Source organism: Megalops cyprinoides, chromosome 17 (assembly GCF_013368585.1).
Source record: "Megalops cyprinoides isolate fMegCyp1 chromosome 17, fMegCyp1.pri, whole genome shotgun sequence".
Taxonomy (NCBI): domain Eukaryota; kingdom Metazoa; phylum Chordata; class Actinopteri; order Elopiformes; family Megalopidae; genus Megalops; species Megalops cyprinoides.
This window is the reverse complement of record NC_050599.1, coordinates 28,809,590-28,953,768: the sequence shown is the minus strand read 5'-3', so window position 1 is coordinate 28,953,768 and position 144,179 is coordinate 28,809,590. Positions and strand designations below refer to the sequence as shown.

The window sequence follows — 144,179 nt, the reverse complement described above, 5'->3', positions numbered from 1 at the left end:
CACCAGCAATGCCCCCAGCGGGGAATCAAACCATTGATCTTTTGGGTCAGTTTTACAATACAGGGATATTGGGGGATAGAGGGATAGAGATTTTTAAACTAGATGAGATCCAGGTGACCTAAGTGTCCCAAAATGAAGAAGCAGCTACACATGACTAAAGCATGTTCCTCTGTGCCTTTCATATCACTATCAAAAGGAAAGCATAATGCATGAAGAAAAAAAAGCAATGGAGCTCAAACAATCTTGAAACCTTACAGATGGGTTCATAAAAGAACATTCTTTTAAAATGCAACCTGGCTTGGTCACATTGCATAGTGGCTATGCTGGGGTGAATATGCCTTGACATACTTGAATTTAAGTTAAACTGTCAGTGGAATAACTTTCTAATTCTTCACGGTCATTTGCATCATCTTCAAATGTGGCACACATTCACACTGCACAAAATTCAGGCTGACAAGAAGAAGTCATTCTCATCACATCTGTCAGACATCTACGCTTGGTGGGGGAACCAACAACCTCAGGTTATTTTCTAACTTGCTAAATGCTCGTCTTGGTATTCTTGTTTACACCTCAGCACATTTGTCAGTCATACCTAGTGATATTAAAACAGCTGTGTGATTGTAGACTTTAGAGAAGTGAGCAGTTTTATTTCCTTAAATTATTGCTCTAGCTTGTCCATGTATTGCAGCATAAACCAAATTCCCACTGTACCTGCAAAGTGCTCTGTATATTCATGAGAAAAACTTGACAGCACCCCCAGGCTGATGAGTCGGTGTCTTTTACAATGCACTTAATAGCAATACTGGAAAAGTGTGTGGCATGCACACATTGTATATATGTTTTTAAACTGTAGGTACTAGTTTCGGAGGAAGGCTACTCTAAAATAAATGGCAGGCTACATTCTTTAGCAGTACCATCCAATATGCCAGGGTGGAGTGTTTTTGTCCACTGTTCTCTGGAGAATAAAAAGCTATGCTTTTGGCTGACCAGAGTAATCATTCTGAGGTAATCGTAAAGTGCCCTCAGCGCTTGGAGTGCAATTTCAGATTCATGCCAAAGCCAACACGAAGAGCCCTCTTTTCATACAACAGGCCACAACTCACTCTACCCCAATTAGCTGCTGTGGCTGAGAGCCACTTCATACACAGAAAATAAACAATAATAATTCGAATGAGAATGTAGCATATATCCATGGTCATATCTACACCTACTGTAGGTGTAGATATGACCATGTATATATGCTACATTCTCATTCTAATTATTATTGTTTATTTCAAGCTCAAGTTCACCGTTCACTGAAAAAATGAGCATGTTCAATTAACGCACTCTTTTAACGTGTTCATGCACAACACTGAGTACTACTTACATAGATTAAGTGTAAATACACAGGTGTTAGGGCCTCTCAATCTAAAATGGAACCTTTTTTTAATACCATAGATTTTAGATGTATTGTTATTGTGATTATTGTTTTATGAAATTTACTTTCTATCATTGTGTGTTGATTTATTCTGAAACTTGTATATGAGCTCATTCACTTCTCTTTTTTGTGGTTGTTGTACTTCTGTATTTTTGCTTCTTTACATCTTCAGCCCATGCTTGACAAGGCTGTGGTGAAGCTTTGCAGCTGGTTGGTGAAGAGCATATCTGTAAGGATCCAACGTGAGGTTGAGTGGGGCTGGAACATGTGTTGGCAGAGCTCCCATCCTCTGCATATGTCGCAACAGCAGTGACAAAAACCACTGAGGAAGCTACCGGCCCCCTTGTAGCCTCAATGATTGCAGAGAGAGGGGGAGCAGTGTGGCATGTTAGTAAAGAGCAGGGCTCATAACACATAAGCTGCTGGTTCAATTCCCAGCTGATGTTGTTGTCAGGGCTCCGCCCCCCTAGCTGTGGTGTTTTTGTTTTTCCCTGTCCATGTGCTTTTTGTTTTTCCTTGTGTTCCAGCCCCGCCCCGCTCCCCGCCTGGTCCCCGCCCACCTGATTGCCCCATTACCTTCACCTGCCTGCCTGCCCACCTGCATCCCATCTCCTCATCAGCCCAGCCCTATTTCTACCCTGCTTGTTCCTGTCTTGTTTGCCAGTTCGTCTCAGCGTTTTCGTACCTGTTTCGTTCCTGCAGTTTTTTGGATTTCCGAATTCTCCGTGCCTGACTCTGCCTGCCCTTCGTCTTCGTTTTCTGCCTGCTGTTTTGTCCCATTGCCTGATCGTTTGCCTGCCCGGTTCCTGATCCTGCCTGCTTCTGTTATCGACCCTGTTTTTGTCCACGGACTGCCTTCCGGTTTTCGACCCTGCCTGCTTTTGTTTCGCTACTTTCCTGCCGTCATTAATAAACCCGCCTGCAACCTGAAGCTCTCTTGGTCTGCGACTGAGTCCCTGCCTGAGCCCTTACAGTTGTACTGTTGGACAAGGTACTTACTTTTATGCCACTTTATTAGCTGCGGTTTGAGTCAATGTTTAATGACGCTAATGTGATGTAATACTATGGAGACTGAATTTTCAGTGTGGAAAGCACCAGACTGACCATCTGGTCCATGTGTTAAGAATCTCATTTCAAAGTGTGTCTCACACAAGCACAGATTTCATACACTCTTGTGTAAAATAGGAGCTCTGCTGGAGATTCATGTAGTCACCTGGTAGGCCTAAAGTATTAGCTGCTCACAAGTATGTCAAGATCAATACTACAAAAGCATATCACCATGGCACACCTGATGGAAAGTGTGTGTGTGTCCCCACAGGGGGTAGGGGGTTTCGGATATGCAATCATTTGTATTATCTGTATGTGTTTGCATGAGTGAAGCTTAGAATTCATGTTGACTCTCACAGAAAAGTCTCAGGGAAATCGCTTGGCTGGAGCGGTCAGGGCAGTTCAGGGAAATAAGACCACTGCAAGCAGCCAATGACCTTCTTTGCAGGTCTGTAGAACCCATGCCATTTGTGACTGCTAACAGAGACAAGGACATGGCTTGCTAAAAAGTAGAACAGACACTACTATTGCAGGTGCAATTACATCCAGTGACTGGAGATGGCTTTGAATGCTACTCTTAGTTAATCCTTTCTCCCCTTAATAGAACCCTGTCCTTGGAAATCGCCAATTGCACATTAGGCTTACCTGACCACAGCAACCTCTGTGCTCCTTGTCACCAGAGCAACCTCTAAGTGGAGGGGAAAAGCAGAATGAACACAGTCCTCCGGTGCACTTGCCCGCAGCCAGGGACTATTCTTCGTGCTACAAGTCAGTGGACCACAGTGAAGTCAGCAGGAAAGTGACTCTACAGGTGTTGTCCAAGTAATACACAGGTTCCTGACCAATCACAGGGTGCCTGAGAGCAGTGAGACAAGGAAGCCCTGGCTGACCCACGCAGCCATTCCCCAAGCAGAGTAAAGCTCTGCAGCTGTGAGGTCCTGGTGGCACGACAAAGCCAGCTCAGAACAAGTACCCCTCTGACTGACCCAGTCAGGTTCCTGGGCTCTGCCTTAACTTCTCCAGCCAATCACTAAGAGCCTGGGGGGCATGTAAGGCTAAGTCCAGCAGATTTTTCTTTCTGTAGTCAGCTGCTGGCAATGCCTTTTACAGAAATCATATGATACATATGTTGGGAGTGGACAGAATGCCTAGCCCCACCCCAACCAGTTCATTCCCTCCTGGGGATCCGCCCAACACCAGGCACCCGGGCACGGGGAGAGAGAGAACCACTCTTTTCCACACCAGCGGAAAGTCCTACCGCCGTGGGGGAGGCCCCACACATACCACGCGGGACACGCACACAATGACACAGAACAAAACAGAAATATAAGGGGGAGGATGTAGCTCTGCCCGCGCCACCGTGCCGGGCCTCGCCTACATCCCAAAATAAAAATGAAATGCAAAAAGACAAGCTCTCCGCATCGCTCCTGTGGACGGCCGGTGGTTCCGGTGGCGACCCACGTTGTCTTCTCACTAGCAGCTTGTGCCGGCTCCACGGGGTCTCTCTGAAGGACACACAGTTTGGCAGCCGGTCCACCCTCTTCCCTCTCCACCTCGTGCCGGGGACTCACGCACGCAGTGTCACCTCCCTCTCAACCGGGGGTCCACCTCCCTTGCACGCATTTTCGCGGGGTGGGGGCTCTCCTCGGTCCCGGCTGCGTCCTGGAACTGGTATTTGTTTCCCTTCTCCCTCAGGGACTCGCCGCGTGCACTCTTCTGGTCGCCACTCTTCCTGGAGCTGCCTAAAAGACACACAGTGGCAGCCTCTCATCCACGCACACCAAAAGAAGAAAAAGAAATTAAACGAAAAATTCTCCAAAATCCCCCCGGGTCACAACTCCCAGAGCTCAAAAAAAAAAACTAAACTGAAAATAATGAACTCAAATCTCTGTGCTGGCGCATTTAACAGAAAATAAGAATAATAATTCCCACTCTAAAACCTTGTGTACTCTGCCTCCGTCAGCGTCTCTCCTGTGCTGTTCCCACTCACCTGCCTAAATAGCCCTGGTGTCCCCTTAACCAGATAGGCAGCAGGTGCAGGGCACGCACCAGGCAGCGAACCCCAAAAAACAAATAACACCATCATTTAATTAGAGAATACTCCTCTCCCAGGGAGTACAGCGCGATCAATTACCGCTGTCAGGAGAAACTCCTGACAATATACACGGAGAAACTTGTGATCACGTTGTCACTCAAGAGTGCACAGGAGAACGTACTAGGCAAACACTCCAGACACCCAGTTCATCCACTTTTTATGATTTTTGGGTGCCTGCAAAATATAGATTCACCTTGCATGTTTTTAAAGCAGTGAGATTTTCTCCGTTTTGATAAGGAAATGTGTTTCTTTTCGGTTCAGGAGTGACTAGTGGGGCTATTCAAGCGCAACCGCGAGGTTTCGGATAATTGGAACTTTCGCTTGGCTGGCCCTCATAAAGAAAAATAATGAGCAGGCCCAATTGCGCCTTTACGCTTTTTTTAAGACGGATGTACTGCATGACGGACCTGTAAAACTAACAACACAGCGTGATGAGCGCGCATGGAAATGCGCGTATTTTCCTCCCGGCATATTCAAATCGTAATAGAGTTTATGAACATGGGAGAAGCGTCAAATGAAGAACGACATCCAACAACAGATATGCAGATGAGGTAATAGCCTACACAGAGCGCAGTAACTGCAAAATTCATTATTGAGGCTTCCGTCAAATTTACATGTTGAGACTGGAACGTCACTATTTACCTACGGAGGCAAATGTTCTTGAGTAGACTAGAGACTATAAACGAAGCGATTCATCGACGGGATAACCACCTGTATCTTGATACCCAATCGGTCGATACCTCGAGCTGGAGAATCTATTTGTAAATCTCCTATCTCATATGTAGTGAGCAACTTCGCTGTTCAACATGATGACTCCTCAGAACCGTGCTACGGAGATTATGAAAACTACTACCACTGACAGAACTGTAATAAATCGAGCACACTCCACACCTAACAGGCTATAGATAAAACGCAATAGAATATAGGAATAGACAGGAATGCAGGGAATTGAAACTAACGGAAAAGAAAGGGGGGTGTACGAAAACTTCCCCTAAATTGCATCGTTCCTCTGAGTCACATGACCGTCCCTATATAGCATCCACAGGGCTGGATACAGATTAAAAACAGCCGGTTGGGGCGAACGGACCCCAAGTACCTGTCAGCAGAGGGAATAGTGGACAGCTCATCTTCAATGGGGTGCCTCGACTGTGTGATGCTGCTCTTTGGGCGGACCAAGACCGCAGGTAAAGATCAGAATTTCTGATATTTCTGATATGATATTACATATGTACGCCGTCGTGCAGCGCATGAGACTGGAGCATTTAACCCTTTCGCACGTAACTTATTTTATGATAGGCTGTGTAGAGCGCGTGTTACGTTATATGGTGTTATGTTTTCATTAGCGTTAATAACCTTCTCATAGTTTTCACCGCCGCATTTGCTATATTTTTAAATGTTAAATCGCTGTTTCGTCAAATTCGCTAGAATTTTTCCAAGATCTTGTTCTAATCGCACCGGTGTGACCGTTAAAGGGTTAAGAGTGAATTAAAGCCATTACGACGTCTGTGCCATATTGACGGATGCGTATTTCACAGAGAAATGAGGAGCATCCTGTCGGCTTGTCTCTGTCCTCCGGAGGGAGAGGCAAAAAGAGAGATTCTCTATGAACAAAAGGAAATACAAGACAATTTAAATGATATCGTCCATAGGCCTACTCAGTGAAAGTAGACCGCAAGATACAATATGAAATACAAGCACTTTGTTTTATGTACCAAATTTTTATAAAGTACCATATCTGTGCTAAGCATTACAAATGTATCGCTTACTGTGTGACTCCATACGCTTACTTACAGTTAAATAAGCGTATGCATATATTTTGGCATATCGCTACATATAAGCTACACTTACTTTAAAATACTTATATTCGTACTATTGTGTGGTAATTGATGCTGTATAATGTTATTGAATTCGTTATGTAATGTTATTTGTGCGCCTATACACAACACAACCAACCCAAGATGAATAAGCTAATGTTGAATAATATTAACATAAATAAATAAATAATACGTTCACCCAAATTAATGTTGTTGCAAATTTAACTGTGGCGTTTTACGTAGGCCTAAGTAATGCTGACCTCACCTAGCGAAACTAAGAAAGTGCATTCTAATTGCTGCATATGCATGGTGCGCAATAACCGTCTCCCATCACTCGCCTGAGCAAGCATTTCATGCCCGCGTTCACAAATTTCATACAGTTGTTGTTATGCCAATATCTGAGTACGCAGTGTGAATGTTGTTTCTGTCCATTAGTAATGGAACTAACAATAATCATGGGCAAGAAATAGACTCGGGAATTGTACATTTTCAACAGGAATACTAGCCCAGGATGTAGCCTATTTCAATAAAATTTCATACAAAATATTTATATATCAAATGTTTTCAATACCTAACTTGTCTCAAACTGGAGAACGTTACCTCATAGCTACTGACTGAATCATATTACCGCTTGTCTGTCCCCGCCCACTGACGATGACGTGCATAGCATGCATTTATACCTAAAAGTCGCCTCAGCCTCACAGTGCGGGCAGAGTACATGTTCTGTCTTTGGTGATACTGTAATATGGATGGTGAGTAGGCTACATTCTGTCTTTGTGAGATATGGATAGTTAGCGAAATAGGGAGTCAAAATGCGTTGAATATAAATAAAATGAAATCGGATTTTGTGGTCTAAGATATGATGGAGGTGTGTTCGGACGCTCTTGAAGTAATCCCGAATATAGACAAGTCTGTGATATATATATGTGTGTGTGTAAGATGATATGCATTATCTAACCCTTCTTTCTTTGGGGTGTGTATGGGGTGTGTAACAGGTCAATCAGCAGAAGGCACGACGGCACTGCAAGGGCTTGAAAATGGAGCGGCTGTTTCGGAGGTGTCGCCTACGACAAGTGTGGTGAATTGGAAACAAGGAAAACACAAGATTAAGATACCGGGGTTTGTGAAAAGAGGCATGAAGAGTCCCAAAGCCGATACAGTGGATGTTGCCTCCCCAACCGGTATCTACAGTCACCTTCAATCAATCCGCGGTGTTTTGTTTAGCATAGCACCCTTCGTTGACAGATTGTCATACAGCTTTTCACAGTGGGTGTTTCCCTGAGAATTGGAATTAGGCTAAACTTGTATCTTAGCCAGTATGAGCAAAACCAGAAAATTATTCCCTGACATCTTCTTTGCTAATTTTGTTAGACTCCTGGGAAATAGAGGTTAAACTGCAACTGCAAAATTTGCGTTTTCACTCTAGACAATAACAAATTAGATGAAGATCAGGTAAGAATTTCATGATTTTAATACAGAAAAGCAAAAAAAGTTACATATCTGAGACTTGGCTGTATCAATCTGCTCTGTTCTACCAGGGTTAGGAGAGTCACCTGCATGGCCGTAACCAGCTATGAGGTCACCGAGGTCCGGACCTCGATAATTTTTTAGAGCTAAAAATAAAATTTTAAGCTAGATACAGCTGGATTAAAAAAATCAGTGGTTGAGAACTTCTCCGAGACGAGTACATGCTTAATTCAGTTACTTAGTGTCCGCTGTGTGTGAGAGTGGTGAGAGAGGGCGCGAGCGCAGCCCCTTGCATCATCGGCACTTCCACTGACAGCAGCAATTGGAATTTACGCACGTTGGCAGCAGCAGGTGGCTTTTGTGCGAACTGGCAGCATACCATTCGGTATGACAAAGCAATGATCGTTATGCCATTATCTGCAAGAAACGTTCAAAACAGTAACCTGGTACAGCGTCTGGAGTAAAGGCAATTGTATGAAACATAAAATGTTAAATATGCGTACACTGGCGATGATGAAAGGGAGGTTATTTCTTTCATATTAGTAGGCTAGCTGACGTTTCACAGAACGCCATTGATTAAAAAACAAAATATGTAGGCGACGGTATCAATAACAGTAGGCCTACGAAACATTTCAAAGCCAAATTTCGAAATGAATATAAGTGTATAATGACGTTAGCATGTAATGGCGTTACTCTCAAGCATTTTTCTTTCAGCTAGCTAAGGTTACAAATAACCTTAGCTTAATTATCATGCTTCATACCGTAGTCCTATGTATTTTGATGCTCTAGATAATGTTCTTATGATTTATTATTCATTCAGCAATGCATATTAATATGAAAGCTCCACACCTACCTTACAGTAAACTATCAACACATTGATAATGGGTCTAATTTAACAATGCCTATCCCCACAGAAAACAAGCAGCACAGAGCAGGACAGAAATGCCAAAAAGGTTAAAACAGAATACTTTAGATATCTTTCTGAAAAAAGCCAAATTTAAAACAGCACCATCAGGAAGAGATGGGTAAAGAGGAAGGCTGGGATGGGAGGGGGAAATCCCCAAACACGGAACCCACATGAGAAGTTGTTCAGTACAATCCAGTTCAGATAGTGTACCTTACAATTAAAACACAAATAAAATTTGTTTCTTGTAAATAGCAACAGGACTCTTTCTATGTATGTATTGTTTATATGTGTAATTTTGACAAAACTAACCCCCCCCCCCCCCCCCCCCCGACCTCACTATTTTTTCAAACCCTGATTACAGCCATGGTCACCTGGAGTCTGAGCCACTATGGCACTGTGTCCCAAACTTAAGTAGGCCAACGCTTCACTGGCTCAGAAGGAGGCTGTGCTATAGATCTGTCTGCTGGGCTGGTTAGCACAGTGCACAGTCAATTTGATTCAAGTTCAATTTTCATATTAATGGGAGAAACACAAATTGTAGGACGGATGGGTGCGGCTTCAGCTACATCATCCAAGAAGCTCACAGGCACCTTATAAGTCAGAGTGTGCCTGAGAACAGAGAGATGAGCAACCCCTGCCAACATACTAGGCCCTGTCCCAAACAGAGTGAAGCTGAGCTGTTTCGCCACTGCGGGCTCCTGGCCGCCGTCGGTTGATGGCACAGCTGGGGGCCAAACTCAGGCCGTGGAGCTCACTGAGCCCCCAGAGTGGATGCCTTGTTTACTGAGCTGCTCTGGAGCCCTCCGATTTGGCTGATTCCCCACCACTGTCTGTTTTTTATTTCCTCCAGTGCTCTTCTCTTTCGAGGAGAACCTGAGACTAAGGCGCCTCTGTGAGGCCAGCCAACAGCTGATTGCCCGCGAGGACTACCTGTTTGGGCGGGGAGAGGCACGGGAGCATGCAAACAGGGCCACAGAGCGTGGGGAGAGTGAGGAGGATGAGCTGCACAGGGACTATGAGGCCCTCCTGGTGCAGGTCTGGCTGGCGGTGGAGGCCTCGCTGGTCGCCGGGCCGGGCAAGAGGGAGAGCCTGCGTTCGGCAGCCCTCTGCATCCTGCAGGAGGAGGAGCAGGACCAGAGGTGGCAGGAGGAACCAGGGGCGGAGCCCCCCATCTGGAGGCCCCAGCACTGCCGGCGCAACCATGATGACCTGCTTCGGAAGGTGGTGGAGGAGCGAATGGACAACGCGGAGGACCCGAACGGGGCAGAAAAACTGGCCACACCCCTGAAAAAGGAGATTTGTAAACTGGGCAAGCAGGTGAAGGAGGACCTCCTGAAGGTGGCTCGGGAAGTCAAAGCCTGCTATCCAGAGGAGTTTGGTGTGTGCAAAGTGTATGCCTGGCTGTATCACCAAGCCTTCTCTGGCCGCCTAGCAAAGATGGCCAAGCTGGAGCTCGACGTCAATGACACCAGCTATCTTTTGGGCTGGGTGTACACTTACTACCCAAAGTGAGTGAACCAAATATACATCCCCTTATTCTTGATGAATGTATCAGGATTTCTGTCTCCGTCATTGGAGATGTCAGTTACCCTTTGGGTTTTTAGACAGGGTTACAATGTGCATTTAATACTGAAGAAATCTTCATGCGTCATATGGAGTGGGGTGTGTTTGTGAGTCATTATAACAGCATACTGTTTTGCTCCTGACTGCGCACTGAATCTGATTTTTGAAATCCTGTCTTTTTCACTTTGTATAGAGGTAACACTTCATATTAAGGCATATTAAGTCTTTTGTTACAAAATTAAAGTTACAGAACGGAGCTAAATTTGGTTAAATAGATTTAAATTACTGAGAATAAACTTTTAGGTTAGGTTGAGTGCAATGAACAATAACGTTTACAACACAGACCTCACGAAAGCTGTGATGCATCATGAGCATTTAACTTAATTTAAATCGACAAATGCCATCCTTGTTAATTAAACAATCTCACGTTGTAGCTTTAGCAAGCACACAAACAGCAGACAATCTGCGCTGTTTCATGAGCATATTCATTTACTCAATTTACGTGATTGGCGTAGATTATTCTGTGAATTATTTGTTTTATTGTTAATCAAGGAGGATAAAGGGGAACAGGTTGACAGTAATGACAGATTTAAAGATAGTGTTTCCGCTTCCCCTGTTTCCAGCTCACCAGCCGCCACTGGTGATACAAATTGTTTATGTGTCACAAATTGTTGTGTGCCATGGTGTTTTGCCCTGTTAAAGAGAGTAAGTTGTGGGTAATTAATTGTTGTGTTATAAAGTTTTAACCATTAGTAAGAAGGGTACTCACAGTTAATAGGGGTCCCCCCTCAATACACTCTGTACTGCGCTCCGTAGCACTCTTAGCGGTGAACAATATTATATCATTTGCTGCCTGTTGAAGGGTTACAGCTGTTGTTTCAGCTATGCTACGGTATGGCGGTATATGAAAATTCATACCGGGAAATTAAAACCGGTATACCGCCCAGCACTAAGCATGCCGCTTAATTTAAAAATGGTCTTATTTCCCATGGCATCCTCTCCTTATGGAGCGGCGATATTTATTTTGAAAGAGACACAATAAAGTTACAGAAAACGTTATTCGCTGTCCAGTGTCGTTGTGTAGGTGTCGTTTGTAAGTGTACAAACACAAAAATTACGCCCTCTGTTCAGTCCCAAAGCAGGAACTAGGCGATCGAGGGATGTCTTGTTTTATTTCCCATTGCTGTCGCTGTTTCCTGAGCCACGTTATGTAAATTTTTTCTCACATCCCCTCCAGAAGCAGAGAAAAGCTTAGCAGAACACAGCTAGCATCCTCCCAGGCTGAGAAACTTAGCTAGGACTCGGTCGAAACCATTAGGACCTCCGTTCAAGTCCTAATTAAAGCACAGGCTCGGCGATCGCGGGCTGTCTTGTTTTATTTCCCATCGCATTCTCTACTTACCGAGCTGCGATATTAAGACAATGGTCTCGCGCCCTTCCGGAAGCAATTAGAAGCCTAGCAGCACTCAGCTAGCATCCTCCCAGAGTGAGAAACTTAGCTATATATTTTACCCCTCCTCCCATCACTGGTGCTTTACAAGCATTGCAAATAGCAATTTTGTTATCTGTTTCAGATACTTTGAAATAGGCTACTTCCATAGCCTACAGCTGACGTGTTGAAGCTTGTTACTGGCGCTTATAATAAAAATTTAGCGTCATCGCGTGCACACAGTTAACACGTCACTTATCAGCCAGGCACCGCGGCAGAAATTTTCATATCTGCCGATGCCGATAATTAACTTCTTAAGTTTTTATCGGCCGATACCGATGTCGTGCTGATATCATTACCGATGTCGTGCATCCCTAATCATTATTATTAACATTCATTACTATTATACTATTGTAATAGTAATATCCATTTGGGATGTACTTGTCTGCACTTTATGCCAAAAAACTGGTATAACGTACACACCTTGCAGTCATTGCAAAGCTATATGAATGCTCGTCAGACAGCAATTAATGGTAAGAGTCTGTCTACCTCATTGCAGGGAATGAATGTTAATAAGGTATTCGTATTGCAGTCATTAAGGGTTCAATAATGGCACCTTAATATAAAATCTTACCAGATGTACTATATCAGACACATCTTACCTGCTGAAAAAAGGCCCATGCCAAAAAGCACAAGCCAAAGGAAGGGTTAGCCATTTGGAAAGTTATTTATCTTCACTGGTCATGCCTGTTGATACTGTTAGAACAAAAGTAGCACATATTGTATATGATTGTGGTTATTTATGTATGTATTTTCCTATATTTGTTCAAATAGTTAATGAGAGTTCTTTTTTGGTAGTTTATATGATTACATAAACCAGGTAGTATGAAACTGTGAATGTTAATGTTGTCTGTTAATGCCCTCACAAGAAATGAGCCACATATCTTCTATAGCAATTATTTATTACTTTGTTCAAAATAATGTAGCACCCATCTCTGTGCTGCTGGTGCATAGACTGCTGTCAGAATGCCACTTTGCCTATTGGTGTAGCTGTAAGATGAACGATGGTTATAGCTTCATGTAAGTGCTCTATTACGGATCCACACTCACAGAGACCTCAAGGTGTGAATAGCCTAATCATAACCCACTGATCCTTGGTGCTCGGGTTTCAGGGAAGTGCTGAAACACAAGGAACTGGAAAAGGATATCAATGGTGAGGCCCTTGGGCCCCTGCTCCCTGAAGATGTGCTGCGTCCTCTGGAGGATCAGTACCTCTCCCACAAAGAGGTAAAGGAGCCTCCTAAACAGACACTGAGCACCTGGCACCAGCAGGAGGAGTGTCGCATGTCCCTACCTATAAATGGACTGCATTTATATAGCGCTTTTCTACTCATTGGAGTACTCAAAACACTTTACAGTTATATGCCTCACATCTACCTACCAGTGGCAGAGGCTGCTATACAGGCTTACCAACTGGCCACTGGGAGCTGTTGGGGGTTCAGTGTCTTGCTCAAGGACACTTCGACACTCTGCCAAGATGAGCCAGATTCGAACCAGGGACCTTCCAATCCCCAGTCGACTGCTCTACCTCCTGAGCCACTGTCGCACTACCTATAAGGCTTCACTAGCACTGGGGCACAACTGCAGGAAATCCTAGGAGCCGCACACTGCACTAGAACGTGTGTGTTTTTAATTATTTAACTCTTAATTAACCCAGTAGGTTCAATAGACAACCTACAATGATGATGATCTACAATGATGACCTGGGGTAGGGAGTTCTTTGGGGATGTTATTTATCTTGTCACTTAACCAGGAGTATAGACCAGCTTGAAACAGCAAAATGGGAATGCACCCAAAAATGTCAGAAGGGGTTACTCTGTGTCAGTTGCGCTTTGTCTCACATGTGCTTACGCCCTTTTGCAACATGTGCAACGCTGGCTTTAGAAAAGACAGTCAGCTGACATTTGTTAAAATATAGATTTGCCGTCACCAGTCCCACGCTTTGAGGCTTTGCCTGCTCACGTTGTCTGCAAATGGGGCTGATTTGCTCAGTTTCTGCGATTGGCTTGTTTCAGAGCCAGGTAAAGGAATGGATGTCCAAGGCACTGAGGAAAGAGGAAGAGGAATGGCATGGGGGAAGCCCACCTGAGCTCATAATGGATCAGTACTACTTCTCTGCCATCGCTGTTGATGTTATACAGGTGTGAGAATTGGCACACTCTGCTGGACCGTATGTAAGGCCTCAGTGAGCATACACTGCATTGTCTAGCATGCAGAGGTCGCATTGCTGTCCTTTATAACTGAAACAGCAAAATGCAAAGACTTTCAAACTTGTGACAAAATTATGCAAATGTTACATTATCAATTAGTTACTGTATTCTTTCACATTTGTAAGGTTATTTATATATTGTATAATATACAATCACATAATCTGTAATGTGCAAAATCACATGCATTGTCAAATAGCTGGTTATCTGTATTGTAGAGGAGGGTATTTGTACTATATGGTGGGGTATCTGTGCTATAGAATAGGGTATCTGCTATAGAAAGGCGTATTTGTGTTGTAGAGTAGGGTGTCTGTGCTATAGAGGGGTGTATCTGTGCTGTAGTGTAGGGTATATGTGCTGTGCATTAATGCATACACTTCCTATTTTGCAGGTAGTAGATGGGGTGGTGAAGGAAGCTGTGACTATTTTGGGTAACATTAGCAAAGCCCAGAGGATCATATGTCAATTGGAGACCTTCTTTATCAGGTAACAGGTCATGACCCTCTCTGAAGTGTGTGTGTGTGTGTGTGTGTGTGAGTGAATACCCCTGGAATTCACAGCTGCTTTGTTCAATATGTGCCCCTAGCTACAGGAGGACCTTTGAGGAATTCATGAAAGGAAAGCGCAGAAACACCAAAGCAGTGATAAAGGCTAACCTGGCCAGCATTGAACAATTCAAGTAAGCATGCTGTTCACAAGCCAAAGCACATCATTCTACAAAGCAGCGTGACGCAGAGGCTGTCTGTATCACAAATGTTCGATGTCTTTTTGATTACTACAAAGGCTCACTTATGCTGCCCTTTGAAAGTTGCACGTTAGTGTGCTAAAAATTATTACATTTAAGAGATAGAGGTTATATTTTTAAAGAAGGAACAGCCAGTGCCTGCACATTTATAGAACTCACATTAAGTGTTTTTATTTACCAGTCACACAACTTCACAGCATTTCCACCACAATGTGAACAGCACCTATAAGGGTTTACAAGGCCAAATCATACCCAGTCAAATAATTAGAGTGACTGCAGGTACTGATGCATGTAATTCAATACACACAAAGAATCCATGCACATGCCCATGTTTTGTATAACTTTAAGAATGCATTTTATGGTAAAATGTTCTTGATGTATATATAGATGTATTGTTTTTTTTACAAAACATAGGAATTACTGCTTCAATTTAGTACATGCATTCTTGCACACATTTTAGATTTTAGAATATGCAAAATATTTTACAGTACATGAAACAATATATCCAGAACATGAAAGTAACAATAATTTATATATTTATAAGATATGCAACATATTTTAAAATATATGAAAATATTATATATTCCCAATAATTTGTTTGTTAACATATTATGTTTAGATTGAATGTGAGTTAGATGTGAGATGATAAAGTTTGGGAGGGGGGCCCACCTCATTACTCTGTACATTTCATGCAGCAGTTTTAGAAAAGGTGGGGTTTCATTTATGCAGAGAGTCATATAATCATTTGGCAAATTCTCTTATCTGGCGCATAAGTGCATACAGTAAGACTACACAAACAACTGTACAGACACAACGTCAGGCTGCTTTTGAACTTGCTGCAAGTGCTACAGTAACCTGTGCCATAATAAATGGCAAAACCACTATAAGTGCCACAGTAATAAAAAACACAACAAAACAGTTTAACCCATTGGCCTCCAAACTCAAATGGAGACCCAAAGAACAATGGGGATTCCTAAAAGAAGAATTTATCTAAAACTACACAAGAAGAGTGAGATGAATGATTAATGAAGTCTGTTTTCTGCTTCCCATCAGGGAATACGTGGAGAAAGTCGGGGACATGCTTCCCAAGGAGACAAAGAAAAACTGCCAGTCCATTCTCTCCTCCATGGAGGACATTGCATACAGATACTTCTCCAACATTATTCACGAAAATCTCAAGGTACGGGATGGAACAGCCAGCCTCCTCCCCCACATCCCCCATAATTGTTCACTATCATTATTGTCATTTAGCAGGTGCTCTTATCCAGAGCAGCTGACATAGGTACTCTGAGGTAATTGTGGGGTAAGTACTTTGCAGTGGTAGCCATTACCTTTGAAGTGAATGGCCCATACTGCAGTCTTGATTCCTCACAGAAAGCCGGGTCAAAGTTCTCTTTCCACAGCTGCCAGCCTTTTCTCAGTCAATAGAAATATATAATATAAAATGTGAGAGGTTCATGTAAATCTTTTTTTATGTGCAAGCCATTGTGTCATCATTTCATTTCCTCTCACTGCACTGTAGAAACAGGATGCATTGCAATGTGTTATCTCAATGTGTGCTTTTGTAAATCCCTGAACTGCCACCAAAAACAATGCAGTGGTGAAGTCATGGTATTGTGCTGTGCAGAGGGCATTGGGGTTTACTTATGGCCTGTGCCTTAAAAAAACACAAAAAATAGTTTGGCTACCCCTCTAACATACCCGGAAAATGTTTGTTCCCTGCCTTCTGGAGTGGTCACATGGTCTTTCCATGGACCTTTTAGCCACCTAGTGTTTGTAATCCAGGAGGAAGGTAATATTTGTACTTCTTCCCAGCTATGTATTTGCTATGTACCAGCATTGCACGATGGTTCATTGTTGACCAGGAAATGGGTTGTCGGTTTGATCATAGGTGAATTCCCCTCACCCTCCTCTCCCAAAATTAAGCTGGAACTCATTCACCCCTGTGCCCTTTGCCCAATAACTAACAAAGTCTGCATGTGGTTCAACAACGTTTTTGGTTAATGATTTGTTGGTGTCTTTGACCCTTGCTGGTTCATAGAATCCAGGGTGCATTGTAAGTCTGTCTGTAGAAAATAATCACATGGAAAGTCTGTCCCATTTTCATAGACGTATTGTGTGCTTACTTCCTATGGCCATCCCATAATTTTTGGGCAAGCAGAAGTTTCCCGCCAACGCATGCAAGGTCATGGCACGGGACAATTGTCCAACACACACAACACAAACACTCAGTGTTACACGCTATAGTATATTACTACCGTTTATAATTCTTTTCTTTTTTTTAAAAAAAAGGAAATGGACCGCTACTGGCTGGAACACTCTTAACCTCTGTATCAGGTCAAGGTACATGAAAAATAGAAAAACCAACAAAGCTTTGCAGCCAAGACAATTACACAACAAATGTAACATTAAAATAATGTTAGATTCCACAAATCCTTCGCTTTTCCACTTATGACTGGGAGCACAGTAAAACAAAAACAGCATTTCCTTTGTCCGAGGTCCTTTTGGGTTCTCGACCCACTGTCCTGTTGCCTCCCTTCTCTGCGCTGGTGGTTATTTGGGTGGAAGCGTGGCTTCATGAGGGGCTGCTCTGTTTTCTCTCCCTGCAGACGCAGTACCGGCAGCTGGGGACAACATCCTGGCTCTTGGGGGGCTTCCAGGCAGTGGATGAACTGAAGAGGCACATTCAGGACTGCCAGGAACTGAAGCCCACCTGCAAGCAGGTACATGATCAAAACCCTCTGGTTGTTTGGGGTCAGTGCAACAACACAGTGGAAATCCTCAGCTGAAATCTTACAGTAGTAACTGTGAGTTATGGGGCACCATTGCAAGTCAGTGGGGCAGAGGCAGGGGGGCAGCTGTGGGGTAGAAGCACCAGAGCAACTGTGTTGGGTAGAGGCAGCAAGGCAGCAGGGAAACTGTGTGGGGTAGAGGCAGTGAGGCAGCTGTGGGGGAGAAGCAGAGGGGCAACTGTGTGTGGTGGTGTCATAGTGCTAAAGAAGCTACATTATGGGTTCAGCTCCTAGTGGGATGGTGCTGTTGTCCCCTGCAGTAAGAACTGTATCAGTAAGTATAAGGCTGTGCATATGAATAGTATTTCAAATCGTGTGTGTGTGCATGTAGGAACTCGTGAGCCGGATACACACGCAGGTGATGGTGGAGTATGTGAGGAGGCTGATGAGGAGGAAGCTGAAGCTGAAGGACAGAGAGCAGCAGGAGGCAGCTGCTTCTCTCCTCTGTGAGGACAGCAGGAGACTGCGTATAGTCTTCACTGATGCAGTGAGTGCCAAACACACACACATACACATACACACAGCCCCACACACACACACTCACACACACAAAGACACACACATCTATTTCATTACATTAAATCCTTTATTTAAATAATTATTACTCAATATTCCATTGCAGTTTCTGGTGAAACTGCCAGAGTCAGACCTTTCTCAGCTAGAATACAGGAGTGATGGAATGCAGGGGATCTTGCCATGTTTCCCCATGTGGAGCACAATGAAAAATTCCTATCCTGTGAGGAAGAGTATGAGCTGTTGGCAAAAATGTGAAAATCTTAAAGCAGAGACGAATCTTTACTATTGCCGCAGAATCTGTCTGCACCCCCCAGTGGACAGTGGAACATGAAATAGAAAATTGTTGATGTTATTGAAGAGTAAATTCCTTTATTGTAACAAAATGCATTTTCGTGTAAGTTTGCTCTTCTCATAAGTAACTATGTGTAGTGTTGCATTCACAGAAAGCTCTGCTGGTATACTCACCGAAACTTCTATTGCTTCAACTGAAGGAAAGCATTGTTTTGCACACTCACAGAAAACTCTCGCTTGCTGTCAGACAGCTCATCCCACTTCTGTTCCTCTAGGGATCAGAAGAGGTGTGGCTTCATGAAATCCTCCCTAAAATAGCAGAAGTGCTGAAGTTGCAAGACCCAGGGGCCATTCAGCTGGAGGTAATCACCCTGGCCCGGGACTACCCTGACCTCAGGTGAGACTTGCTGATCATATGGCCCAGAACCACACACCCCTTCCAGTACAGCATCACAATCACCTGACCCAGAATGGCAGTATCAGTACAAAACCCCGATCACCTGACTTGGGACCTGCACACACAGGCTACATCTTCTGCACAAGATATATTGAGAATATCCCTAAATACTGCCCCCTGAAGTGAGGAGGAACTAACTACAGCTGCTTCCATCCCCTTGCTCTTGCCATGTGAGACCATCATACCAGCAAAAAAAAATATGTACCCTTTCTCACCAAACTCGCTGGAATGACATGCTGAGCCAGACAGACTAAATGATAGAGTAAGCGTTTGACTACCTATACCATCAAGATGAAGGTGGAAAAACAGTTGGAGTAAATGAACTAATCTGTGTGGGCCCTGTCTCACAGCTCCCATATCGTACCTCATTCATGGACCTCCCCGCAATTATGCAGTGAGAATCCAAATCAGAAACATTTCATAACAGGAACAGGCTTTGTTTTTTGGAGCTTTTCCCAATTAAGCCCTTCCTGGCTGAGGTGTGCCCTGGAGCTGAGCAGAGGTGTGGATAGGCTATGGGCACAGTGTGCTAACAGGTGACACCCCAGCCAGGGAGTCGCAGGGCTGGGCATGGCTCTTCCGCTCCTCTCAGGTGTCTGGCAACACCAAATACAAAGCTTCTCCCTTTGAGCACAATAGGGCTGAACTCCCTCTCTGTGGAGAGTGGAAAAATACAGAATGCAGTTTTGCATTTCAGCCACAGTACAACCCTGATGAATCATTCCCAGACATGTTTAAATGATCTCGGAGTGGAGCTGGCAGAAGGAAAGCATTTCCTTTTTTTTTTTTTTTGTAATTTAAGTTTTTATTTTAACTTTTTAAACAGAGATGGTACATAACTCATGTTGTACATCATATAGAAAATAAAGAGTAAAACACATGATCAGACATTAAAGTTAGAAATTAGAAAGTGCTCCTGGATAAAGACAATATCCATATATTGTATACATCTGCATGCAAGTTTTACAACATACAAAGTATGACCTTAATATGCATAATTTACAAAGAGAATGTTCAGCTATGTGGTAGTCTCTTACACTTATGCCACTGATCAGAGGTAAGGTACTCTTGAAAGAAGTCCCAACTGCTCAACACTTCAGGCCTTTTGCCTCTTATTCTGGTCAACATGACCTCATATGACACAGTTTCAGTCATCAAAACTTTCCATTCTTGGAATGTCGGCTTATCAGGTGACTTCCAATGTCTTAGTATAATTCTAGCAGCTGATGTTAGCCCTACTATCAGCACAGTGTGTGTATCTTTTGTCAGTTGAGGTATTACGGTTCTATCTCCTAGAAGACACAAACGTGGGCATATTGGGAGGTTTATTGTTGTCCATTTCTCCAAGAACTTCAATATGTTACACCAGAATGGCTTAACCATGGCACAGTCCCATATGAGATGTAAAAGCGTGCCAGTTTCCTTTTTACATTTCCAGCAGATATTATTATTCATTAAACCCATTCTAAAAAGTCTACATGGTGTCCAGTAAAACCTGTGTAGGATTTTGTATTGAATAAATTTACATCTAATTTCTTTGATATATTTACCATTATCAGCCAAAATATGTTCCGAAGGAAAGCATTTCCATTTGCTCTCACACTGTGCTAACCGCAAACTGTGTTGAGTGTGTGAGAAAGAGGGAGAGAGGGGAGAAGCTTACACAATATAGCTGTAGGTCATCTTAAAGAAAATGTGCTGTGCTTTCCACAGCTTTAAACCATGCCTGAAATATCTGGGTGGGTTGTGGATTTATTGTAGACTGCAACACTACTCTTGATACTAGCCTTCACATGATGTCTAATGGTGGGAAAGTAAATTTCATGAGCTCTGTAATAGGTGGAGGTACCATGGCTGTTAGTCAGTGGTCCATTTAAACCAAGTAAATCCAAAACAATGATTCCACTTGAGTCTTGCACCTGATAGCTCCACTGTTTAAACATCTCTGAAGCAAATTATTCTGTGATTCTATCATGACATGATTATGTCATGAGAGAATCTCAAGGGCAGTTCTTATGGCGTCAACTGTCAATGTCATTGTGGCTGCTTGTATAATAGCCCTTCTCCTCACAGCAAGGATCATGTCTCTGCCCTGCTGCACCTCAAATCCAACCTTTCCAGTGCCCAAATCAAGAGGATCAACCAGAGCCTGGTTGAGAACCGTGGCTCCGTCGGCTCCCTGGGCACCCACCCCTTCTTTTCAAGCGTACACGTCAAGTGGACCACAAAGATCATGTGACAACCCCCCCCCCCCCCCCAGACCCCATGACTGCCAGCCCCCTCCAGGTGCAGTCTAGTGCAGTTCTGTCAATAGACACTGACACTGGGTTGGCTACAGTTTCCTCTCATAATGCTTTGGGTCTGGATGTAGTATCAAGTAAGCTGATTTTGAATCAGCTGGGGTGGGTGGGGACGGGGGCTTAGGGCTAGAAGACAGACAGTCACTGCTGTGAAACTCCATCACGGTGCTCATACATCCTTGCACTACAAGTGTTTTTATCAGTGGTCCCTATGCAGCATGCATTGCCTATTTTAAACTGAGAAGTTCAAGGTTGTGTAAGCTGAACATATGAACACATCTTAGCCTTAGCATACCATACTTCGACAATTCCAGGAAGGGGTTAGTCATGAAAATGTTTTCCCTTTAATGATCTGGAGGTGAATATGTACCTTCAGTCCAAAAAAGAACAACAGGCCAACAAGCTTTACAGCAAAGAGACTTTGCACAAGCAAATTTAAAGCCCACACTTTCATAAGCTGAACTCCTAGGGTTCAACTCTCTCTCAAGTGTGATTTGTAATTAAGACTAGGAAGGAAATCTTGCCAACAATACACTGCCTCTGCCTATAGGTAAAGTATATTCTAATATTAAAATATGTGTCACTCTGTGGCTCCAGCTCCAACTCCAAAGTGTGCAGGCTCAGATGATACTTCTTTGTGAGATGAGGGAATAATTTAAAACAAATGTTTCGTTATAGAAATGCATGCAAGATGCGCTGAACATCTTAATATGTAACTTCTTGATCTTACTGTATATTTTGCTGTCTCTGTTTGTATTTTCTACATTGTTTAAAAATATTCTTGAGAGTTTTAAGGTACGACTGCTTTTTGTCTTTCATAATATACAAAAGGTCAGCATTGTATCCCACCAGGACCAGTATCTCTGTGTGTATTAAAATGAATGAACCAATCACCTTGTGACTTTTAGTTTTTTTTGCCAGACCTGATGTACCTTGTGCAATATTACATTACATTATTGGCATTTAGCAGATGTTCTTATCTAGAGCAACTTACATAGGTTACAATGTTACAATACAGTACTATTCAAACAAAGGGGTGGAGCATTTCCTCACTGCCTGGAGAATAACTGTAAAAGTATTAAATAGTAATATGCAAGTGATCATCAAGCGAGAAATCAGAAAGAGGTGTTTTTTAATGTATGTCACATTGAGGACTCAATGGCATGTATGGACAAGCCAACTTTCTCATCACAAGCAATGCTCACTCCCGGCTATGACTGGCCCAGGTTGGTTGTCCACTAACACAATCTGGAGGTGGACAAAGGTATACTGGACCTGTCCTTTGAGAAGGAATAATGCTTTGTCGCATGGCTCCCTGAGACAGTTGCACTGGGATTTTTCCTACTTGTGAAGTAAGACTATTAGTTCCAAAGTTTAGGTTAATAGCAATTTAATAACAAAGCAAAAACTAGTATCTAATTACAGTATGAAACATACCGTGTAAAAGCAAGGCAGATCAATTACAAAATGATGTTGTATGAGTACAGGTTTTTATACCCAAAACCTGAAAAAATGTGCAGGTTCCTGTCCCTGATTGGATGGCAGAGAAACATTTACATGTGCAAGGTTTCCGAGGCTCCACAGAGTCTCCTCCTTCATCCTGCTCACAGGAAGGGACAGGGGTATCACACCTCATACAGGAACAAAGGGTGTGGTGCGAAAGGCAACCAAATGGTCAATGTCAACATCAAGGCATGCCAATCAACTCCCTTTGTCTCTAACTCTTCCTCGATAATTGAGTTAGTTTTGATTGTATTAGGTGACCATCCAAGAACACTAGAGCAGGTTTTGCATTTTCCTTACAACTGAGCGAACTTGCTAAGAAGCACAAAACAGAACGTTTTTTTCCATCAAAATACTAGTTAATATCCCCTGTAAGTAAACATTTCATCCTAAGGTGAGTTTAATATGTAAAAAGTTCAGCACCCTTTCCAAAAGCAGCATCAGGAAAGTATTTTTTCAAAGTTCAAAGTTCAAAGTTTTATTTGTCACATGCCAAGGTACAGTGTACAATGCAGTGAAATGATGGTCGGCAGCAGGGCAGACTGTGCAAAACTCACAACAGAAGAATATAATTTACTCACAATCAACAATTATTCACAATAGAAAAAATTTAAAGATAAAAATATAAAAAAATAAAAGGAAATAACTTAAGCAAGATGAAAAGCACAATAGAAAAATGTGCAAGACAAATATAGAAAAATGTGCAGAACGAAGTTAGACTCCAGTATGAGCTGCATTTAGTGTTTTGATGGCCTGGGGGAAGAAGCTCCTACGGAGCCTCTCAGAGTTGGCCTTGAGGTTGCGGAGGCATCTGCCTGACCGCAGCCACTGAAAGAGTCCATGGTTTGGGTGCTGGGGGTCTTAACTTACTTGGTATACAAGTCCTGGAAGGGAGTTAGAACAATCCCTGTGGTGCCCTCAGCTAGTCGCACCACCCTCTGCAGGGTCATACAGTTCTGTGAAGAGCAGTTCCCATATCAGGCAGTGATGCATCCTGCCAGAATGCTCTCGATGGCACCAGAGTAGAAGGTTCTTAAAATCTGTTTTGGCAGTCTGAATTTCTTTAGCAGTCTGAGGTGATAGAGGCACTGCTGTGCCTTCTTCACCAGGGTGGAAGTGTGAGTGGTCCATGTCAGGTCCTTGGTGACGAGTACACCAAGGTATCGGAAGCTGCTAACCCTCTCCACTGGGGCACCGTTGATGAAGAGTGGGGTGTAGTTCCTCTGTCGTGTCTTGCAGAAGTCCACTACCAGCTATTTTGTTTTGCTGATGTTAAGGGAGAGGTAGTTGACCTGGCACCATTTTGTCAGGTCCTCCACCTCCTCCAGGTAGGTCTTCTCATTGTTGTTGGTGATCAGGCCCACCACCACAGTATCGTTCGTAAACTTAATGATGGTGTTGGAGCTACTCTTTGCCACACAGTCACGTGTGTACAAAGAATACAGGGTACTGAGGACACAACCCTGAGGAGCACTGGTGTTGAGGGTGAGAGAGGTGGAAGTGAGGCTGCCCACCCTAACCACCTGTGGTCTACCAGTCAGGAAGTTTAGGATCCATTTGCACAGAGAGCTATGCAGTCCAAGGTCCAGAAGCTTACTGACCAGTAGGGGGGGGGGACTATAGTGTTAAAAGCTGAGCTGTAATCAATGAACAGCATTCTAACATAGTTCCCTCTGCCGATGTCATGGTGTGATTAGGCGGTGTGCAGTATGTGGGTGACTGCATCATCAGTGGAGCGCTTTTACCTCTCTCCACTTGTTTTGAGCTGGAAGTCTTTTGCATGTGCTTTTTATATATTGTAGTATTGCTGCATGATATGTGGTAGTTCGCTGTTTTTAGAATGTAGTTGCTGTGTAAAACATTACATTAATTGTGTGAAGATAATAATGGAGATGCATTGCATTTCACTTACGTGTTGAAACGTGCATACTCATAATCTCAGTACTGTGTTGGGCACTGTTTAAATATGCCTTGTTGTGTCTTTGTTTTGCAGAACATTTCATGCTGTTTTTAATGCCCTCACTTTGGACATCAGTCTGGATAAGTTGTCAAAAGTAAATCCAGTGCTGGTTTAAAAGTATTCAACAAGCCCTAATGATGACAACTTCTCAGCATGCTGTCAATGCAATCTAGTTTTCATCCACTCCACTGGGTTTACCCCAGGCCACCTCACTATGTGGTATATGTACCATTGTTTATAAGCAGCTCAGCCATGGATAACTATCTCATGAAGTTATATCAAAACAAAAGAAAAGAGGAGTAGCAATGTGCAGCAATTGCTGTTTTTTGTGCTCTATGCTGAATGCACTCGTATCATATTCAATGACAGAATATTCAATTCAGGGATGATTCTACAGACAAAGTAGTGATGTTGGGAGCTGGAGTCCTCAGCTCATGCAGAAGTACTCTACAGTCTGTAACTCTGGACTTCACTTTCCATTAGCATGGCTGCCTTTTTGATCTCAACATGCAACCTGTTTGCATATTCTGCACACATTGGTAGTGCCCTGACCTGGAAAGGAAGACATTACATGAGAAAAACTGTCCAATCAATAATCTATCCTCCTTTTGCATGAAAAACAACAGACTGATCAAATGAATGTATATTCTCAATAAGATTTTTATGTGAAAAACATATGCTGTACACATGAAGGGAAGTTGGTGCTAATGGTGGGAAACTTAGCCTCCGTGAACCCCATAAAGGGTTACAACAGGAGTGACAACATTCTGTCAGTCACTTTGCTCTATAACAAAGCACTGTGATTTGTTGAAAACACAGAGAGCCACAGGGGCTGTCATTCAACCTTCTAATGTGAATGTGTAACCAAGTGTAACCAAGTGCCAGTATCCAGCAGAAATGAACAGACCAGATTGACTTACTGGAATGGAGAATTTATTCACGGTTTGGTAGCCATTTACTACCTGAATCCAATGAAATTATTGGACTGGAACGTGTCCCTCTTATAGTATCTTACAGTTTGGACGTTATGTTATGAAACCTTATGTTACTGTTTCTTTTCAGTATGATCACATATAAAGTAAATTATTCACCAAAATAAAGATTTTTGTTCCACCTAAATTAAAGTCTTTCTATAGTACCTTTGTTTATATTACACTGCTTTTGTTCAACAATACAAAAAAAAATAGATTCTCACAAAGTTTAAATTCTCCCCAATTGCTACTTCAAAGGCGTCAATTAAACACAAACTCCATTAACAGTTGTGGGCAGTGCTTAAACCATCTTATAAATTGTTGCTTCGGCAACAGATTAACTGAATCCTAACTGTGCGTGTTCTTATCACCGCACTTCAGTTTAAAAGCAAAAATTCTATAAAAGAGAGGAAAAAAAAGGGGTACCCAAAAAAAAAATGTATAGAGTTCTGTGTGTATCTTTTTTTTCTTTTACACTCAAGTTGTCCTGGTGAGGTGACCTGTACAGCTCCGCCAGCTCTTCTCCGCAGCGTGTCCGGCATCCAGGACTACTAGAGACAGACAGTCTGTCTAGCAGCAAAATATTGCAAGGTTATGTACAATAGTGAAATTCAGGCAAGGACCACACAACTCCTCAGACCTGCTAACTGCCTTTACATAGCCGATCTGAACCCGCATGTTCTCCTGCCAATATATTTGTATGAGAGCTTCCTACTTAACCGGAAAGCAGTTGCTGCTGTCGTATACCACTACTGAGAAAAAAACTTCTACTGTCGTGCTCTTAAAGTGACAGCAACTGTTTAGAAAAAGAAAAAAATCAACAAACACCAGCTGGCTAAATTACAGCTGGGTTACAAATGCACAGTGAGACAAATACAGAAAGATCTACTGTCCTTGGCTCAAACATTAGCAACAGATTGGTACAGGGGCTGGTGTAAAGGAATATGGTATAGCCTTCTGTTGCAATAAATAAGTGGTTTGCAAACACAAATCAAAATGATATATAGGCCCTACATTTGCGCTCATAGGTAGGTATAAGATGAAAGCCCTTTTCCCAGCAGGAATTTCCTCAGTCTTGTTTTTTGTGGTTATATGGATGTATTTCTGTTGTTACCATGACACAATGTCTAAATCACTGCATTTGGATGTCATTAAAGAGACATGTCACCGATAATGCAACAAAAACAAGCTTTGTGCACAGGAAATATACACAAGGCAATGCAGCGCAAGACTGAGTAGGGAACCAAGCAACAGGCAGAATTTAACAAACAAATGAAGAGACACTTCACACAGGTGAAAACGATTAACTAGTAACTAGATGATGCAAGACAGGCCCTCTGGTGTCAGTTCAGGGAAGCAGCAGGCAACAGGGCCAGACAGACTGTTACAAGAACGCCTGATGGTTGTTGCAGGAAGCAGGCTCTGAAACCCTGACAACTGCCGAAGCTCTAAGCCTTGCCAGAGATACCTCCCCATCCTCTGTCTTCATCGTCCCTGATCTATCTGCTGCTTTTGATAATTCATCATCAACAACACCACATTTCAAGAATGGTACTGTTTTAGTATCTATGCATTTGATTTTGTAAGTCTCTCTGCATAAGTCTTTCTCTCTCTCTGCTACCAAATGATTAAATGCAAATGTAACTGCAAAATCAGACAATGGTTCAATGCAGTGTAGCTAGCAGACCTTTTTGCTGCAGTATTGAGGCAGATTTTATGGTGTGTGCAGCTTTTTTGCTAATCAAAGCAGATGCCCAGAATAGAATGTTAACACAAAGCCAGGCTGCGCTCACAGATAGTGTGGGCCCTGCAGAAGATTGTGCCAGCAGTCCAAAATAATACTCGATCACCACTAGCTCTCTGAAGGAAACATCCCTAATTGTCACAGCAAAGATTTGATCTTTTGAGCAAGTCTCACATTGTCAGAATACCAGACATAGTGGCCTAGTATGTTATTACAATGAATTCAGTGGTCACTGCTATACTGCCCCCTACTGCATGTTATTGACCTCATCCTTCAGATCTGGGCACTTTCTTTTGTTAGTGGGTCTAAAATTGGCTTGTCTACCTTCATTCCCAGCCCCACCCATTGCACACTTCCAGGAACAGTTACCAAGGACAGACAATACCCATAGAAACCTCCTCATTGGTGGCAGAAATGGGTCAGCAACACCAGATCTATCTTTATCCATCCATGTGAAAATTATGAACTATGTAAAGTTCTCCACAATTGTAATAGTGGAAGGCACATGCTCTGGCTCTCATCAGACCTCCCCAAATTTCTACACCTAATCCTCTGTGGAAATTTGGTTGAATTAATTCCATTCAGCAGCCCCTTACATTGCTATGTGCTAGAAGGCTATTGTTCTGTGGGTGCTGAAAACAGGTCCAGAGCTTTCAATCTGTTAATGCAGTATTAATGTGGCCACAGCAAGGGATGACCCAGAGAAGGGACTTGGCACAGAGATGCTAAATCACCAGTTCGGTCAATTGATCTCTCTCCATGACTCAACTCGCAGCCCACGCACTTTTACTAGCGGGCACTACAAATGCACATGGCTTTAATTAGCACAGTGAATAGAACTGAAATGAGCATGCCTTACACAGCATGGCTGAAACTTAACAGTTCATACAGTTGCCCTGACTGCTTCATAATAAATTACATGATGTTGAAAGATGGCTGTGCACAGGGCAATGGTTCCTCTCAGCTGACCTGGATCTTCTACAGTAGTGCTGTGACAAATAATGCTTTGTTCAAATCTTCCAGTTGTTGAGACAGTCAGCCCAGCACAAATAAATAGCTTATTCATCACCAACACTTGAAAAGGGCTAAACAATTCTCTTCAGAGAAAAAAGGGAGAATAAAAGTTCAAATATTGTACAGTGTTATAGATTTTTATTCTATCCTGCACACATAAAAGACTACAATACAGAAAATAACTATACCCGAACACACTAATACCATAACACATTCCTTGTCATAGTCCTTATTGTGTGCTTGGTTTGTTTGCTTTAATACACACTTATTGCTAACCAGTAATTCCCAAACTACTGTGAAATATTTTATCATAAATAATCCTGTTAGAATTTCCTTTAATGCCAATGGGTGTTATTCTCACGCATCTGTGGCCAAAAGTAGGTGGTTTTCAAACAAAAATTTAGATTGTAATATATGCTCTGTATACAGTAAAACACAGAAAACAAAATACAGTGTAAAAAGTGCTGCTCAGATATGTGCATTCTGTGAATGTTGCCTACCTGTTTCTCCCTCTACAAAATGCTATAATTGACGCCAAAGTTGATCTTTTGTTTGAACCATTGCCATAAGGGACATAATCCGGTGCAGGCACTGCTCAGCTCTCACGGTCAGTCTGCGGTTCAAGTATGAAAATCCCTCATAAACTCGATTCGATTTTACTTGTAAAAATTAATCGCGACGATGACAGACTACACTTTAAGGATTTACTACAACCACCCCACAGACACATTCTACCAATTTTAGCTGCATCTCCTTACGTGTCACTGAGGTCCCGTTGTCAAGGTAACCGGTTAGAATCAGGTGAGGTTGCTCGAGCCCTTGAAGTTAGTTTGACCTGAATCGAACCCTAGACATAATTTGCATTCATATTGTGTGCATTCAGTGTAACTACAATTAATAGGTGTCATTTTATTTCAAAGTAATATACAGAAAAAGAAGTAAACTTATTTACCGGTATTGTTAAACTTAGACCATGAGTGTGAAGGTGTCTAGGTTTCTGCTTTAAGGATAAAAAGGAAAAGATCTTCTGCAATTAACTTACTCAAACGTTTAATTTTGAAATTACAGTTCAATGGTGGAATGACCATCCACATTTCATCCGTTCTGCCCAATCCCTCTCTATTTTTAAGAAACATCTGATGACAGCTCTTCTGCACTCAGGGGATCGTTGGACTCACTACTGCCTAAAGGAATTTCTTCTGTCCTAAACTCTTTTTTCCTTTTTTATGAAAAGAAAACATGGTTTAATGCAGTCGTGTCTCAACCGGCTAGCTTGTACCTTGTCTGGCCAACTACTGAAACTTGTTCATGCGGCACTTCTAATATTGTGAATCCGTGTATGGCTTTCGCTTGTGCATACTCTGACACGTCTCCCTTAGGTCAGTCCACTATCTACTGCTCAGACGCAAACTAGTTCGGTTTTCACATGAATCATCCTTTACGTTATGATTGACACTAAAGGACACCAATAGAACGTTGCCACTGTCAGGCAGGGAGGGAATACATCCAATGGGATATAACAATAGTAAGAGGGTGGGGCCAGTCAGGCAATTCAGATGACACGCAGGTTATGACCATAATTCGCCTTGCACTGACTGGACCTGAATGCGTTAGGGGTAAGTGTGTCGCTCCCTAGCTAACATTAATTAAGTCATGATTGCAGTAATTGGTTTGTAGTAGCGAAAGTGAGTAAATAAACAGACAAAATTTGTATTAAATCTGCTAGCTAGGTTTCTTGATGGAGTAAATCAACGTTAGGTAACTACGAAAAGATGAAGTCTTCAAGTCTAGCTAGAAGGTCACAATCTCTTCCCGAAAATTAATGCTCTTTTCATTTATCCCTTTCAGATACCCTCTGGAGGAGTCTCTTGTAACTGACCTGAAAAAGATTCTGTTAGCTAAAGAACCGCTGCAGGACCTCTTCAGCTCTTCACAGCGCTACGTTAGGTCCTGAACGCACTTTCGGTGCCACTGATGTGCCACCCTGCTTTTTAAAGTATCGCCATCCTTAGCTAAATTAGCTCGTTGGTAACATTGGGTAACGTTTGGTAACACACTTAGGAACAGATCATTACCCCAGCCACGTTCCAGGGTGACCAGCGGTGTGTTTATGTCTTTGTTTTACGAATACGCTGAGTACCCGGACGACAGGAGCGACGGATGGGAAAGGTATTTTACCCCTTTTATCATTTTTTTTTCAGAGTTTATGTGTGTAGGCGCTAGATCAGGAGTTTTTGTAATGTTATAGAATACGTAAATTTAGTCTAACTTGGTAGTTAACTATCGAAGGTGTGGCAAATGAACGGTGTGCGTAGCAAATTGCGAGTGAAAATGGCGTCTCCCGTCCCGAATGCTAGCTAGCTAGATAGACCAGCTAAAAATTATAATGACGTACTCTGCACCACATTGCCCAGTCTTGGAAATATACACGCCTCCTGTCATATGCAAATTTTGTTTTAAAATGTGTTATATCTTTTAAACGCAGAGGTGTTTTTCTGTGTATCTAGGCGTTTTCTGTGTTATTATATTAGCATTGCTAGTTAGCAAACAAGCTAGCACTGCTAACTTGCTCACACGTTGAAATGTTGACAGAACCAGTGCAAGTGTTGCCAAACATGTCTGTCTACTACTATTAACTAACATTACCTGTTACACAGCTAGCTAGCTACATATCTAATATTCAGTCTAAAATTATTTAACTTACATTTAACAAGTGTTACATAACCGCCGCTTTATCTGCAGTGTCATACTATCCAGACTGCGTGTTCGGATTACTACTTGGGAAGCTCTTGGTCGTTGTTAATGCAAAGGCACAACCAATTGATTAAGTTATTCCGAGTTCATGTGCTAGCTAGCGTTATGTGGACGACTCTGATCGCTATACTGGCTGTAACTAGCCAGGTCACGGTTTCAGCGGGTATTCAGCGAAGCCGATTTAAAAACCACGTGAAAAAGTTTGGTAATTAACGGTAGCAAACATTAGTTCAACAACCAGGGTGGTTGTGTCTGGGGTAGCACTTTGTCGTCGTAGTAATAACTATCTACCTAAACGAATTATTCATTAGCCTCAAAACACAGACACTAGCGTTGTAGCCACACGTTGAATACCACAGCCACAGCGACAGCTTTTTCGTCGCAATAACTGTCTACTTAAATGAATAATTTATTAGCTTGGAAACACAGACACTAAGGTTATACAGTACCGAGGTGGCTACGTCACACTGGTGTCGGAAGTGAAATTCCCCATTCATTTTAGTCATACACATTTTTTAAAACTCACTTTTAAAGTACTTCTAGTGATTTATGGCTTACCATTGATTTCAGGATTATATATTGTGATCCCAACTTGCGACTTATATTGTTTATTTTAGTTGTTTCGAGCTAAATTTTACGTAATTTAATTTTTTTCTTATATGCTAGTACAACCACGGGATAAAAACTACACGTCCCATGAAACCAAGCTTTCTCATTCCCGCTCTCTGGCCTGGCTAGCTAGAGTGTGGCTAAACATCGCTATCAGCTATCGCTATAGCAGCTAACTTGCAAGCTCTTCTTTAGCAGTCAACGCTATCAGCAATAGCAAGCTCATTGTTAGCAGCAATGGTGTCGCTTAGCCATATACCCCTTTTCTTCAAGGATGAGACCCAAAGATTTCAGCGGGGCGAAAGCCATTATAAATCAGGGCATGTGGAGGAATTCACTTGTTTTAAGGGCCATATTACCAGTTTGGTCAGGGCGAGCGCGAGGGATAAGACCTACAGGGTGTCAGTGAGCGTAGGCCAGTGTAACGTTAGGTAGCATAGATAACCAGCTAGCTAGCCAGCAAAGTCAGGTTACCAAAACATCACCCATCGAGCTTGCTAAGTGGACTGATTGTTAGCCCACAATTTTGAATGATGAAAAACGCCCGAAGCCTTTGAGACATATCTACAGAGTCAGAAACACCTTCATGTTTAAGCAAAAAGATAATTCTGCTTACACGTGTAGATCTGGGCACTCGACTTGAGTGAAAATGGACATTGAGTTAGCTGCATTTGATAGACATCTCTCTGATGGTGTGCTTACAGAGATAACCTTCACGGTTTCCATAATGTAAAACTATGCCATGGAGCATTTTGGAAACCTGAAAAATGTGCAGTCGTTCACATATGTATGGTGGCTGCAATCTGGGACAAAGCACTGAACCATTTTATAACTATTACGGTTGCTTGTTAGCTAACTTAACTACCAACTGTCGTCATCTTTGCTACTGTGTCTTTCGCTAGCAAACCTAGCTGGGTTCAGAGCGGTTTTCTAAACCGAACATCCCAGAATGCCTGGATGAGATGGTGGTAACTGATTTGTCAGGATGTTCGCCCCGCATTGCTCTATTGCAGCGTTTCCCAAACCTCTCCTGGAGGATCCCTTGTCCTGCATGTTTTAGATCATGCAGGACAAGGGGTCCTCCAGGAGAGGTTTGGGAAACGCTGCTCTATTGGATATGAAGTTTGAAAAGTGAACTACAACACAAACTACAAGACTTTCCCAAACCTCTCCTGGAGGACCGCTTGTCCTGCATGATCTAAAACCTGACTTTGCTAGCTGTCTAGCTGGTTAGCTATGCTACCTAACGTTACACTGGCCTACTGACACCCTGTAGGTCTTATCCCTCGTGCTCACCCTGACCAAACCGGTAATACGGCCCTCAAAACAAGTGAATTCCTCTACATGCCCTGATTTATAATGGTTTTCATCCTGCTGAAAACTTTGGGTCTCATCCTTAAAGAAGAGGAGAATATGGCTAAGTGACACCATTGCTGCTAACGATGAGCTTGCTATTGCTGATAGCGATGACTGCTAAAGAAGAGCTTGCAAGTTAGCTGCGATGATTAGCCACACTCTAGCTAGCAAGGCCGGAGAGCGGGAATGAGAAACCTCAGTGGTTTCATGGGACGTGTAGTTTTTAGCCCGTGGTTGTACTAGCATATAAGATAAAAAATTAAATGAGGTAAAATTTAGCTCGAAACAATTAAAATAAACAATATAAGTAGCAAGTTGGGATCACAATATATAATCTGGAAATCGATGGTAAGCCGTAAATCACTAGAAGTACTTTAAAAGTGTGTTTTAAAAAAATGTGTATGACTAAAATGAATGGGGAATTTCACTTCCGACACCAATGTGACATACCCACCTCAGTACTCTATACCAGTCAGTCATGGTAATAGGTCGATGGGGAAGTGGTGACATCACTTTTCCCTCCACTTCCTGGGAACGATAATTATCTTAACAATGAGGGAACAAGTCAATGGAAGTGATTTTCTCTTTCCTCTCCGCTGCCTGGAAACGCTAATAACCTTAGCAACGAGGGAAACCGGTAGTACAAAACTAAACTGTATCGGCTGTCTGCCCCATGGCACGTCAGCATAGTTTTGGAAGAAATGCAGTTTTATCAAACGTGATACAGTTTGAACCATATTCAAGTCTCACTACCGGTGTACTTGCAGTCAAGTTTGAACATGTGCCTGTTTTGTTTAGGTCATATTGAGAGGGAAAACTGCAAGTGATAAAGCAGAGCTGGTTTGATTATGAATGATTATGTAACATTAGCTAATTTTATATAGCTGACATGCTAGCTTTGTGTATTGTTAATTAATGGCTAAAGCTTAAACTCATACTGATTTATATCTGGAAGAATGTATTGGCAATCCAACATCAAAGCTGAACCATTCTGTAAGCTGCAGTGTTTGCTTTGTAACAGATTTCCTTGTTGCTGTATCATTACAGTAAAGTTAACTGTCATGTTGGCTGGCTAATGTGGAAGTTGTGACCATGATGTGAAATTTTACTGGAGTTGTATCTAAATGTTTAAAAAGGGGGAGGGATGTGCAAGATCATGTCTTAGTCCTGTTGCCTTGAGATATCAGACTGTATGGTGTGGTGATGGGTGGGGTGTGATACCACCCTAGGAAAACTGTATGCATGCAATGATTGCAGAGATGAATGCTATCAAAAGTTGTTCATATTTCTCATTTACTGTGCTCGGAGTTGACAGCCAGTGCTAACCGGAGGCCTCTCTTTGTTCCAGAGCTGTTGTGCAGCTTTTGGTACCTTCGCTGGGGACACTTAGCCTACGCACAAGAATCACACAGCCTTGGCGGCAAGGTCTTTTTCATGTCAGAGACCGAATACGCCTGCAGTCGTTTATGTCATCCACTCCTATCTACGCAGAAGACACAAAAAAGCTGCAGTCCAGGATCTTTTTGTCTTACTGATAACGCAAGCAGTGAGCCAAGATGTCTGTCAATGTCAACCGCAGCGTGTCAGACCAGTTCTATCGGTACAAGATGCCCCGTCTGATCGCTAAGGTGGGTAAAGGAATGTACTTGGAAATGGGCCATGGGGTCCCCTGGCTGGTAGAGCAGCATTGTAGCAGCCCCCTTGTCCTGCAAATGGTTCTGTGCCATTATACGTTTGGGTTTGTAGCACAATGTTTAGAACCACCGTTATCTTTAACAATTGCCTTCTCAACAGTATGACTTTCAGTACATTGAAGACTGTATGTATGGTGGCAGAATGTTAGCTCATTTAACTCAGAATTCTCAATTGTCCAATAGCCGTGTCTGAGTGTTTTTTTCCAATGAGGGCTGGTGGATCTTGATGAATTGAAAATGTCAGGGTTTAGTAATAAGTGACCAGGTGTGTTGCATCCTATCAGTGTGCTGTACTCTGTAATGACTGTTCCTTCTATGTCTTTTCTGCTTCCCGACAGGTGGAAGGGAAGGGGAATGGAATCAAGACAGTCATCGTCAACATGGTGGATGTGGCAAAGGCCCTGAACAGACCTCCCACCTGTAAGTCACCACCCACCCCCCTTTGCAGTGATCCACTAGGAAATTGAGCCCAGGAGGCTGAGCAGAGGCTTTGGTTATACTGTAATGATGGGAACAAAGCACACCAAGATGTGCCTTAGCAGGTATAGCCTGCTTTTTATAAATCCTGTAATTGCTCACACTGTGATGCCCATAGTGGCTCAGTCAGTAAAGGCACTTGTTCCAAGTGCTGGCTGGGCCCTGTGTCCGAGGTTCAAGCCTGGTCGTGTCACCTGCAAGCATTAAATGGGAGCCCACAGTGGCAGAACAAATTGCCTTCATTTGGACAGGGGTGGGGTGGCCGTGTCGTTCTCGATGCCTTTTACATTTACATTTACATTTACTGGATATTTACTGAGGCAACTGTGGGTTAAGTACCTTGCCCAAGGGTACAGCAGCAGTGTCCCAGCGGGGATTGAAGCCTGTGATTGTGCACAGTGAGACTTGTGTGGGGAAAAATAGCCTAGAAAACTATGGGATGTCTAGTTTCATGTTAGCTTTTGTTAACTTGCGGTGATGCTTGAGTGGTGTGAATACTTTAGCTGCTCTGGGGGTGTTGTAAGCCAGGGCTGTCATTGATAGTCATATGACGTCATTGGATACATTTCTGTTCACTTACGCTGGAAGTTGCTCTGGATAAGAGCGCCTGCTAAATGAATGTAACGTAATGAATTAGAGTCAGACTTGACAAGGTTTGCAAGCACAGAGGTGACGTGCCATGGTGAGATCGCCTTATACACAATTGGTGATCATGAATAGTTGGGTGAAAATGGGGTGAGGGGTGTAGACAGACAAAAAAAGAATGCAGTGCACTGGGAGTTATTTCTCTGCCACTGTGACTACTGCCGTTATTCCCTCCCCTCCTCAGATCCCACCAAGTTCTTTGGCTGCGAGCTGGGTGCCCAGACTCAATTTGACACCAAGAATGACCGCTACATCGTCAACGGCTCGCACGAGGCGAACAAGCTGCAGGACATGCTGGATGGCTTCATCAGGAAGTTCGTGCTCTGCCCCGAGTGTGACAACCCTGAAACTGACCTGGTGAGTCTCTGCCCATGGTTTTCCTTTCTCTGCTCCTTCAATGGTTTCACCACCCCCCTCCCCAAGTGCCCCTAAGGTGCTCTCAAAGCAAGCTGCAAGCTGTCTTAAAGGCAGAGGCACTGCTGTCGGCATGGTTGAGTGATGTGTGCTTTACTGTAGATTGGGGGAAAATGCACCCATGTGCTTTAAAACATTGACCCTTGAATCAGATGCTCTGATTGGGTGCTCTCAATAGAGTTGTCCCCCTAGGCTGCAGCCACCATGTTCTGGCAGGACATGTTACATTTACATTACGTTATTGTTACCTAGCAGACACTCTTATCCAGAGTGACTCCATTAGGTTAACATTGCCATTTATATAGCTGGATATTTACTGAGTCAATTGTGGGTTAAGTACCTTACCCAAGGGTACAGGGGCAGTGCACCAGCAGGGACTTGAATACTGAATTTGAATTAGAATTTTGAATTTCTGCCCCATGTCCTGCATCCCCTGCTTCTGTTCTTGTTTCCTCCTCTTACACCTCTACAGGCCTTTGTCTCCGCTCTGCCGATGTGTGGCAGTCCAGCAGTCTGGCCTTATCCAGGACGGCAGTGTTTGCCCCTCTCTGAAGGCCAGAACAAATGATGTCACAGCCAAGACACACTAGCAGTTGCCAGTCGTGTTTTTACCTCCTGGATGAGAGTTGTGTTTAAGTGGTCTCATGACCGCTGCTGTAACCCGAGGCGCTCGCCCTTCCCTTCATAACTAATTCATATGGTTCTCTTTCGGAAAAGTGGAGGCTGGCACAGTTCAATTTACAGGACACTAGAAACCTGATGCAGCCAGGGTCCGACTGGCCCAGAGGAAAGTAAACCCAGCAGGCAGTGCTACTGACCGTGGAGCCTCAGAGTCCTCTCTGGTTAATGAGGTCTCCCCATCTTTTTCTTCCAGCACATCAATCCTAAAAAGCAAACCATTGGGAACTCCTGCAAGGCTTGTGGGTACCGGGGCATGCTGGATACGCGACACAAGCTCTGCACCTTCATTCTGAAAAACCCACCAGGTGAGCAGCCATAATTGTTCCTGTACAGACCATAAACAACTCCTCTACAGAATGTAACCGGATTATACAATTTTAAGGCACATAGTTGAAGAACACTTTAATTGGTTCTGGTTGTTTGTGAAGCAGTGGGTTTGTTTGGTTTGGTGTCTCTGAAAGCCTTGCTTTGCTCAGTGCTGTTTGTATGAACCTGCTAAGCAGATACCAATACTTGAGGGAAGTTCTGGACCAAATGCACAATTTTATATGTATGATGTGGAGGTGTAGTTCGTCTGTCTCTGTATGCTGGAAATGGCATCAGGTCATAGTTATGCCAATGCTAATGGATAGTTTGCCTGCACACAGATATGACAGCGCGATTGATTGTTGGCACAGTTTTGGCGTATTTGATCAGTCAGACAGCTTTGACTACCGTTTCTGTCCATTCATTGGGAAAGTACATGAAGGTTGTACAATGCTGTTGCGGTCTAACTGTCTGGTTGCATCTGAAACAGAAAACGACAGTGGATCAGTGAAGAAGGAGAAGGAAAAGAAGAACCGCAGGAAGGACAAGGAGAACGGCAGCGGCGAGGCAGGGGGACACGAGATCGACGCGCCCGATGCTGTGGTGAGTGGCCGCTGCTGGGAGGACGGGGAGGAGGATGGGGTGTTAAGCTCTTTGCAGTCACCCCTCTGAGACATCCCCACTGTAACATTGTCTGTATGTATGCGTGCGCTGTTTCCAGGATGGCGATGATGATGACGAGGACTGGGCGGAGGAGACAACAGAGGAGGCCCAGAGGCGGCGCATGGACGAAATAAGCGAACATGCCAAGAACCTGACCCTCAGCGAGGACCTGGAGAAGACCCTGGAGGAGCGTGTCAACATGTTCTACAACTTCGTCAAGGTGGGCCTCCCCTGTGCCGCAGCCCTGCACCAGGCCCTTGTAATGGGGTTTGGGAGTTGCGTAACATGGCAGTGTAGAACAGTGGGAAGGAGCAGGTCTCTTGAAGCTATAGGGTCCACTGCCAGGTGGGTCAAGCAAACAAGTAATACAGCCTGACTGGCCCTATTCCAGGTCAGAGGGTTCTAATATGAAAGTGTCTGTATCATCCATCAGAGTATTAATGTGTTTAAATGACCAGTGTTTATGAATTTAGGAATTTACTTGCCCATATCTGTCTTGCTACGGCAGTTAAAGTAGACTTTTTAGGGTGTTATGTCTGTCATAATTGAACAATGTCATCTAGTGGTCAGTTGGCTAGCAGGATGTTAAATGGGTCAGAGTGACCCGGAAGTGTCTTCTTAAACTAGTGAGCATGTTGATGGGCATTATATTGTATAGTTTCTGCAGAGATTCTGGTTTTCTGCCCAGTCAAAAGTCTGGACTGTACAGCATTATTCAGTGAACAGAGGACATTGCCATTTCAAACAGCTTAGATGTTAAAAGGGCAGTCATCATTAAAACACAAGCAGGCCCTCTTCACGGTGCATTCAGAGTGCCCCCAGCAGCAAGTTTCTCTCCCAACGCCAACAGCAAAAGAAGGAGGAGGGGGCTATCGACGGGGCGGACAGGGAGATCCTGTCGGAGGCGGAGCGGCTGGATGTGAAAGCCATGGGCCCGCTGATCCTGAGTGAGCTGCTGTTCGACGAGAACATCCGTGAGCAGATCAAGAAGTACAAGCGCCATTTCCTGCGCGTGAGTCTCCTCGCTCCTGCCCACATGTGTGCCTGTGTCTCAGGCTCATGGACCACTCTAATAAAATAGCAGACTCATCAGCACCCTCTACTGGTCTCTCTGCGGTCACATGTAGAATGTACAAGAGCTGGGTTTGTACTGCTGATCCAGTGACCTCTGCTTTAGCTGTAATTCACTGCTAAAAACTGTAAACTCTCAGGTTGTGGTGGACATGTTAAAGATATTGCAGGAGAAATAGGAATGAAAAATCTTTTGGAAGCTTAATTGTTGATTTTGACTTTAAAACTTTGTTGATTGAGCCAGCTACCCCAGCAACGTTTAAATGCTGGAAGCTTTTGAGACAAGACCCAGCTACAGCATTCCCTGGCAGCTTTGTGACAGCACAGGACACTGTGAAGGAAATTCTTTATCATTGCAGAGGCAGTGCTGCCTCCAACACATCTTTGTAGTGATTTTCACCCCAAACTTTGAGATGTAATGTTATTTTTCCAAATGCCACATTCATTTGAAGTTTACCTTTTTATTACATGATTCCATGAATTTGGGGGGGGGGTATCGCAGAAGATGTGTATTAATGTAAAAGTTTGATGTTTTTTGTTTTTTTTTTTGTCAAAAATAATAGAAAACCATACTTAAGATTTTAAGATATGAAAGGCTTCTTTGTGACACTGCACTAGAGGTGCGAATCTTCACTGTTCTCACAATTCGATTCGATTCGATTACAATTCAAAGGGTAGCGATTGGATTACAAAAAGATTCTCGATGCATTCTAAAACACGTAATGTGGCTTAATGTTCCAAAACTGTAATCAGTGATCACAAGATTTCTCTCATCATCGTGTCAGAAACACTTCCTTCTGTCAAAAAATCAAAACTGAAATCCTAGGAGTATGGTTATCTCACTACGTTTTCCTCTCCATTGACATCCGTTATATTGACGTCTGCTTAATGTACCTGAACATCGATCAAAGAAGACCAAATTTCTTTCAGACATGTCTTGTCATAAACGCTTCCACCTGTCAAAAAATCAAAACCGAAATCCAAGGAATATGGTTGTTATCTTACATTAAGCCTTTTCCTTATAATGAGCATCAATGGAGAGGAAAACGCTTAATGTAAGATAACGTCCATACTCATAGGATTTCGGTTTTGATTTTTTGACAGGTGGAAGTGTTTATGACAAGAGATGTCCGAGAGAAATTTGGTGATCGTTGATCGCCGTTTTGCAACATTAAGTTACGTTAAGCCTTTTCACGTTAGGCGTTTTAGTACATATTCACCAAATGTCCCTTCTTCCATAACAAGCGGGCTTGGTTTTCATTTACAGATACAACACACATTATTTCATAGTAACAGTCATAACAAGATTCGTTCAAACAGACCTTTAAATGAACTTACGTTTGTAAACGGAAATGATGTACATGTTTATTTGCATATAGAGCGGGGAAGTGAGATCCGATCACAAGTGGTCACTCGAGAGGCATGTGGAGACGCATTTTAATGCCAGGTGTGAACAGGGTCAAAGAAATCTGGATGTGCTCAGTCCTGCTGCAGTGTAGTAATGACATTCCCATATATGCACTTCGTGTTGCATATATTGATTAACCTGGGCATGTGCCATGTTTCAGCCAGGTCTCAAAGACAAAGTCCACAGGGTCTTGTGTGTCTGTATCCTTGTTCTCCATCCCTTAATGTGGGAGAGGGGTACTAATACCCCTCTCCCATCCCCTGTGAGGAAACCCTTTTGTTTTGTTACAGTTTTGCCACAACAACAAAAAGGCGCAGAAGTACCTGCTGGGCGGGTTTGAGTGCGTGGTGAAGCTGCACCAGGCCCAGCTGCTGCCGCGCGTGCCTATCGTGCTCAAGGACCTGTATGATGCTGACCTGTTGGAGGAGGACGTCATCCTAGCCTGGGCTGAGAAGGTGGGCCCCCCAAAACCCACCTCTGTGGCCTTCTAAAACACTCTGTAGCCACATTTCAGGGGGGCAGCACTAGAACTCATTCAGTGTGAATTAATTTAGGTTATTTTCTGTACGTTTCCTTTGTTTTTGGGATTCAGTGGTATGATAAATGCATACAGTGGCACTTTTAAAGTTGAAGGTAGAACGGAAGTGGCCATGCTCGCAGCAGTGAGCCAGTCTCTAACAGGAGAATGACTCATTTTTGTCACTGCACATTCGGAATTCTGCACATTTGGAATACCAGTGCCTCACCCACCTGCCGTGATCCGGTACATGGTCCAAACATGGAAGCAGAAACCCAGCTCCTCCAGATATTAAATCCCACTGATCTGGTCGAGGCACAATGAGAGGCCCAGAGTTCCTGGGGGTAATCAAACTGGTTTAGTGTGGTGAAAAGACACACAGTAACAACAGCTCCTGTCACCTCATGCTTTTTTTCTGCTGATGACATCAGTGGAAATCAGAATAAACCAGACTTAAAAATCTGGTCTGCACAGGACAGTTACTGCAGATCAGTAACTAAACTCACTGCTAGTCTCATTGAAACTGTAATGGAATGTTGTTGTAGGTGTCCAAGAAGTATGTCTCCAAGGAGCTTGCCAAAGAGATCCACGCCAAAGCCGCCCCCTTCGTCAAGTGGCTGAAAGAGGCTGAGGAGGAGAGTGAAGGCAGCGAGGAAGAGGGCGACCAAGACGAAAACGTTGAGGTGCGTGTCTGGGCCCTGGTCCCTCCCATCAAGGGAGCAGGCAATTTGGAATTTAATTTTGTAGTAAGAGTCTGAAAATGGCCTTGCGTGTCATAGTAGTAGTATGTGAACTACCAGTTTAGCACAGCTTGCCCTCTTGAGAGGAGTGGAACTGGGGCCAGGCCCTGACAGCAAACAATGTGACCGCATCTCCCTACCTTTATCCCACACAGGTGGTGTACTCCCCCTCCGCCCGTGAGCTGAAGGTGGAGGCATTGAAGCCTGAAAAGCCAGACAGCAGGGAGGACGACGACATCGACATTGATGCAATCTGAGAGCCGCCATGGTGGTCTGTCAATTGTGGCTCTCCAGCCCGGCTTCTCCCCACAGCTGTGGCTTAGCAGTACTGTAGCTACTGTTGCTAACCACATCATAGAGTAACATTAACCCTGTACAGCATCAAGATGGGAGCATTGAATCTTATTGTTTAATCTATGAAAGTCTATCTAGAGATTACCTGAAAAGTCCTCTTTGCTCTGGATTGCAAATACTGATTTACTGGGCACATGGATTTAATTTGCTGTGTACTTATTTTTCCTTTCTGTCCATAAAGGGTGTTTTGCCACTCAGGATGTTGTCATTATTTTCCTGACTGCTGCATCATGACATCCACAGAGTCAGTTCTGATTGAAGTAATCCCTCTGTGGGCCTCAGGGATAGAGCATATTTGTGAATCCACAGGTGCCTGTTCTTCCCAAACTGGGAATCAAAATCAAAGTGTGCTTGTGTGCACCCTTAGAAAGGTGGGTACTCCTGTCTCTGGCATGTATGAACATCTGGCAACAGTATGATGCAAATGGAATGCAGATAGCAAAATTGAAAAGCTTGTTTTATATTTAGGTTCTAGGCTGGGTGGGTCTACATGCGAAGGAGGGGTTGTTTGCGTTGTGTTCCTAATTATGTGGTTATGTCAAGCTAAGTACTGTGGCACTGCAAAAACAAAAAGATTGTTGGTAGTGTAGGCGAACAACCCCAGCAATGGCTAGTGTACTTTCCCGTGAAGACGCATCATGCAGTCTGTGTTCACCTTGTACACTGGTTTGGTAAATGTTTTTGACTGCTTTGCTTTATGCAAATTTGGTCATCTCTTTTGTAGGTTGTTGGTATGGTCTTTGTGACAGTCATCAATTTGATACATTACATTTTGATACTTGTATGGTTCAACATAACCTTAAAACTACTCTATGCTTTTGAAGAAATGTCTCAGAAAGAGTGTCTCAGCATTAGTCCAGTTATGCTATTGTATGGGCAACTAAGATTGTCACAAGCAATCTAGTGTCACCCAAATTGCTGCATTAATATGGATAAAAAATAATTTAAACATCAATGGTATGTGACCTCGCATGCAACGTTGATACGGCTGCATAGCTGCTTTTGTATCGAAGTAGTACAAATCAATGTTGCACCTCTAGTGGAACTTAATGAAACGAAAGGGATTGTGATGCATGTTAGAAGAAAATGTAAATTAGACAAACTATTAAGTAGCATTGAGGTCTGTATCTGAGCTTGAAAGCTGAGAACTGCAAATCGGATTTATGAGATCCGGTCTGGTCTAATGTATGGTTGAACATAGGTAAAATGTCATAGAAGCTGAATCCAGTACAAACATGAAAACGTGTAAGCAACTTGTGAGTAATTTCAAAAGGTCCAAAAGGAAATGCAATCACCTAAAACCGGTAAACACCATCTTCCAAGCCAAGATGCCACACTCTGCTGGTGTAAGTAGAGGCAGTAAAGTGCTTGGACAATTTCATTTTTGTGTTAATTTGTTCAATGACACCAAAATACTACAAGATATGTTGGATCTTTCAGTTCTGCAATAAATAATAAAAACACAAAAAATAAGCATTGCGTACAATGCCAAACATTCCGATGGCTCTGCAACTATTTCACACCTGCCCTAAACTACCATCAAGCAGCTCTCTCTAGCCATTAGGTGGAGCCATTTTTTAAACTGTAGATGCATGTTAAAGGTAACAAGGTTAATGCGTACAGTCAGTGGCTATAGAATGTTTTGAAATATTTTTTTAAACATGGGGCAAAGTAGGTAAATGTAAATTCAATCCCCTCTGGGCTATGTACTTTTGCAATGTAATATCAGCAACTATGCTGATACAGATGCACGTGCACGTGTGCTTCATAATCAACGCAGTCCCAAATTCTATTTCAGTCTCGCTCATAAAGCACGGATATAACCAATTAATTTGTTCGCACGACACATTCAGGCTGTCAACTGTTAAGTCCCACATTAAAGGGCATGTTTGGTGTATTCTCTGATTCAAAAGCTTGGTACGTCCAACCAAACACTTTCCCTCCATTTTGCATTCTGACAGGACATCCTTGGGGACTTTTTGAATCGCTGGCCAAAAATGGTGTTCCAAAATGAATGTGGTAACTTACATTCACAGATGTTTAGCAGGTTACATATGTATACGGGTAATCTTCAACTATGAGAGTGTTACAGAATGAAAGGTACATCACTCAGTTTTCAGTTTTGCACAACTGACTACAATGCTTTATTAGAGTGTAGCTGGCTGTGTGCTGCCTGAATATGGCATTGTGGGAAAGGGCAGGTAGAGTGGGTAGTAAATTATGAAAGACCAAAAAACACTGCGCTTCAAACTGCGTCTGACACGCTAAATACAACTCGGCTCACGTCTCGAGCCGTCCTGAGGGTATGATCTGCTGTGTCACGGGAGCGTTTGCTCACACGAGACTATTGGGACAAAGGCATCTTTGTATCTGTGAGGTGAGGTCAGAGTGAGGGAATGCTCCCCCACCGTCTCCTGATTTACCACAGGCAGAGATGGTCCCACGTGTGTCACCAAAACCGCATGAATAATTTGAATATGTACGAAAAAAAACACCTTGAAAGACCTTCGGGTGATTTTTTTTGCATTGGGGCTTTTCTCTCCCCCTCTATCTCTCACTGTTTCTTTTCTCCTCGGATTGAATGGACCCTTTGATGGAGTGTAACCACCACCCACAAGAGGTGTTGGTGGTGCAGCACATGAAACCCCCCAGCATGAGAAACACAAGATCAGAGAGGAACATAGGGAGATATATAAACAGATTCTGATGAGAAAAAAAGCTGCTCTACAGGCCAATTATAGCATAGATGTAACCTAACACAGGGCATTAAGACTGTAAGAAAGGTCCATATGGATTGAAACAAAAAAAATTGCTTAGGGCACAACACTGTGTGGGGTTAACTCTCTAATGCAATGACAACTCTCTGTCTAGTGCCTAAGCTGTGATGTGGAGTATGAGCTGCATTAGTTGCCTAAAGTTAACACAGGCCACTTTAGACAAGGTTTTGACCAAGATAGGGCATTTCTAATTGGGTCAGGTCAGGACATTGAGGTCAGTGCCATTTCCATACTGAAGGCTGATTCATATTCATCCTTGTCCTCTACCTAAAAATGCGTCTCACAGCCCCTCTATACAAATGGGAGCATGACAAAGACCAGAGATACATACTTTGAACTTTTATGCTTTTTGAAGGTTTATGTGTATGCTGAACATTCATTCATTTCATTACATTGCCCCACCATGCTGTGCATTGTCTTTCATTGTATGTTTCCCTCTCAGTCCTTCCTTTGTGTCAAAGAATGTGGTTATGTATTTGAATCTTTCTAAAATGCTCTGCTTTGCTTAGTAGTACCCTCATAAAATTATTTGACCTGAGGTAACAGTTCATTGTGTCATTTTTGCCTTTTCAGTTTGAGATTAAAATTTCTCTTCCATCAAAATTAGTTTCAGAATGGTTACCCATCGAGAAAAAGCAACACAAAGTATCTTTCATCAAGAGAGAGGAGCCTGTGGAGCTCTTGGTTTTCCAAAGAAGGTCCTGTTTCAAGGAAAGATTAAGCTGCCAAACAGGAAATTCACACTCAGTTCTGCTCTTGTGAATGCATGAGCTCACCCACAGACCATATTCTATCTGAATGTTTCACTTCTTTCCAGACAGGTGTGAATTAACACCCTTTTGACTGCCAGAAATCATTTGATACATGAAACGCAATGTGACAGTAGAATGAAATAGAGCCCTGGGTTGTGCAATAACTCTGCCAGGATACTCCCGTTGTGTACAGTACCAAAAATGCACCATAAAGTCTTTTGAATATTATGGGGCATTCAGTGGAATGAATGGTCAATCTCAGTGCATAAAACAAGTGAAACATTACCCCAAAAAGGCCTTGCCCAACCATCTGAGAGAAAATTATTTTCAGAGAGGGAAAAGAAGACAATGAAGATTGTGTTCTAAATAAGGGCATTCTAGAGAGTGAGGGTGTTTGTTGTAAAATAGGTAATATCAAGCTTTTAACCACCCACAAAAGCCCACAACACTGATCCTTTGTCAAAAATGGGACTCATCTGCAGTTTTTGGTTTTCAGAAAAGCTCATTTCAACAGCTGTTGGCAAATACTGGCTTGTTCCCAATGTGTCACGAGAGTGTTCATTTATGTTTGTTTCAAAGCATTTTTTTCTTAGATCTCTTTCTTAGAATTTCTTAGCACTATTTATGTGGGAATTTTGGAAGCCCTCCCCCCATTACCTCACCTTACCAACTCAACCCCCAACCAAGAACCCGCGAATGCCCAGTCTCCCTTCCCTACCCCTTTTGTGGTACTGGGGATAGTATACGTGCCTGAACGGCAGTGAAGTGCACTGGAGCAGCTGGATGGGTGACACAGAGCTTATAGGTTTTATTCCTGAAGTCAGTGGGCCTCAAGCAAAGTGCTTCTCCTAAATTGTCTCAGTAAATATCCAGTGCTATCAATGGATAGTATGTAAGCCTGCTCCTGTCGATTCCTTCTCTTCAACATCAGGAGGATTCGCCCTTTTCTGACCACCTACTCCACCCAGCTGCTTGTCCAGGCCACAGTGCTCTCCCATCTGGACTATTGCAATGACCTCCTTGTAGGCCTCCCAGCCTGCACCATTCAGCCGCTGCAGCTCATCCAAAATGCAGCTGCTAGGCTGATCTACAACCTCCCAAAGTTCTCCCGCGTCACCCCTTTACTGAGATCCCTCCACTGGCTCCCGGTCACAGCTGAGATCCGCTTCAAAACCCTGACCCTCACCTTTTCTGCTGCAAAAAAGACTGCCCTGACCTTATCCTAATCCTACCCTACACACCTGCTCGACAACTTCGCTCTGCTACACCTGGACGCCTTGCTCCTCCCACCAACAGAACGAAAGGTCCATGTTCCTCCTAACGTTGCTTTTCCATCATTGCCCCCCAGTGGTGGAATGAACTCCCCACCCCCCTGAGAACAACTCCTTCACTCCAAACTTTCAGACATGGGCTGAAGACACACCTCTTCAGACTCTACCTGGACTGACACCCTTGCCATTTGACCTTGTAAATCTAAGATTCTTGGTTCATACTTGCAGCACTTACATCTTACATTGTATTTCTAGCACTTTTTTGCCTAGGTAGTACAGTAGGCATGTCACGATACCAGAAATTTAGTAGTCGATACCAATACCAGTGAAATTCCATGATTCTCAATACCCAATTCCATACCACGGTAAAAAAACAAAACAATAAATCCCATGTAGTTCAACACACACTCCTTTATTAAAAACATTTGAACATTACAAAAAACAACAACCGTGGCATGTAGCCTTCAAGTATTTAAAACAAACAATACCGTGCTTAATTACAAATAATCAACTTTTTATGATGGCACAGCATTTCAGTTGCAGTGCCTGGCCAAGACATAAAAAATATGGAAATAATAAACAGGCCTATAATAATATAATATAATATAATATATGTGTCTCTGAAAAGCTTATGATATGGTTGGCTGTGTATGTGTTTGTTGACTTTGCTCCTGCCTCTCCTGGTCGACATCCTCCTCTGGCTGATACTGTGAAAGGAAAATTATGAGATTTCAGTTATCAGGTATAGCTCAAAGGCTGCACACACAATGTACTAACACACACACACACAATATACTCAGAGTGCAGGCAGTAGTTTAAATTTACTGATATGGTGACAGATCATTAGTCCGGAAATATTTATTTAAAACGTTAATGTTATATTTTGATGACAGATGACACGGACTGAACGGTAAGAACGGTAGCCTACTACTAGCTATGGTTACATTACGTTAGCCTAAACACGGTAGCCTTTAGCGTTTAGCCATTGCACATGTCGTATGGAACATAGTCGGCTACACAGCAATACGCCATCGATCTCAAACAAAAACAATGGTAATGTGTAGGCTATTTCAGGATAAGGATAACACAGATAGCACTTTGGATACATTGTTAATGTAACATTAACATGGATTGAAACTCTCACCTTGAATTCTTTGAATAAATCTGGATGTCTGTCTTTGAGGTGCTTCGCTACGTTGGAAGTGTTTCCTCCTTTCGTCTGAAAAGTTCGTTGGCACCGTTTGCATACTGGTTTTTGCGAATTTATCATTAATCCCTGATGACCTGCCTCGAAGGCAAAGTAGGCTACTTCTATACACGAGTCGAGGCGGAGCAGTCGCTACAGCCGCAACCCCGGTAGCTACGGTACTGTAGAAAAACGAGTACCGTCACGTTTTCAGAATTTTGGCATCGACTTGGTACCGAAGGGATGTTCTCGTGACATCCCTATTAAGTATAGCAGCACTTTATTGTCCCAGTGACTATTCGATATATGTAACCTTAGATCACATTAGTTCCCTTGTGCCCTGACCTTGTGCTCAGCTTCAGCACTATCTACTTTGCATGACCTGTACACATCTTGTCCTTGTGCCTGTTGTTTGCCCACTATATGCATTTTTGTACGTCGCTTTGGATAAAAACGTCTGCTAAATGAATAAATGTGAATGTATGTAGCAAATGTAAATGTACAGTATATGGTCAAAAGTATGTGGACACCCCTCCTAATTATTGAGTTCAGGTATTTCAGCTACACCGATTGTTAACAGGTGCATACAATCAAGCACATAGTCATGCAATCTCCAATTCCAACCTTGGAAGTAGAATGGATCATACTAGACAGCTCAGTGACTTTAAACGTGACGCTGTCATAGGATGCCAACTTTGCCATAAGTCAGTTCACAAAATTTCTGCCCTGCCAGATCTGCCCAGGTCAACTGTAAGTGCTATTATTGTAAAGTGGAATATTTTAGGAGCAACAACAGCTCAGCCATGAAGCGGTAGACCACACAAACTTATAGAGCAGGGCCAGCGAGTGCTGAAGCGTGTGAAAACCGCCTATCCTCAGTTGAATCACTCACTGCAGAGTTCCAAACTTTCTCTGGCTGCAATATCAGCACAAGACCTGTGCGTCGGTAGCTTCATGAAATGGGTTTCCATGGTTGAGCAGCTGCACACAAGCCCAACATCACTATGCAAAGTTATGCCAAGCAACGGCTGGAGTGGTGTAAAGCATGCCGCCACTGGACTGTGAAGCAGTGGAAACACGTTCTTTGGAGTGATGAATCACAGTTCACTATCTGGCAGTCTGACGGACGAATCTGGGTTTGGCGGATGCCAGGAGAGCACCATCTACCGGAATGCACTACTGTAAAGTTTGGTGGAGGAGGGATAATGGTCTGGGGCTGTTTTTCAGGGTTTGGGCTAAGCATCTTAGCTCCAGTGAAGGGTAACATTAATGCTACAGCATACAACGACATTTTAGACAATTGTATGCTTCCAATTTTGTGGCAACAGTTTGGGGAAGGCCCTTTCCTGTTCCAGCATGACTGTGCCCCTGTGCACAAAGCAACATCCATAAAGACATGGTTTTAAGAGTTTGATGTGGAGGAACTCCAGTGGCCTGCACAGAGCCCTGACCTCAACCCCATCGAACACCTTTGGGATGAATTAGAATGCAGATTGCGAGCCAGGCCTTCTCATCCAACATCAGTGCCTGACCTCACAAATGCTCTTTTGGCTGAATGGGCACAAATTCCCACAGACACACTCCAAAATCTTGTGGAAAGCCTTCCCAGAAGAGTGGAGGCTGTTATAGCTGCAAGGGGGGGGGGGGGGGCAACTCCATATTAATGCCCATGGTTTTGGAATGGGATGTCTAATAAGCTCATATAGGTGTGATGGTCAGGTGTCCACATACTTTTGGACATATAGTGTATATTAGTTGTTGTTAATGTAGCCATGGTGGCATGGCATCTGCATCTTGTTCTGAGATCAGTTTGGTGATTACAGTCTGTAAAGACTTGCCACTCAATCTCTCATTGCATGGAAGGTGTGGATAAAGGCTCCAAAGAGGGTCACTCCATTGAAAAGACCATGTAATGAGATAACGTGTAGCTTCTGTGTAGTGTTGTTGTTCTGCTGGAAAAAGCCAGATCTCTGGTTCCTCAGTGAGGCAGATGGGAGTCCTTGGGCTCAAAAGACCCAAAATGCTTGTCATTGCTACTGTTAATTCTCCCTGAGGCATTCAGGTAATATTTGCTTTAGGTGTTAAGTGACTGATCCAAAATGTGCAAATTGTGCTTTGTGTGGTAAAAACAGTTCAAAACAAGGTTTTTTTCTGATACAATTGTTACAGGGCCTTTCCTGGGAAGGGAGTAGCCACTGTCTATAAGATCTCAGCCTAGCCACACTTACTAGTCGTCCATCACGCCTGACAGCATGTCTGGTGACAACTGTGTTGTAAACAGATAATATACTTGCAAATAACTTGCAAACTTGCAAATTCTTCTCGGTTGAATTGCTCACAAATTATTCATCGCTAACGATGCTAGTTGCTTATCTATGCGACGAAGTGTTGGTGAGAAAAATAATTTTGAATTTACATCAAATTTAATCACAGTTACAATCTGCATACAGCTCTACGTCTATCCCCACACCCGTTACTCTTGTTTGAATTACTCATGAACTCGTCATTGCATAGATATGGAATACATAACACAAGAAAGAGCGGAACCGGAGCTTTGTAATGATGCTAGCATATTTGTACATACTGAAGTAATCACGTTATGAAGACAGATCAAACTTCTGAAAAGTAATATCTTTACTAATTTCTTCACCCACAAGTGTGCGTGTGTCGGGTTAGGTGAGTGTGCTGTGTGGATTCTGTTGCAGGGCATAGTTGTTGCGGGGTTGTGTAGCTGTGTGAGTGGCCTTATTGTTAACGATATAAGCCTTGGTGATGTGTGTGCAAAGCGTGTATAGCCCAGTTGATTAAAATCTTGTATTGAGTCTGTGTAAGACTTCAGCATAGAAGAGCAGGGGCATACCTGCCAACACTCCCGTTTTCCCGGGTTTCTCCCGTATTTCAAGGCCATCTCCTGGCGCCCTCCTGTTTTGTTGTTTCTCCCGGGAAACTCCCATAATTTGCATGGCAAACTTTATTATGATTGATCCTCATACATGGATCCATAAGTTTTGTCTGACATTACCCAAGTTGCCAAATCTTCTATGAAACACAATCTACACCCCCCCCCGGAAAAACACCTCCCATATTTTGAAACCTAAATGTTGTAGGCTATGGGTTGCCACCTGGGTATTTTGCACACTGTGTAAATGCATACTTAGCCAATGAAGTATGATTCTGATTCAATGAATATTGTTTATTTATAAGCGATAAATTATAAATTATTTTTATAAATTATATAATTATATTAAAACAACCACCACTGTTAATTGTGGTTTTGAACTATTCTTTATGGTCAGAACATGACAAACACTTGCCAAACAGCGTTCACAAATCTGAGGTAGAACATTCAAAACAATTATAATGACAAAATCTTTTTTCAACATCAAAATATGCATGCGTAATAGTAAGTAAAATCCTTTTTCAGTCCTTTTTCCTCAACAAAATAAATATCTTAATAGAAAAATTAAGTGCTGCAGTGTGATACAGCACACATGTAAGATGACCCAGACAGCAAAGTTTAAAAGTGTTTAAAAGGATAATGTCAATAAAAAAACAATAAATAGACAAGGAAATCTTAATTCTGGTCAGCATGCCAAACCTGTCAGGGCTCCGCCCCCTTAAGCCGGGGTGTTTTTGTTTTCCCTGTCCTTGTGCTTTTGTTTTCCTTGTGTTCCCTCTCCGCCCTGCTCCCCACCCACCTGATTCCCTCATTGCCTGCACCTGCCTGCCTGCTCACCTGCTTCCCATCTCCTTGTTACCCCAGCCCTATATCTTCCCTGCGTGTCTCTGTCTCATTGCTAGTTTGTTTCAGTGTTTCACCTGTCTCATCCCCGCGCTTTATTTCCCGAGAGTTGTTGCTACATTGCCGATCCTGCCTGTTTCCTGACCACGATTCCTGCCTGCCGTTTTGGATCTGATCGCTGCCTCTCACCTGCCTGATTCCTGACCCTGTTCTCCCTGACTCCCAATTTTGGATTTGCCCCCGGATTGCTTCTCTGTGTTTCGAACCCTGCCTGTCCCTGGATTTACGAACTGCCTGTCCCTTTCTATTATTGCCTGGAACTGGAACATCCTGCGGTCCGCGTTTGTGTCCCGATCTCTGGCGTTAACAGAACGAACTAGCCAGCATGGACACAGCGGACCTCCCACAGCTGAGGGCAGCCCTGGAGCTTCAAGGCGCTCTGTTGGGGGGGCACCAGAGCCAGTTGGACTCCATCAGCCGGTCCCTCAACGGCTTCGGCACCAGCCTCGTCGGGGTCACTGCTCAGTTGCAGCAGCTGCAGCTGAGTCAGGAAAACCGCCGGGGATCGTCCCCCTCTAGGGGGCGCCTGTTTTCCTTATCGCCACAGGAGACCGAGGCCATGAACAAATACATCCGGGAGTCTCTCGCGGCCAGCCTCATTCGCCCCTCCTCCTCGCCTGCAGGAGCCGGATTCTTCTTTGTGGGGAAGAAGGACGGCTCCTTCCGTCCCTGCATAGATTACCGGGGCCTCAACGCCATCACCATAAAGAACCGCTACCCCCTGACTCTTCTGTCATCCGCCTTTGAGTCACTACAGGGCGCCACCATCTTCACGAGACTCGATCTCCGCAATGCCTACCACCTGGACAGAATCCGAGAGGGGGACGAGTGGAAGACTGCGTTCAACACCCCGTCAGGTCATTACGAATATCTGGTCATGCCATTCGGTCTGACGAATTCCCCGGCGGTTTTCCAGTCCCTGGTGAATGACATCCTCCGAGACATGCTCAATCAGTTCGTGTTCGTTTACTTGGACGACATCCTGATCTTTTCTCGCTCCCTGCCTGAGCACGTACAGCATGTCCGCCGCATCCTACAGCGTCTTCTCGAGAACCACCTGTACGTGAAAGCGGAGAAGTGTGCCTTCCATCAGAGCACCACGTCCTTCCTGGGCTTCGTCATCACGGCAGGTAGTATCCGTATGGACCGGCAGAAGGTCGAAGAGTGGCCTCGCCCCACCTCCCGCAGGGAGCTGCAGCGATTCCTGGGATTCGCCAATTTCTACCGTCGCTTCATCCGTAACTACGGCACGGTAGCGGCTCCCCTCACCGCCCTGACGTCGATCAACAGAGCATTCACCTGGTCTCCGGCTGCCGAGGAGGCGTTCCGCGACCTGAAGGCTTGGTTCACCTCAGCGCCTGTCCTGACCCAGCCCGACCCCGCTCATCAGTACGTGGTGGAAGTGGACGGTTCGGACGTGGGAGTGGGGGCTGTCCTGTCCCAGCACTCGTCCGCCGACAACAAGCTCCACCCCTGCGCCTACTTCTCCCACCGCCTTACTCCCACCGAGCGTAACTACGACATCGGCGACTGGGAGCTACTGGCCATCAAACTGGCGCTCGAGGAGTGGAGGCACTGGCTGGAGGGGGCGAGTGCTCCGTTCTTGGTATGGACGGACCACAAGAACTTCGAGTACGTCAGATCGGCTAAGCGCTTAAATCCCCGACAAGCCCGCTGGTCCCTGTTTTTCTCCCGTTTTGATTTCACCCTGTCCTACCGTCCGGGCTCTAAGAACGGTAAACCCGACGCCCTCTCACGCCAGCACGCCCCGGCTGAAGACTCACAGGAATCCAGCACCGTCCTGCCAGCACGATGCGTTGTCCCAGCAGCGCTCTGGGACGTCGAGACCGCCGTCCGCACCGCCCTCCAGAATGAACCAGGTCCCAGCTCTTGTCCCCCTAACCGCCTCTTTGTTCCCCAGTCCGTCCCTTCCCAGGTCCTGCAGTGGGGGCATTCATCCAGGCTCGCCGGCCACCCTGGAGCCCGGCGCACGGCGGCGTTCATTGGCCGGCGGTTTTGGTGGCCCACCATGACGGAGGACATCCGGAGCTTCACCGCCGCCTGCTCCTCCACCCGACCTCCCGCTGGTCTGCTGCAACCCCTGCCTGTTCCCAGACGGCCTTGGTCCCACATCGCCCTGGACTTCGTTACTGGCCTGCCCCCATCCGATGGCAACACCGCCATCCTCACCATCGTGGACCGGTTTTCCAAAGCCGTACACTTCATCCCCTTACCCAAACTGCCCTCCGCCAGGGAGACCGCTCAGCTGCTCATTAGCCAGGTGTTCTGGCTGCACGGTCTACCCTCCGATGTGGTGTCCGACCGAGGGCCCCAATTCACGTCTAACTTTTGGAGGGCTTTTTGCAGGTTACTGGGGGCCTCCGTCAGTCTGTCCTCTGGTTTTCACCCCCAGTCCAACGGCCAGACCGAGCGGGCCAACCAACAGCTGGAGACGGTGCTACGATGCCTGACATCTCGGGAGCCGTCGGCGTGGAGCCAGCACCTCCCCTGGGTCGAATACGCCGTCAACTCCCTTCCCTCTGCTTCCACGGGGCTGTCGCCCTTCCAGTGCTGTGTGGGCTACCAACCTCCCCTATTCCCGGCCCAAGAGGAGGAGGTGGGGGTCCCCTCGGCAACGGCGTTTGTGCAGCGCTGCCGTTCCACCTAGAGACGCGCGCGTACCACACTGCTCCGCTCCTCGGCTCGGGCTAAGCGGTTTGCTGACCGCCACCGCTCCAAGGCACCCCGCTATCGCCAGGGTCAGCGAGTGTGGCTCTCCACCCGGGACCTTCCCCTCAAGGTGGACTCCCGCAAGCTGGCTCCCCGCTTCATCGGCCCTTTTCCCATCGCTAAAGTGATCAGTCCCACGGCGGTCCGGCTGAAGCTCCCGCTCTCTCTTCGCCGTGTTCACCCCACCTTCCACGTCTCCAAGATTAAGCCCGTCGTCCACAGCCCTCTCTGCCCAGCTCCCCGGGCTCCTCCGCCGCCCCGCCTGATCGACGGAGCGGAAGCTCAAACCGTGCGCCGCCTGCTGAAAGTTCGGCGTCGGGGGCGCGGTCTACAATACCTGGTGGACTGGGAGGGTTACTGCACCTGCCTGCCTGCTCACCTGCTTCCCATCTCCTCGTTACCCCAGCCCTATATCTTCCCTGCGTGTCTCTGTCTCGTTGCTAGTTCGTTTCAGTGTGTTTCACCTGTCTCATCCCCGCGCTTTATTTCCCGAGAGTTGTTGCTACATTGCCGATCCTGCCTGATTCCTGACCCTGTTCTACCTGACTCCCGATTTTGGATTTGCCCCCGGATTGCTTCTCTGTGTTTCGAACCCTGCCTGTCCCTGGATTTACGAACTGCCTGTCCCTTTCTATTATCGCCTGGAACTGGAACATCCTGCGGTCCGCGTTTGTGTCCCGATCTCCGGCGTTAACAAAACCCTTTGTACAGATGGTTTGAAAGATTTTGTAAGTGTTTTAGCTTACAATGTAAACAAAATAAATAGACAAAAGAAAAATCTAAACTGTGCTCAGTATCTTCTGTACAGGTTTTAAACAAGCAAACCCATTACAAGTTACGGGCAAGAAAGACAAGTCTGTCTGCAGTCTCAGGCTTTAAAGCTGCCCTGTGACAGCTGATAAGCTTCTTGAATCCCTCATTTTCGACAGTGCTAACGAGAAGCATGTCTTTTGCAATGCAATATGCAATTGCATTTTTGATTTCTTTGCCTCTTTTCGTTTTTTTTTTTTTTTTTTTTTGCCGTACGGCACGTTGCTGCAAAATGCTGATACGATCGTTTGCTGCTAGATAGTTGCACTAGGTACTTGCCTGAGGGCTGTACTACGAAGCGAGGTAACTGGCTTATCCAGGTAACTTCAGGAGTAACTTCGTTACGTCGGGTGTAACTTCCTGATTAACCTGTACTACGAAAGGTGGATAAGTCTTACCTGAGGTATGTTGTCATGGCAATTTACGCTGCATCCCTAAACTGCTTCGAGCAGGTTATCTTCGTGGTTAACTCGATGTTACCTTATGTAAGCACCGCCCCTTCCGCCTACAATTTTGTCGAGAAAAATGCCGGCACATTTGGAAGGCCCAGTCAACATTGGCGCACGGACTGTGAGAGGCTCACTCTCACATGAACTAACTCTCACGAGAACTGAGAGTCAAACTACAGGAGATCATAAAGTGATAACTGTAGCTTGACGGGTGCTGACAAAACGTGTCTAATCGTACAAGTTACCTTATTCTGACATGAACTTAACTATTTGTAAGTTACTCTAATCAGTGTCATAACGCAATTGTAAGGGGGGAAAAAAACTAGAGGTCGCAAGCTACCTCAAATGCTTCCAAGCCCCAAGGGTGTAATGAAATATATATAACAATTAAACAAACTGATAAGAATTAACATCTTATTACTTAAACAGTCTCTTCATTGTGTACAGTGTATTTTTTTCTGCACAGCATGATTCCATAATTCCATTAAAATCCTTCAGTGCTTTCAAAACAAATTAAACAGCACAATTCAATAACATACATTCGTTTAATCACAGCCATATTCTGTTTTATAGTTACACAAATTTAATTGCGTAATAATAATCATCTTGTTGCAATCCCAAGTTACATGCAGATCCTAAATAAGGGGGACTTTTGTTACATGACGCACACACTTTTTCCTTCCAATACATTTTACCATATTAAATGAGGTACGCTTTGTTTTAAAGTTTGAGAAGCAAATTCTATGTACACAAATAAACATAAATAATAATTCCATAAATATAAATAAATAAATAAATATTAAGGAATATATATATATTACTTAATATTTATTTATTTATAATATTTATTATATATAATATAATATAAGCACCGACCCTTCCGCCTACAATCTTGTCAAGAAAAATGCCAGCACATTTGGAAGACCCAGTCGACATTGGCGCACGGATTGTGAGAGGCTCACTCCGCAGGGCAAGGGTGTTTAGAGACCATCAGAATCCTCTAGCTTACCCCGATGATTTTCTCTATGAAAGATATCGATTTTGCTCTGAGGGAATTCAGTATCTTTGCCAGCTTCTAGGGCCAAATGTCTCCAATAGCACTTGCCGGAGTAATGCCCTCACTGTTGAACAGACAGTGTGCCTTGCTTTACGATATTTTGCCAGCGGACACTTCATGTATTCCATCGGTGATGCTGAACATCTGAGCATACTGTATGCCGTGCAGTTCGCAAGGTGGTACTTGCTCTCACTAAACTGCTGGATGCATTTGTTGTGTTCCCTGGCCATTTAAGCATTCTCAAGATCAAAGAGGCTTTTTATGTGATCGGAGGTAATTCACAATATAAAAATACTTGGTCTATTTTTAATATGCATAAGCTAGGCCTATATACAGAACACATTTTTTTCCATAGAAATCCCGAGGGTGATTGGTGCGATTGATTGTACGCATATCCCTATTAGAGCGCCCCTGGGAGAACATGAGGGGGATTATGTGAACAGGAAGTCATTTCACAGCATCAGTGTTCAGGTATTTGATCATGTTGTGTTTGATCTCACATGTAGGCTAGCCTACATTATTTTGTCCTTAAAACTTCTACTTATATTCAAGACAAAGACACATTAGGTGGTGATTTTCTTACAATGGTAGTATGTTAAAATGGCCTGAAATCCTTTGTCAGATGACATGTGATCCCCATTTAATGGTGACCAGTCTGGAGGCTAGATGGCCTGGGTCGGTGCACGATTCACAAATTTTTCAGGAATCCACCCTTGGTCAGAGATTTGAACAACCACCACCCTATATTTCACACATCATGCTGTATTTTGACAATTTCTTTCTATCTTTCAAAGGGCGTTTTGATGGCCTGCTGCTTGGGGACACAGGCTACCCGTGTCTGCGTTACCTGATGACCCCTATCCTGACCCACAAACAAGGGCACAAATAAAATATAACGTGGCTCACAGTAACACAAGGGTCAGGATAGCGCTGACATTTGGGGTCATCAAAGCACGCTTTGTTTGCCTGCAAGGCTGTGAGGTGGTGGCAGCATTTTTCTGTTTGCTTTGAACACATGAATATGCTATTATAAGTGTAGGCTACACACCACATCTGTACTCAGTATTAATGATGAGAGGCTACACACCACATCTGTTCTCAGTATTAATGATGAGAACTATTAATGCATACCACCTGATAGAATATTTTTATATTTCATCCTGACTTGTCACCAGGTATGCTGTCCACGGGGGTTGCAGTTGAAATGATTGTTAGAATGAAGTTATTCTTAACACAATAGCATTACACTCATACAGGGAGCCCCTACAACCTAGGTGCTTTGGGGAGTAGATCTTAATTAATTAACAGTGGGAAACAGGTCAATGTCAGAAATGTAGCCCATGTGTAGGCTACTATTAAACTATCCTAATTGTTTTCACATATTTAGGTAGACTATTTTACGTGTCCTTACATCTCAATCACATTACAAATAAAAGAAGAGTCCGCAAGACAAAACTGAGAACATATAGAGAACATACGACAAGAACACTGTTCTTACGAATTTACTCTGACGGCAACGCACTGCCAACAAGCCTCCCTGTCTTTGTTGGCCGCCACGGTGTTAGATTTAGCTGTTAACGTTTCTTTAAACTCCTCATATCCTGACATTACCAACGTGCATTCTTCGGGGAAAATACAGAGCACGAGCTGTTATGCAAAAACTCTGTTCGAACGCGCACAAACTCCAATTAAGTTAACACCGAATCAACTAACCGACATCTTAATCACCGTCGTAGTACTGTTTAACACCAATTTAGTCAATCATAGTTTGTCAACCCTGACTTTCCTTGATAACCCCCGAGTTAAATCTGTATAGGTTTATTTATAGATTCGTAGTACAGCCCTCTGGTGCCTGTCGAGGGTCCACTAACAACACTCGTTTGGGACTGTAATTTCTTACTATCTGCATGTTCTAACGGGTGATATTGTTTCAAATGGTGAAACAGGTTTGTGGTGTTGCCTGTCTTTGATGGCACGTGTCTTCCGCACAGCTTGCAGTGTAGGCTGCTCTGTTTTTTGTCGGATTGTAAATAGCCAAAATATCTCAACTACTGAAGTTGAATGACCTTTCTTGTCGGTTATGTCTTTGTCCGTCGAGCTGGTCATGGCCGCTGGTTTTTCTTCGGTGTCGCCCATTTCGCTTATTTTGATTATTCCGCTCCAACTACAAGCCTGTCAGCCAGCGTGTCTGCAAAGAATACGACGTGATGGCCTGAATTTATACCTCTCACCGTGCAACCTAACTGCTCAATGTTTACCTCTACTCCAGCGACATGATTGGCAGTTCATGATTCATTTCTGAGCACGTTATCGAAGAATGAAAATTAATTATATCGAACATTTGTTATATTTCTATCGAGGAAAATTATATCGCGATAATTATTGTTATTGTTTAATCACACAGCCCTACGTTACAACTATTAATTACAAAAGGGGATGGAAAAGGAAAAGCACTTTAATTGACTATTGCAAGCAGGCCTAACGTTGGCTGACTAGACTAAGATGTCTATAAAAATGTATGCCTGGTTTCTTGAGGCGGACAGTGGATGATTCGTGCAGCACACTTAAAAGAAAAAGTGTATTTCCCAAAATTATGTTGTAGGTTATTCCCCAAACACCTGAATAGTCTTTCCAACTTTCCCTAATGAATTTAAGGTGGGAGTAACTGACGTTAACTCTAGCTATTTATTAAATAGCGAATGTTACTATCTTCCAAAGTAAGCTGTAACACTCTGCTCCAACGATAACTACTATGCAGTAGATAAACTATTCATTCATCAATATATCACGTTTCATGGTGAGTGTCACTCACTAGTTCAGATAACTCGCCCATCCCCCACAATCAGTTAAGTTGAACTAAGAGCGGGGAGGGGGGTGTGATGCGCTGGGGTAATGCTGCAGGCAACCCAGAAAATAGGCTATGTAGTTATGTTGTTGTGGGCTTTTTTGTAATATTTCGAAGTAATAGTATTAAAATAGTATTAGTAAAAAATAGTAAAAGTATATATAATAAATATACATAAATGCAATTTTTACATTATAATATGCTGTAATGTTTCGTATAGGCTATATATTTTATATTTTTATACATGTATATGATTTGTATTCATTAGTGTCATAGTATATTTATACATGCTTTTCTCATCTTCAGATCTGTCTTTTTATATCTATTTTTAAATAATTGAGGACTACACACAAACAACCACTCAACCGCTCTTCACGGTTTATATGAGGACATTGTAAAACTGTTTAGCTATACACAAAAAATGTAAGAATAATAAATTCTGTATTTATATTGTGTCAGTAACATTGAAAAACTGTTTTCCTCTCTCTTTTGTGCTGGATTGCTGAACTTGAAAATCTGGAAAATGAAATTAACTGCAACTTCATGGTCCGTGGCAGAAAGAGGTAACTAGACTACAGCTTTTTTTTTTCAGCAACTTCCTTTTTAATAACTGCATCACTGACATCATACTCTTCTTTTAAATATACCATACCTAGATTTCATTATTACAATAGAGTACTACTGTAGTTAAGCCATGTCATGGCTGACTTAATCTCCTATGGGACACAAAACATAGAAAAATAGCAATTAGTGTAAATGCAACAGAGCAGGACATTTTAGAAGAAACCATTAATATCAAAAACAGCGTGGCTTGCTCTTCAGATAGTTTTCCATGTAACAGCACATGTGCTCACTATCAAACAGAGAATGACAGAAATGTCCCCCTTGGGTGGGGGGATTCATAAATACAAAAATATTTATTTATTTTATTTATTTATTTAATTGCACAACATATGTAGTATTTATCCATGGTTTTGTTTATTTAGTTGGCGGTACATACCGTGTGAGTTTGCACGAAAACCAAGAGCTCTCTCACATTTAGACCGCTGGAAAGCAACGGAATTTAGGCAATTTCTTCTGTATACTGGTCCTGTGGCATTGAAAGGAGTACTACCAACTGATCTTTATGCAAACTTCCTTTCACTTTCTATTAGTACATATTTGATGCAGTGTCCTGCCCTGTGTGTCCACTACTGTGATTGCGCAGATGATCTGATAGGGTACTTCCTTGAGCAATTCAAAAGATTGTATGGGGCTGAGGAGATGGTGTACAATGTCCACAGTCTGTGCCATCTGGCAGATGATGTGAGAAGGTTTGGGATTGTGTGTCTGCATTTCCTTTTGAAAATTTCATGTCCCAGCTTAAGAGAAAGGTCGGAAAGCCCCAACACATTCTTCAGCAAATAACAAATGTTGTTGAAAGGCAGTATAGATTCAAAACAAATAGACAAAAATACCACCTGGATAAAGTTAAACTTGATGGAATGCACTCCAGTGGACCAACAGTGCCAAAACTAGCTTCATCCACACAGTACAAGAGGGCCATACTTGAAAACATTGTCATCAAATGTAAGACTGGAGACAACTGTGTCATGGTTGGTGGACAAATTGGCCTAGCTGAAAACATTCTATTTGACAACACCATGAAAGAAACCTTTATTCTCTTCCGAAAGTTTGTAAATCTGATCCCACTTTACACAGAACCCATAAATTCACAGGACATTGGCATTCATAGTGCATGTGAGCTTGATGCAAAGACCACAGTCTTCAAGCTCAATATGACCATCCCTAACTTGCATCGTAATACAGGCCTCCTGTCATACATTGAGAACAGTATTTGTGCAAAACTGCACAGTAACCATAATGGTGCACAGTGTAGGGGTTCACAGTCAGATTGTAAGATAATCAATGATGGCTGTGTACTATGCCTCATTATTTTGATTAGAAAGATAAAAATAGTAAGAAACAGAATTTGTAACATAAAGTTTAGTCCAACAAAAAAATTCTAAAACTTGACAAATGGTCAGCTAAGTCAAAACTGGCCTATTACATATATTTTGCTTCTTCCACAGCGGATTATGAGAAAGCCAGAAAGAAGGCAAAGATGGCTGAGAAGAGTGCTCATCTACACTCTGACTCCGACAGCCGATTGGGGAAGTCACATCGTATAAGACAGTGAGTTTGTTAGAGTCCTAAGGAACCCAGTGGTTTTGGCTTTTATTATTGAACTTGAGAACCACTGGTCTAAGTAATAGCTGCCTATGTAATAAAGGCAAGTGAATATGGCTCATTATTACATGTATTTAAATACTCAAAATCTATAAATGTTATCATTGTGAACATAAATGCAGTTGATAAGCAATCTATACTGATGATTTAGGAAGTTAAATGGAGTTTCTGCTGCAAACAATGGTTGAGTAATTAGCCGATAATGGACATAGATCAGACTCATTTATACATTTATTTACACCACCAGACCAAATTCAAGATACAGTGACACCTCTGATGAGGATGAGCCTGCCCAAAAAGGGCTTGTTTGCTGGGACTGTGGGCTGAAAATTGGGCCCCCTGTGGGTTGCCCGAATGGGGCCCGTATCTGCTGTGAAATGGTGGCCACATGTGGGCCCCAATGTATGGGGCCCTGGTGGGCAGCCCACACCAAGCCCAAAGGTTGGGGTTGGTGTGGGCTGCACCCCAAGGGACCCGTTGCATATGTGGTATGGGCCTGCTGAGGGCCCACTAAAGGCCCACAGCTTATGGGGGCCACAGAAAACAAACCCTTTTGGGCCTGTGTGGGACCACTTTGGGCTGAAAATTGGGCCTCTTATAGGCTGCCCACTACAACCCCTAACCTAGCCACCATTTCATAGCTAGGTCCCATTTCACAGGCCTACTGTGTATCCACATTATTATCTGTATAATTATTATATTACATTATAATTGTTATTTGTATAATTAAATATTTAATTTATTTACTTATATATTATATATAATATTATATTTACTCTGTTGTTAAACTCATTGTCTGCCCAGTGCTGATGAAGCAGATGGGTTTCCTCTCTGAGCTCAGTTCTGCTCAAGGTTTCTTCCTGTTAGTCAGGGAGTTTTTCCTTGCCACTGTTGCCGTAGGCTTGCTCTGAGTGGGTCTCAAGCCTGGGATCTTTATAAAGCTGCTTTGTGACAATTTGTGTAGTAAAACGTTCTATACAAATAAAACTTAGTTGAATCCACAGATGCCTACTGCATCCAAAAAGGAATTGGCAGGTTTTTTTTCTCCCCCTGCACTTAGGAATCTGAATGAGACAATGGCAGACTCACTTATTTCAAATAAAAACAAATTTAATTCAATAACAAAAATAATAAGAAATTTATCAACTAAAATAATCAACCATCATACATTAATAATTATCGTATTTTAACATTTAATGAACAAGAGTGACTATTTATATGTTAATGTTTTTGTATCTGTTCCTTCTTCCACCATCTCTGTCCCTTGCGTTGTGCAGCCATCTTTTTATTGCCACCTCAATGTCCGTTTGTGTTGTCCGGCTGCTTTTTAACACAGCATCTATGTAAGAAGAAAAAAATGTTATCAACCTTGAGTTTATGGTGGAGTAAATGCCAGCTCACAAACATCTTATCTTATATTACATCGTCTTATATTACTCAGTTCACAAGTCATATCTCAAATAATAATTTAATCATTTTTGCCATGTTCAAAATATACAATACAATAACTATTCAGATGTGTTGTCTTGGTAATTTAATCAAGAAATAAAGCTCTCTACCATAGTGGATTTTCAGGATGGACCATACTGGATTTTCAGAAAAATTTAATAATGCAAAGTTAGCGAGCTAACTCCATAATCTCGCTTCGTGGTAAACCCCCCTGCTGGTTTTGTTATGTTACTAGGTATGTTGTCTTAGCTAGGATAATATGCAGTACTATTTAGAGACTGTTTGTCTGGCTATGTTTGTATTACCTCAGGTGGATACAACTTCTCTAATGTCACCAAGCAGGCTGTGTTTTATATAACTTTATCAAAGTTATGACAGCTGTATTGCTAAAAAAATGAAAACGGATTGAGCTGTGAAATGGGCATGTAACCCTATGCATTGATGGTTAACTCACTTTATTCGCACATAATCTTGTTGGGTAAATGCATTTGACAATGTGGCAGGAGTTTACAGCAATCTGTTAATTCTAGCAGATTATGTTTGTTTGCTAGCGATTTTTTCAGATTGTCCAGCTCTAGTAAGATATTGTCATGCCTCCAAATAGGTCAATATTTACCCTAAACATTTTGTCCTTTTAGTTTTAGCAAAAATATATTTATACAATATACTAGGCTATTTGTTAATCATTTTCCTACCTACGTTTAATAGTTGTTAGTCCTATTTCTAATTAAGGGTGCTTAGTGATATTATACAAAGTAAAGGTGAACAGGTGTGTCGGGTCATAGCTGTTACTATATCGTGTACTTTAGCATGGCTGGAATGCTGTATGAGCCAATCAGTATCCAGGACCGGAATGATCAGTTTTATAAAGTGCAGTATGCATGCGATTGTGTCCCAGTTTGATATTGGGCAACAGCTCAAAAATAAATCAACCGGTTTATGTTTTTTTTCTTCTACACAAACCAGATCAAGTCTGGATAGAAAAATCAACCACTATGTAACTGACCAAACCTAGACTGAAGTGAAACCTTGTGTGAAAACAGAAACTAAGATTTCTGTACTTTTTTCCTACTAAGACCATATAAGAACATAATTACATACCTATGATGGCTCTGCAGAGAAGCTGCCTTCTTGCCAGAGCCCTGCCAGCACAGTTGTTGTGCCAATGGCGTTGTCAGAATGCGGGACAGAACGCGGCGGGTATTGGTGCATGGGTTGGTGCCACCAATAGTAGACAAGTATTTAGCCTAAATACAAGAGGACAAAAAGGATTAAAACAGTAATCTGAGAACATAGTAAAAACTAACATGAAAAAACCTTTATGATTTTAGAATAATTTGATGTTTGAGGAAACGTAAATGTACAGTACCATTCCATTGAAGCAATCCAGGTCCTTCATTTTGTCCTCAGTGGCCTCGATTTCAGCCAAGCTGCTCAGAGGCAAATTAATGCCTGCTGGCAGAGTGGCAACTATATTGGATTGCTGGGTCAGATGGAGGAGCATCTGCTTTATCACTGCCAGCTCCTCCTTAAGGTGCTCCAGCGCGGTCACAATGTGCCGGTCTGTTGCTGTTAACATAGTAAGTGAAATTTAAAGAAATTTATTAATGACGTGTTACACCGTTCAAGTATGACATTATTAATAATAATAATAATAATAATAATAATAGTACTTATGATTTGTACTACAGTTAAACGCGCTTAACCATCAACATTCCAAGTGTGCATATGTACTAAAATCTGCCAGAACGCCCATCCATAACCATCCATCAGTTCTATCTACTTTTAACAAGTGCAACTACTGCTAGGATATCAATTTACTTTCTAACTAAATGACATGGCTTAGCATTAAAACCTGAAACCATCACTTACGAGTAATTACTGGCATTGAGCTGGCTGGTTGGCTTGGTGTGGCCCATGAACTTGATTGGGCCGGTGGACTTGGTGGGGCTGGTGGACTTGGTGAGAGGGGTAAAGCATGCCATGGCCTTTTAGCAGGCTCATCCTCATCAGAGGTGTCACTGTATCTTGAATTTGGTCTGGTGGTGTAAATAAATGTATAAATGAGTCTGATCTATGTCCATTATCGGCTAATTACTCAACCATTGTTTGCAGCAGAAACTCCATTTAACTTCCTAAATCATCAGTATAGATTGCTTATCAACTGCATTTATGTTCACAATGATAACATTTATAGATTTTGAGTATTTAAATACATGTAATAATGAGCCATATTCACTTGCCTTTATTACATAGGCAGCTATTACTTAGACCAGTGGTTCTCAAGTTCAATAATAAAAGCCAAAACCACTGGGTTCCTTAGGACTCTAACAAACTCACTGTCTTATACGATGTGACTTCCCCAATCGGCTGTCGGAGTCAGAGTGTAGATGAGCACTCTTCTCAGCCATCTTTGCCTTCTTTCTGGCTTTCTCATAATCCGCTGTGGAAGAAGCAAAATATATGTAATAGGCCAGTTTTGACTTAGCTGACCATTTGTCAAGTTTTAGAATTTTTTTGTTGGACTAAACTTTATGTTACAAATTCTGTTTCTTACTATTTTTATCTTTCTAATCAAAATAATGAGGCATAGTACACAGCCATCATTGATTATCTTACAATCTGACTGTGAACCCCTACACTGTGCACCATTATGGTTACTGTGCAGTTTTGCACAAATACTGTTCTCAATGTATGACAGGAGGCCTGTATTACGATGCAAGTTAGGGATGGTCATATTGAGTAAATGTAGTATTCGAGTGCTACATACACAGCTTGATTACTTGAAAATTAAATTCTGTGAAATTTGAATTGTGACTGTCACGCTTCAGAGAATTAGTTGGTTAGGGAGTGGTCTTTACTGTGGAGCGTGTTAAATTTGCAGTGTAAGCTACCATATAGCAATGTAACTTGCTTAAAAGTGAGCCATTTTGACAGTGAAAAGCCAGGTTAGGCCAAAAGATGGCTGACATGGGGCTGGGCGGTATGGCCAAAAATCTTATCATGATATACTTTTTCATAGCAGTCAATAACGATAAAAGCCGATACATATATTTATTTATTTATTTTTACTTACATGTTCGATATAGTGAGCGCACTTTGTATGTTGCCCATTCCGATCCTGGTTGTTCATGTTGTAGTTGGGCTCTTTTTATACGATTTTGAAATGTATAGGGAGGCCAAAAGCAGACGTCATCTCCTTTCAACCAGACACTGCTGATGACCTCCACTCTTCCCCGTCCCAAGAAGTCTACCACGTGGAAAAAAGGTGCATTCATCTTACGCTGGAGAAAAGGCAAATGAAGCTTAATTAGAATTGTAAATTAATTGACTGAATAGAAAATATTAAATGAAATAAAGTAACTATTGATAGATACTAACTGTAGGTCTGCACCAGGGTAGTCATCAGTGTCCAGTCTAAATGTATGATTTTCAGTTGTTGTCAAGTCAGAAGTTGGAGGGGTCAGTCAGGATTTGGAAGAGTGAGGTGTAAGTAAAAATTGAATGGAAGGGGTCAGTCAGGATTTGAAAGAGTAATGTGTTAAGAAAAAACTGAATTTGGCAGAATTTGGTTTTGTAAAAAAAATAAGTGTAATATTCTAATATGTATGCAGCATTGGAGCTGCTGCCCATCCAGACCCAAAAGGGAGCAGGACGTATTTATTCTGGATGTCTGAAAGCTTGAAGACTGTGGTCTTTGCATCAAGCTCACATGCACTATGAATGCCAATGTCCTGTGAATTTATGGGTTCTGTGTAAAGTGGGGTCAGATTTACAAACTTTTGGAAGAGAATAAAGGTTTCTTTCATGGTGTTGTCAAATAGAATGTTTTCAACTAGGCCAATTTGTCCACCAACCATGACACAGTTGTCTCCAGTCTTACATTTGATGACAATGTTTTCAAGTATGGCCCTCTTGTACTGTGTGGATGAAGCTAGTTTTGGCACTGTTGGTCCACTGGAGTGCATTCCATCAAGTTTAACTTTATCCAGGTGGTATTTTTGTCTATTTGTTTTGAATCTATACTGAATCTATACTGCCTTTCAACAACATTTGTTATTTGTTGGGGCTTTCTGACCTTTCTCTTAAGCTGGGACATGAAATTTTCAAAAGGAAATGCAGACACACGATCCCAAACCTTCTCACATCATCTGCCAGATGGCACAGACTGTGGACATTGTACACCATCTCCTCAGCCCCATACAATCTTTTGAATTGTTCAAGGAAGTACCCTATCAGATCATCTGTGTAATCACAGTAGTGGACACACAGGGCAGGACACAGCATCAAATATGTACTAATAGAAAGTGAAAGGAAGTTTGCATAAAGATCAGTTGGTAGTACTCCTTTCAATGCCACAGGACCAGTATACAAAAGAAATTGCCTAAATTCCGTTGCTTTCCAGCGGTCTAAATGTGAGAGAGCTCTTGGTTTTCGTGCAAACTCACACGGTATGTACCGCCAACTAAATAAATAAAACCATGGATAAATACTACATATGTTGTGCAATTAAATAAATAAATAAAATAAATAAATATTATATATATATATATATATATATAATTTAATATATTATATTAATTATATTATAATTATATTATATTAATATATAATAAATATTTTTGTATTTATGAATCCCCCCACCCAAGGGGGACATTTCTGTCATTCTCTGTTTGATAGTGAGCACATGTGCTGTTACATGGAAAACTATCTGAATGTCCTGCTCTGTTGCATTTACACTAATTGCTATTTTTCTATGTTTTGTGTCCCATAGGAGACTAAGTCAGCCATGACATGGCTTAACTACAGAAGTACTCTATTGTAATAATGAAATCTAGGTATGGTATATTTAAAAGAAGAGTATGATGTCAGTGATGCAGTTATTAAAAAGGAAGTTGCTGAAAAAAAGCTGTAGTCTAGTTACCTCTTTCTGCCACGGACCATGAAGTTGCAGTTAATTTCATTTTCGTTTTGAAATGAGAAAACCAAAATTGGGAAACGAGCTGTTTCCCGATTTAGAAATAAGGAAACAAAAAACGGAAAACAACCCATTTTGATAATAGAAAACGGAGAAAGAAGATTTCCACAAAGTATTTTAATTTAATTTGTAATGGTAGTCGGGAAACGGCTCGTTTCCCGATTTTGGTTCTCATTTCTTAAAAAAAAAAATCACATAATAAGCATTATATACTATTATATACCAGTAGAACTGTAGACACTAACATTACCTACTTGTTTATTGGGGTCCGTAATCCAGAATGGAGAAGACCGTTGGTGTCCGGCCAGTTAAAACTGCGTTGCTGGGAGAAATCCCACCTCGAGCCTGTCTCGTGGCTAATAAAAGGTGTTGAATAGGCTGCACGCTCCAATTCAGGGAGCACTTCGTAGAATGGCAGCCAGCATTGTGAGTCGACTTATGTAGCCTATAGCCGACGCGTGAGGTAAAGGACAAGACAAGATAAGGCCAGCCAGGTATTGATTATATGAATATACATATAAGGCCTAATCACACGGAGTAATAACACCACACACTACCCCTCCGTCTTACCCCTACCCCTCTTGTGCTGATATTTTATTGTGTTATGGTAGCAGTTAAAACCTGTTCTGAAAGCGCTCTATAAAGTTTGTGTCTTATTTGTTTATATTGCTTTTATTTGCCCCAGTTCAATTCTGTTGTTGTATAGTCTAAACCAGTGTTTCCCAAACTTTTTTCTGGGGACCCAGTTTTTAAAATTGATAAACCATCGCGACCCAATTCACATTAGGCCTTATCTATAAATCGTGAGAAAAGCAGATTTGTGCATAAATGAACGTTCCTGGCCATTTTTACTGCCATTTCCGCATCACCTCATATTATCCTGAATAGGTAAATCAGCCGTTTTGAAGAGATACGCTTTGGTAAACCATAACTTTGTTTTATGCACGTGTTATCGAAAACATATACATGAATGAGACAAAATAAGTACATTTAGGCGGAGTTAACAGGCTCATTGTTTTTATTTCCTCTCATCAGTAAAACATTACACACATTTTAAATATTTTATAAATGAGACATAATAAGTGCATTTAGGCGGAGTTAACAGGCTCTCGTTTTTTCCTCTCATCAGTAAAAGAAACCGAATGTACGCTAGCCTTTCATACTAGATTCAGTGTTATAAGTACAATTATCAGAACAATACGAACATTCAGTACTATCAAAAACATGCTTCTTGTTGTGTCACAAGTTTTTTGAAATGCTCATGCCTATTATCAGAAGTGTGCAGCTATTCAAACAGTCAACAATCAATTTGTTAACCACATCAGGTCTATTCCACGTCAAATCTCATAGCACATTATGTGCTATTTACCTGGCTAACTCTTTCGCAGGTAACTTATTTTATGCTATGTAGCGCACGTGTTATGGTTCGTTGTTTTCATTAGCGTTATTAAGCGTCTCGTCGATTTCACCGCCGCATTTCTATATTTTTCATGTTAAATAGCTGTTTCCTCAAAGCTAAAATTAGCTAGAATTTTTCTAATCTAGTTTTCAAATCGCACCGGTTTTAGCATACGCGCTAAACGGCTAATCACACCAGTGTGATGTTAGGCTGTGTTCACGCGTAGCGTCTTTTTAGATGAAAAACGCTGGCAGCGTTTGTTCCAAAAAGCAGCGTCTTTTGTTGCCATAATAGTAGCATGTACATTGTTAGCGATCTAGTTGGCTACATATTTTTGCAGAGCTAATGTTAGTTAACACGCTAGTTTTGCTTAAGACAAGCAGTAAACACAAACACTTTCCAGAAACTCCTAGAATCCGTCCAATTTGACTCCAAACGGCATCTTTATGATGAATGTTATGATACCGTTTAACTGTCATGTTCTGCAGTTCACTCTGCTCAGAAACTAGCACAATTAACTTCTCCACCGCTACCTTTTCCATTTTTGGTGGTTGTTACGGGGAACGACAGGTGTCACTACTCCGCTTGTGATTGGTCAGCTGTCAACAAAGCGCTTCACGTAAGGGCGTTTTTTTCTGAGAAGTTGAATATTTTCAGCTGGAAAAAAACACCCTGAGTTGCAGAAAAAAATCGCTCAGGGCGTGTTTGAAAACACGGTCTACCCCATAGGATTATTATGTAAAACAGACGCTGACAGCTTCAAAAAGACGCTACGTGTGAACACAGCCGTACGCGCGAAAGGGTGTGATAGGTGGGCCATGTAAGAAATTCTGCAAATTTATTTGGCGACCCAAATAAAATCTCCTGCGACCCACCTGTGGGTCGCGACCCAGTCTTTGGGAAACACTAAGCTAGCTAGAGGATTCTGACGGTCTCTAAACACCTTCGCCCTGCGGAGTGAGCCTCTCACAATCTGCACACTAATGTCGACTGAGTCTTCCAAATGTGCCGGCATTTTTCTCAACAAGATTGTAAGCGGAAGGGGCGGTGCTTATATAGGGTAACATCGAGTTAACCACGAAGATAACCTGCTCGGAGCAGTTTAGAGATGCAGCGTAAATTGCCATGACAACATACCTCGGGTCAGACTTATCCACCTTTCGTAGTACGGGTTAATCGGGAAGTTACACCCGACGTCACGAAGTTACTTCTGAAGTTACCTGGATAAGCCATTTACCTCGCTTCGTAGTACAGCCCTCTGGTGATTCGATCAGGTAATGGTACAAGTCAAAACAAGTGACGGCTGGCCACTGTGTGGGGTCATTTTTCCACACTGATTTTGGGATAGAAAAGGGACACTCAGGGGGTCCAATCAGACTTAGTTTCTCTATATATGTGGCCCTATCTTCCTGCAGAAGGGTATTGAAATAGGCTGGTGCTGACATTTTGTTAAAGCTGTTTCAAGACACGGTGCCCCGCAACTTCATTCCATTCAATTCCATTCACTCCCTTTCAACTTCGCGGAATGTTTTCCCCACGAGGGGCGTGGTTTTCTCTCGGATGACGCGTTGCGGGCCGGCTCTGGTTCTCCTTTGGAAGCAGCGAAACCACCATTTGGGTTGTATCTCACAAGGCATTCGTATTCGGCATGTAGAATCACTCACTAGGCCATTGGTGGGACCTGAGTGTATTGTGTCGAATACACCTTCAAAACTCCTCCAGATCAGGAGGCGTACATGTCTCACAACAACCCAGCCCTGCGAGACTTTTCACAACCGTTTCGCATCGCCGTCCTGGGCGGGGCCACCACACTCCAAACAGCATCAGAATAACCTCACTGACCGTGTTGTCGAGCTTGGCAAACCAACCGAGTCTATCAGGGCAACAGCTGTAAAGCCTTCTTTGACGGACAAAATGTGTCTCAGGGATTATCACAGAGGGTTTTCGCAAGGAGACAGCGAATGCAAAGTGTTGTTAAATCCCCTTAGCGTTTCACGAACAAAGACATGAAGTCGGATCATAACAGCAGCAAATGGTTTGTAGTTGACTGATTGTAGGCTGTCACGTGCATTGAGGAGAAAAGAGGAGGGACTACAGGTGGCCGGTAGGTGCATAGATATAGCTCAGGGAACAAAGCGCACTCACGATTGTCAGAGAAAATGTAATTTGATTTCAAAAAAAGAACATTGCTATGTCACAAACACGAAGAGGAAAACAAAGATAAAGTACACAGTACACCTGCATTTGTGACATTCCTCTAATAAACCTGAACATGACAGGGTGGTTGAACCACGAATGATGCCCTTTTCGTACAATATGTGATTTTTGAGCAGGTATGTACATGTCCTGTAATCACCCTAGCAACAACAAACAGCACTGCTCCGGCTGCAGCGCCAATAAGCTCCGAAATCCGCCTCTTTCCTCACTTCCTCCATCCGTCCAGGGTTTGGCTTGGTACTTTGCAGGCAGTGTGTAGCCATCTTGGATCCAGCAGATAAGCAAGCAGTCTCCCTTACTTTGGAGATGGGACGAATCGCGCAGCCGGCGGGGTCCTAGATCACTATCCCCCTTGCAAAACCGAGGCGCTGTACATCGGACGCCGAATTCCTCCCGGAGCCCATGAAGACAAATCGACACTGCAATCCGGGACCGGTTAAACGTGACCCCACTCCCCTCCCTCTGTTTCTTGTCTGAATGCTGTGCAGTTGTCGAGGGCCTGTTAGCTTACTTGTCAAGTGTTTGTGTTGAGTTCACTTTTTCAGCTTGCGCTACCTAGCTGGCTAGCTAAGTATAAGAAGATCGGGAGGGCTTCCGAACTGGCCGACAATATACTTGCCGAGGCGCAATGCTATGATTTCTTTTCGGGTAACTGAGCGAGGAGCGCCGTCCGGCTTTTCGCAATTTGTTTCACCGGTGTGCAGGATGTTTGCATGGGATGATGCGACTCGGTAGTGTACTCGTTTAGCAAGTTAGCTTAGCTACGCTGGGGTTATATCCAGAAATTTAGATCGCCAGACTTTGGATTGCTGTTGAGATCACCGAGCCCATGGTCTTTGGTGAGGAGAAAGCAGCCTTCCTCCCCTCTGACTAAGGCGCCGTAAAATCAAACGCGACCAGAGCCACTCCTGGGAAACTAGCTGTCTAGCTAGCGACGTTGATGAAAAATGTCAACTAGAACACCACTACCTACAGTCAACGAACGTGACACTGAAAATGTAAGTATATGGCCAGTTGATCATTGGCAGACCATTTCTATTTCAGGGCAGTTTCATTATTTTCTGCTTTATCTTACTGTGAGTGATATAACTATCGAACTAGTTGCTACACGTTTTCTGCATATTGCATTAGCTTGCTAGCTAATGCTTTCGGCCAACTTTTCAGGTGATGTTTACGCCTGTTGTCATTTTTCGCCAGCTGACTGGCTACCTAGCACACTAATACATAGAATGTAGTGAATAAGAGAGTCAACGACACAAGCGGTGAATTCCAGGAGACAGATATTTTTGGAGTGTGCTGCTAACAGCTAGGCGAGACAGTGACGCATAGCGCATATATGTTGCTCAAACTTGGAGCGTACTGTTTCAGATCGTGATATATTCACACAGACAGACTCGTACGAGATAACCAGCGATTATCTCAAGACAGAGCAAGGAAAAATCGCGTTTTGTTTTTACTAATTCACCAGTGCAGCATCATGAGCCACCGAACACTGGAGCCACATTAATCATTTTCCCGTTTCCTTCCTGTCTCGTTTTTTCGTGTAATGGGGCCTGTTGTCGTTTATTTAAAGAGCAGAGATAACATTATGGTGCTTGTTGATGAAAAGGTTCCATTGTGTGCACATGCAAAAATGTTAATGGCATCGTAGTAGCGTGTAGTGTGTTTTATTGTACATTGCTGTAGCCTTCATGCTTTGGTGTTGCTCAAAATCAGTTAGCACCAGCTGAGCAAGTGATGACACAAATGCTGATTAATGCATGTAACGTCAGTTAGCTGTAAGAGAGGCGAGCGCGATCATTCATCTGTACAGAAAGCTACATTATTAACACAACAAAACACTATCGGGTATCGGTGGGAGTTTGCAATATACAGATTCGATTCGACTCACCCCACTCTCGACAGTCGGGAATTAATTAAATTAGAGGGCTGTTTAAAGGTAACGTCAACCTGGATGCCAGTGATTGACCTGGCGTTGTAGAGGCATGTAGGTAAATGTTACTGAGCATGCAGGTTTTACATAAATTTGAGTAATTGTTGCAGTGGCCTGTGTGCGACTTTTCTCGGTCGTGTACATGAAACAGAAGGGATCTACGGGTATCGTGATGCGCCCAGCCTTGGAGTTTAATGACAGGTGACAGGACGATTTCACGGTTTTACGAGCAGCTGTGAACGCCAGTGGATCAATGGTCTACCCGCACAAAAACATAAAGCACCCTGGTTCGATGCCATTGAAATCGCCGAAGCAAAAATGAAAGGATCTCACTCGGTTAAGAGGCGCCATACCACCATAGTAAGTTACTGTTTTGTAAAACGTATACCTTTATGCCGGTTATATCTGAAATATGCCTCACGGGATTTCTCATACAGGTTTTGAAGAGTCCAGGTATAGAAAATTTGTTCCAGCTGTGCACGTCTATGTGGAAGTTATGTTAGATCGAACGTTTTTAACTGATGTAAATTGACAAAAATGAACTTTTAACATGTGTTGTAATTTCTATACACTACTTAATAATTTATTTCAGAAATTGTTTGTGAAGGCTTAATGTAAATTCTTAGGATTGAGCGTTTTTCAAGTTATGAATATACTAAAGATATCAAAGATAACTTTCTCCGACTTTGTTAGCTATCTTTGCGGAATCTCCCGATATATATCAGTTCTGGAAGGTTTTCATAGATGTCTGGGCCACAGTGAGCACACTACTGATTCATTTAACCATATGTTTATGTGTTCAGATTAGTTGCACGTATTAGAATACTATCTTTCTTTGGGCAGGATAGTTGGATAATGCAGATCACAGGAAGTCTTCCTATTTTAATGTAACCCAGAGTCTTATAGTTAATCAGAGGATTCTGCTGATGGAATCTTAAGAAATGCTGTGTCTGTGATTCAGATGTGTCAAAGCTGGGCACAGATTACTTTGGGAATGAGGTGATAGTTTATGGTTTTTCAGTCCTGCCAATATCCCTCTGTGTGTTTTATATTATCCTGTGGGGAACAAACTATGGGCGTTTACAGCCTTCAGCAGTAAGTTGGCCACCGCCACCAGAAGCCTTCACTCATAGCAAGTGCATAGACCTGTTTTACACACTGATTAAAGCCAGCAACCACAGTTGGTTTGGCAAGATGGTAGATTATCTTCAGATGAAGCTGTCATATTCTGCCTTGACAGCAAACAAGATCAATAACTGTATAATGTTTATTTCTGAAATGTGGAGGGACCAGCATGACAATTTGACTGTATTAGGCCTATATCTTAATGTTTTTACTCAGACAAGGAACATAATAACAACACACATTTTACAAATAGGCAGGTGCTGAATCCTAGGACAGTGTGATTATTGTGGTTGAAGACCTGGGGCTTTCATGGTACGTCGCGACATTTTGCCAACCCGAGGACATTGGCACAACGTTACAGGAATGTTCTCGGAACACTGTGTGTTGGAGAGGGCGCCTCTGCACCGTCATGGGCTGAATGCTCAGTTGGAGCCCCCTAGATGTTTTAGGGGCGTATTATTGGCGCAGTGTTGATCTTGGCTGTCAGGAGGCGGGGTGAGGGTGCAGGCACTGTGAGGCGCATGTGGTCCCGATCGACCAGTAGCAGGGTCAGCTGGGAGGTTCACGTGATGGACCAGCTGTGCGTCAAAGCCCAGAGGGCTCATGTGTTCTCGGTGGCAATGACGATCGATATGCCATCGATGTACCAGCCAGTCACCCCGTCATTCTCACCACCACAGCAGTGACAGTTAACTCCTAGCGCTTCTCTTTCAGATTACCTGAACAATGTGTCCTGTCCAGAAGTGCATATTTTACATTTATGTTTTAGTTGCTTGACAGATGTTCTAACCCAGAGTGACTTACATAGGTTGTGGCTCCTATGTATTATCTATATATATATATATATATATATATATATATATATATATATATATATATATATATATATATATAGCTAGATATTTACTGAGGCAGTTCTTGGTTAAGTATTTTTCATTGGTAGAACAAGAACACTTTGATCCCAGCTGGCTGTCTGTATTTACAAGGAAAGCTAATAGGTCAGTTTCTGCCCAAAGCCATGGAATGTTGGACAGTTCAAGTGACAGACACCAAATGATTATATCATTATCTGATCTGGAATTTAGGGAATTTTTAATTAAAGAGGCAGGTCCATACATTTCTCTTCAAGATACATTCACCTCTCTCAATCTTCTTTTTCACACTTTTAGACATTTGGCATTTATCATTGTAAATTGTTGATGTTTACATTATTACATTACATTATTGGCATTTAGCAGATGCTCTTATCCAGAGCGATTTACATCCATTACAGGTTTTTACTGTGTTATCCATTTATACAGCTGGATATTTACTGAGGTAATTGTGGGTTAAGTACCTTGCCCAAGGGTACACAGCAGCAGTGCCCCTGTGGGGAACCAAACTGGCAACCTTTCGGTCACGAGTCCTACTCCTTAACCACTATGCTACACTGCCACCCACAGTGTTGTTTACTTTTATACTGAAATTAAAACAAAATCAGTTAATTCATTAGTTTTATAGTGCATTGAAAGCTTTTGATGTACTTTTGAATCATATTGCTTGTAAGGGACATTCTGAAAGTCATAGGAATACTCAGACTGTGAACTCTTAGATGGTGACATACTTTAAACATGGGACAGGCTGGTCCTGCGTAACATCTCCATGGGCTTTCCTGAAATGTCTGGTGTATTTTCACTGGCACTTAAACAGTTAAACGGCTTTCATTTTTCACCCCTCAACCTGTCACCTATAGGCTCAGTGATTCTGTCAGTTGCAGGTGTTACAAGACGAGATACCCATCCCTGCTGTCCCCCCCCCCGATCATATCGATAGCATTTTCTCTCCGGGTAACAGAGTGGAATTTTCAGGATCTGGGCTGTGTTTGTCCACAGAAAGTTTCAGTTTTGGATGTTTGATGACTAAGTCCCTCCCCAATCACATTGGAGAAGTAACTGCACCACATCAATAGCACAGTGGTCACAGAGGATGGGGCAGAAAGACAGTGATGGACGATCCTTTGTGTCAGAAACGATTGCAAGCTTTCACTGAGGGAAGCACTGGACAGCAGTTTGCTGGAGGATTGCATGATGTGCATTAAAAGGCAGAGTCACAGCAGATGGATTACAGACAGGAGAATGAGGACTTTTGAACCCCATAATCGGAGGAGTTACCATGTGCTGTCAGTCAAGGACAGGAACCAATCAAAAGGCTGCTCTTCCATGCGAAACATTGCAATTGGCTGAAGTCAGTGAGTCCTTGAAAATGCATGGTAGCTCTACCCATTCTAGGCTTTGTAAAGCTTTAGTCCTCTGTCACTCAGATTAAGGCAGATGGCAGTGTGTTACTTCTCTAATTTTGTGTGACTCCCCCTGTCAGTGAGGGGAAAATCATGCCATCTTTGGGTGCATACACTGGAGGATTACATTCATCTTGTCCTGTCGCAGTGAGACAAGCTTAGTGTACGATTGGGGATTCGAAAGACAGAGCTGAATAAAAGGGCAAAACCTTTAAAAAATAGTCTGAAAGACTACATACAGAACACAGCTGGTCACATATGGATATCTGTCAAGCTGTAACGGAGCTGAAATAACAATGCATACCACTGCAATGCCACTTTAGACCACCTAACCTAGAGCGAAAATTCACTACACCCTACAGTAAAACTACAGTTTTCCCCACAGTAAGCATCCCTCACACATTGAATTAATGCAGGGTATGTCAAACATGAGTAAGTTGATGGGCCTTCCCTCTCTCTCTCTTGCCCGCAGCACACCTCGCACAGCGATGGCCGATCGGAGGTGGCCCCGCGCCCGGGCCGGTCGGGTGCCCGCTGCCGGAACTCCATTGCCTCGTGCGCTGACGAGCAACCGCACATCGGCAACTACCGGCTGCTGAAGACCATCGGCAAGGGCAACTTTGCCAAAGTCAAGCTGGCGCGCCACATCCTCACAGGAAGAGAGGTGAGCCAGGGGCGGGACAGCGGGTGTGGTTGCATGGTGTGCCGTCGAGGCTGGCCGAACGGTGAGCTCTCTCAGGAGCGCACCCAATGATTTTGTCAGTTTTCATCAACCTTTCTGTTAGAAAGTATTGCATAAACTTGGATGCAGTGCTTTTACATACAGTGCTGCTCTCAAAAATTTTTTTAACAGTAAATGGTTTGTTTTCAAACTCAACAAAAAACAGGATCCAGCCTTTAGCCGAGCCACATCCAGACCAGCTGCTCAACCTTCTAGCCACACACCTGTATTTAAGCCTCACAGACACATAATTAACCAGTTTGAAGTGAAGCGTATGGAATGAGGTTGGTTCAATGTTCAACATGTTCAATGCTTAAAGGTTAACAGGATCCCAGAAATACACATTTTTACATAAAGATTTTAACAGTCATGCATTACAAAAACAAAACCATCTGTACTTCAGAAGCAGTGAATCTCAGGGGGTGGGGCACAGTTCGGTACAGTTGAAAGCTGCTTGTTGACAGACAGCCTGTCCCTAATAGCAGGGAGAGGTGTTACTGTACACTGATTGAGCCAGTGAATCACCTGCTATTTTTGATTGCTTTGTCTCTGTGCACGCGTTATCTCAGCTTATCACGTGTTTGCCACCAGACACTGTTGTTACGCTTTACACGGGTGGGAGGCAAGGCCATAAGTGTGCTAGAGGTGTCGTCCTTTACACATTCTGCTCCATGCTTTATACAGCAATGGTTTATTGCTCAGCCAAGGCCTGTACAGTCCCTTTGTGAGATGGGGAAGGGTGTATAAAAGACTGTTTTTTGTTTTTCTTGTTGCAGGTCGCAATAAAAATCATTGATAAGACGCAGCTGAATCCTACCAGTCTTCAAAAGGTAGGCCTAAATCCTCTTTGTTGGCATGGACACAACATGTTCTCACCATGTCACAACATCTGCTGGTGGTTTTTCTCAGCATGATAGCCAACCATTAGAACCTATATTCACTTGGTGAATTTTTGTTATGTTTCCGTATTTCAACACCCATATTTTCATGAACCCCATGGAATCTGCTCAGAAACAGTAAGGTTGTGTGTAAGAGAGGGACTTTGCTGGGACAGAACAACATGGTCAAGACATAATAATGGTGCAGTCCAGTTTATTGGGCAGCAATGTGGTGTAGGACTTTCAGAACTGGGCCAGAATGTTGCTCGATCAAATCCCTGTTTTCGCAGTTTAGCAAAGCTCTTAACTTGGTTTGCCTCAGGGGGTGAGCAGCCGCTGTATAGGACCCAAGTCAGGCTGACGGTGATGGTGACACAGCGGGTATGAAAGGGCTCTGGTCGGTCAGAGCAGTTGTCATTGCAGTGGAGTGTTTCTGGGACATGGGTGGTTGGGTGACATGCTGGGATAGCTGCGTCTGTAGGAGCAGGTGCGGCTGGGTACTGAGAGAGAGAGCGAGCGAGAGAGAGAGAGATGAAGGGAATGGGGAGGAGAGAGCCCTACAGAGAGAGAGGAAGAGAACTAGGACATTAACATAGTAACCCTAACCCTAACCCTGTCAATGTCCCCACAGCAGTAGATGCAACTTTGGGGATATCATCTGGGTTATACGGTGGCCGAGACGGCTCAATGCACTGCAACTTCAATTAATTTTAATTCAAAGAAAACCCGGAGTACAAGTAGCCCACCATCTCTCATAAATGCAACTGTGATATTAGAAATGTGTTTTAATGTAAGAAATAATTTATAGATGCTCTTGTTTGCATGATTTAGAAAAAAGGCTACAAAAGAAAAATAAAATGGGTCTCCTCAGTGTAAAAGATTGTGTGATTAGCTGACAGCCTAAAGGAAGTGTCATGGGGCACTGAAACGGAAGTGGCAGTTGAGCTGGTTGTGGCGATGTCTCTGTGGCAGCATTTTAAGGTAGAAACTTACGAAACTTGCCAACGCTGCTAGCAAGTTGCTGAAGAGAGGGGGCATGGCTTCTAGCCCTGCTTGAAGGTGATTGGCTTTCGCCAGGCGAAATTTTCGCTCCAGTTGAACATTTTTTAACTCAAGCGAACCGTTGCGAACGCTCATTTCTCCCATTTCGCGTCGCTCGCAGTTTCGCTGCGATTAACTCCACCCATTCGCCTCCTGCCATTGACTTTTCATACATTCAGCCGGGCTTGAAACGCAGATTGTCTGTGGTTTGTGTGCTTGCGAAAGCCACAACGTCAGATTGTTTAATTAACAAGGATGGCATTTATCGATTTAATTTACGTTAAATGCTCATGATACATCACAACTTTTGTAGGGTCTGTGTTCTAAACGTTATTGTTCATTGCACTCAACCTAACCGAAAAGATTATTCTCAGTAATTTAAAATGGTTTATCTAAATTTAGCTCCGTTTTTGCCCAACGGGACAGCAAAAGTTCCCCAGCGGGGAATCAAATCAGCAACCTTTCGGTTAAAAACTGTGCTCCTTTCCACTATGCAACTCTGCCACCCCTGCTGCAAGCCTGTGTTTTTCCTGGTGCTATGGTGTCGGAAAGTATCAATGTAGATATGACCTCTGTGAATTAGGATTTAGTGTGTAAGGGGTGCAAACAGTGGGAAGTGATCGTTGAAGGTAGCATTGCCATACTCCTTCTGCTGGCTGAGTGGAGGGGATGCGAGCACAAGAGAGATTTGCACCCTTTCCTCTGATGTGGTGTAGGAGGGGTGTGGGCGGAGCAGGCTGCTGCGAGGCAAGCGCCGCCCTATCTGCATTGAGCAGTGGGATCGACCCGTCTGCTGTCAGCAGGGTGTGTGACCCTAAGTCTTGTCTCCGGCCCCTGTTATTAGCAGTGATTTCTTTTTCCAAGCCATCGATTCGGTTTTTTTTCCTCAAGCCTGAGGCTTGGTGGGCTAGGACAAGGGACAGGAGGGCGGGAGGGGCGCTGATGGGGAGAGAGTGGGACTGTCTCTCTCACTCTTGCTGGCTTTCTCTCTCTCTCTCTCTCTCTCTCTCAAATTCAAATTCAAATTCAAATGAGCTTTATTGGCATGACAAAAACTCCATTTGTATTGCCAAAGCATTTCTACATACATTAAAACAAACAAACAACAAATACAGAAGTGTGTGTGTGTGTGTGTGTGTGTGTGTGTGTGTGTGTGTGTGTGTGTGTGTGTGTGTGTGTGTGGTGTGTGGTGTGTGGTGTGTGTGTGTGTGTGTGTGTGTGTGTGAGTGTGTGTGTATTTATTTCTTGAAGTGTTTTACCGATGGAGTGACTCTCTTTCTCTGTGGCAGGCATCCACATACCTAGCTGCGACTCTGGCACTATTTTGTTCCTCGCCTAGTAAAATTCTTAGAATCTTACTGTCCTCAAACTTTTCAAAGTCTGGGTAGATTTTGAATTCTGGAAAGAATTTCTTCCGGATAGCTTTGAATTTGCAGCATTCACTCAAGAAGTGGAGCTCTGTTTCTATCATGCCCTGGCTGCAATGGGTACATAGTCTCTCTTCTGTGGGCAGCCAGGTTTGCCTGTGTCTGCCTCTTTCAATAGCCAGGTTATGGTTGCTTAGTCTGTACCTGGTCAAGGTTTTCCTTTGTTTTGTATTAGACACTGTGGACAGGTAGTCTGCTACAGTGTATTCTCTGTTTAGGGCCAAATAGCATTGAAGTTTACTTTGATTTTTTGTTGTTTCAATCCAATATGTCAAATAGTTTTCTTTTTGTGTTTTTATAATTTGGTTAGGCCGAATTGTTTGTGCAAGGGTGGCATAGTCCTGAGGCTGATTGTTAATTGTATTAGTCTGGTTATTCTTGTTTGTCATATTAGTTTGTGTGAGCCTCAAGACTAGTTGGCAGAGGGGACTTATTTTTGTGCTCATCTCTTGGCTTTTCAGGGCTTTAAAACAATAAGCGTTGGGGTCACTTGATTTGAGATGTTTCCAGAATTTGATGGATCGTTTCTCAATTTTAATTGATAGGGGATAGTGGCCTAATTCAGCCCTGCATGCATTGTTAGGTGTGCTCCTCTGTACTTTGAGGATACACTTACAGAACTCTGCATGCAGGGTTTCAACTGGGTGTTTGTCCCATTTTTCAAACCCATTGTACATGAGTGGACCCCACACTTCACTGCCGTATAATGCAATTGGTTCTATGACTGATTGGAAAATTTTGAGCCAGATTCTAATTGGTATGTCAAATTGGATAGATTTTTTAATGGCATAGAAAGCCCTTCTTGCTTTCTCTTTCAAGTCATTCACGGCCAGGTTAAAGTTACCGGTTGTAGTAATCTTCAGCCCAAGGTATGTGTAATTTTTTGCATGCTCGATTGTATCTGAACCAAGGGTGAATTTTTTTCCCTGACATCTGGATTTTTTCTGAAATGTTAGTATTTTTGTTTTTTGGGGGTTAATAGTCAGGGCCCAGGTCTGACAGAATTTGTGCAAGACATTTAGGTTCTGCTGTAGACCCTCTTTTGTTGGAGACAGCAGGACCAAGTCGTCTGCAAAAAGAAGGAATTTAATTTCAGAGTCATTTAATGAGAGACCAGGTACTGCTGACTGCTCGAGTCTTTTTGCCAATTCATTAATATAAATATTGAAGAGGGTCGGTGATAGTGGGCAGCCCTGTCTCAAACCCCGTTCTTGAGTGAAGAATTCTGTTTGTTTGTTTCCAATTTTAATTGCACATTTGTTTTTTGAGTACATTGATTTTATTATGTTATATGTTTTTCCCCCTACACCAGTTTCAATAAGTTTAAAGAATAATCCATCATGCCAAATTGAATCAAAGGCCTTTTGAAAATCTACAAAGCAGGCGAATATTTTGCCTTTATTTTGGTTTACATATTTGTCAATTAGGGTGTGTAGGGTGAAAATGTGATCTGATGTTCTGCATTTAGGTAAAAAACCAATTTGACTTCTACTCAAGGCATTGTGTTCGATAAGGAATTTTATAATTCTGTTGTTCAAAATGCTACAAAACAACTTCCCCAGGTTACTGCTCACACAGATGCCTCGGTAGTTGTTGGGGTCGAATCTGTCTCCGCTTTTGAAAAGGGGTGTAATGAGTCCTTTGTTCCAGACATCAGGGAAGTATCCGACACTCAGAATCAAGTTGAACAGTTTTAGAATAGCCATACGGAGGTTGTGGCTTGCGTTTTTGAGCATTTCATTGAGAATGCCATCAGGCCCGCTTGCCTTTTTTGGTTGCAGGTCTTGGATTTTTTCTAATAATTCTTTTTCTGTTATTAGGTAATCTAAAGGGTTTTGATATTCCTTAATTGTCTTTTCCATATTGATCATTTTTTCGTATATTTGCATTTGTTCTGAGTTCATGTTATATTTACCATACAAGTTTTCAAAGTGGCCTTTCCATATATCTCCATTTTGTATGGCAAGTTCCTCATGTTGCTTTTTATTCAGTGTATTCCAATTATTCCAGAAGTTGTTTGAGTTTATAGATTCTTCAATTGTTTTTAATTGATTTTGAGTGAACTGTTCTCTCTTCCTTCTGAGTGTGCTTTTATATTTTTTAAGCTCATTGTAATAAGTAAGGCGTAAATCAGGGTCGTTGGGTTGTCTGTGCTTTTGGTTTGATAGTAGCCTAAGGTTATTTCTCATAATTTTGCAATCCCTATCAAACCATTTTTCCTTTTCTTGGCTATTATTATGAGTTCTTTTTGTTGTTTTAAGATTAGAAATTGATGCTAAGTAATGGAAAATGTTACTTAGGTTTTTGACAGCATTTACGCCTTCTTTACTATGGGGGTAAGTATTAATTAAAAAGTTTTCTATCAGTGAACTGACTTGGGGTTGGCAGATTGCTCTCAGGTAGTTTTCTTTGCTGTTTTCGGCCCATCTGTATTTTTCTCTAATGTTATAGAGCTTGCTGGGCCTTGTGAGTGTGTTAGTATTTTTTGTTATTTTAAAATAAACAGTAATTTGACTATGGTCTGATAGAGGTGTTAGTGGTTTGACCGTGAATGCTTTGAAAATGCTCTCTCTCTCTCTCTCTCTCTCTCTCTCTCTCTCTCTCTCTCTCTCTGTCTCTGTCTCTGTCTCTGTCTCTGATTCAAATTTAAATTGACTTTATCAGCATGACAAACATTAGGTGTTGTATTGTGCTCTGTCTCTTTCTCATTCTGTATACTCTCTCCTTCCCTTCATTGCCCCTTGCTCTCTCTCTTCCCCCCTTTCCTTTCCTTTCCTTTCTCCCTCTGTTTTTCTCCCTTCTCTATTGTGCTCTTTCCTTCTCTCTCCCCCATCTTCCCCCTTTCACCCTCTCTCCCTCCTTCCCTCCCTACTTCTCTCTCTGTCTCCCTTGTCCCATTTTCTCTCCCTTTATCTCTCATGGTGTCTGTGTCTCATTCCCTTCTCTCTCTCTCCTCTTCCTCTCTGTTTCTTTTCTCTGCATGTTACAGGGACTTAGTTACAGGTTTTAGTCATAAATGCTCCTGCAGTCAAGGACAGCAGCACGCGGTGTAAGGCCCTAATGGAGAGGGCCCAGCTAATGATTAGTCATCCTGATTAGAACCGCCTGCATGCAGCAGGGTTTGCATGGGCAGGCTCCCAACTGCTGTCAGCAAAGTTAGTCGGACACAGATCCGTTATTCACCCCCAAGGATCCAAACTGGGCCTGTGGGGAGGTGTTATGGGTTTTGGTGGAGCGGAATGACGTTTAGGGGTCGTTGGGGACACACTGGCGTGGAATGCGTCTCAAACCCAAACCCTCATGTCATCCCACACACCTTGGGTCTCTGTTCATGTCCTTAACCCAAGGACAACCTCCGTGGGTTAAGTACCTTACCCAAGGGTACAACAGCAGTGCCCTGGGGGGAATCCAACCACCGACCTTTTGGTCACGAACCAATTATCACTACGCTCATTATCACTACGCCATTCTGCTGTCAAGCATGATAGAACCATGGGCAAACCTCTACTTTGAAAGTTTAGTGAATCCTAAACCTGAAATCTGAAATTGGGTCTTAAAGTACAGTGCGGTTTCATTTTTGATACTCTTTCTCATCGTCATCTTCTTCTTCCTTCCTAATCTTCCTTGTCCTTTCCTCCCCTTCTCCCTTATAGATCACCATCAACGTGAAGATGATGATAATGATGATGACAATTTGGAGACGACGACAACAATAGATAGAACAGCTGCACGGGTTGAAGTGCATTACATAAGCAATGCTATCCATAGTTGTAGCAAATTATTATTTCGCTTGTCTGTTTGAAATGCTGCTGAGTCAGTGTGGACATTTGGAGGCAGATGTGCAAGAAGTGGCCTATTGTAAAGAATGAGGGAGGACACATTTTCACCCAGGGAGAGATTGGTTGATGTGTGTGACCTCAGACACCTACCATGCCTGTATGAGGTCAAAGTCATTACAGGTGAATGAGAAAAGGAAAACCAAGGGCGGTTATGATGTAATGGGGGGACCATGGGTTATGTGCTGTAACAATAAAGCAGAGAATGCAGCTATCAGATTTGCAGTTATAGGTAGTGGATTATATGTGAAGGATTTCCAGCTCTGCCCTCTCAGCAGCTGCTCTGTGTTTGGCATGGTCTTATCTTATCTTGGTGTGTTGGAGCGCATGTTCCTGGGGTTGCATAATTGGTGGTCCCGTGAGTTTCCTTCTCTGGCAGACTGGCTTGCTTCCTCCGATGTGCCACGTCGAGGTATAGCGGTGCTGGTGCTGGGCCCCTTTGACCTGAAAGCTCCTCCTCTCCTGCACCCACTGGAATTTAATATACTCAGTTTGTTCTTGCCCCCACTGGTCACCAATGAGAAATGGCCTGTGGCACAGTGTATCACATTATGTGTCATGAATGTTTTTAATTGTTTGCTGTACCTGATAAATAAGTTTAGCTAGCATAAAAGCAAGTAGTTGGAGAGTGACCCCAAAATTGATGGAGTGATCATGTTATCAGCAGCTTTCGGATTCGAACCAGTAGCATTTTGAACGTAGCGTTTTTCCACGGAAAGCAAAGAGTGGTTTGCGCAAGACACTGATTGACAGCATATGCTAGTTACACCTGTTGTTTGAATGAATCCCTACCCTTTTGCCCACACAATTAAGGACCTACTCAGCCTGATGCAAAACTCTGAGCTCTCCCCTGGAGTCCCATTCTCTCTCTCTCCTCTTCCCTGTCTGTGTCTTTCACAGTTTCTTTCCTACTTTCTCTCCCTCTGTATCTCTCTCTCTCTCTCTGTCCCTTCTTCTCTCCCACAGTCTGTATCTCTCCCTTCCTTCTCTCTGTCCATCTCTCTGAATGTACCTTTTACTTTTTCACACTCTGTCACCCTGTCTTTCACTCTTTCTCTCTGTCCCTCCTTCTCTCTCACTGTATGTTTCACACTCATTTCAGCATTCACAATTCCTCTTTCTGTCAGTGTGTTTTCCTCCACATAAGCTGTTATTACATGCATGGTTGATGTGACCTCTTTACTCAGTTAACCAGAGTGGGCAGAGAGCTCAACGTGCCTACAGGCCTTTTCTCCTTTGGGTCGGGGTCAGGGTCAGATAGCTCTTGCTGCTTGCATCAGTCCTGGAGTGTAGGAAGTGGTTGCTTCTTTGTAACCTTGGTGCCACTTCTCCGCTTCCTTGTCATAACCAGGAGGACATCACACCCACCTCTTACTCTGACCAAATGGTGTGTGATAGGGACTGAACTTGGGGGGGGGGGCGGGAGTGAGCAGGAGAGAGTGGGGGGAGCAGGCAAGGCGCCCAGTGGGACGTTGACACCCCAGCGATTTATCACCTCTCATCCCCCAGAATGCGCTCAGACCGACTCCAGCAGTCAGTCCAGCCACTCCCTTTATGTGGGCTGCGGGCCTTCAAAGACCCACTGCAGGCAGTGACCCAGTTCACATTGCCCAGAAATAGTGGGAGGCCGCTGCCACGCTCACGTTACGTCTGCACACTTTCACTCTGTCTGGCTGTGACCTGAGAGCTGGGGTTTTTTAAACATTGTTTTAAGGGATTAGGACAGGTTGGTGTTTTATAGCACATGGCTGACCCTCCTAAACAAACATACCAGATTTTTTTTCCCACTGCTTCCTACCATCGCATCTGTGTGTCATGTAATCCGTTTGGTACTTTATCTTTCCCTAACAGCCAGATCTGAGTTCACACGCACGTGCACACATGGACGCACATGCGAGCGCGCACACACCGACACACACTCACATACACTGGCATGCACCAGCTGCTTCTCAGTCCATGTCACTGTTGTGAGATTTTTTTTCCTGTGCCTCTGAAATAGATAATGACACTCTGTTCCAGCCATTCACCACTGGGGCTTCTCATCCTGTGAGCCACAGCCTGGTATTGTGGGTTAACAGTGTGGCACTCTGGGGAAACATTATGGTATTACAGATCCAGGAGAGAATCGGCAGTCAGTGCTGCCCAGACAGTTTGGGTGCAGCGCATCCCCTCTGGATCATGCAATTAGTGCCTTTTCCACCAGCAGGAGATGGTTGTCTGATATAAGATGACAGGGTGGCAGGCTATTCTCTGGGGGTTTTTGTGTGTGTGTGTCAGTCAGTTTAGTCTGTGGCCAGAGGAATTGCAAAGCTGCTAGAACAGAGGGATAAACTCAGGAAACACTCCCTGCAGATGAGTTTCTCTCCGGGGAGATCTGGGATCAGCCAACCTAAACCCGCTCCTCACCCCAGCTACTTTGAAGGAAAAGGCAGTGCTGATCAAGGGTCAGCAGGCTGGGTCCACCCTGTGAGCCGCAGGAGCCAATCAGCAAAGGGAGTGGGCATGGCCTGCATGTAGAAATTGGCATCTGCTGCCAGTGAGATCTCTCTCTCAGACGCTCCCGCCTTCTGGGAGATGGAAATTAGGTCAAAGGTGCAGACGTGCTCTTTAAAGCTGGCTATCTTGTTGTACTTGGCCCTGTACTTGGTACATGCTCTGAGGACGGTGCCAAAGACTTGCAGCTTCAGCAATCAAAATCAGAGTGTCTGAAAAGCGACTGCTTCACCACTGCCCCAGTTCCAAACCTTGCGCCCATCTCTGATTGGTCCCTGGGTGTTGCCTCTGGGCTTGTTTGAAACTAGCAGGAGGCCCTCCCTTGCTCCAGGGCCCTGTCTTACCCTGCCCAATGTCTGGGTGCAGCCATGCAATGGATGCATGTGGTGATCACAGCTTGTGTGTGAGCGTTTGCAGAGTGTGGGAGAGGGTGGGGCTAAGAAGCTGAGAACCGGCGACCTTGCGACACCTCGCTCACCACGGGCTCATTCAGCAGGAACCTGGGGTTTCTCCTTATTCCAAACCAGCACCTGAACGAGCTCCAACCAAATCCACCCCTCCCCCTTGCCCTCTTGGACAGGGGATCATTGCGGGTGCAGGGGCATGGCTTGCTAGGGTGTGGGTCCCCTGTGGTTTTCTGCAGGCTGCAGAATGTAGTTTTGCTCTCGTAGAATGCACTGTTCTGCGGGTTCTGACACTGTCACTGTCTGTTCAGATGTTTTTATCTTTCCAGAATTCTGTAGTCACGTGTGGGATGTGGGGGTTTGAGGAGGGTGTTTTTTAGTCTCTTGTTAATTGCATCCTCCCTGTGGTTTGATTGTCCAAACATTTCACATTACGTTGCGCACATTACGCCAATACTCTCATCCACAGCAGTTCGGGATAAAAGCATCTGCTAAATGACAGTAAGGTAATGTAATGTAGTAAAGTGTGAGTACACAATGGCATGAAAAGTTCTACAAACAGAACAGTACCAGAAATTATAAGATCATAAAATTCTCCCTTTGGGGGAGGAGGGGGGTGATTTTTTTTTTTAACATCTCTTATGCTTTCACCTAGGAGGACAATTTGCTTCTTCCCTGTGGTTTGATTGTCCAAAAGTTTATTGTCTTATCCGGAGCGACATACTTTGAAACAAGCATGTTTGTAACACAGTGCTGAGACAGCAAAAAGCACTGCTCCTCCCTCTCTGGTCGCCTCTGTCTCTCTCTCTCCCTGCTCTCCCATCTGAGCACTGAGAGCTGAACCATGCCGGAATCTGCCCCTCTTGTTTGCCATTCGACACGGTCACCAGCAGTGTTGGCGTAGTGCCCTGGCAACGCGAAAGCATCCCGTTCTCCAACCCGTTTGCATGAATCAAATGGAGAATGAAAAGAGCCACCCGGCTGCTGAGGCTCCCTCAGATTAATTACCTCTCGTAAATGACGTGGGACAGCCTGGTCCTTCTGAGGTGGGGTGGGGGATGGCACAACGCGGCTGTCACAGCCAGGCCTTCACCGTGGCAACTGGAAGTGTTCTGAGGAGCTGTTTCAGAGATGAGCTGGCAGGCGAAAACAGAAAGCGTGCAAGGGAAACTGGGCTGGCAGCCAATTGGGTCAGGTTAGCTGTCCCTTTTGTGCACTGCACGGGAATAACCGTGTTTCAGTGTGTGTGTCCGTGTCTGTGTGTGTCCGTGTCCTAGAGTTGACCTTAATAGAACGGCAGGAACGTTCTCGCACTGGAGATTGGAAATGGAGCTCGGGACCAGTGATGTACGAATGTTAGGAGTGACAGGAATCCAAACTGAAGCTGTCCTGTGTGTCCACGGTGTGTTTCTGCCCCATGGGACGGACATTCCAAGGGCAGCTTTTTTTTTTTTTTTTTTTTTTTTGATGGTGCATGTGACACACACACACTGTGTCCTGATTGGTTGATTGGCTGTGCCCTTCAGATGTCGGAGGCTTACTGCTATTCCTCTGCCCCCAGTTTTCCTCTGACTGGTTGCCCAGATACTGAAACATCAGCAGTGGACACACTTTGATGTTGGTATTGGGAGGGCCAGCCAAACTGGTCATTGCATGCATGTGGACGTGGCTTCATGAGGGGCTTGTAATCTCCTCCAGTGGCCATACCTGTTTTCCCTCCACCAGCGCACAGCTTTGGCAAATAGCACGGTCAAAAGTTGGCATCATCGGCCGCCCATTCCAGCACGTCGTAGCTGTGTGTAACCATGCAGGTGCAGTCCATCATTAGGGCCAAGGACTCTCACAGAAATCACATGACAGTCGATCTACCTTCCCTCCCCCAAAACAGCCCCCAAAACCGCCACCTTTCATGTGGCTTCCTGTCTGCTTGTGCATCTGCCTCAGCCCTCTTCTGTTCTTCCTCTTTTACTACTGATTCTGTTGGCTTTGATGTTTAGTCACACTGAGAAGAATGAGCGCAAAGCCTTCAGCACGCTGCGGTCAGGACCAGCAGCCTGAAACATGCTGATGCATCACAGAAAGAAGATACGGACTGAGACAGGCAGAGCATGGTCACGGTTTCGCTCCTCCAAGCACGTTAAAACAGTTAAACTGGCCACGTTTAAAACCCACCGCCACTGGTGTGGATATGCACTCAATTCGACGTAACGGCGATCAGACGATGGCCATCAGTATGCTTTAACATAATCAGATCATGATTTTAATAAAATTTAAAAAAAAAGGTTTTTTTGAGTGTTCAGATGTTCAGATGGACTTCATACAGAAGTCCCTAGATGTGATTGTGGCTTGTGGCAATGCAAGGGGTTCTAAAGACATTTGAACGAGAGTTCACATACACACACACATATTCAAGGACTTTCATTCATTCCATTCTCGCACATACTCTGATACACACACACATGCACACACATACAGTCTGCAGACGGCACAGCAGTATGTAGGTAGGATGTCCTGTAGCTTCATTGAAGCTTAATTGCAGGGTACTCTCCTGCCTCTGGTTGTGGTTCAGTCATCTGTCAGGGCAAACAATGCTCTCTAATTGGTTCAACGAAGATTTAGAACAGAAGGCCCTCTGGTGATGGGAGGGGGGTGTGGCATGTCGTTAGCTGGTAGATTGTGTTACCTTCTCTCCTGCTCAAAGTCACCGTGGCACTTTTTGTGGCTAAATATAGGCCCCTGGGTGTGGAAACCGAACATGGCCTTGAGTACTCCCTCGTGCCAGGAGCGTTCTATGGTGCCAGGGGAGGGCAGAAGGCTGCCAGAGACACCCAGCCTGCCCAGACACAAAACCCAAACTTTCAGAGGCTGATACAGGACCAGCAAGCAGCTCATACTTTTAACAGGGATAATTACAAGGATAAATGGTTGGCTTGGGCATTCAGGGAGATGGGCACTTGGATCCAACAAGTCTGTGAGCAGTGTTTGTGAAAAGCTGATTGGTTGCATGTGTATGTTAGTTAGGGCCACAACCCCTTGAGAAGAGTTAGAAGTAGAGAAATTAGATGCGTCACCAGACTTGATGTTAGCCCCCTCTAAAGTATTGAAAAGGTAGTGCAGGAGATGTATCTCCTCTCCCTGTGTTAGGCCCCTATTTTTCTTGCCTGATTTCTGAATTGTTCAGGGGGAGGGGAAGAGGAGATCAATGGATACCAGTCATCCTTCCCTGGCATTTCTTTGGAGCATGTCTTATGTCATGTATTGTCTTGTATTTTTGTGTGCCTTTTTTGTTCTGTGGTACTCCTGTGTTTTCATAATAACACTGGCCCCCTCTCCTCCCTCCTATTATTGTCATTGGGCAAGTCATGTTGTTTCAGTTTAGACAGCATTTGTATATGGCTAGGCCCAGCAGTGGTGTGCAGACAGGGAAACAGCCTCGTTGTAAATGCCATGCCATGCATCAGAGATGGAGCACATTACCACTGCGCATTACCATTACCACATAAACACCACTAATGCAGATGGGTACTGAGGTCCTGCTCAGACATATTTGGGGACATATGCTCTGGGGCAGGGGTCTCCAACCTTTTTTCATCTGAGAGCTACTTTGAAAAAATGAAAGTGGCGGAGAGCTACTCATGTCTTACATTATGTGAATAAGTGTGAGTAATATATCAAAACACTCACATTAACCAGCTGAATTAAGCTACTTTTTTTCAAAAGCATCTTAAATTCACATCAGTAGCATGCCAAATGTATGTTTTGTATCCATCTGTTTCAAATTTCAATGTGTCAAGCTCACTGTAGCAAGGGGCGAGAGCAGTCACCCTGGGTGCAGCCTCGAACACGGGTGTACGGAATACCAAACTGCAGCTTTGACTGTGACGACAAAGAGCCCAGCTCGTTGGTATGGCAGCCAGAGCGCGTACTCAACCATAGTGACAGCACTCTGTCACACTCACATAATATATCAAAATATCTTAAATTCACATCAGAGTCTTAGAAAACATTACTACGTGTTTATGTCAGGCAAATTTGGTGATCATTGGATGCTATTTTGGAACATTAAGCCACGTTAAGCCTTTTCCTTATAATGGGCATCAGTAGAGAGGAAAATGCTTAATGTAAGATAACGTCCATACTCACAGGATTTCGGTTTTGATTTTTTGACAGGTGGAAGTGTTTATGACAAGACATGTCCGAGAAAAATTTGGTGATCATTGATCGCTGTTTTGGAACATTAAGCCACATTAAGCCTTTTCACGTTAAGAGCTTTAGAATGTCCCTGAAGTGGCGCTGAACGTTGCATCTTTTACCGACTGAAACACTGGCACCGCAGATGAGGCACACACACTTGTCCTTCACATTCTTGGGGAAAAAAAAACACTCGTTCCCATTCCTCATGAAAATAGCCTGGCCACTCTCTTTGTTCATCATAAATCTGGTTATTTTATAAGCTAAACTGGCTTGCTAACACCACTGAACTCCTTGCTTTAGCTCAGTAGCTGAGTAGCTCGCCCCTTTTGGCGAGCTACTCAAAAACAGGCAGTGAGCTACCAGTAGATCACTAGCGACGTGTTGGAGACTCCTGCTCTGGGTTATAAAAGCTGGTTTACACCCCTATGCTTCTGATGGAAAGTCAGGTTTAATATCATAGTATAGCAGCTAAATGACTCCCAGATAAATGCAGACCTGCACCTCTGATTTTTTGATTACTTTAGTCTTTATTTGCCTAACAGATGCCCTTATTTATGGCTCATAGTGTACATCATACTTATTTACACAGATAAATATTTGCAGGAGCCATTCAGTTGCAGTGTTATGCGTCAGTTGAAGTCTATTACAACCATGCCTGACCTGCACAGATTCAAACCTGCAACTCCCTTGTGACACCCCATAGTTTTATAACTGTGAAGGGGTGAAGGATGACCACACCAGGAGGGAACAGGCTGTGGTCGATTTCGTGTAGGATCTAATGCCCAGAGCATTCTCTAAGGCCATGCTTCTCCTCAGTGTATCGACCATCTGACAGCCAAGCTTCTTGTCTCAAAGTGAGGCTTATGGTGCTGTGCTGGGTGAGGGCAGACATAAAACAGTCTGTCTCTCTCTATCTCACTGTTGTGGGAAAGCAAGGTTCCAGTCACGTAGCTAACAAAGCTATCAAAAGTCAGGGAATGGTTCCTTTGCCGAGCTGCAATTCCTGTGCTGCAGCCTGCAGGGTAAGGGGCATGTTATGGCCAATTTCAAGTGGCGATATGAGTGCTGCTTCACACCCACAATGGCTGCCAAGGGGGGTTGATCACAGATCTGTCTGATTGGCGCCTCTGGGCATAATCCTACCTCCACCTACCCCCACCCATGGAAAGAAGGCAGAGTCATGAGTATCTTCCTAGCAGAGGCTCAGCAGTGAATAACAACTTTTCTGCATATGTGTATCAGGGGTTGTGAATTAACTTTATTTAAAATTCCAATGGGTGAATGTGAGTGTTGTAGAGCTCAGCAGTCAAGGACCGAACAAGGAAGGTGGCAGGTGAGGCAGGCACTGGAGTGCAGTTTGATGTTCCCCTAAACAACTCTTCAGAGCCCTGCCTTTCAAAAGTAAGACCTCAGGATAAACAAGGCTGTTCTGTATTAACATGGGCCTGTCTCTCTGTCGTTGTCTTTCAGCTCTTCAGGGAAGTCAGAATAATGAAGATATTAAACCACCCAAATATCGGTAAGTGGAGCCCTTTTGGCTGATCCAACTGTAGGCTTACAGTTGTGAGTTGATTAATTGATTAATTGATTGATTAATTGATTAGTTGATTAATCAAAATTTTTCTGATGAAATTTTGACAATTATATTTTCATTGAGTGTCCGTAGTGAGTGGTTCTGTCACTCGAGTCTCATTCAGAATATTATATTCTTAAACAGGTGTACAGTGAGTGAGGTTATACGAGTATACAGCACCCATCTGCTACTGCTGCCATACTACTTCCTGACTCTGCCCCCAAAAGCCCTCCCGACACTGCATATGCTCCTGAGAGACCCCCTTTTGGCTTTACTCAGAGTCAATGGTGAGCTCTCATTGGCTGGGATGAGCACACCCTGGCTACTCAAAAGACTTCTGGACCGCCACAGGGCATCTACCTAACACCCTCACATGCTTCTCTGCACTCATGCTTCATAACCTTAGAGCAGAGGCCTCATGGATCCAAGGATTTTTGTTATATGGGTGTGTTAATCCAATGGTGTGTGTTTGCTGTCAGCCTATCCATATGTGATACAAGTCCAGTGGTGTTTTGAAATGATGACCAGGAGTTTGCACCGAGTGATGTCACTCATTTGCTCCCACATAAAGGGAGACACTCGGGATAGGAAACGTGCTCTGTTTCCAGCTACTGTGCATCCTGCTGTCCTCATTATTATGATACGAATTAGCCATTGGCGATGGTTTCCACTGGAGAATCTCTCATTTCCCTGCCTAATTTTAGCTTCTGTCACCTCCCTTGTATTGTTGTCAGTGTCTGTGGGGGGGAGAGGCCTGTGCTGAAGCGCCAGTCAAAGCACAGCCTGATATGCAGCTCCCAGCTCCACAGAGGAGCCATGCTGAGGGAGAGGAGAGCAGCAAGGGGATACCCTGGGCCTCAGGACCACAGGGGCGAACACACTATGCCCTCTGTGATTGAGTCGCCGAACCTGGGCTCTTCATCTCAGGGTACCGGGCATCCTGTCTCTGGTTATCACTTGAATTCCTCCCCTTGTTCGACCTACTTTTTGCTTTATTACCTTTAAATTGTGTGACTAGGTTAACAGAGAATGAGACGTTTTTCAATCACCACCAGGCCTCCACCTTGCAGCACAACAGTGCAAGTGAAAAACAGTAACTTAAAACTCAGCAAAACACAGGAACCAGCCTGTGCAAAGCCACAGGCTCATGGGGGCTCAGCCAGTGGCTGGCAACCAGACACACAAAAAAAGTCAATGCATTATAGGCAAATTTGTGTATTGGTGATGAAGACAATCGATCCTCCATTGACATATTGATACAAAACATTGTTTGTAGTTATCAATATGTCACTAACACATTTTCAAAGTCAGCAGTTTTGTGGCAACAGGTGAAGCTTCCCTTCATGGTGCGATCATGTAGGGTCTGGCTTTGTAATTACAAGGATGCAGATTCAAATCCTTCATGTGGCTACTGCTGTTCCAGTGTGCTTTACCTGAACTGCCTCACTGAGCATTCAGCAGTGTAAATGGACAATATGAATGTAAGATGTAAAAGTCATCTCAGAGGAGGGAGTCTAGTACGCACATGGAAAATGTACCGCTGTCATTCTGGATACCAACGGTTATTTATCCCTCTGCGCAATACAACAGCAACAGAGTGGAGGGACATTTTGTACTGAAGTGTGTGACAGGAAGTAAGAAACAGGAAGTGGGGGCCCCCATAGCAGCAGAGCGAGTGGTTGCTGACCACAGAGGTTTTTGTTGCTCGAAGCTTTTCCCCTTTTACGACCTTTTCTGAATCAGCTACAACACATTAAGTTCACCATCTCACCATAAAAGCCTTACTTGTGCATGAATACTGGAGTGAGGTAAATGTTCAGATATGTCTTCATGCAGGCTAATGACCATTTGTTGCACTCTGTGTTCCCTGGGGTGCTACATTGAAGTGGGAATCAATTGGAGGATGGGCACTACTCCACTGACTTCATCCAAGCAAGGATTTGTAAGCTAGGGTTCTGATGAATGGCAGGATTCCTGGGAATGGTGACACAAGGAAGTCTTGGCTAGCCTTCCCACCTCAATCTTTTACACTAATATTAGCAAATAACACTGCTGGTTTTGAACCAAGGCTGCTGGGCTCAACCTACAGTACAGCGCTATATTGACAGCCATGTGGGAGCCCCACCTGAGCGCAGGGTGAACCTCTTTCCTCTCTCTCTTCCCCTACAGTCAAACTTTTCGAGGTCATCGAGACAGAGAAGACGCTGTATCTAGTGATGGAGTACGCTAGTGGAGGTGAGTGGTCTGAAATGGGGCCAGGGCTGACAGAAGGTCAGAGCGGGGGGGTGTTGGGGGGTGGGAGAGAAGGAGGTACAGGGGTTCAGGAGAGAAGGACAGAGAGATGTTATCAGCTGCTGCTGGAAGAAGCCGCCCTTGTAACAGCAGTAACATTGCTTTACCACTGGAAGGCAAAAAGAAGAAGAATTTGGTATTATGTCAGAAGCGGTCACTTTCTAGCCGCGGGGGGTAGTCTCGTGCCATTGTGGAGGTTAAAGGCTGTTTCTCTTGACAAGGTGAGGGAAAGGGAGGATGTACGTTCTACCGAGGCAGTCCCACTGTCACATTCACCTCTAGTGGTTCCAGTCTACAGGACCTGCAGGAGAATGGTTATGTAGTTCTGAGGCCATACCGCCACTGGTTCCCCGCCCACAAGAGGAACAAGAGATGGTGGAAACATGATGCAACTCATAGAAGGCGATGTATGCCCCACCCCACATCCCCTAATACAGCATGTCATCACAGGGTGGTTGGAGACACAGCAGTAAGGGCTGTGCTACAAGTGTTTCTCACCTTCACACTGTGAGCTTGTGTCCCACAAGCTCACATGCTTCACGCACTCTTTACCTTATCTATTTACCTTATCTATGGTCTCTCCCCCCCTCTCTCTGCAGGGGAGGTCTTCGACTACCTCGTAGCCCACGGGAGGATGAAGGAAAAAGAGGCCAGGGCTAAATTTAGACAGGTACCGCAGTGCGCTCCACCATCCCAGTGCTCCCCAACACAGCAGGCCTGGTAGTGAGCCACCTCAGGTGGCTTGGTGCCAGGAGTGGACTCCCTGCCCAGCCCTCCCTGTCTCACCCCATTCACCATGCTAGGCCCTACCCACAAACCCTGCCCACAGCCCCACCCTGCCATGCCCCAGCCACGCCTAACACACACGATCCCCTTCCATGCCCTGCCTGGTCTGGAACACACAGTACGTGCACCTCCACACACCTGTGTCTGTGTCATCTAATCAAGACAGTAGTATGGAGCGGTGTCTAGGGGAACAGCAGTTATAACCAGACAAGTACAGGTTTGACCCAAATGGTATTTTTTTTAAGGAACTGCACAGGTATATGGACCATTACATTCAATGGATGGGCATTGCTTGTACTGTCTGTGTCCTGTCAGCCCATCCAGTTTGTGTAAAGATCTGTGGATTTGTTCAGTTCTGATCTTCCCCCACCGCACTTGTTTGGACCTAGCCACACCTCAGAGGGTCCCTGCATGAGCAGACATGCCTGCATGGTCGCCATTGAGAATGCTGCCCCCAGTGTAGTGTTTGCTTCTCACACCTCCAGTAGTCCCAGACTGTCTCTACCAAGGGGACTCGGGCAGATGTAAAACAAAATCAGTCAAAATTCCCCAGAGCCATTCAGCACATTATTAGAGGTTCCTCTCACACTTCTTTTGCTTACATTTCAGTGGTCCTCCTTTAACAGTAACTTCTGTGTTGCCAGCCCTGATTTTGCTGTTTATCTCTTTTTTAGATTGTGTCCGCAGTACAGTACTGTCACCAGAAGCACATTGTACACAGAGACCTCAAGGTAAGAAAAGCAAGAGCTTGGAGTGATTCTCACTTGGTTAGAGTGGCACTCATTGACTGTCAGTCACCTGATATCTCAGTTTTATTTATGGATCATTATAATATTATGCAATTGTTTTTACAATATTAGTCACCTTTAACTAAAAGGTCATTTTGCTGTAATTATAACATCTCTGACCCATTATTTCAGTGTTCACTCATAACACTTAGGGTTATGTGTTATTACAGTTTTAATCACCTGTCATCAAAGTGTAGTAACCGATGAATAATCCAGGTGAGTAACACTAGTAACTGGAGAGCTGTGAAAAGCAGGGTGATATCTGTCACTACAGAGGCATGGTGGATGTTAGGGGAAGGGCAGCACCCTCTTGCTGGTATGAATCACCCTCCTTCTATTTCCCTCGCAGCCCATTTCATGCTCTGTTTCCACTTCTACCCAGAATTATAAATGATTTATGAGCAGAGAGATAAAAGTGCAAATAACTGGACCAGCGCTAAACAGGGGGCTGAGGGACAGTGAGATTTAACTCTTTGAAGTAGTGCTTGCCACAGTGAATCATCCTCCCCTGTGTTCCCATTGGCTGAACTGTCACTAAACTGCTAAATGTGTACATCAAGGGGCACCACTCAATTCTGATTTGCACCAATCAACAGTGTCTCCCTCATTGTCTTCCATTGAATGAACGATTTGAACAGGAAATGCTGAAACTCCTTCAGCTACTCTGATTCAGCCATATTCTAAGATATGATGAGGACCTCATAAGATGTCCAGGAAGAGTTTTAGTTGATATTTCCCTCAAATCTTCCCTCATATTTTATTAAAAATGCAGAACATTTGTTTTTAACAGACCTCATAGACTGATTAGGTCTTGTTTTTGGGAGCTCGTCCTCATGGTCACTGAACAGAACCATCCAAAGTCAAGTTGAACCAGCTGTCCCATTTGGTAGTGATGGAGTTAGCTCTGATCCCTGCACCCCCTCTCTTCACCCCTACCCCTTTCAGGCCGAGAACCTCCTCCTGGATGCAGACATGAACATCAAGATTGCCGACTTCGGCTTCAGCAACGAGTTCACGCTGGGCAGCAAGCTGGACACGTTCTGCGGCAGCCCGCCCTACGCCGCGCCCGAGCTCTTCCAGGGGAAGAAATATAACGGGCCCGAGGTGGATGTCTGGAGCCTAGGGGTCATCCTGTACACGCTGGTCAGCGGCTCACTGCCCTTTGACGGACAGAACCTCAAGGTCCTCTACTTCCTCTGCCCCAGCCTGATTTTCATTTTGTGGTTGGTGTCTGGGGGATTCAGTAGAGACTGAGAGATGTGAAGGAACTGGTTTTAGCTGAGTTCCATTTGGGAAATTCTTTCACAATAGTCAGGGTTTTGACTGGGAAAAAATTCTATCTGTCAAAATGACAGGCTGGTTGATAAACCTTGTCTGGTCTTATCTGGTCTTTCAGCTGTCATCATTTTCATAGGTCAGTAAATCATTGTTACTATAAGAGTATCACCAAGAAAGCTGGCCTGGTACAGATATTTTACAAAAGCAGTTCCCTTAAATTGAATTGCTTCACAATGAGTATTTCATTTAGCCTATGGCCATAACATTCATTGAATTTTGGGTTCTGCAAGCAATAGCCCTGCACTTCTGAAATTCATAAAACAATAATTCATCAACAGTAAGTGAATTCAAAGATATTCATTTATTTTAGCTGTTTAATTTACAAAATTCATTTTGAACATCAGTTCTCGAACATTAATGAGAAGTCAAAAAGAAACACAAATTTGGACAGTCATTGAAATGACATTTGTGCTGTTATGCAGTCACCTTAAATGATCCCTGCTTTGCAAGGTTTCATGCATTAAATCTGTCACAGGCTCTGGGAGAGAATTGCACAAGGCTGATAGTGATTGTCCCCCACACCCTTACAATTTTTGCAACCTGTTGGTCTGTGTTGCAGACTGTTCCTAATGCAGGTGGACAATGTAAAGTGTAGATAGGTAGTCTCATTGATTTCAGATAGAGACTTTGAGGCATCCCTGACTTTGAATGCAGCTCGGTGCTTTTAAATGGTTGCTGTGACATAAAGAAAAGGGTCAACTTGACTAGAGCACCAGTGTGACACCTTTTAAGGGGCAGAACAAAGCTGAAAGTGTTTTCTATATATCACATTCAGGGTTTCTTATCTGTCAGAATAACAGACAGAATAAAATATTCTCGGTCAAGGTTTACAAAATTTGGAAGATGCTGGGTAATTGTCAGTTAATGGAAACATGATAACTGACTTTGTTTTATTTTATGTTGATGCAAGTAGGGTGTGTCGTGTGTCATACGTTTAGGTGTGCATCAGTGGCGGCTGGTGAGCTGGAAGCAGGGGAGGCTGAAACATTACCTTTAAATCTATCATTACTTTCAACCTGTTCCCCTGTATCCTCCTTGATTAACAATAAAACAAATAATTCACAGAATAATTGACACCAATCATGTAAATGGAGTAAATGATATGCTCGCGAAACAGCAGAGATTGTCTTGCGAAAGCTACAATGTGAGACTGTTTAATTAACAAGGATGGCATTTATCGATTTAAATTACATTAAATGCTCATGACACGTCACAGCTTTTGTGAGGTCTGTGTTGTAAACGTTATTGTTCATTGCACTCAACCTAACCTAAAAGTTTATTCTCAGTAATTTAAATCGATCTAACTAAATTTAGCTCCATTTTGTAATTTAAATTTTGTAACACAAGCAAGCTATAGGCCTAATATGAAACATTTAAGGGAAAGCTTTGGGATTACTTAACACTTAATTGTTCAAATTGCCATCCTTGTTAATTAAACAACTTCATGCTGTAGCTTTTGCAATAGCACACAAACTACAGACAATCTGCGCTGTTTCGTGAGCCTAATCATTTACTCTATTTACGCATTGGTGTCAATTATTCTGTGAATTATTTGTTTTATTGTTAATCAAGGAGGATAAAGGGGAACAAGTTGAAAGTAATGATAGATTTAAAGGTAATGTTTCAGTCTCCCCTGTTTCCAGCTCACCAGCCATCACTGGTGTGCATACATGTGTGTTTGTCTGTCTGTGTGCATGTGTCCCATGCTTTGCATGAACTCCTGCTGCTCTCTGCTGCCCCCTGCAGGAGCTACGAGAGCGTGTTTTGAGGGGGAAGTACAGGATCCCATTCTACATGTCCACAGACTGCGAGAACCTCCTCAAGCGCTTCCTGGTGTTGAACCCGACCAAGCGTGGCACTCTTGAGGTGAGAGAAGACAGAAAAAAGCAAATACTTCCTTTTCAGCAATCACCATCACCCTTCCTCATCCTTCTCCACCCTTGCTTTGACACACACACACACACACACACACATATAGCTGTACAAACACTCCCATCTTCCTTAGCTGTGACAATGACACAGCTCTTAAGGTTGGGTTTCCAATTCAAGCAAGAATGCATTAAACAGCCACAGATGTGTGTTCTTAATCTCATTATATAAAGTAAATGGGGCAGTTACTACCATAAAGTTGTTAGCATTGCTGTAGCATTCACTTATCCTGAATGGATTTAGTTAGACAGTATTGGTGTGATGTGTCTTAAATGTGCTCGATGCAGCTGGTTCTGTTTAAGGGATTGTGCAGTACAGGTGAACCCCACTTGCTTGCACAGTGCTCTGGTGGAGAGGCGACTACATGTCCCTGCATGCTCCTCTGTGGGACCTCTCAGGCACTGCATGGAGCTAAATCCTAAAAAGTCTCACGGTCGCATGCCAATATCGTGGTATTAAACCAGCCAATTATGAGGAGAAATAGACCCCTCTGGCTCTGCCTCTCCACTGGCTGTTTTCCTGGATTCTGGGAGATAAATTGCATCCTGTCCTCATACATCCTCTCACCTCTGTGACCTGGATATTGTAAACATGAAGGAAGCAAGACATGTCATTGTTTATTTCCCTTGACAGAGGATGCATAGAGGATGCAAGAGAGTTTTTCAGACATCTGTGACAGAGGTCCGTGCACATATGTCATATTCCATGCACTCCTTGCTAAAAACACATTTGTCCAGAAGGGAGGGGGGGGTTGCTAAGCGACATACTGAATTGGTGATATTTAAATGAATGAGGAAGCTCCATTTCCGTCACTGTGTTAGATACCTCTTTCTCTTCTCCTTGCACCTCTTTCTTGTCTCCTCAACATGTTTCCCAGAGGCAGGGCCGTATTAAGAACACAAAGGGCCCTGGGGCTACACCTAATCAAAGGGCCCCCTCAAAATTATCACGCAATATTTTCAGGCTCTCTCAGGTCTTGGCTTTTTAAATGGAAAACAAAGAAAGTGGCTCAGACCGAGCCGTACACTATGCCAGCCAATCAAGACGTTGCTTCAGAAGCACGGAAGGGAGGGGTGTAATTTGATTGGCTGTTGAGCTCAATTACCAGCAACCTTTTGCCAGAATTGAGGACTGTACCTTTTATCTGAGTTGAAGACACAACAATACTATGATGAGTAGATATGATTAATTAGTAAACAATTTATTTTGTATAAACAATTATTTCTAACCTGCGACAAGGACAACATCAAGGCTAAATGTATAGGAAACCACGGCACAACTATAACATAAAGAAGGCTATATGACTAATTAACGGGTGTATACTGCGTTATGTATTTTACTAGATGTTACGTTGGTCAGTGAGCGAGCAAGTTTCGAACCTGAGTTCTCACTGTTCACTGCCAACCCCTTACAGCCAGCGTCATTGCCAGTTGAGCTAAAGGCAAATTGCCCCCAGCCTGTTGGCAACAACGCTAGTTAAGCAGGTGTCAGGGAGTGACGTAACCGCTGCAACCGCTCCGCTGCCTGCTACCCGCTACTTAAGGCTTTACGCAGGGCTCACACGAGCCACTCACTTCAGCTCTGCCACAACTATACAACACAAATTAAATGCTAGGTCCTCACAGATAACACACGCACACACATTTTACAGTAGCCTAAGCTATTCCATGAGCACTACAGACGTGGACAAATTTGTTGGTACCCTTCCACAAAAAAAGAAGAACCCACAATTTTCTCTGAAATAACTTGAAACAGACAAAAGTAATTGTCATAAAGCATTGTTTATTCCATATTTAATAAAAATCAGACTTTGCTTTTGATTTTTATTCAACAGAATATTTTAAATAATAAAACAAATGAAAATGGCATGGACAAAAATGATGGGACCCTTAACCTAATATTTTGTTGCACAACCTTAAGAGGCAATCACTGCAAACAAGCGATTTCTGTAGCTCTCAATGAGACTTCTGCACCTGTCAACAGGTATTTTGGCCCACTCTTCCTTAGCAAACTGCTTCAGCTGTCTCAGGTTTGAAGGGTGCCTTCTCCAGACTGCATGTTTCAGCTCTTTCCATAGATGTTCAATAGGATTCAGATCAGGGCTCACAGAAGGCCACTTCAGAATAGTCCAATGTTTTGTTCTTAGCCATTCTTGTGTGCTTTTAGCTGTGTGTTTTGGGTCATTATCCTGTTGGAGGACCCATGACCTGCGACTGAGACAGAGCTTTCTGACACTGGGCAGTACGTTTTGCTCCAGAATGCCTTGATAGTCTTGAGATTTCATTGTGCCCTGCAAAGACTCAAGGCACCCCGTGACAGACGCAGCAAAGCAACCCCAAAACATAACCGAGCCTCCTCCATGTTTCACAGTAGGTATGGTGTTCTTTTCTTTGAAAGCTTCGTTTTTTCGTCTGAACATAGAGCTGCTGTGACTTACCAAAAAGCTCCAATTTTGTCTCATCTGTCCAAAGGACATTCTCCCAGAAGCATTGTGGCTTGTCAATATGCATTTTAGCAAATTCCAGTCTGGCTTTTTTATGTTTTTCTTTCAACAGTGGAGTCCTCCTGGGTCTTCTTCCATTGAGCCCACTGTTGCTCAAAAAACGACGGATGGTGTGATCAGACATTGATGTACCTTGACCTTGGAGTTCAGCTTGTATCTCTTTGGAAGTTTTACTTGGATCTTTGTCTACCATTCGCACTGTCCTTCTGTTCAATCTGGGGTCCATTTTCCTCTTGCGACTGCGTCCAGGGAGGTTGGCTACAGTCCCATGGACCTTAACCTTCTTAATAATATTTGCAACTGTAGTCACAGGAACATCAAGCTGCTTGGAGATGGCCTTATAGCCTTTACCTTTAACATGCTTGTCTATTATTTTCTTTCTGATCTCCTCAGACAACTCTCTCCTTTGCTTTCTCTGGTCCATGTTCAGTGGTGGTGCACACAATGATACCAAACAGCAGAGTGACTACTTCTCTCCATTTAAATAGGCCGAATGACTGATTACAAGATTGAAGACGTGTGATACTAATTAAAGAAAATAGTTAGTTTGAAGTATCACTATAATCCAATTATTTATAATCTTTTCTAGGGGTACCAACAAATCTGTCCAGGCCATTTTAGAATATCTTTGTAGAATAAGCAATAATTTGTCTCTTTTCACACTTTCTTTGCTTTACTCTATGACATACCAAAGGCATGCAGGTATACATGAGACAATTGCTTTTAATTTAATCACTTTTCAGGAGGAATGAAGCATTGTTGCAATGAGCTGTAAGGGTACCAACAAATTTGTCCACGTCTGTACTTACTAACTAACTTAACTGTTAATAACCAGATGAGAGAAATAGTGCAATAATTTCAGATACTATCAGTACAAAAAAGAAAGGTAAATAGGCCAGAAAGTGCAGAACACATTGCTCTTTCATTAATTTCATACAACTTTGTTATATCAATTTGACTCAATCGAAATAAGCAATATGGATTCAAGGTGTTAGGTTACTTGTCTGTCCATCAAGCTAGCTAGATAACTAGATTTTAGATGCCCCAATGCTAACTAGCTACTGGATATCCAGTCGGATATTGCCCTAGCCCAGCTAACTATACATGATGTGATTAATAAACTGAAATGAAGCAAAGTTATATTTTCACACGGGCTAATCATGAGGCTGTGGGACAAAATAAAGATGCGCTTATCAATAACCCAGGCAGTTTCGTATAATTAGTCAAATGCACATCTAACTGGCAGATATATGATATTAGTTACCTGGGGGGAGGGAGATATCTGTCCCCGCCTCTCCTGTTTGAACAGACACTGGTGTTTCTGCTGTTTTGAGGCTAAAATACTGTGCCAGTCTGGGTATTTTATCTTTCAGCTCCTCTTTTCTTTTAGGTTTTTTGGCGTTTAACTTCCGTTTTGTATATCAACTGTCGCTTTTTTTGGACATTTTATTTGACGTTTAAATGGGAATACAGCTGGCTATACCGAATGTTTGAAATTAGGCACAAAAGGTGCAACAGCTACACGTCATCACTGAATTTGAAAAGAAGGAATTGTATCGGACCATAAATAAAAACAACCAGACAATTTGTCTAATCATCTCGTCTCTTTATATCCTACACATGAACAACGAACGAGCTGCAAATTTATAGGCTACTGAACCGATGTAGGGTTACCTCCACTGTCAACCAGGGCCCTGCCAGCCATGTGAAGATATGTTTCTGTGGTAATGGAATGTACTCTCTTTTCACACATTGAATCGTATTAGGTGGGTGGCAGGGGGTGTGATGCATGTTCCTGTTTTTTTTTTTTTTTTTTCAGCAAATCATGAAGGACCGCTGGATAAATGCGGGCTGTGAGGAGGAGGAGCTCAAGCCTTTTGTTGAACCAGAACTGGACATTTCGGACCAGAAGAGAATAGGTACGCAAGACACGCGCGGCCAGAATTAACCAATGCCACTACCACCATCTGGAACTCCTGGAAATAAGCCACTCCTACAGCAATGCAAAAAAAGCCACACTCACCACAATACCAATAAAGCCATGTCCACTGCAATACAAATAAGCCACGCCTTCCACAGCACGAATATGCCACACCCTCTGTCGTACAAATAAATATGACATGAGTAGGTTTAAGTGTGGCTGAGACTGATGAAATTACCACAATGCAACACGTGTTAGAAATCAAAGTGAAGTGTGCAGATGTTTTGTAACACATAAAAAGAGTCAAGTAAGGTTGAATATGGCAGTATTTTCATTTCTGCTACAGTCCTTCTAAAACAGATGTATGAACATGGAATGAGAAGACCAGCCATCAGTAAACTGCACTCCATAGGAAAATGAATGGCAAAAGTAGGCGGAGGTCTCTGAATCTCATTCGGGACAAAATGACAGTGGAGGGACAAATGCAGTGTCATCGCATCAAAATGTGGCATCCTGGCGAAGGGACACAAGTAGCCTGTGTGTTTTTGGGAGGTACCCTCACGTGGTGCAGGAGCTATGTGTCTGGTTGAGTGAGTCTACAGGCACCTGCTTGTCCTTTGTACTCAGCTGACTGATGGAGATTCAATGCTGAGGGTTACTGCCACTGTTCTTTCCACTACAGCTCCAGGCCAGTTCCCACAGTGCAATACTAGTGTACCAAAAACACCATTGATTGGTTGAGAACAGCTGCCCTTGACTTCAGAAAGCCAATAATGTGCAGTACAAACATATGATCCAAGCACAACAGGGGGAATTTTCCAAATTTACTTAAATTTATGTTCAAAAGTGGACCAAGTGCTTCTTGTTATCTTTCATAACAAAGCCTTCCCAATTACAATTGAAGAGCATACATGTATTGAATTGTGAATACTGACTGTACTTGGTAGGCGCCTGAGATGCAGTATGATGATGTAGTTAACTATTGAAAACATTAGTGATGAAGTGGTATATTATCACTTTCAGCAGCTCACTGCTGCTCACTGATATTCACCAGCATATGGCCAAAATCAGATCCAGCCCCCTGCACAATTATCTGCCAAATCCAAAGTACAGTTGTAATGGTTGACTGTAGGTCCTCTTTTTTGTTTTCACACGTTTGTCATCTATCATTATGTGGTTGGTAGTAGTTTTAGACAGGGGAGGGGAGGAGAGCAGAGCAGGGGTAAACACCTGTAGCCAGACTGCTACAGCTGTGATGTTGGGTTCACATCCGCCTCACTCAGCCAAGTGTGCTCCAAGAGCCAGGATGCCCAAAACAAAAAGGTGCTGGAGTTCATCTGACCTTCAATGCATTCTGTGAGGGCAGTGTCAGTCCCAAGTCAAGTTGTAAAGATCTGCAGCGGAGCCTCGTGTGCAGTTGTACCGCAATGTGAGGCACAGGATCAGATGTGGCAGTGACTGACCTTTGGGGATGTGTTTCGCTTTCTCCTGCAGATATCATGGTGGGACTGGGATACTCTCGAGAGGAGATCCATGAGTCGCTGGCACGGATGAAGTATGACGAGATCACCGCCACCTACCTGCTGCTGGGCAGGAAGTCCTCTGAGGTGAGGCTGGCCGGACAAGGGTCATGCTGAGGCTGGGCTTTATGATGGGCAACAAGGAAGCTAAATGGGACCGGGACTATAACTGGGCTGGGAGTAAAGGGGAGTATAATGATCTACTGTAATGGGGCCGGGGGTTAAGGGGAATATAAGGATCTACTGTAATGGGACTGGGAGTATAGGGATCCACTATAACAGGGCAGGGAGTATGAGAATCTACTGTAGCAGGGCTGGGAGCAATAGGATCTACTATAACACGGCTGGGAGTATGAGGATCTACTGAGGTTAGAGACAGTGAGGGAGTAAAGATGCTGGAAGGATCAAGCCTACATCCTCATGTTGTCAACTGGGCGCATGAAAACCTAAGCCCTATGGGTTGGGTCCATGGCTGCAGTGAGGGTTGCTTGGTAATGGGCTGTGCGTGTGCTGTCTCCGTCCATCAGCTGGAGGCCAGCGACACAAGCTCTAGCAGTAACCTGTCGCTGACCAAGGCCAGACCCAGCAGCGAGCTAAACAATGGCCAGTCACCCTATCACCTCAAGGTCCAGAGGAGCACCTCCACCAGCCAGAAGCAGCGACGCTACAGCGACCAGGGTGAGAGCGTGGACAGGACTCTGGGTGGGGGCAGGTTTAGGTGCAGGGGCCAGGACAGGGCAGCACTGGTACACAGCCCAGGGCAGCAGCCTCTCACCCTCCACAGTGAACTGCAGAGAAAATATGGCAGCGTTCAGACATTACATGACATTGCATTTGCTTGGCAGAGCCTTTTGCATAGCTTACCATTCTTGCATTTCCCATTTGTACATGTAGCTATTTACTGAGGTAATTTGGGTTAAATATCTTGACAAAGGGTATAACAGCGATGGCCCAACAGAGAATCAGACTAATAACCTTTCGCTTACCATTACCATTACCTTACCACAAGGGTTACATGGGAAAACACTGTGAGCTGTTCATTAGAAGAGCTGAAGTGTTCAGAGCAAAGAGCAGACTCTAATTGGGCCCTCTCTCTCTCTCTCTCTCTCTCTCTCTCTCTCTCTCTCTCCCTCTCTCCCCCTCCCTTTCTCCCTATATCTCTCCACCCCCCTGTCCGTTCCTCCCCTCTTTCTCCCTCCCTCTCCACCCCTTCCAGCTGGCCCATCCATTCCCTCCGGGACGGCACATCCAAAGCGGAGCCAGACCAGCGCAGCCGACAGCGACCTGAAGGAGGAGGGCGGGGCCCAGCCGCGCAAATCCAGCACGTCAGGGGGGCGGGGCGTGGCCCCCACCAGCCCGCTACTAGGCACTGCCAGCAACCCCAACAAGGCTGACATTCCCGACCGCAAGAAGGGCTCCTCCACTTTAGGCGTGAGTGCGCGCCATCACATGACTCATGACAACATCGCGGTACGGAGGGTCACATTCCAGGTCGGACTGGAGAAACCTGACATGAACACACATTATGCGTATGTGTAGCTTTGGCACAAGGGCAGTCCCAGCAGACTGTATGGCTTAATGAAAAGGTGTTTTCTTACTATTACAGAGGACAAGGTTGCAAGGTTTTCTTGTTTTCCTGCACTGTAAACCTCCCAGGTCTGCACGCAGTGTCCCTGATGCATGGCTTGGCCATGGAGGCCCACATCCTAAGGAATCTTTGATAAAAGCATCAGAACTACAGTTTCCTTCAGTTAATTACATGATGTCATGTGTATACAGAACCTTCCAACAGAATCACAGTACAAAAAAAGAAATGTTTTGCAGTGAAAAACATTTGCAGTGCTGTACAACATTGCACTAAGCAGTCATATTTTGCACATTACAAAACTTTAATTGCATAATTGGCCAAATCATTTTCCAAGTCTGACAAAAGTAATATTTTGGCAGGTGCTACTAAACAACAAAAGGTTACATGTGTGCCATTGTGTTTAGAGAAATTACAAATGCAGATGTGCATTGCTGATTAAATAGCTGGTCTGATTAAGCAAAGAGAATTGGTTGTGGTGGGAACCAGAATCCCCACAGCTTCCATGAAGTGTGCGTACCAGAGCAACACTTGTTTCCTGGCTGAGCTGGGTCGCTGCGGTGCTGCGTAGCCTTTCTTCTCCCATTGGGGGCTTTGTGACAGAGGGCGGATGGTGGGTAAGGGGGGATGGAAGTTGAAGGACATCTGGAGACAGGCTGAAAACAAGCCATGAGGAGTAGATGTGACGTTCTGCAACACATTGAAGTTTAGCCATAAAGTGCTCTTCCACAGACCCAGGGATGAATTTCTGTGGAGAGCCTGTGCTGTGTGATAGCATATCCTGGCTGTTTCTTCCCTTATTCTCTGCTGTCGCCTCTGTCTGACCCAGCGTTCTTGTCTTTGTGGCCATAGAGTAACTCTGTGACCGGAGGGATGACCAGGAGAAACACATATGTCTGTAGCGAGAGGAACACAAGCGACCGCCACTCGGTCATTCAGAACGGGAAGGAGAACAGGTGAGGATTGGACTGCTCAGCACTGACCGTTTCCCAGGCCTGTAACCTCAGACTCCACCCCCAACAGCTGGACTTTGCCCCACCCCCCAGACAGCTGGACTCTGCCACCAGACAGCCTGGTCCCACCCCCAGATGACCAGACCCTTCCCCCACACAGTCAGAATCCTCCGACCCTTCCCCCATCCAGCAGTCAAAACCCTTTAAGACACGCCCACCCCTCACCAAGCAACAGGTGACACATTTTAAGTTGCCTTCAAGTTGGGGAAGTCGGGGCTGCATCTTATTTACATGTTTGTTTACAATTGTTTTTGGTTGTTTACGGTTACCAAAATTTCTCCTTGTTCCAGTTTCTGTTACATTTCCCTAACTACTTGTGGAAATTGTACATCAATGTACAGATTCAATTTTTTAGATGACTGATGACTGAGTGTGTTTTCATGAGCGTACATTTGTCTAGATTTGTACTGATCAACTCATTGCCTGGATCCAGAAGAGGAGGCACTTCGATATCCCAGCAGTGGATTTTGGCAGTTCTAGTGACATCCCATGACTGGGAACGTTCTTTTATATTAATTGTATTTTTGTTTAGATCTCTACTCTTTTAGAAAGACATTTTTAATTGATTACATCATACATTGATTACTAGTAAGTCAGTACCTGGGAATGCTAATGAAACTGTTTGAATTGATTTGAAACTTGAACTGATTTCAAAAACCCTAACACACACGCATATTATACTTTAAGTAAATGGTCATTAATGCAGGCTCTCTTGGACTGTAGAGCCTAAGGAAAGTGAAACTAGAAAGCTTAGGTTGAAATTGGCATTTGATGTCAGGGAGACTGCCTGAGGTTTGCAGCAGGCCCGATTCAAGCATCCTCTCAATCTGAACAGCTCCCATCAGCCTGCCATTTCTGTGACTATAGCTGACTCACACCCTCTCAGCAGCTCGGCACTTTCCAAGGGAGGATTTCTTTTTTTAACCCTCCACTTTGCTGCTGTTCTTCAAAGGCATTATTGTTCGGTCAGGGGCTACGCAGAACGATGTGTACCCTGTTTCTCTCTCTCTCAGCTGCCCCTCTGTCCTTTTTTTCTTCGCCTTTCTTCTGCCATCTCGTTTTTTGTTTTGTTTTTTTCTTCTGCTCTGTTGACTGACCGCCCGCCCCTGCCTGGGCCACACCCCGTCCCACCCCCTCCCCCCTCCTCATTTCACAGCCTGACAGAAATGTCTGCTTGCGCGACTAGCCCCTCCGCGTATGCGCCCAAGCTAGTCGCTTCCTCCGCCTCAGTCCGGCTCCGGCACCAGAAGGCCACGTCGCCGACGGCGTCCGGCCACCTGAGCCGCACCACGCTGCCGCCCGCTGACAGCGGAGCAGACGTCTACAGGCCCAAGTAAGGTGCAAGGGGCCCAGCGTCTGTCTCTCTAACCCCCAGTTTCTCCGCCTTCCCACTCCACCCTCCTCTGCTCATGTAACCTGTCTGCTGACCTGTGACCCCCGACCTCCTGACATTGTGCTCCCGCGTCTGCGCTCCTGCGTCTGCGCTCCTCACCTCTGATTGTCCACAGCCCAGCCCTTATTCTGTGGGGCCCGCCTCCTCTCTGTTCTAGCGGCAGTGCTTGCAGCTTCTCACCAATCAGGGCTCAGCTACCCCGGGCAGTGTGTGTTTAACAAGGGAAGGAAACCCCCTGTCCTGGTTTCCCCACTAACACCCCCCACTGTCATCACTCTGACTAATGGTCGTGATAGCTCAACTTAATCTGTGTTAACTTTATATATCATACTCATGATGTCACACTGACACCATGATGTCATGCCTATGGCAGTAAAATGCTCTAAATAGGTGGCAACTATTATGTAATATAACTGTTCAGGTTTTTGTGTTCTACATGTGTGTTCACAGACATGCTCCATGATATCTGCAACAGGTTAACTCATAAGGTTTCATCACTATTTTGAACTTTGAGGGGGAAAACCATTGTAAACATGTACATGTAAAGAGCTGCAAAAACATATACAGTATGTTCAGCCTCAAACACATTTAGCTTGATATTGCATTACGTTGTACACTACTGTAGATTCTAAGGTCTGTGGAGTCACACCGCAAGGAACGGTCTCCCTGAATGCACAGCATTATACAGCTTGGGTACAGCAGCTAAGGGTGTACTCACACTAGGCCCGGTTGCTTTGTACCGTGCCTGAGCATGATTGTCCCCCCTCCCCACTCCCCTGCTGGCCTGCGCTCACATTGCGCTTAACATTCCGGGCCCGAGCACGCTTACGTCATCAGAATGCAACTTTTTGTGTTGAAGAAAAGCGCTCTCGCACAGCACAATGGAGTTCATGATTGTACTTACTTTGTGGCTTATTTGGAGTGACACATGGCCCTCTCACATGCCTTATAGATTTATCAATTATGCAACGCAGCAATTTTCATTTAATCGTGCTGCACATACAAGAAGAGGCGGAGGCAGCTGATGTTTCAGTCATTATGCTAAGGGACAGACCAATAGTTTGTGTCAGATTACAGTAGCCTAATCACAATAATGTTAGCTAATGTTAACCAGTTAGGGCTTCTACTTCATGTGCGCTACTGTCATCATTGCAACAACAGGCATCTTCTATTACTGCTTGGATAGTACACTTTTCAGTTCATTCAAGAATATTTGGGTTAATAACGGGTCTGGTTCTCTTCTTATTGATGACCGTGAATTGTAGTCCGCAAGTAAAGCTCCAAATTCCTCTCTCGACGTCAGCTTCCTCCGTAAAAATCTTCTTGTACGTGCAGCACGATTAACTGAAAATCGCTGCGTTGCATAATCGATGCTAACTGGCTGGGGAGCTAACGTTAGCTATCTAGCGATAGATTTGACAAACATAGCTAGTTAGCTAATAGGCTACCTATCTGAACGATTGTTGAAGACTAGCTACTTAAACAGGTTGGCTGCTTCATTTGTGATACTCTTACTAAGCCCCTGACAACAGCAGTGCTTACATCGCCACGTAAAGTATGGTTCGTTTTATTTCGCTTCCTAGTAATCAAGCTAATGTGGGGATCCACAGAGTTATTTTTAGGTATAGATCTACAGAACTAACCAATCGAATTTTGGAGGTAGCCAGCTTGTTATATTTAAGGAAGTCAGTTGGCTAATCACATGATGGTTTAAAGGAATTATTATGACCGGGCCTGTAACTAACAGATATCCAGCTAACTGTTGCTATAACGGATATATTTGTTACATGGGACAGTTGAATCATTGACGTCTTGTTTGAGTTCTGTGCTCGGGCACAGTGAGCGATAACACTGATGCGTACCGTGCCCGAGTCCAACTGAGCCCACCTCTTTAAGCGGGCCTAGGCATGGTTTCAGCGTACCGTGTCCAGGCACGGTATGGAGCAATCGCGCTAGTCAAATGAATCAGACTTTGGGGGTCAAACGTGCTCAGGCACGGTGCGGATTGCCTAGTGTGAGTACACCCTAAATGTGGCCCACATTACCCAGGAGCAAACAGAGCCAGAGAGGTCTATTGATTGATATTCCATCCCAGTAAGGGAGCAGAAACCAGGTGAAAGGTACCATATATCCGTACTGAAGTGTGTCACTAAACCTGCCACAGAGGGGACACGCAGTGTGACATCTGACTCTTCCACACTGAAAATTCAAAAGTGGCTGGTAGGATCTCACCAACCTTAACCTGGCCCCTGTGTTCCAGGTCTGTAATCTGAGATGTGGACAGTAGGGACAGCAGTGTTTCTGCTGGAAACAGAGTCTATTTTATTGCCCCTCTGTTGTAAGCCTTGGGTTGTTGTGTGGGTTTTCCTCTCTGACCCATGTCTCCTGCGCCCCCCCACCCCCAGCAGCACGGCGGTGCCAGTGGGCCAGCGCAACCCGGTGGCATCCACCCACAGCATCAGCAGCGCCACGCCACCAGACCGGCTGCGCTTTCCGCGCGGTACGGCCAGCCGCAGCACCTTCCACGGTGGCCAGCTGCGCGAGCGCCGCACCGCCACCTACAACGGCCCGCCCGCCTCACCCACCCTCTCCCATGATGCCACACCCCTCTCCCAGTCCCGGAGCCGCGGCTCCACAAACCTCTTCACCAAGCTCACCTCCAAGCTCACGCGCAGGTAGGTCTGTGCCCCCCAGCCCCTGTGCGCTCTGCCGTAAGGTTTCCGTGGTGATGATCGTGGGCCCGAATCATGGTCACCGGCTTTAGGCCTCCTCAGGTCAAGTCTTTTCACCCAGTGTGGGGTTGCAAATTGGTTGTTTTAGAGGCCGAGGGAGGTCTCTGGAGGGTGTCCAAAGCTGGGTCTCCTTGCTGTATACCAAAAGTCTATGTCTTTTGTTGTGTAATTGAAATTCATGTTCCTCCTCTGAAAAGTGTAAATGAAGGCATAGTGTTTTAATGTAGAAGGTATTCATAGCTCAGCCTTTTAACAGACACTAGTTGGTGCAGAATTGGTATGTCCAACCAGACACTTTCCCTGGTTTTCATTTTATGATACTGTACTTCTCCCCCAGCCTACTGAATAAACTCCATTATGCTCCTGCTAATGTGATAACTAGCAATAACATTTCAACCAACCCCATTTGGTCTTTTGGGTGTTTCATATATATGTATGGCAGTATCATTGTGACTGTTGGCATTAATCAGCACACTGAAGACTGCAGGTAGACCTCTTCCACCATTCATACCTGCAGACTGTTGTACCATTTGTAGGGATTGGTGTGAAACTGAGACCGACTGACCTGCTGTGCTTCAACTCTCTGTGTTCAAATGCATGTCACAGTCCCGCAAATGGGCTGTGTTTGCAAGCAGTCACTGATTTGACCCATCAGTCCCACAGTGCTGATATTTTATTTGGGTGTGCCAAATTATGCATGCTCCATGCAGCTCACAGACTCTGTGAAGAAGACAACACTGCAGACATTGTGTCTTTTATAGCTAAATCACATGAGATCCCAGGTAACTGTAATTATACTCCAGTCTCAGTCCTTGCCCTCAAATGCTGTATTTGCAGTGCCTTTCTACAGCAGGAGATAAAGATAAAGATGTCCCCTTATTCAGCAATATATAAGTCTGCATGTCTGACTGCCTCCAGAGAACCAAATGCAGAGACTGAGCATGTACATGAGGGCTACAGATAGCAGAATAGGTAGCACTACAGCGAATTGCTACAGGTAGCACTATAGGTAGCACTACATGGAGGGGCTACAGGTAGCAGAATAGGTAGAACTACATGGAAGGCTACAGGTAGGGAAATGGGTAGTACTACACAGAGGGACTGCAGGTAAGGAAATGGATAGTACTACATGGAGGGGCTACAGAAGAGATGGAACTACAGGGAATGGTATAGATCGGTACAGAAAGCACTACAGCAGTGCTACAGGAAGTGATATACAGGCACAGTCACACCAAAGCTTGACTGCACCCTGAGTGGACAGGCCTTGAGCAATCAGTAATAACCCTACAGCTGCTATAGGTTAATAGATTCTGTTTGTTAAAATCTTCACCATGTTGTCTTTGGCCTCCTGATTCTTTTTACCCATGCAAAGTAGCCTACCTATCTACATGTTTTTTCTCCAAATAGCATACCTATCTGCATGTTGTTTTCACCTTTTTTTTGATAAGACATTTGTTATTTTATTTTTGTGTTTTGTAGAAACATGTCATTCAGGTTTACCAAAAGGTAGGACCTTCAATTGGCTTCTTTTTGTAATTAACCCAAATGAAGAGAAAAAGAATTTAAAAAGAGAGCGTAGCTTTTTAACATGAAAGGAAAGCCAAACTAAATGCTTGAGACTCACCCAGAGCGGCAGCCTGATTGGACTGCGATTGAGCATGCCTGTGGCAGCCTCCTTCCCCTCAGATAAACGCCAGGACCAATCAACAGCCAGGAAGCAGCTCTCTACTAATATCCTGTGCATGACTTTCTACAGGGGTCAGGTCTGTGAACAATTACTGACACTGCTTGTTGATTCTATGTGTAAAATAGTGTTCAATTTAGTGCACAAACATCAGGTAAGTATCTTCTGTTCAGTGTGAGTATATTTAATCATGCACTGAAATGTTGACTTCCAAGTGCAGGAAGTGTTGCAGTTGCACCTTTTTAACTATCATTATAACAACCATTATAACAACCGTTTTTCTAATTGCTATGCAAATGATGGTCCTTAAGACACTGGGCAGCACAGGGAAAGTAAGATTGTAACTGTTCAGTGTGTCTCTCTGTATGGTTGAATGAGATTTTGGTTCTACCCAGTTGTAGACTCTAGGTGTCTGCAGGTGCATCCCTTGCATCCCTTGATGCTATGCATAGCCATTCCAACTTTTCCAATAGACTATGGGAGCAGTGGCTTTAGAAGTACTGTAAGGTCCCATCCTTGGGGCCTTGTTATTTTTTAATGAACCATCACTGTGTCAGTTTTTCTGGACTGTGACATGTTATGTCAGGATATATTGAATGTCAAGGATGGTTGTGCCACTCCTCCTGTTCCTAGTCTGGGAGCAGTGCCATGGAAACATCAGAAATGTGTGTGTGTGTGTGTTGTGCTGTCACCTGTGTGACCAGGTAACAAACTCTTGGTTGTGTAATTCAGGCCTCCTTACTGGGCCCTAAATTTGGCTGCCGAAAGATGTGTCGATTGAAAAGGGGGTCACGTCGCAGGACAGCGCTCAGGTATCGAGACCCCGCCTCTCTGAGCCACCCCATCCCCTCCGTGCCCCAGTGGTCCTTCACAGACTGTTCCCCCTATCCTGTGGCTCGTGTCCCCCCAGATTCTCCCAGCCCCACCTCCCTACCTTTAAGTCCTGGGGGGAGCACTCAGTACCTCTGTCCTCTCTCTATAATGCAAGTCCTGATCTGGTCCATGGAGCAGAACTGGCGTAGAGTCCACAGTGTTTGGGTGATTTCAGTGTCTTTTCATCCATCTCTCCTTCACAACCAGTTTCTCAAAGTGTGCTAAAAGGATGACATGGGACTGGACCAATGTATTTGCAATCCCCCCTCAATAAATGAGTGAAACCCCTGCCTGGAGGTTAAATGAGAAATGGCCCCATCGTGTCAGTATTGGAAATGGCAGTCTGTGCATTGGACGATCTCTGTCTGATGTATCATTTCCTGGTGGAGCCGTGTGGTGGGGCTGTCAGTGTGCTGAGCCCAAACGGCAGGTAGCGCCACCCTACTGAAAGACACAGCTCACTTTCCAAGACATGCTCCACTGGAGCACTCCAGATGAGTAGGAAACTACCTTTCTTACTCACTCTAAAAGCACTCTTATGAGGGCTTCTAACCCTTAAAAAAGCTGCTGGAATTCCAGAGTTAGTTTACTCACTGTGTCACAGAGTCTGATGGTAGCGTCTCCCCTGTGACCTGGAGGCTGAGCTGAGGCAGGGTGATGGTAAGCTGTCTCAGGAAGCAACGAGACCTGAAAGTCTCCACTCTGGTGCTCGTGGCGCTGCCTGGCCACACCATGCAGGAAGGCCATCGCAGTCCAGGCTGCGCTGTGTGCATTTTGTCATGTCACTCACTGCCCCCCATCCTCCGTCCTCTCCGTTCATTTCTTTTTCATGTCATCATCGCTTACACCATTCCTTGGACAACTCTACTCTCTCCCTGGGGGAAAGCACCAGAACGGATCATCTGGGAATTGAAGGGTTCAATATCCAGTCTGGGAATCCAGATCTCTGTAGCTCACTCCCCAGAAATTACACCTCCTTGCCACCACATCCCAGAAATAATAAATGATAAATATAATAAGTAACTTCAATTTTTTTGATCAAAAATGTTTGATTTCTCAAACAAGGTGCAGTGGCCTCCAGCTTACGCTGCATGAAAGATGGCCACAGGGTGGAGCCATGCAGAGCAAAACCCTCACTTATGATTCAGCCCTGAGATTCAAGGATCGTCTTGCCTCTGTCTGAAGACCTAGGCTCAAGAGTGATGGTGCTTTTTTGAATTATGTTACCCGCTTAGGGGGGCAAATATGCCTCACCTTGTTCCCTTTGCGGGAGCCACAGTGATGGTGACAAATCCTGATGAGTCTGTGCTGTGTAATTCCCTGCTGTTCCTCTTCTCAGGGTCAGTAATGACCCCACCAAAAGGCAGTCTGGCAAATCAGGGCCTGCCAAACCCTTTGTCCCCCGGACCAAAAACTGTTACTGTTAAGTCCTCAGTGCCTCGCTCTCTACTTCCACTCTGCAGTTTTTTTCTCTTTGTGATCGTGTCTCTTGCATCGATTTATTTTCCTGTTCTGCTCTAATTAATTTGTTTTCCCCTGTGTTGCATCAATGAAAAACAGCACTTTCTTTAAGAATCCATCTTCTTTTGCAGATTCACCAGCAGAAGATATAGAAAGTTATAGAAAATTGGAGTTGGAGAACTAGAGTAAGGGACTATGTGAACCACGTTCTTGTGACAGCAGCTGCTGAGTCTGTGCTAGGGCTTTGTGCTCCCCTGGTCCTTCTGCCAATAGAATGACCCCCCCAGACACAGCTCACACACAGACACACGGCACTGACGCTGAGGTGCAGCACTCCACTGCCCACACCAATGCTTCAAACCCTGCCCCCACAGCCAAAGGCCACCTCCCTCCCCACCATCCCATTGCCCCAACAGTAACCCCCTTTCCCATATCTGGGGAACCAAATTTCCTCCACAGAGTCCCATATCAGAGTCGGTATGTTCAGCAGGATATCAGGTACCTTAGAGAGGGGCACCTGACCTGTTACAGCCATGGTGAGTATGTGGAGTTTCCTGTGAGTGGAGCACAGAAGGGATGCCCCCACCTTCCCTCTGCAGAGCTAAGATTATCAGAAGCTAATATTCAGGGGTAGCTGGGGTTGAGAGGCCTTGTCGAGGTCAAACGGAAGCACTAAGCATGCTTTGGTCCCTGTCTCAATTGTGCCTGAATGAGGAGGAGGCTGTACATACATGTGTGTCTCAGGAAGGCTCCATGAAAGACACATACTTTCCAAACTGCAGCTCCTCCCATGGCCTGAGTCCCAACGGCACCACCACTGTGTGCTGTAGGGATTCTAAGAGCTGGTGCAGACTCAAAGGCACATCCAGCCTTTCCCTTTTGCCCAGGTATCAGGCTCATTTCAGGCCACACAAACCTCAGTCTGCAAGTCCCTCAGAAACTCTTGAGTTTCAGTGGTGCTCCCAGGCCACCCTTGGAGGGAAAAATGTATATAATTTTAATCCCCAAATATCAATATGGGTCCCCTTGTCCAGTGAATATAATGTAGCCTTTGTCACCAGTATGGGTGTTCAGCTCCTCACCAGGCTAACCGGATTAACCTCTCCCATGCCCTTTCCTGAGGGTTTGCACCCATCACCCTTTGTCACCACTGCCCCTCCACCCCACTCTCTCAGCCTCCAACCACTCCCTCCCACCACCCTACAGAGTCCCTCCCACCCTTCCATTCACCACAGTCTGCATGACCTCCACACAGTACTGTTGTAAAGCGTTCTGTCAGCATGTACCTGATGGTCTGATATATCTGTCTGTGCACATAAGCGTGCGTTTGCGTGTCTGTATGTATTTGTGCACATCGTTATATACACGTCCCCCAGTACCCACAAGCTCAGACCACTGCCAACCACTCACCATACACAAACACTCCCAGCATCCCACAAAAGAGCGCCCCCTTCCCTGTGTCGTCCCTGCGTGCGCTCCCATTGTCTGTCCTGTTCCTCTTCAGTTAAAGAAGCAAGAAAGAGCGACTGCCAGCAAGACTGCCCCACTGCCGCCAATTTGAGTCTGCATGTCAAAATCAAAGCCAGGAGGAGGACAGCGGGACATGCACAGTTCGGTCCCAGTCGAGGGAAAGGCCTTTCATTCCCAACACTCACAAACCCCTCATTTCCCAGTCTGCTGCATTTGAACTGCATGTCCAGTATATGGACAGGTTGGGAATTGCCCTCCCTTTACACCACATCTGTCACGGACACACATGGAGCTGCAGAGAAGACATAGACACTGGCTTATGACTTTCTTGGTTTTCTAACTCTGTTGACTGTCTTCTCCCTCTTTCTCTCTCCTTTGACCACTTCCTAACTGACAAGTTGTTTTTTTTTCCTCCTGCCTTCAGTGGAATTTAAGCTCTCTCTCTTTATCTTTGACATCCTCTTCCTCCCTTCCTCCTTGCCTCCCCTCCCCTTCCCCTCCCCCCCATTAGAGTCCCAGCAGAGTTTGAGAGGAACGGGCGATTTGAGGGCTCAAGGTGAGATGGTCATTGTTGAATTGAGCGTGTCGTCACCCCTCTCTTGACCACCACTTCTCTTCACCCCCTCATCCGATGCAGTTCACCCTGTCACTGTTCTCTGCTGTGCTGGGCATATTCCTCAGGAAAGCTGAGGGATTTTGGAGCTTAGCTGGTGGAGAATTGTTTCGTCTTGTCCATTGCAGAGGCCCTCAGTCCCCTGGTGGAAAACTGGGCTGTTGGTTATTCCATGCTTACTCCCATATCTGTTTGGGCAGCCTTTGTACGTAACATAGAGCCTTATGAGGTCCAGGAGATCTTTCAAACTGTTTCATGGCATACATTTTAACCTTACTAGCCTCAGGGAGAAGGAAAACTGCTTCACAGAAGCCAGTGGGTGGTGTGATCATACATGCCACTGGTAGTACCTGCACATCTTAATGATGGCTGCTAACAAAAATCACTTAATAATAGTCCAGTAAGGTAGTGTGCGACTGAACATCTCCCTGTGTTTCATTTTTGAAGAAGGGAAGTGGGCAGAGTCTGTTTTTCACTTCGACTGGCCAGGCTTCTGCCCACATTCATATTTTCATGCCTGGAGGTGTCACGATAGGCCTGCCGTTGGCCCCACTCAGATGTCCTGTTTATTAGACCACTGCAAACTGCATCAAAGGCACATCTCCATTCCGCTGGTCTGGTTGTCAGCAGAGGGCAGCAGTGAGTGAGTCATGACAGGACTGCGCTGACACCTAGTGGCATAGTCTGATAACAGCATTACCTGAAATGCATAATTTCCCTGCTCTAGTCCTGGGAGCATGCTAATTGATGCTGGTTTACATTTAGCTGAGCTCTGTGTATTTTATGTAATTTTTATTAGAGTACTAATCTAGGTTTGACAGCTCTATAGTTAGTAATGAGAATGAAAAAGGTATAAGAGGTGATTTAATGCTAAATCAGTGGTAAAGTTATTACACGTTTTTATATCTGCCCCTTTAACACATTTAAGGCACCACTGTAGGCCCCATTTAATAACTAATCGATCATTCTCTATAAAGTTGAATATCTGACTGCCTTATATAAGGGGCTCATGAAGTAACTTTTAAACGCATGTCACAAATGTATCACAAAAGTACATTTAACCTTCTGTCATACAGCTTCCATTCTTCTGTTTACCATTTTGTTTTGTTGAGTCAGCAGTGTGAGTTGGGTTTGGTTTTACTGAGTCATTGTTATGAGTTGAGTTTGGATGGACTGAGCCACTTGAGCTTGGTATGGTTGAGCTGTTGATCTGAGCTGAATTTGGTTTGGTTGAGTCATTGGTATGAGTTGGATTTGGTTTGACTGAGTCATTGGAGTGAGTCAAGTTTGATTTGACTGAGTCATTGGAATGAGTTGCCTGCCATTGTCCTTGCATGCAGAAGCCCATGCTGCCGGGTTGTGTCTGTGTTTGTTGCATGTGTGCCCAGAGTGAACCGCATGCTCTGCTCACCCACACACTCGTGTGAATGCACTCGCTCCACAGCATGGATCTGTCAATGAAGTACGATCTCCCTCAGTTTCCCCTTCCCCTCGGAGGGGAACAATGACATAAACTTAGCTTGAACACGATGTAACACCAGTCATTTCACCTCATTGCCTGCTTTGTTTTAAGCTGTGGATGTAGTCGGTCTCTCAAACATGTGAAAACACAAACTGACGAAGATTGACATACACAAAAAACAAGCATGTTCACACACACAGGGTAGTATATAACAAAACCACACACATTGATGTAGATATACACAGAATATTTCTCTCTCTCTCTCTCACACGCACACACACACATTGTAAAGCTTGTACATGCACAAATTTGTCAAAAATGATACGGAGGCAGAAGAACGAACAAGCTCACACAAGTAAACACACACACATACACACCGCCCTTGCCTGACTCCGCATCTCCCACCCCCCACCACAGTCGCAACGTCGCTGGGGATCAGAAAGAGGAGAGCAAGGACTCAAAGCCCCGCTCGCTGCGCTTCACCTGGAGCATGCGGACCACCAGCTCCATGGAGCCCAGCGACATGATGCGTGAGATCCGCAAGGTCCTGGATGCCAACAACTGCGACTATGAGCAGCGCGAGCGCTTCCTGCTCCTCTGTGTCCACGGTGACGGCCGTGCCGAGAGCCTTGTCCAGTGGGAGATGGAGGTATGCAAGCTGCCCCGCCTCTCACTCAACGGCGTGCGCTTCAAGCGGATATCGGGGACCTCCATCGCCTTCAAGAACATCGCCTCCAAAATCGCCAACGAGTTAAAGCTGTAACACAAAGAAGAAAAATACAAAAAAAAGGAACGCAAAAAAAGCAAAAACGTTCACAATATGTTACTAAGCTGTACATTCTCTAAAGTAGCAGTTACGGAAATGTGTTTTTTTTTTCTTCAAACACTCAGTGCATTGGAAATAATGTATAGAATAATGCTTTAGGCAATAATTTCCTGCATCTTTGAAATGGTATTATTATTATTGTTATTGTTATTATTGATATGGCAGGAGTTCTTAAGCTGCTGTGGAAGAGACCATGAACTTTGGATTGTAACTGCACTACAGCATCAAATAGCTTTTGTCCCTCCTCTCCCCAGCAATCTACAATACCCCCCTCCCCCAAATAGGGTTTAAAACCCACTTACCTAGAGAGGAGAGCTACTGATGGCTGGGCTGAGATGATCTCAGATCAGTAGAAGGGAGTCACCTCGCCTCTCTGTCCAGGCTGTGGGGATTGCACCTCTCCGCAGGCTATCCAGAATCCTCTTGGTAATACCGGGAGGAAGGGCCACCAGCCCAAGAAACTACTGGATAGATATGACAATTTATTGCACAACATTTAGATGAAATTATTGTATTAATATTTTGGGGTGGGGTCTTAATGTATTTGTATTCATGTTACCCAGGTATTGAGTGGGCTGTGACTGTCAGTGAGACAGAGCCGTTATGCATAAATACAGCTCCCAGCACACAGAAACTAACAGCGGCCAAAGGAGGAGGGCCCACACGCCCTCCCTGCGCTCTGTTTGGCTATGCAGAGAAAGGTGTGTGCAGTGCCTCATGGGTAGTTGAAGTGGAGGTCAGGGAGACCCTCTGTCTCAGGCCGGTATGAATAGTTAGCTGATTTCCTCTTTAATATTGTACCTTCTCTGCTGTAAATGTGTTGCCATCTTTGATCTGGTCTGGCCCTCTCTGAGACCGTGGGTGGAGTCAGATCTGATTGGCCGTTCTGGGGCAAAGCTCATGTAGGAATTGCCATTTACAGATTTCAGTGTTCCCCCTCCAGCCCGGAGAAGAGCAAGCACTGATTTTTTTGGAATGTAAATACTGTAACTTAGTTTTGCAAGATCTGCATATTGTTATGCTTCTTCCTTTTCTTTTATAAGTCCTGCATTGAGCCAGGAATTATGAAAATAATGTAACTCCTCACCAGGTAAAGGTTACCAGTGTCTCCAATAAAACATCCAACAGTCTGCAAGCCTCCGTGTCTCTCTTTGCGGATGCACAGCCCCATCTCTGAGCATTAATTGAATGTATAATAATTGAAAGCCCATCGCTGTCTGTTAGAGCAGCTGACCACATCTACAGACATTACAGATGATTTGAACTTGTAGTAGACTGATGAACTCCAAAATGACAGTTAGAGGAATGGAATTGATTAAATTTTGGGCGATGTCATTTCAACTTTTGTGCCTCTGAAATGTTACTGAACAAACTTGTTGGTTAAGAATGAGGCTTCATTCCCAAAACAGATAGCCTTTGTTGTGTTATACATCAGGCCACCAGGAGCCACCACTGAGCTGCATTTTCTGTAGAAAGTCCCCTTTTATCCTTGTCTGCAACATGCATGCAAACATTTTAGCTGCGTAAATGGAGAGCTGTGCGTGCATATTTTGGATGTTACAGGGGGCAGGGCCTCTTTCTGCCTTCCTGATGAGAAACATGTGACACGCTCAGAAGAATCATTGTGGCCTTGGATTTTAAACATTGCAAGTCACATGCAGTAAAGATGTCCCTCTCCCGGCCTCTAAATCTGCATTTCGTGAAGCATTTCTTTCCCAGCAGTCGGACATCCATTTATCAACCCAGTGCAACACAGGGCTGGTCTTTAAGTGAGACACCTCTGAAAAGTACAACCAGCTAAAGAAAGTTTCAAAGTGATGACTTGACATTATTCTCTTTGTAAATTAAAAAAACTGCTATTTAGTGCTAGTTGCAAATTACATTCCATACAAGGGGAGCCAGTAGATGCCAAACGTCCAACCAAGCACCTTCCCTGTGTTTTATTTTACCACGGAACATCCCTATCCCTTACTTCTGTGTCATTCACAAAAAATAAAGCATATTTTTCATTTGATTTATCCAATTGCAAACAGGCCCTGGTAACGCACAAACCACAGATGTGGCAAGCCAGTTAGTTTGGGTTGAAACACCCATCTTAAGATTTAGCTGGGTCTTCTGGTCTGGCCTTATCTGATCTGTATCCTTTTGGTGGTGAGAGCGGGTCAAGCTCTGAGATTCAAACTTGAGTCTGTGACTTGTGCTAAAGCTAAGGAAGCTATGCCCGCTTCATCAAAAGAGGAAGAAAAAACCTGCAGAACACTTGTGGAAGAGCTCTAATTTTGAAACACTTCTGCACTCAAACATGTACTTAGTGATGAAAGAGGGGTCAGGGCTGAATGTGTTATCAGTGACTCTCAATATTGTGATGATTGGCTTTCATGCCAGTTGGTGATTCACAGCTTATGGTACCTGCATAAATTCAGGGGGCTCCTTAAGCCTCACTCCTCCATCTACAGCATAGCCATTCACATTCTCAGAAAGAGTTGCAGTCTGTGTGCACTGAATGGGTGCTTTACCTTCATAGATCTGACTGTGGGGAATGTACTCACACAGCCAAAAATAGTAGGTGCCATCTTCCCTTGGCAACTGATCCTGGATCAGAATCAAAATTTGGCACCAAATGGTTGGGATTCATATTAGGCAACCTTAATTCAGCTTGCACACGGCCAAAGTGCCCTGATCACTCAGTTGGGTCAAATGGCAGGAAGTTGATTCATAATGAACACAAGCATGTGATTTGATGTACTGCTTACAGCAGATACTGACATTCTTTAGGTTCTGCTATTGTAAAATATCCTCTCACCCTGTTTAAAGCACATCTGAGCCAATATACATGCATGAAAGAGAATCTCCTTTTGAGCTCCTGCAATGCTGTACCAATCAAAATTCATTAATACACATCAAAGGCTGTGGTACTGTATATTTAGTAGCAAGGCAATTACTTGATCAATTCCACTCTTGGCTAGTGATGGTTGCATGCTGCCTCAATCTCTAGTAACTAAAGCACCAAAGCCACTGAAAGCTTACCCGCTCACAAAGTCACAGAGCAGCCATCACTGGCTCCCTTTTGCCAGGGCATGGTGTGCAGGATCTGATTAGTGACACAGTCTCCATAAGCAGCTGTAAACATGAGACTGGGTGGGGTTGGACCATATTAAAGCAAAACTCAATTGAAAATCTTGATCATAACTCTAAGTCTTGCCTTTTGTGGAACCCAGAAAGCATCGATTCAGATTTGCATAGGGAGGACATGCCAATGAACCTTCAGATGCAGACCTAAGGCTCCTGAAGGAAAAAAGTACAAAAAAAAAAAGTACAAAAAAAAAAAAACCCACTGCTACAGCCTGCAGCTCTGTTCCATCAGTGAGCCATAACCACCACAAGTGAAAGGAGGACAAACCAGTGTTTTCCATGGGCCTTTATTTCAGGTGTTAAGATCATCCCTTGACATCGCAAGATGTCCCGATACAAAAGAAATCCTTTATCACACTGGTGGAAGACTCGTCTAACTTAAGTGCCTCTAGCGCTCGGTCAGAGTGTATTCCTTGATGTAGGTTTTAAGATTACTGAAGGGCTCTGTTGGTGGATTGGGGGAGGGGGGCATGTGGTGGGGTGAGGGGATGGGGGTGGGGAGGGGCACAGTTACAGGGCAGGGGAGTGTTCACTTCTGGTCAGGCATGAGGTCATCAATAGACTGCCCGCTCTCCAGCCGCTTCTCCATCTCCACCAGCAGCTTGACGCCGTCAACCACCATCTGCACCAGCTCCACCTCAGAGAAGCCCAGGCGGTCAGCATTGGAGATGTCAAAGACGCCGCCCACAGCTGCAGTGTCAACACCACCTGAAGGAGGAGACGAACAGAATAAAAATGCACCTGCGCCAAACAGACACATTGTCATTTAACAGACACTCTCATGCAGAGGGACTTACAGGTTGCATGTAACATGTTACATAACATTGGATTCAATTCTGAACCACACAGCTGAATTTACAGTAAGTCTTATGGAATCACTTGGGTGTCCTAAAGCAAGTCAATGATTCATTTCAATGACAACAGGGCTTGTAGCGTTTCTCTACTTGAAGGCACTCTGATGGACTGGTGACATGCTCAGACATGACCTGGTCTGTGTATTGATCATGTGAACTTCACAGGTCACTTTGGTGATGTCACAGCAGTGAAGTGCCACACACCTGTGCCACGTTTCTGGAGCCTCAGCCTCTTGAGGGCCTCCCCAAATTTCTCGTGCTTGCTGAGATTGGGCAGCTTGACATGGACCCCTGCGCGAAGCCCTGTGCCCAGGTTGGAGGGGCAGGTCAGCACATAGCCCAGGTGCTCATTCCACATGAACTCATGGCCCTTCTCCTTAAACAGGGACTCAATCTGCAGGGGGCAGGGAGAGACAGGTTAAGGGGCATGGCTCCAAGGGGTGGGGTTTGGGTAAATCCCATGCTCAGGTCCACCTATTACCTTGGTGAGGCCGGTGCAGAAGCGGGTAAAGACCTCCCTCATGTTCCCACCCTTCTGCATGGAGATGACACGGAGGTGGTCTTCCTCATTCACCCAGACCAGGAAGGTCTTGTTGTCATTGTGCCTGGAGACAGACATTTCAAAAACATTCTAACTCAACTACACCATGGAGACAACTGTAATATAAAGGGGGGGTGGAGGATTCAGATGATTTTTACTGTCCTGCATTTTCAAAAGTTATTAATGGACACTTCCAGACAAACCAGACATGTAGCATAACACAACTTATGGAATTTAAGCTGGAGAAACTCGCTAAACCCAACACATGCCTTAGCAGTAAGGGAAAGGAACCCTGTTCATCCCCCAGATGTCAGATGACTCACCAGATTCCCCTGGCATCTGGCCAATCACGTGCCATCCCAGAGGCCAACAGCAGAGGGGAGACAGGCTTGTCAAAAAGGAAGTGGTCATCAATCAGCTGCTGCTGCTCCTCTTCTGTCATGTCTTTCAGAGCGTAGTATTTCCCCTTAAGGTCCCCGTCCAGGGCACTTAAACCTTAGGCCAACAAATATGCAAGAGATGCCTTCAGAGGGGAAAAAATCCACTGCATCAACTCAACTACCTCTGCCCATTGACTTCAACGGTGGACTGGCTGGGGATGCAATTCTAGTTGTAGCCACCAGAGTGAGGCATAGGAAGTCTTACCTTCAATGGAAAGGTTCTCAATGGCACGCCTTTCCCCGCGGCTGCAGTGGGGGGGCAGGCAGAAGCCACGGATGCTCCTGCCAGTGCGGACGCGGGAGCTCAGGACGTAGTCAGGGTCCAGATCGTCCCCGCCCTGTAAAACAGCAGCAGCATTAGATTTTGGCAGCGGACAGCCGCACAGTGAACAGAGTAACAAGGCGGACAATGGAGTGAGGCCAGGATGGAGGAGTGGGGTACCTGCAGGTTGTCTGCATTAAGGTCAGTCTTGTGTTTGTCTGTGGGCTTGTATCCTCCGTGGCGGTCCTCGATGACAGGGTCTAGCAGGTCCTTAAACACTTCATAGGTCTCCTCGTCACCAGCCACACAGCCTACTGTCATGATGAAGGGGTGGCCTGTGGGGGGGCATTAAATTAATCCAACTCAGGAAGAGGCTTTCACCAGTTCTGACCCCAAACTCACAATACCAACATTAAATGCCTTTTGTGGTGGAATGCTTGAACCAGTTTTGTATAAGGGAGGTTCCACTCATTAAGCCAGCTTTAATAACATCTACCGTGAGTTGGTCTGGGTGCCAGCCATCTCCATTTGGCATGGGAAGGGTTACGAGCCCAATTGTGCAGTTGTCAGGATCATGTACATTTTTATTCCTGGTACCCACAATCAAGCCATCCATTACACCTATCCTCAGATCAGCCAGATGCTGCAGGACCTGATTACTACTGCACAAGGTCATGAGTAACCATGCCAACAGATGGCTTGCTCAGCAGTGGTCCCCTTTTGTGCATCCGGTATTAGGGGTGCGCCTGCAGGCGACGCGAAGAGCTTGGGGCCTGCGCCGGGACGTTTATCGGAAGGCAGTCCGAAGCAGTGAGCTCATCTCCACGCCATTAGCGCCTCCTACAAATAGGCGATTACTACAACGTTTGCGTTATGACCCCTGATGGAAGACATTTCCAATAGGTTTGCGGAGGTCTCGAACTTCTCCGCAGGGCGCAGCCAGAAACTGCCCTTGGGCAAGGTCGCCATGCAGCTATAGATGCATATGGCTATAGAGACTGGCATTGCGGCGCACCTGAAGTCTGGGTCGCCCTTTAAAAAAAATGCACACCGAGTCGACGGAACTGAAAGACCGCTCGGCGTGTTTACCTGGGTTATCGACCCCGGTTTGGATGACGTCATCCAGGGTAAATCCACTGGATGTTTGTTTGTCCCGCAGTTTCTCGTACATCTCCTGAGTTAGCACCTTCGCCATGTGGTTGTTGTGCTTGCTGAGGTCGGGGTACTCCTGCTCCGCGGAGTAGTTCATCTTCAGCAGATTGTGGGTGTTACCGAAAGGCATGATTGCTCACCTGTGCGCGAGACGGAACGAGAGAAGAAACCAGATTTGAATTCTGTAAACATTCATAACCGCCCACAGTGGATTCGACAAACGGGGATTACTGGTTCAAACCTAAATACCATATTGACGCTCTAGTTTACTTGTGCATACTATTGCAGTAATTAGTTATTGTACTGTCAATTGTAAGAGGCGTTAAAAGCGTATGGTAACGTTTTAAAAATAGCGGCTTTCATTATGTCCATGGCAAAGGGTTAAAAGCTTATGATACTTGCGTCATGTTTTAAAACCATAAATTTAAAATCAATGGATTAAATGGACACGTTTGAGGGAAATAGGCAGGAGAGAAAATGGGGCGCAGCGAGACCGTTTTATGTCCTGTGCTTTGTCTGCAACGCAAACGAATGCGTTATGCGCAGTAGCCGACGATTCCAAAGACCTTGCAGAAATGCTGAGGAAATTACAAGGTCATTCTCTGATCTGTATGGCAGTTCAGTTATGCTGAGCTCTTCTAAACCCAACTGAACATGAGCCTCAATTTCAGCAATCTCGAATTGTGTAATACGCTTTAAACCGATTATTAACATTTAACAAAACCTTACATTCATTCCGGATTTACAACGGTGTCTCAATTAAAAATGGAGTAAAGGTTTACTGCATCAGCATTCAAATCGTTTCTCTGACAGAAAAAAAAAATCTTAAAGCTCATTTTCAAGACCGTCGTCTGTATGCCAATTCGTAACATATTAGTGCCTCCAGTGTAGCATTTGCAGAAAATAGTTTTTTAAAGGATCTAATTTGCTATAATCAATTAGCATTCATTTCAGCTAAAAATCCTACCTTTTGTTGCAGTTCTTTGGGAAAAGAGGCAAAGATCCGTTTTCGACCCAGGAATGAACACACCAACGTTAACACTGGTGTCCAGATTAAGTGGTTCTGGATGGTTTTTATATACCAGAAGAGGTTGCATGTGATTGGTTGCTATTTGCGGTCCATTCATTCTATTGGAGAGCGACTAAACGCCATCACATACCCGACGCGTAGAAATTTAGTCGCTTTCAGAGATCATGTACATTTTCTTTGAATTTCGGTTTCTGTTTTTTTTTTTTTTTTCCCAATTCACAGCACTCTGAGTTATTATGCGTGAAACTGAATTTAATACAACATAGACTGCCGAGAATTAAAATGAGGAGCTAGGTTTATTTCGACAGGGATATCAAAGGTAATGGATCGCCTGCGTTACAGCTTGTATTTCTAGAGTAATTTCCATTTTACCCTTAACACACGATATAGCTTTCAATGTTTTTGTAACATCTGAGGATATTGGTGTGGTTGTGCTGACATTATAGTCAGTTTTAATTCCGAACGGAGCATATTTCTAACGATATTTCATTGCATGTTAACATAAGAATTAAAGACAAACTTGAAGAGAACAGCGCATATAACCATCCAGCTGTATCATCGTTATCATTGTTCTTGTCAGGTAATTTCGCAAACATGTAGATCGTATTAGCCGAACTGACATAATACTAGGTTTTAACTGTAACGTCTGGTAATTGGATAAAATTATTGAAAGCGAATAGGATGCTCACCGAATTTATTCAATTCTCTCCTGTCCTCTTAAGGATTGGATTTTGAGCGTCATCAACAGGAGACAGAGATCCACTCGCGCCTTGTGCGCATCTCAACGAAGGTGAGTTACAGTTCGACGGCATTCGTAAGATCATTTTGAACAACTAAATTTTGTGATTTGTGAAATGAAACTCTGGGGCATGGATATGAAAATGCATCCTTGCGATCCACTGGGGACGTGTGGTGTCAATTTTGGGACTCTCGAATGGTATCATGGCAAAAGGTCATTGAAGTTGTCATGATGCCTTTCATGCAGACAGAATGAGTATATTATGTCAGCAGGTAAACGAGGGGATGTTAGGATTGGAATTGTAGCAACCAGTATCTCCGTCGTAGTGCTAGCGATGCTGTTATTTTGTAAAAGCTGTTTTAATTGCAGACCGCGGTCCTAAACTTTTTCAAGGTAGGCTATGGACTCCTCGCGTTCATGCAGGTCTGCTACATAAAGACTCATCACTACCGGCAGTTTGTTCGCACTTGAAAGAAAAGATTTGTCGTTCGTTTTTCGTTGTATCAGTCGTCACCAGTTTTAAGCAGTCGTCACCAGTTAAGAAGATCAAACGACTGTACGGTTCCTAGGTCATCTCTGAGTTTTATTTTTTTCCTACAATGCATAGAAACCTAAGTGGTCGGAACAGGCCCACCAAATCTGCCATGTGAAGACACAGTAACTGAATCTATCAAAAATGTAGTGCATGTGGTCTCAAAGCATTGGACAGAATACATTTCCCAGAGGCCACAGGAAACAAAAACAGCTGTTTGATGAAACCAGAAAATTCTCCCCTGATCCCAGGAAAACGTCAAGAGAGAAGGTCTTAGAAAACATTGGAATTGAATGGAAACGGTGGACCAGAAGCACCAGACGAATGCTTGTAAATAAATGTCCATAAGTTTACTGAATATATCCAAAGCCAGTTGGGTTGAAGACTGGTGTTTTCTATTCTGTAAACTGGTGTCTGGAGATGGCCCTGACAGACACTGTGTGGTTCAGACTGTAAAGCTTTTACAATTTTAGTTTGTAAAGCAGTGCAGTACACCTCATTTGAGCGACATACAGGGCAGGGGTTGTTAATAGCATAGAGTAGCTACCCATTGCAACCTTCATTAACATCCATGAATCAGAGGGGTCATTCCTAAGAGTTTTTTCCATCTTGCATCACCAGAAATACTCAGTGAGTTATATTCAACAGTGGAGTAATTAAACAGCTCTGTAGAGCTTTCAGTCTCCATTAACATTTTCAGCAAGCTAGCACACAGAGATCGGACATTGTGTATATTCATATTGTCCAACATGCGGACTGACCGAAAACCCTGAGATAAAACAGTCGGTGATAGCGAGGTGTGGGTGGGAGAAAGGCTCCACCCTCTTGCATAAGCAGCTTGCTTGCCCTAGGGATGTCACGTGAACCGATACTTCGGTACCACGTTGATGCCAAAATTCTGAAAACGTTACGGTACTCGATTTTCTACAGTACCGTAGGTACTGATACTTCGGTACCAAGTAGATTCCAAAGTTCTGAAAACGTGATGGTACTCGTTTTTCTACAGTACCGTAGCTACTGGGGCTGCAGCTGCAGCGACCGCTCCGCCTCGACTCTAAACAAACAAACAAACAAACAAACAAAAAACAGTAAGAGTCGTGTATAGAAGTAGCCTACTTTGCCTTCAAGGCGGGTCATCAGGGATTAATGATAAATTCGCAAAAACCAGTATGCAAACGGTGCCATCGAACTTTTCAGACGAAAGGAGGAAACGCTTACAACGTAGTGAAGCACCTCAAAGACAGACATCCAGATTTATTCAAAGAATTTGAGGTGAGTGAGTTTCAAATCATGTTAACGTTACATTAACAAAGTATCCAAAGTGTTATCCTTGTTATCCTTATCCTGAAATAGCCTACATGTTATCATTATTTTTGTTTGAGACAGATGGCATATTGCTGTGTAGCCAACTATGTTCCATACAACGTTTGCAATGGCTAAACGCTAAAGGCTACCGCATTTAGGCTAACGTAATGTAACCATAGCTAGTAGTAGGCTACTGTCCTTACCGTTCAGTCTGTGTCATCTGTCGTCAGAATATAATGTTAGCGTTTTAAATAAATATATCTGGACTAATGATCTGTCACCATATCATTAAATTTAAACTACTGCTTGCACTCTGAGTATATAGAGGTGTGTGTGTGTGTGTGTGTGTGTGTATGTGTTAGCCTTTTTATCAGCCTGATCTGTAGCTGTGTCGTACCTTCTCAACGGCAGATTGATCTTGTGGCTAATGAAAACTGGATCCTTTTTGGCTTGGGTGTGGGCAAGGATCCTGGCATCGCCCAAGGTGCCGTCCCTTTTTCCATCGCGGCTTCACAAGTGCCGTTGCACTCCAGGACACAGCTGGACCTTGATGTTCTGATGGCTGGATGTGTCATGAACAACCAAGGCAGAGAGGGATTCCTCTGGTTGGTCCCTCTCCATATGCTTGGTTCTATCCCTTGTGCCTTCAGCATTGTCATGGACTGAGCCATGACCAGGCCCTGAGATCTGTGGATTGGCTACACCATGCTGCGCCACTCTCCCCTTATCCAGCTCTTTAAGCAGAGCTGTCTTCAAGCGCTGCAGGCCGACCTCAGACTTGATGCCGTGCGACACCTTACGCGTGTTAGTCAGCCTTTTGTTAAACAGAAGCTGCCATCATCGTTGCTCTGTGGGGACAGCCAGTGAGCTGCAAAGTCTTCAGGGGCGTCAGGTTTAGAGGATATTTTAGGCTGCACAGAGTGTTGAGTCTGGCTTTAACGTGGCCTTATTAATTTTTTTTAAGATGGTCATAACACATCCTGCCGGTTTTGGCTGTCACCTGGGGATTAGATTATTTGGTAATTGAAGTGTGCGCTCGAAAAGGTGAATGAAATGGACAATTTTGAGGGAATGGGGGTGCAGAGGCATAAACTCGAATGAGAGGCTTTGGTGTCAGAGCTTGCACTGCTCATCAGTGGTGATGAGATGGCTGATGTGTTGGTGTCCTTGGGCATGTCCGTATGCATGTGGTTGCATGCATCTGTCGGTGCATATGTGTATCCATATGTGGCTGGTAGTGTGCATTCATGTGTGATTCTGTGTGTGGCTGTAAACATGTATGTGTTTATATGTGTGTGTCTGTGTGTTGGTGGGAGTGTGTGTGCGTTTGTGTGCATATGTTGTGTGTGCGTTCATACAAGTATATGTAGGTATGCAAGTGTGCTTGCATATGAGCTTGTGTTTCTGTACATTCTCATGTACATATGCATACATGTGTTCATATGCACATTTGTATGTTTGTCTGTGGGTTTGCATGTGTTTGTATGTATGTCTGTCTGCATGCACAGGTGTCTGTGTACAGGCGTGTATGTGTGTGTGTGTCTACACTTGTGTATGTTTGGATGGTGACCCAGGCTGCAAGTGACTCTGCCGCTTTCCTCTGCAGGGTGTTGAATTATTCACCGCAGGGGGATGGGGGTGCTCTGGGGGCAAGTGGAGGGTGGCGGGGAGTCGTGGGGGGTGCTGAGATGCATGGCGCAGTACCGCATGGTGTGCCTCAGCAGGGGTGACCCCAGCCTGCCACTGCAGTGACTCCTGATCCACCCTTGCTTAGCCTGCCGGGACTGCTCGGCCACCTGCCAGGTCCACATCCTCCAGGCTGCTGAATACACTGCACAAAACCCAGCTGAAAGATTCACATCCCCCCAACTAAACATACATTTTTCCCATTACAGTTCTACTCATACTGTAACTCATACAATAGCAAGAGAGGGACAATGCATGTGTGTTGGGTAAAGCATTCAATAGAGCCATGAAGGCTGTGTGGTGCAACAGCAGAACTCCAGGTGTGTAAATGTGTTTGTGGTCTGGACTGTAGAGTAATGCAAACCAGGTGCATGTCCCACAGCCCCCCGTCCCGTCCCTCCTGCACACTCCCTCTCATTGATTAAAGAGACGTTTTCCTGGGTGGGGGACAGGGCACCCAGCAGAGCTCAGCTGACCGTGCTGCGGAAAACAAAAGGCCGAGTGTGGTTCCTCTGAGACAGAGCGGGAAAGTGGACTCTTGAAAGCAGCCATTGAGGATCAGAGGACTGAGAGAAAAGTCACTCCTCTCCTGTTTGTCACTACCGGATGGCGGCTAGGGACAGGCCATATGGCTTGGCTCACCCCCACGCTCCGGGGTGATGGGTCATGCAGGCGTTTAGTACCATTTCAGAATGCTCAGCCCCTGAGCAGTCGCTCATGCACTCATGCAGGGGACTGATAAATGCTACGTGATGTGCACTCAAGTGGGGTGGTGTTTCCCTCAGTGCTGCGTTATGGCTGAATTCGACAGCACTGTGCTTATTTGGCTGGGGGTGGTCATTACCACTCGGGGCCTGTCTTTTGCACTACTGTTTCACTGCATACAACCACCTCTAGGGCTCCAGACTAACTTTTCCACTGGTAGCACTGGTGCTACCGACTTTCTCAGATTGGATTGTTTCGTGCATTTCATCCTCAGTGAAAGTGCAGGCAGGGAGAGTGCAGGTAGGGAGAGACCGACTGAGCCAGTGAAAAAGAAAAAGTACTACTTTCAACCACAATGGCTAATGCAGTACCTGTGCTAGAGGGGCATCAAAACAGCCTAATGATCATCATGCACTCGCATTAATGTGATCATGTGAAATTTTAACTCGCAGACTCTCAAAAAATGGTCGATCATACTATTTTGGTTGCAGTCTGGAGTCCTGTATATGATGATGATTTAAAAAAAAAACAAATGGCGGGCATATTTGCAAGTTGCTCTGGTGCACCTAGTTATAAAATTTAGTCGTGCTGTCTCAAAAAATGGTCGTAAAATGTGACTAAATGGTCGCATTCTGGAGCCCTGACCTCTGTTTGTGACCAGACCAGCCACCCACAGTTGTCTGTGACATTATTGCTGCACAGGTAAATCTTCATTGTTCAGAAAGTCACCTTTTTCCAATAACAATGTACATTCTGCCTGTTATTTATAACAATTTCTTCTTATAAGGTGTTTTGTTCTTGTATTTATTCATTTAACCACCCTCACAGGGTCATGCCTATTGAAATTGTGGGAGACACTTCAGAGTCAGTGGCGTTATAAGACGGCTGACTGCATACCATGCAAGTAAGTGTTTACTTATCAGACATGTAATTAGAGGAAGTGAACTGTGTGCATTTAGCATGTATGCCCGTCCTCTTCCTCTGGAGGATCCTGCTGAAGGCTGTAGTGCCTGCAGCGGGGGGCATGTTGCCATGTCGACAGCTGCGTGGGAGGAAAACGTCGAAGTGGGGGCGCCCACACACCCCCCAGTTTCTGCGACACAAAGAAGTATCGAACTGAGGAGCCTGCCTCAGCCCTCCGGCAGGCATTTATAGCAGTGCAGCCCCGTTCCCTACTGTCCCTACTGATGGAACATCATTAATGTGCCAGGCCCTAAACCTGCTGCGTCAGCCCACCCTCCCCCCAGCACCCCAGAAATGGATTACCGCCGCTGCCCAGCTCTGATGTAATTAAATGCGTCCCGCGGCCCACGGTCGCACTCTGTGCTGAGGCAGTGGAAGGAGCGGTCGCGGGCAGGTAGGAAATGCACTGTTGCATGACATGCGGTTTGCGCTGCGTTGCGCGCGCTCTGCGGCCTCTTGCTCCAAGCACTGTCCCAACGCAGGGGTCATGTCGAGCGGATAGGTGGTCTGGTGTCGCACCAGCTGTCATCACCTGCTGTGGCGGGGCTGTCTGTAGATCACCGCGCACCACCTCAGAAACTGTGCTTTCACTGTGTTCCTCTTTAAAGCAGAACTGATCACAATCTACAGCATCTACAGATTTAGGGTATACAGTGTATGCACCATGAAGCCATTCCTTGTGTGCTGGAAAATTTGGCTTTTGCTGCTGCCTGTGTGCCAGCTGAAACAAGGATATATCAGTGGCTCTTAACAATGAACAGGTATGAAAAGCTATGAAAAAGACTATTGTGTGGAGTACTTCTCCATCAATGAGTTACTGCTTGTGGCTAGATAAAGATCCATCGATTTAAGAGGAACTTCAAAAGATATATATTTGATTATCACAAATGAGGCTGTTCCTTTTTTTCCTGATATTTTGTGTATGCGGGTCCATTGGACCCTTTACAGGTTTGAACAAAGGAATGACTTTACACGTGTCCATATGTTTCCTCCATCATCTCAAATGATAGAATCAATTAAAGTGGAACTCAGAATTGAGTGTAATAGTCCAGGCTTCAGGACTCCGTCAGGTATGTTTTGGAGGTCCATGGTGGAGCCTCAACGTACCGCCATGCAGCAAAGGCTGATGGGAGCTAAGCGAGCCCCATGACACTAATATTACTGTCCCTGTCGGGCTCCTGCAGGCAAGCCTACCTTTCCCCCCTCTGCTACATACTGTGTATGACTAAGAACATATCTGAGTTATCACATTTGGTTTGACACATCAGTGACATTGTATGGCATTTCTCAACATATCCATTAAATTTATTCTAAATGAACAATGAGTCCTATGTCTACCATGCCTTTTCACATTTAGAAATGAGTCCTGCTATCTTAATTAATTGTGCCAGTGTAATACCATCACCCTAAGCTCCAGTCCCTCTCACCCACATACAGTACTTTTACACTCTTTCATCTTGAGTTCCACTCAAAAATGTTTATGTTACCATGAATCCTTTGCATCTAATACTCTGTATTCTCTACATCTGTACTGCCCCAGTTTATTCTGGTAGCACCATCTCTCTGGCACTGGGAGCCAGCTGGCCCACTGCATGGTAGCCATTCTCTGATGTAGAGGCCTGTCAAGGCCCCCCTAGCCCCATCCCCTGCTCCCCTGTCAATGGCGGCACAGACACCCCGATTTATAATCATTTGCATGAACCAAGGCCAGCACCACACTGCACTTTTAGAGGGGCTCAGTTAACTTCAGTAATGAGTTTCTCCCCTGTGATGGTGGGTGTGGCAGGGACGCCTGTGGCGGGGGGTGTCATCAATCAATCTGCTCCCTGTTTGTTCCAGCTAATTATCCCAATGTAATTGGTCTCATTAGCTAATCAGCTGTATACATCACGTGTCATTTCCTGCAACAAAATGTTTCTTGATTCACAACAGGCGCATGATTTGGCATGCTGCTGAAAACAAAGCAAATGGCAATTGGGTGAAATGAGGTGACTAAAATCAGAGCTTGGAGGGAAAACCAGGGCAAAGGCAACTGCCCGAAGGATTGGGATCAATGCTCTTGGGGTACGGGTTTTCAACTCTCCCCTTGTGGCACAAGACGGTGGTGTTGGAACACCACAAGTGGTGTCTGTCAGACATAAGTCAGGCTCTCTTCCCACCATCCCCTGGCTTCCCACCAGCCCACCACAGCGCCATGAGTGCTTCAGTGATTTCAAAAGAGGGGTCACAGTGGGTGAGGGAGATACCAGACACACTACAAACCAGTGCTGCCCCCATTTATCACCATATCATATTGATCGCAGTATGAGAAGCACAGTAACAGGGGTGGAGACATCAACCACTGCCTCTGATGGTGCTACATGATTTCTGTTAGTAGGTGGAAGTTCATTGGCCACCCTGCCCAACCCACAGAACTGCCTTGTAATCACTCACTCTGTAGCCGTTCTGCATTGCCATTAGCCACTCACCTTTTTTCAGCCATGTAATTTGAGAAAGGCAGTCACATTGTCACCTGTGTCATTGATGCAGGAGCCGTTTGTGTCATATAAACATCATTGTGTTTGTTAGTTCATGGTGTTTACTATGACATGGTGTTCTTTCAGTGTTATTTATGTTTTCTTTGTCTGTATAAACATTTTACACACATTTTACACATTAGAAATGCCACATATAGGTAAGCTAATATAAATATTTGAAGCTTCATTAAACATGCCCTTTCACCTTATTTGGATGCACAGTAAGTGCATTGAAAATAATCACCTGCCTCTTGTCCACAGTTTATATGATTGAAAATTGAATGTCGATGTAGAAGATATCATCCATAATTTATTAAAAACAATACAATTCAATGCAATATAATTACCATTCTTGCAATTTATATTGCAAGAATGGATAATTATATTATTATATACATGCCTATACACATACACATGCTTACAGCACAGAATGCTAAAGACCTAAGGCTTAAACAGTTCCACATGCACATATATACATTTATAGCACGTTATAGAGTTATTATTGAGTTCATAGAGTACAATATAGAGCCTTGAGCCTTGTGCCAGTACAGTGATTACTGTTTTTGAAGGGGGCACTACATAGTATCTGCATATTGAATCCAATTAAGAAGAGGCATACTGTGGTGTGCATAGGAAGGCTTAGAATCAAGGTTATCGTGACAGTGATGAGCATGGCAGATGCTGTTCTCTCTGTGGAAGGTCAGCCTCTCTCCTTAGCATCACTGCAGTGGCGTTGTTAGTGCAGTGAGGTTTCACCCATGACTAAGACCATACCAATGGAGCCTTCTGCCATGGTAGAGACGGCACAGCAGACGGATGCGCATTTATGCAACTACCCCTTCCCCCTTTCCTTGCACACTCACACACACAGGTATGTTATTAGAATGTGATGGTGCAGCTGCTAAAGACGACAGCAGCACAGCTGCTAAAGAGGACAGCAGTGTGATGGTGCAGCTGTTAAAGAACTGGATTTCTCATCAGGGAGTTACAGGTTTGATGATTCCCCATTAGCTATGCCAGCCTTTATCAGAGGTTTCAGGAAAGTACCCAGCTGTGTACATGGGAAGTAACTGTATAAAAAGTAAGGTATAATAGTTGCCCTGGTGAGGGCTGTCTGCAGAGTAACTGGAAGTTATGTAAGGTAATTTCCATGTCTTCTTCTCTCGCAAACTTATGGGACCTGTCCCACAGGCATGAGGAGTTAAGCGCCATGGATGCAGGTTGAGTATTGGGGTCCTGAGGTGGAGTGCGAACCCTGCTGGGACAAAGTTAACCGCCCCTCATATCCCAGCAGGCCTTGCATCTTTCTCACTGATGTTAATATTTCCCACCCCTGAGGAAGCGGCCCACTTCATGAGGTGCTATTATTATACCAGCAGTCTGCAGGAGTGCAATGGAGAGTTACAGGCAGGCTTGCTTTCGGGAGTGCCACACCTCCACTCTCCTTGGATTGGGCGTGTACCTCTGGCTGTCAGTATCCGCCTTCTCCTGAAAGCTCCCTCTGACATTTCATTTCGTGAGTCAGTAACATTGATAGTTAATGAAATTTGTTGTTAGGTGAATAACCCATGTGGCCAGCAGTGTGGCATAGTGGTAAGGAGCAGCGCTCATACCCCAAAGGTTGCTTGTTCAATTCCCTGCTGGGGCACTGCTGTTGTACCTTTGGGCAAGGTCCCTAACCCACACTTGCCTCAGTAAATATTCAGTTCTAAAAACTGATGAAATTGTAACCTACTGTATGTAAGTCACTCTGGACTGATCATTTCCTCCCAGAGAATGGCCCTTGGTGCCATTTTAACACGTCTGTAGGAGACCTTCCTGTCCCTGAATGAGGGGTTTAATAGTACACAGTATGGTGTGCTTTCGTGGGGGAGAGGTGACAGCAGCATGGAGAAGGTGTGCTGGACCTGTAACCTGAGCAGCTGCATGTTTACTTCCTGGCTTTGCATCTTCTAGCAGTGCACTAAAGGCGTCCCCATAAATATCCAAGGTTATAAATGTACAGTATATATAGCATAGAGGCTATTACTGTCCTAGCTGGAATCACCAATCAATGGGAGTGTACCCTCATCGCCAGCGCATCCTCCGAGCCGGGCGTGTCACTTCCTCCCACGGTCACCTTCACCCTCCTATCCCTCCTCCCAGTGCGGCTCAGAGCGGCAGGGGCTATTTTTACTCCTCCTCTCATCTTCATTTATTTCTTTTGTGGGGCCAAGAGTTGGGGTGTGCTTCTGCGGGTCTTCAGCCATGCCCCACCCCTCAGACTCAATCGCAAGCGTGGTTTTGGGCACACCACCTGACCCCGGACTCATTTGCATGTGAACGTAGAGCTACTGTATCGGGTAAACATTGCCTCTATTGTTGCCATGAGAACAAAGAGCAGGGATGATGTAATGCAGAGGAATGAGATGCGAGAGAGCTGGCCCCCTTGCTCACCTCCCCCCCCTTTACACACACACGCTTCCTCTCCTCTCAGTGAATCTAAGCAGCCTGGCTCTGGAGTCATCCACACATGCACGGGAGTATGTCAATATCCACACTGGTTAATGAGCTCAGGCCAGTCAGCTCAGCTATATTAGCATGCTGTCAGGAGATTACCTATCCATCCCAAACACCCCCAACCTGCCTCATGGATGTCTGCACTGTGGGTGGGAGGAGGGGCGGTGTGCCAGCGGGGCACACAGGACGTCCTGCAAGTTCCGGGTTCGCAGAGAGTACACCTCTGTGTCTGCTCCAATGGCCCGCTCTGCTCTGTTTCTGTCCCACAGAGTGACTGGCGAGTGACAGAGGTCACATCTAGCCGCAGCTGCTGTCAGCTCCTGGTGGCACGCCTGTCACACAGCTCTCAATCTGCCGTTTTGGGCAGGAGTCTGGGGATTTTGTGAACCCAAGCGCGTGGTGCAGGGCTAAAGGAGGATAGACACATGAAGAAAGGACAGTTGGGTTGTGTGTTAATGCACACTTGCATCTAAAAAAACTGGAGCCACCTTTTAATATTGATCCAAAAGGCTGGAGCAGTGCAGTCTGCTATGGAGGGGTTTTAGCCCCTTGGCTCCTGTCTCTCTCCCTTAGGCTAGGATGCAGAGGGCCATTTCAGAGGGGCTTATTCTCCAACAGCTACAGGCTTTCTGCATGATAGGGACCCCAGGGGAGGCAAGGGGAGTATGCCCCTTGAGCGTGGAGGTGGCCGGGGGTGTGAGCGGGCAGGACGGGGTGCCCCGGAGAGTGGCAGATGGGCTGCGGGCTGGAGGAGAGGGCAGTTACCCCAGTAGTTTTCAGGACCATATTACAGTAACATATTAAACCATCATATCATAGTTGCATCCAGCCCCCTCCTCCCCCCTCCATCTGTCAGCCCAAAGCCCTGGGCGAGCGCCATCATAGATATAGCATTATTATACCAATCACTGTCTGAGGGCTCCACATTGTTCCACCTGATACAGACAATGTCCTGAATGGACAATTTTCCATTGTTGCTGTGGACATAATGTAGGCTTCCCTATTTGATTTCTCTCACCTTATTTATTAATGGTTGAGATCCATCCAAATCTGTCAAAATGGGTCATACCACTCTTAAACCAGATGTAATTCTATGCCTATATGTTGCTCTACGTGGGAGCCAGCAGTTATTCTGTATCTTTGTGTTTGATTGGTGGCGATCTCCACTGGCTCTGTGTAGCTGGGACCCCTGGAGCTAGGTCAGCTGAAAAGGAGGGCAGCGAATTTGGCGGCCCTCACCCATCCACTCAGTGGTGCCCTTCCAGATTGTGTCATCTGATTCACTACCCAGCAACCGCTCCCCTGGACGGAAAACTGGACTTTGTCATTTCAGAGTGCCTTTTGTGTACAAATGTGGTCACGCTGGCGCAGCGTTGCCTTGGAAACCTGGCAACTCCTTTGTTCACAGGATCGCAGTTTGTGTGAGGCTTCATGATTTATTTTTGGGGCTGTTTGCTCACTTTCTGCTCCACTCCGTGTTGGAGATTGATCTGCTGAAATGTGCTCGGATTAATTGCCTCGTCTTAATGTCTTTAGCATTTGGTCTTTAATAATGAATAATGATGTCACAGTGGGGTGGAGTGTGCTGGGTTCTCAGTCCTTTCTCCATTTGAAAGCAGGGGTGAATGTGTGGCTAATTGAATGAGAAAAGAGCTGTGGAGCAGCTGGCAGTGCCCATCAGATTCACATGAACTCAAGAATTATTGAGGCTTCTTACAGTATGGTGTGCCTGTGGGCTAACAGTGCAGGCAAGCTGCTGTGCTACAGAAACAGCCATTCCATACACTTTATTTATGTATGTCTGTCTTCTGTTCTCAAAATGCTTTATTGGCATGACATATTTTAAAATACATATTGCCAAAGCATGATAATAACAACAATCAGTCATAACGATAACAATAACAAATGGCAATACAAAAAAAATTACTAATAACAGTACAGTGGAACATATTCTGAACTATGTCTAGTGAACTATATTCTCTCTCTCTATGTTCTCTCTCTCCCCCTCTTCCCTCTCACTCACTCTCTCTTTCTAGCGCTCTCTGTCTGTCTCTCTCTCCATCCCTCCCTCTCTCTCTCTCCATTCTGGTGTATGTTGAGCCTCACAGAGTCAGGTGTTGAAGCTAATGCCACACACTGAGGCCCTGAAGGTTTAACTCCGCAGTCTGAACCTCCTGCTCATAGTCGCATGCTCCCCCAACTCATTGGTTCCTCTAGCAGACCCTCTGGAGCTGGATGTCCATGAGAGAGGCAGAGAGGGAGCCCCACATGAATGTGTTGCTGTATTAAAAGCCTCTGTATGTAAAGTTTTGCATCCATCTCTGCTAGAGAAGCACCAGAAGCAATGGGTCAACCGATTATCTGGTCGTTAGATAATCAAGGCCAATATTTGCAAATTTTTGATTATAGGTCATCGGTCTAAATTCCCAATTAAAAAAAAAAAAAAAACTTTTTAAAGCAATGCGTGTACTATCCCAACACATCTCCTCTGTCAGAAAAAACTGCTGTTGGTATGGCTAACATTCCACAAAATTCCCTCATTGGCCGAGACAGACAACGTTATCTGACCTTGAAAATCAAACGTTTTCTCATATCTGCTGCTGGAAACAAGGATGGAAGGTAAGTGTCCAGCAAAAGGGTCGCTGTGCTCAAACCATGCCGTTAACCAAACTGCACTAGGCTAATTGGACCTTAGTCTACATTTAAGCTAAAAAACAAGCTTGGAATATAAAAGAAATAAGGACTTGTAATAAGGACTAATCAGTGCACTTATGCTATAAGTTGCAACAGTTTGACACTGCACATTTAACAAATAGTAATGTATATTTATTAATATTTCAAATGAAACATTCCAAAAAATTACCCTAAAGCACAGCCCTTCTGAATTACAGTCATTTAAGCAACCGTTCACGAAATTAAACTTTAGCTCGCTTGCGGTTGCACTGAAAATACCGCTTTGATGTTTCTTCATCTGGCCTTATCATCATCATGGAAGTCGAGTTATTAAAATAAAAAATTTGCAGCACACAGTTTGCACTTCACAGTATTTTCGCTAACTTTATCACAGTCCCTCCACACAGTACCCTACTTTTGTATGAGCTGTTGATTTTTCACATAACTGACTTATGAGCAGATGGGGTCCTAGAATCTCACCACAGCTTCAGAAAAAACGTGGACGCACAGGCTAGTTTTAAGGTTTGATATTTCATACTTTATGATGAAAATGCAGCCTAAATGATGTACCAATTCGCTTTATCTCTTACGCAATGATTGCCATGGTTTGTCCGATAAATTAATGCTTTTGAAATAGCAATAGGCATCTGCTGCATAGCCAAAATAAGATAACCATAGATAAATTTACCCACAACGTCAGTATTAGCTCCCTTTTAGTAGGCCCTGTCTCTTTCTCGTACAACGTCTCATTCAAACATGCACACCCTCGCACACATGCTGCAGCTCAAATGTGACCCTCACAAATAATCTGTAATGCCAAATGTGGTCATGTTAGTTATTGCAATTTTCAGTTTATTTTTATCTTTGAGAAAGAATTTTCATTTGCTCTTTTTGCTCTTTATTTAACTTTATGCCTGAAAACATATGACTAAGTAAAGATTAAGTCCATGTTGTCACAGCCTATTTCTTTTCACACCAGGAAAAAAACGTTAAAAGCATTCAAATATCAGCCTGAAACATCAGTTATCATCTTCCTTTTGTCACAGGTAATCATTATTGTATCGGCCTTGAAAAAACCATATCGGTCGACCCCTACCAGAAGCCAAGATTTACTGCAGCATC

General features: G+C 44.3%; 4 protein-coding genes across 14 annotated transcripts; 3 read left to right on the top strand and 1 right to left on the bottom strand.

Annotated features, from left to right (window-relative positions):
• The first annotated feature begins 5,261 nt into the window (after positions 1 to 5,261).
• On the top strand, positions 5,262 to 21,053 carry LOC118792423 (tumor necrosis factor alpha-induced protein 2-like). 2 transcript variants are annotated; one of them, XM_036550266.1, is made up of 12 exons: positions 5,262 to 5,743; positions 7,369 to 7,554; positions 9,598 to 10,255; positions 12,912 to 13,026; positions 13,815 to 13,940; positions 14,398 to 14,492; positions 14,593 to 14,685; positions 15,805 to 15,931; positions 17,361 to 17,474; positions 17,875 to 18,030; positions 18,626 to 18,747; positions 20,881 to 21,053. In XM_036550266.1, exons 1-12 carry the CDS (start codon positions 5,692 to 5,694, stop codon positions 21,044 to 21,046), a joined length of 2,010 nt encoding a protein of 669 aa, XP_036406159.1. In that variant the 5' UTR covers positions 5,262 to 5,691; the 3' UTR covers positions 21,047 to 21,053. The 2 variants fall into 2 exon arrangements, with proteins under 2 accessions (XP_036406159.1, XP_036406160.1); XM_036550267.1 differs by lacking the exon at positions 5,262 to 5,743 and adding an exon at positions 7,065 to 7,125.
• Positions 21,054 to 29,855: 8,802 nt separating this feature from the next.
• LOC118792578 (eukaryotic translation initiation factor 5-like) lies at positions 29,856 to 42,546 on the top strand. The gene is made up of 12 exons (XM_036550455.1): positions 29,856 to 29,915; positions 30,148 to 30,468; positions 34,367 to 34,646; positions 35,051 to 35,132; positions 36,019 to 36,191; positions 37,123 to 37,234; positions 37,726 to 37,838; positions 37,957 to 38,118; positions 38,749 to 38,910; positions 40,668 to 40,832; positions 41,440 to 41,577; positions 41,790 to 42,546. Exons 3-12 carry the CDS (start codon positions 34,575 to 34,577, stop codon positions 41,889 to 41,891), a joined length of 1,281 nt encoding a protein of 426 aa, XP_036406348.1. The 5' UTR covers positions 29,856 to 29,915; positions 30,148 to 30,468; positions 34,367 to 34,574; the 3' UTR covers positions 41,892 to 42,546.
• Positions 42,547 to 72,176: 29,630 nt separating this feature from the next.
• LOC118792438 (MAP/microtubule affinity-regulating kinase 3-like) lies at positions 72,177 to 123,150 on the top strand. Of its 10 annotated transcripts, none has more exons than XM_036550283.1 (18): positions 72,177 to 72,937; positions 77,745 to 77,936; positions 78,770 to 78,823; positions 93,737 to 93,785; positions 96,009 to 96,074; positions 96,731 to 96,801; positions 97,592 to 97,648; positions 98,651 to 98,887; positions 100,790 to 100,909; positions 105,295 to 105,394; positions 106,891 to 107,003; positions 107,444 to 107,594; positions 108,133 to 108,347; positions 109,354 to 109,457; positions 110,671 to 110,847; positions 113,316 to 113,582; positions 119,639 to 119,683; positions 121,620 to 123,150. In XM_036550283.1, exons 1-18 carry the CDS (start codon positions 72,887 to 72,889, stop codon positions 121,963 to 121,965), a joined length of 2,415 nt encoding a protein of 804 aa, XP_036406176.1. In that variant the 5' UTR covers positions 72,177 to 72,886; the 3' UTR covers positions 121,966 to 123,150. The 10 variants fall into 10 exon arrangements, with proteins under 10 accessions (XP_036406176.1, XP_036406175.1, XP_036406177.1 ...); XM_036550282.1 differs by having other exon boundaries at positions 113,313 to 113,582; XM_036550284.1 differs by lacking the exon at positions 119,639 to 119,683 and adding an exon at positions 115,119 to 115,145 and having other exon boundaries at positions 113,313 to 113,582.
• Positions 123,151 to 125,689: 2,539 nt separating this feature from the next.
• On the bottom strand, positions 125,690 to 129,453 carry LOC118792188 (creatine kinase B-type). Its single transcript, XM_036549952.1, has 8 exons — positions 129,377 to 129,453; positions 128,347 to 128,549; positions 127,438 to 127,592; positions 127,201 to 127,333; positions 126,879 to 127,050; positions 126,496 to 126,619; positions 126,219 to 126,408; positions 125,690 to 125,868 (listed from the first exon to the last, which is right to left on the bottom strand). The coding sequence occupies exons 2-8, from the start codon at positions 128,537 to 128,539 to the stop codon at positions 125,690 to 125,692; spliced, it is 1,146 nt and encodes a 381-aa protein (XP_036405845.1). The 5' UTR covers positions 128,540 to 128,549; positions 129,377 to 129,453.
• Positions 129,454 to 144,179: the final 14,726 nt, after the last annotated feature.

Coding starts and splice junctions, on each gene's coding strand:
- LOC118792438 (XM_036550282.1), top strand. CDS start 72,887: ATGTCAACTAGAACACCACTACCTACAGTCAACGAACGTGACACTGAA. Junction 78,824..93,736: donor ATCCTACCAGTCTTCAAAAG/GTAGGCCTAAAT, acceptor GTTGTCTTTCAG/CTCTTCAGGGAAGTCAGAAT. Junction 100,910..105,294: donor CCAAGCGTGGCACTCTTGAG/GTGAGAGAAGAC, acceptor TTTTTTTTTCAG/CAAATCATGAAGGACCGCTG.
- LOC118792188 (XM_036549952.1), bottom strand. CDS start 128,539: ATGCCTTTCGGTAACACCCACAATCTGCTGAAGATGAACTACTCCGCG. Junction 126,620..126,878: donor CCAGATGCCAGGGGAATCTG/GTGAGTCATCTG, acceptor GTCTGTCTCCAG/GCACAATGACAACAAGACCT. Junction 126,409..126,495: donor TCTGCACCGGCCTCACCAAG/GTAATAGGTGGA, acceptor TGCCCCCTGCAG/ATTGAGTCCCTGTTTAAGGA.
- LOC118792578 (XM_036550455.1), top strand. CDS start 34,575: ATGTCTGTCAATGTCAACCGCAGCGTGTCAGACCAGTTCTATCGGTAC. Junction 38,119..38,748: donor TGTTCTACAACTTCGTCAAG/GTGGGCCTCCCC, acceptor CAACGCCAACAG/CAAAAGAAGGAGGAGGGGGC. Junction 38,911..40,667: donor ACAAGCGCCATTTCCTGCGC/GTGAGTCTCCTC, acceptor GTTTTGTTACAG/TTTTGCCACAACAACAAAAA.
- LOC118792423 (XM_036550266.1), top strand. CDS start 5,692: ATGGGGTGCCTCGACTGTGTGATGCTGCTCTTTGGGCGGACCAAGACC. Junction 15,932..17,360: donor TTATTCACGAAAATCTCAAG/GTACGGGATGGA, acceptor CTCTCCCTGCAG/ACGCAGTACCGGCAGCTGGG. Junction 17,475..17,874: donor TGAAGCCCACCTGCAAGCAG/GTACATGATCAA, acceptor GTGTGCATGTAG/GAACTCGTGAGCCGGATACA.